At 45.6% G+C, this 121896-nt stretch overlaps 1 protein-coding gene across 5 annotated transcripts; it reads left to right on the top strand.

Annotated features, from left to right (window-relative positions):
• The first annotated feature begins 10972 nt into the window (after window positions 1-10972).
• LOC142573057 (uncharacterized) lies at window positions 10973-121508 on the top strand. 5 transcript variants are annotated; one of them, XM_075682561.1, is made up of 14 exons: window positions 10975-11827; window positions 16402-16558; window positions 24358-25097; window positions 29057-29330; window positions 37005-37417; window positions 54162-54487; window positions 58766-58882; window positions 66767-66853; window positions 71583-71882; window positions 76908-77135; window positions 90191-90217; window positions 94016-94111; window positions 110897-111006; window positions 114394-121508. In XM_075682561.1, exons 1-13 carry the CDS (start codon window positions 11553-11555, stop codon window positions 110989-110991), a joined length of 3135 nt encoding a protein of 1044 aa, XP_075538676.1. In that variant the 5' UTR covers window positions 10975-11552; the 3' UTR covers window positions 110992-111006; window positions 114394-121508. The 5 variants fall into 5 exon arrangements, with proteins under 5 accessions (XP_075538677.1, XP_075538678.1, XP_075538679.1 ...); XM_075682562.1 differs by lacking the exon at window positions 90191-90217 and having other exon boundaries at window positions 10973-11827; XM_075682563.1 differs by lacking the exon at window positions 66767-66853 and having other exon boundaries at window positions 10974-11827.
• Window positions 121509-121896: the final 388 nt, after the last annotated feature.

Here is a 121896-nt window from a genome sequence, read left to right on the forward strand (position 1 = left end):
GGGGACAGAATTTTAAGAATGTTCATTGTCTTTAGGCGATTGTTTTAGTGTCCTTCAGGGGCGCTATAACGTAAAGCTATTCCAATTCTGCAATCAGCCCTCTGTGATTGGTCAAACACTTTTGGGGCCACGCCCACTTCGCCTGTCTGTCACTCGGCGTCATGAAAACCGCGATAGCTCCCTATCTGACAAACGTATACACACCGATTATGCATGATCGAACGGAATAAAAGAAAACTAGTTATTTATATTATTCGGCGCCTTTTCGTCATTGGCCCTCTGCTATTGGTCAAAAGTTTTCTGGCTGCACCCACTTCACCTGCCTGTCAGCGACGTCACAAAACCGCGAGAACTTACCGCGTCAAAGTGATGTGTACGCGTTAACGATTCATTATTATGCCGAACAAAACTGAATGTTTTTCTGAATAGCCACAGGCTCTTCGTTACAAAAGGAATAAAAGATAACGGCCGCTGATCGCTCAGGCACTGATTACTCGCGCCTGCCGGAGAGCATGGGTTTATTTGCGCATAAAAAAAATTGCGTGACCATGTAACGTTTTCGAGCACTTTCAGTATGTTTACGACGGCGCTCTGCCTACTCTTCTTCGCTAGGTATCGACTTCAGTAGCATTCTTAACCTTCCGTTGCAAGCCGCCGCGATTTTCGACCAGCCACCTCAAGCTAAGTAAGGGAAAGCGGACCAATCGGAGACGCCGGTACCACCCTCTTCATCCGGTTATCTATTTTAGGGAGAGAAGAGAGAGAGAGAAGTGGTTCTTATGGGGAAGGAGGAAAGGCTGGCACTATCTTCTGCAACCCATGCGGGAGCACGGCTCAGCGCCAGCAGGGTGAGGGAGATGGGATTAAAAGAGAGAGAGGGCAGGAGGCAGAAAGTAGAGGGTCGTCCCAGCAGCATCAGAGCAGCCCGGCCGGGAGGGCCCAGTGGGTTCGACCGGAGGAGTAGGCTGGAGGTGGCCAAGCAGAGGCGAAGTAGCGGCGGACCAGGAAGCCCGAGGTGGTGGGATGGCCGTTAGGCTATCCGTCTTTGTAGAAATTTCCTATAGTCTCGCCGGGAGCCCCGACGAGTCGAGGTACTCGATGACACATAGGAAGGCTAGTAGCTGTATACGACAAGGGAAGAGGTTATCTTCCTGTTGTGAACATGGGAGCCCCAGGCCGTGGAACTCCTGCAGAAGTCGGCCGTGGTGCTGCAGGTGAGCAGGGCAGGCCACCAGGAGGTGCTCCAGAGTCTCTGGTTCATCACAGGAGGCACAGGCTGGCGAGGTGGCTTTCCCAAGGAGGTGCCTGCGGGCTGCCGTCCAGTAGCAGCCAACTCGCAGTCGGATCAGCAATTAGACATCCCTTCGCGGGAGGCCGTGCTGTGGAAGGGGCCATGGAGGCCGGCCCAGGGATACCCGTTTGTGCGGGTCGCAGGCGATGATGTGCCGGCGCAGCCTATGTCTCGAGAAATCTGCGGCCGCTACAGCAGGGCTGAGAGGCACGCTTGAGGGGTGGGCACTTTTTGCAAGAGTTTCCGCCTCTTCATTGCCCGGGATCCCCACGTGTGCCGGTAGCCAAAGCAGGAATAGTGAGCATCCTGCATCCTGAAGGGCCGTCAGTCTTGAAGAGAGCAGCGCAACCCCAAGGCTAGCCCTGTCAGGGTTCTGCAGGGAGAGCAGCGCCGCCTCGGAGTCGCAAAAGATGGCTGCCGGGGTAGCTGGTAACTCCTCTGCCAATAGGTCCACAGCAAGGTGGAGTCCTGCTAGCTCTGCTGCGGTAGAGCTTGCATATCCCGGGAGACGGCACAGCTTGCTCTTTTGTAGGGCCGGTGCAACGCAGGCTGCTGTGGATAAGCCCGTCTCCGGTATCACGGATCCATCGACGAAGATGTGAAAGTGGTCCCCAAGTCTCTCTTGGAGGAGAGAGGCTGCCGTCTGCTGCAGGGCACATGTTGGGGAACGGTTCTTCGAGACACCTGGCAGCTCCGTCGAGATAGGGATTGGTGGTCGATGTGGTGGGCGAGGCTGTACAGCGCTTGCAGGCGTGTCCCCTATGACTTCCTTATAGAGGCCACACAGCCGTCCCATGTGTGATGCTGGCCGGGAGCATATGCGGGTGAGGAGTGCCTGACCATCTTCGGCATGGTGTAGGCGATCATGTGTCGTAGCCCCTGTTGCAGGGAGAGTAATGACAGGGGCCATGCACCTGCCTCAGCCAAAGTGGCGGCCACTTGTGAGGTTCGGGGAACGCGAAGACAGAGCCGTATTGCTGACCGGTGCTGCAGCTCCAGTTTCCGCAGGCGTGGTGGGGGCAGCGCCACAAGAGGGAGGGCATACAGTAGCCGTGAAGTGGCTGCAGCTTCAAAGAGCTGCAGGGCCCACCTGGTTGTACAGCCCTATCCACGGGAACGGAGCTGTGAGATCGCCTTGCGGACCCGAAGCGTCTGGGCGCACAGAGCCTTGGTAGCCGGAAGCCAGGTCAGCCTATGGTCAATGCGCAGCCCCAGGTAGGTGACTGCCTTGCTCCATGGGATCTGGACGCCCTCCAAGCGCAGCCACGTAGCTGAGCGGTGGGCTGCTGCTCTGGGATGCAGCAGCAAGGCCTCGGTCTTCCTGGCCGAGATGGTAAGGCCGGTACTGCACAAGTAGGCAGCCCCAGTATCCAGGGATCTCTGTAGCGCCGCACGTGCCTTGCGGATGTGTTGCGGTGGTCCCCGCACCCATAGGGCGATGTCGTCCGTGTAGATTGAGGACTGCACTGGGAAGTGAAGGTCGATCGGCACGGCAACAGGCAACCGTGCCATGGCCAGGTTGAAAAGGAAGGGGCTCACCACTGACCCCTGTGGCACGCCTGCAGCGACTGGAGGGGGGGGGGTGCTCTTCGATTGACCCACACGTACCCTGAGGGTGCGATTGTGCAGGAACGACGAGAGGAACTCCCGCAGGTTGCCACAGATGCCGAGGTGGTCCAGGCCCTGCTGGACAACTGCGTGAGGGAGGCTGTCGAAGGCACCCTGTACGTCGATAAGCAAGAGCATCACGAGGTCCGCGCCGGCCTTGGCGTCCTCCAGGGTGGACACCATGTCAGCGATGGAGTCCTCAGTGCACCGCCGCCGCCGGAAGTCCGTCTGTTGGTCTGCCCGGAAGCCGCGAGCACGGGCCACCCAGTCCAGTCGTGCCAGGGCCATGGCCTCCATCACCTTGCAGGCAGCGGAGGTGAAGGAGACCGGTAGAGGGGACCTAGCTCTGCCCCATCGAAACCCTCTCCACTTGAGCGTGCTTCTTGCCTCCTGGCAGCCAATTACAAAGGAAAAACCGCTTAATGTAGATAATGTTATTCATCTTGAAAGCAAAGAAAATTGACCTTCTATAAATTAGGAGAGCGTTTGATTGGGCTGTTCAGGCAACGCTGTGGGTCACTGCCCGATGCTTGCGTCGGCGGTTACGCAAATTTAACGTGAGTACATTGGAATAAAACATATTGGAATAGTTTTACGTTATAGTGCCTCAGGTGTGGGATAAAGGCTAACTTCGTGACTAAAATTATGCCTAAAATCGTGTGCTCTCTGTTCACAGTTAGGTGTTGATCTTGGAGCTCAGCATGATGGTCTGGGACCATGTTTCTATTTCTTGAAAAAAAAGGTCGCAGGAGCTTTTCAAGGGATTTAGCTTAAATCCATTCTCCTGTGTCTATCTCGATACTTTGTTCAGGTAAAGTTGAACCGGTCGTTCGCAGAATGCGAGGTTAGAGGATCTGAGCGTCATCAACGTAAGTGGAATAAAATATACTTGGCGGAATAAGTGAACGTAACGAATTCACTTCTGGAATAAAAAAAAATTCACCGATGGTTACGATACTCCCTAGTGCAAAATTTGAGTGCAGTCCTTTGGGTATTTTTTTTATTATTATTATCCTACCGGTTGTGTCGATCATTGTTCAGAAAGAAAGTGTGAACGCGAGAACGCGTGGCTCTAGCGGTGACAGCGCAGGAAATGTGGCGCGCGCACAGTGGGTCCGAAGTCCACAGCAGCGCTTTGTTTCCATATATGGTATCGGTGGACGCGCTTGCCGCATGCCTTCGTAATGACGTCGTCGGCGACCGGGTGACGGCGCACGCTATCATGGCGCCATCTGGTAGTGGGTCGCTACCATGGAGCAGGTCTTGTGCGGCATTCCGCTTTACCCCTCGCCCTTTCGCCATACTCTCTTCCTCCGCTTTACTCCTCGCAGTGCCTTAGCTATCGCCGTCTTTCACCCACCGCTGTGCTCCGCTCGTTCGTTCTGCAGGTTACCCCCGAGGTCGACACTAAGGGTGCAACTGAGTACTCCATCCTGTGGTACCCCAATTTTCTGGATAAATGGTCTGGACTTTGCCAACTCTAACAGGGGATGTGCGGTTCAGTAAATAACATTCTATTAGGTTAAGCATGTTGCCACAAATACCCATTTCCGAGAGATCTCACAAAATTCCGTAGCGCCAGGTGACGTCATAAGCTTTTTCTACATCAAGGAACACCGACAGGAAGAATTCTTTGTGAACAAAAGCTTCACAAAGTGGTCAGTTGTGGATGGGCCTTCTCTAAATCCACATTGATGAGGGTCAAGCAGTTTGTTTTTTTCAAGGAAGTCTAAAAGCCAGTGATCGATCATTTTTTCAAATATTTCACAGAGGCAGCTTGTTTGCGCTATAGGCAGGTAACTTTCCATGGAAAATGAATCCTTACCCTGTTTCGAGATAGGGACTACAATAGCCTCTTTCCATGCTAATGGATTTTATCTTGTTACAAAGGTAGTGTTGAAAAGGGACAGCTCTGCCGAGCCATTTGTGTATCGAGGTGAAGTTGTTTATCTTTGCATCATCATCAGCAGCAGCAGCAGCCTGGTTACGCCCACTGCAGGGCAAAGGCCTCTCCCATACTTCTCCAACTGCCCGGTCATGTACTAATTGTGGCCATGTTGACCCTCCAAACTTCCTAATCTCATCTGCCCACCTAACTTTCTGTCGCCCCCTACTACGCTTCCCTTCCCTCGGAATCCAGTCCGTAACCCTTAAAGGGCCCCTGAAACGGTTCGGACAAATTTTGTAGACGCGTAGGGTACAGCTTAAGTAGAACATTCGCACCACAATTTAAGTGAAGCGTTACATATTAATGGCGCTACAAGCGATTAGAAGCTACCCTCCTCCCTAGCCATGCTTTTCCTCCTCAAATCGTTCGCCGAGCGAGTGGGGCTAAGCTCCGCCTTCACTGGCTCAGCGTCACGATGCGACGTCACATCGTCCACTTCCGGTTGTTTTGGAGCCCGTCCCCGCCCGCGCGAGACCGCTCCGCTAGCCGCTTGGCCGTCGACCCCAAGCGAGTGCTATCGAAGCAGCGTGCGTTGCGAGCATTCTGTCGTAGCGCCGAACGTGTCTTGTATTCCGCTAACCACAGGCAATGCTGGTCATTTCGGCAAATGACTGTAGGCGTAAACTCAAGCTGATGAAGGAACTTTAGCGTAGACGTACGTGAGCGGCCTGATCGGTCTGCACGGTCCATACACTTGTTGGTGCAGCGCTTAACCAGCCAAACAAAGCGCTAATATTGCTCTAACCAAGTGTAAAACATTTTAAACATTTATAAAAACAACGTGTTCATGATTACACTCCTGCGAAAAATACACACCAGCAGCAAAGGAGAATACACTTCGTTGCTGCTACTGTGTATGGTTGAGCTCTGTGCCACCAGGTGGCTGCACCGTGCAGACCATTCGCATTTGCCCTTCTGCTCATCTCATGGCTCATCCCGTTACGGCAAAGTCAAGCGGCCAGACCCTGTCCTCTTGCGCTTACGTTTGCCCTAATACCGGACTCGGGAAACGCTATTGCGTTAGTAATCTTCCGGTGTAAAGTGACGGCCACAAACGCGCAAATCCTGGCGCCGATCGGATAGCGGCAGTCCGATGCGCAGGAGCCAGTTCGCTCGTACGCTGCCTTGCAGAGGGACACGATGTCGCAGCTTGACATATTGCCAATCGCTACGTTTGCAGTCCACAAAGCTACAAAGTCGAATCATAGTGCTCGCGAAAAGACTGAGACCGACTCTGACCGCGGAGCTCTCGTCAAAATGGAGTACGTTGTAACACAAGCAGACGACACTTGCTGTGTGCCGGAAGTGCTTAAGTGTACTGAAAAATTGTTCTTGTGCATTCTCTTTATGCTACTTTCTTTTCATAAAAACAAATTAACTAAAATTCCAACTATTACGAAGATCATTTGTTTACCATAAAGTTGGAAAAATTATCGATCACGCGCCCTGGTCAGCCAATCGGATAGCTCGCCCCACTGACGTCATATGGGTGATTTCGGTCATATGGGTAGGGGCGGCTTAAAATTCCGCCGAGCAGTGCGCTGCGATCCGCAGCGATGTGCATTTTTAAAACCTTATAATAAATTACACGCTTTACGCAGAGCACTTAGATGTGTCAATTAATGTTCAGAAGGACCTACTCTAACGACTCAGTACGTTTGTAGAAAATCGTCAAAAGCGTTTCAGGGTCCCTTTAATGACCATCGGTTATCTTCCCTCCTCATTACATGTCCTGCCCATGCCCATTTCTTTTTCTTGATTTCAACTAAGGTTTCATTAACCCGCGTTTGTTCCCTCACCCAATCTGCTCTTTTCTTATCCCTTAATGTTACACCTATCATTCTTCTTTCCATAGCTCGTTGCGTCGTCCTCAATTTAAGTAGAACCCTTTTCGTAAGCCTCCAGGTTTCTGCCCCGTACGTGAGTACTGGTAAGACACGGCTTTTATAAACTTTTCTCTTGAGGGATAATGGCAACCTGCTGTTCATGATCTCAGAATGCCTGCCAAACGCACCCCAGCCCATTCTTATTCTTCTGATTATTTCACTCTCATGATCCGGATCAGCAGTCACTACCTGTCCTAAGTAGATGTATTCCCTTACCCCTTCCAGTGCCTCGCTACCTATCGTAAACTGCTGTTCCTGTCCGAGACTGTTAAACATTACTTTAGTTTTCTGCAGATTAATTTTTAGTCCCACCCTTCTGCTCTGCCTCTCCAGGTCAGTGAGCATGCATTGTAGTTGGTCCCCTGAGTTACTAAGCAAGGCAATATCATCAGCGAAGCGCAAGTTACTAAGGTATTCTCCATTTACTCTTATCCCCAATTCTTCCCAATCCAGGTCTCTGATCTTTGATATCTTTGCATACATAATCCTATCAGTTCCTAGGGCAGACTCCTCACCGGTGTCCAAAGCAACACTGAGCTTGGCTACGCTGAAAAGACGGCTATAAGTGCAGCTGCCCTTTCGATTCAGTGCCTTACTTTCTGCTATAATATTTTGCTTCAGGAAAGCTTCGCAGTAATGTTCTGAACTAGAAACACGTTCTCCAAGGGCATTGACCTGGTCTTCTAAACTCTGGCATTGATCATCAACCAATAGCAAATGGTGCGAAGGCCGACCTAATAATTTGTAACCCTGTTCCTTAGTTTTGTTCCTTGCCTATATGAATTAATGCCCAATATCTTCTTTTGCCAGTTCTCTCTTTTAGCAATCCGTCGTGTTCGCATACCTTGTGGTTTGATATATTTAAGGTTTATGAGGCTCTCCGCCACTTAATAGCCATGTAGGAGGCACCACGCCTTGTCCTGCCTCCTTCGTGCTTCCTTAAGTTCCTCATTTCACAAGGAAAAGCGCCGTTTAGAAGTCGAGCCGTTAGTTTCTGGGCTGCATACTAATGCACCTTAAATTTTTTAAATCACCCGCCCAAGCACTCCGTACAGATAGTTAAGCAGAGAAGCGGAAACGTGCGGCCACGGTGTTTATCACTGGCTTAATCCCAACGGCTCATTAAACGACGGAGGCCGCGATTGCGTACCGGGCATCCGGCAGCCTACACTAGTAGGCTGTCGGATGCCCGGTACGCAGTTGCTGCCTGCGCTCGGCATCACAAGCCTGTTCTTGTGCCCAAGCTAGCAGCATCGGCACGGCGTAGACGAGCTCATTCCCGGGTGTGTTCGCATCGTTGCTGATCGAAAGCTGCCTGCTCCTCATGAGTACGTATGACGCGTGGCCTACCCATTTCAGAGCCGAAGAGAAACTGCTGCGCGCGCGCTCGGCTGCAACGGAGAGCAACGACGGACTGGCGCAGCCAATCGCGCGTCTCTCTTTCTCTTTTTTTCTTTTCTCCTCGGGCGCGTGGAGTCGCACCGGGGGGAGTTTTCGGCGTACAGGTGACAGACGGATAGACGGATGGACGAATCGGCGAGCCATATACAGCTTCGCTGTAAAACGCTGTTAGGTATGCTACGACATCATCAATACTGAGGGCACGGACATCATCCCAGGTCAACTGCGTAACTTCGCGAAACCGCATCCAGTTGACTGAATCGGCTTGTCATCTGGGCACCTGTGGAAAAAAGAACATTTTCTACTCGGCGATCTCTCGCATCACAACGTACGGTCTCCCCACAGGGTGCAATGCGCGTTTAGATACCTTACTAGTATATAGGGTTCAGGAAGTTGATCGATAAAGTATACTGAAATTTTGTTTTGCGAAGATGATAGCTCGGAGGAGATGTAAGCGGAATAGTCACCAGCTTATTGAACAGCGGTGCTCGGACGGCAACTGGGGACATTCGAAGTTGTAATTACAAGCAGGCAACACTTTTATCTACTATTATAGCCACCGCCCGACGAGGCGAGAGCATCGTCGCGGTCTTTCCGAAAAATTGCATATTGTGTAAGAAAGCATATTTAGCGCCAGCAAACAAGGACGGAAGGGAGACGACAACACAATGCGCTAACTTCAACAACTTGATTTTCAGGAAATACACCTATATAACCCATGCACGGTGGCGCCACCTTATCCAAATCTTACCCATCCAAAAAAGCCGTCTCCTTATCTAACAGGTCGATTGAAGGGGCACTACACACGTGTCTCTATTCCGCCAGATAGCCTGAGCTTCAATGATATCTCGCACGTCTTTTATCTTTGTGCTTCGCAAGAACCCGGCAGGATTCATACACCGGCGCACAGCCGCATTCTTGACAGTGGATTGACAGATGACCGCACTGCTTATTTTTCACAGTTTGGCAATGTTCCCGTAATCGGTCATTAAGACATCTCCCTGTCTGTCCGATGTATTTTTTCCCACAGGACAGCGGAAGCTCATATACAACAGTCTCTACGCATCCCACTGGCGCTTTTCGATGATTCGTAGAGCATCCGGCAGCTGGCTTACGGTACGGGTCCGTCAATCGACATACTTTTGCCAGTTTTTCTGGTGCTAGAAAGACCACTTTTGTGTCCACCCGGCTAGCCATTTTCTTAAGTTTATGTGCCGTTCTATGCAGGTAGGGCACTACCGCTACCTTCCTTCTACGTTCCGTTCCTTGATTTGCCGTGTCCTGAATTGTGCTATCTGACCTGCACCTTTCTAGCAGCCCCTCGACGACCGAAACTTGCACTGATTCCGGAAACCCTGCTGCTGATAACCTTCACCATTGATCCATAAGGCTCGTATAGATCTTGTGGTGGCAAGACTTCTTTAAAGCATTTCCAAAGCAGAAGCTGGCAATGCTCCTCTTGACGAGCTTCGAGTGGGCTGACCTATACGATAACAGGGGCTTATTAGCTCTAGGTTTATACTCCCAACACGTGTGCCGTTCCATGAACTCGAGCTGAATATCTAGGAAGCGCAGCACGTTATTGGAGGGCTCTTTAACCGTGAGAGTAAGTGGGCTAAGGCCTGCAGAAAATACTTCGTAAAGCTTGCCTACTGTAAAACGTGCGTCTGGTTCAAAAAGAACGAGATAGTCGCCAACGTATCTGACAACTTTAACCACCCTGTGCTCCGACAAGGTACGGGACAGGTTTCTGTTATGGTGAGCTAGAAAAATGTCACTTAGTATGGGCGCCAAACATGAACCGGGGTTTGCATCGGTCTGCGGTGTGGCGAGGAGCGCATGTTGGCGCCGTTGCTACTCTCGAGCAGTGTAGGCGGCGCCACGGTCGAGGAGAGAGCGTGAGAGAGAGGAGAAACGAGGAGGAATAAAGGCGGAGGAAGAGAGTGTCGCTACTTTACGAAGTTTAAGGGGTTTTAGTCAGTCATCGTCACCGGCGGCCTTTCACCGACTTGCATTCGACCGCGGTTGCTAAGGCGTGGGTAGTAGATTCTAGATTCCTTCTAGATTTTCAATATATGCGGCCCCGGTACTACTACGGTCGCAAGCTATGATCCGCCACGGCTGACTTAGCACCAGCGCCGCAGGTGCGAGACAGCCTGTCCTACGCAGCAGTCGCCACATCGGGCGTCCGTGCCTGCTGCTTCACCTATTTTACCGCGCCGGCAGCCTAGAGACAAAACGCCTCCTCCGTAGTGCCTAGGCAGAATAATTCAAGGAGCAAAAGCCCCCAGATTTTAGAGACTTTTAGCCTGTCCGCTTTCCGGGAAACGGGAGCGGTTTGGGCGGATTGCCGGATTTGCGGGGGCGTAAACGTGAGTGGTCTGAGCAGTGCAGCCGCCTGGTAGCGTGGAGTTCAACCAGACAAACGCAGTGCTAAAACTGCATTAACCCACTATATCCTGCTTTGCTAGCGGTGCAAATTTTTGGCAGCGGCGTAATTGTGAACACGATTACTCCACTGTCGAAAATTTACGCCAGCAGCTAAGCAGAATATAGTAATTAGCTTTGTGTTTATGTGGTTGAGCTTTGCGCCACCAGCCGGCGCCACCAATCTGGCCGCTCACGTTTACGCCCCCGCTAGCCGGAATACCGGACACGCTAAAAGTATCTTTTCTCTCTCGCCCGCTCTTCACTCTTAGTCGCTCCTGCGCAAGAACGGCTGGCAATCCCTCAAATGAACATCATGTGAACGTCTCGTGCGACACGTGCGTCAGCCACAAGTGTCCGTATCTTTGCTGAAAGTAGAAATTGATTCAACTAGCCCAGTTTTTCATTCTATTACCCCTAGCAGCCATGCTGCAACGCGACATGCACCTCCGCAAAATTTGCTTGCTATCACTAGCCATTCGATCCGTCCTTAGGCAGGTCGCACGACGACATCAACATCCACGGCCGCTCACTTCAACCACTTTCTTTTCCGGGGTCGGGCAACTCTGAAAATGGCGGTGCGCGTTCCGCGATTTCTTACGCCGCTTTTTCTGACATGGTTTCGCGATTCGCTTGACAATTTCCTACCCACGCGGGTGGCTGAGGTTCTGTAAACAATGAGGTGGGACGGGTGAAACCTTCGAAATTCCCGGCGCCTAAGTACAGCGCTAGTGATACGCTAAGCTAGCAAGGGCGTGTGTTGCGTCTCTTAAGACAGGAGTGCCACCGAGTGTTGTTGAAGCCAGGTACGACTGTCTCTCGATGCAGAAAACGTTCAATGCGGAGTTTAAGCGGTCTTCACGACGTAGACCCGACCCAACCACCTTGCCACGTCTTGCTGTTGTGCCAGGCTAACCCGATGTGCGCGCGTGGTGCGAATTTTGTCTCGGGCGATAAGTGATCAACGCGTCGATCGCCACAGTGCTGCATCATGCGTCAACTAAAGGTTGGCGACACGTTCGACTCGTTTACCGAATGGAAGAGCACGCTGGATGAGTTCTGCAAGGCGACCGAGCAGGGCTTTAAGGTTTACGCGTCCAAGTCGGTGAAAAGTTACAATAAGAAACTCGAGCAGAGCCGGCTCAAGTGCAAGACCAAGCTGCCGGCGCCGGAGACCGTGGATGAGAAATGGCAGTTCACCTACGTCCAGTACTGCTGCGTACTGTCGCGCGGCAAGAGCAAAGCACGCGACGATCCCAATGGAAAGTGAGTCCCGCCTGTGTGTCGTTGTAGCAGATATTTGTGTGCATTGGGTGCTCCGGCGATTGTGGCTTATTTGCGACGTTGTTCTTTCATTTGTGCTTACGGCTTCCGCGATTGTTCTCGTGGGGTGCTATGCTCGTAGTGCGGCACACGTTCGTTGTCAAATGTAGCTTGCACAAACGTTCAGTGCGCTGTGCCCGCACCTCCAGCTGACCGCACTGTCTAGTTCAGTGGAGGACACTTCAAGTGTAAATATTGCCCGATTTTCGTAGCTTACTGCTCTGAACAAGTATACCTTTTCTAGATGGTTGTCCAGTTCTGCCATGAGCAGGCGAAGCATGAAGTGCCGGTGCAGTTAGAAGTAACTGAAACTCTGTGCTACAACCTCAGCACATCGGCGCGCGACCTAGCAGAAATTGAAGCGCCTAATGCTCTTGTGCACCAACATGTTGACAAGAAGCTGCAAAGCTTTTACTTACTGTTGGGCCGCGCATCAGTGCATTTGAAGCCACTTTTCCTTTTTTTTTCATTTTAGTAGCACTTTTGTGGCGTTACTCGTCATAAGAAGGAAAGAATTGCACCAAGTTCGGCGCCAGTGCAATAAGCAGAAAAACATTAGTAATTATAGTGTTGTGGTAGCTTGCATGCCACTTAAAGTGACATTGTAGACATTGTAAACATTGACATAAAATAGAATCATGTTGGCCGCATCAGTGGCCGCTACGGTCCTGGCTCATATGGGAACCTTATTGCTCTATGTACAGTTGAGTTCATAAGTTAGGAGATGATCCGAGCAAATGGCCCATTCGCGATGCTGTTGAGAGTGTAGCATTGCGCATGCACATCCTTGCATACTCGCTGACCTGCTCATTCGCTCGCTTCATGCCGATGTACATGCTGTTTATCAGAATTCGTGGCAGCCTCAGCGCCACAGCCATCATTCCTGAGGGCTGAGTTCAGTGCCATTTTTGAATTATGCAAGTACCTGGTCACACTGCTGGTGCTTCTGCCATGACTGCTCGGGCTGTAAATGCTGCCCATGCTTTCTGTGGGACGGGCCGTGCCTAACACAAACTAGTGTCGGCCATAAAAAGAACGCTGTCGTGAAGTTATCATGCATGCAACCTTTCATTTGGAGTTTGTTACATGCTTGGAAGTGCTGGCACTTTGAAAGAGAGACATTGACTAGCAGCGTTCAGCCAGTGACAGTGGTTTTTGCAAAAAGTGGGCCGCTGTGCAGAACTCACAACGGACAGGCGCAGTAGAAATGTGTATAGAAACGAAAGAGGCATGTTCACAGTAACTAAAAATGTTAAAATGTTTTCATTTTATTCATTTAGCGCATACTGCACTTCAAAAACCAAGCAGGAGGGGGAAAAATGAACATAGGGAACGAAATTGAACAAGTTATACAATGGAATACAGTAAGCATTACTACTCGAAAAAAAGTATAGACTAACAAACCTGATTAAAAATGTGTTGAAGACGAAAATTGCACAAATTTGTCAAATCACTATTCGACGCCCAAAGAAAAAGCAGACACAAATTAGTTCATGAGTTGTCAAAATATAGACAAGAGTATGGCCTTATTAACAATGACGTTTACACAATATAATACATGTGTTTTTCGAAGTCAGGAAGGCCACATTCTGAACGTCACTGTTCCAACAGCTGCTAGTGTTGGCAGTGCGACCAGGCATGTCTGTAATTTAGAAACTGTGCCAAGTTCGGGCCTTGGCAAATGTGGCTGCTGCTCCGCAGCTTCATCATCAACACTATTTGCCGCGTACTCCCATGGCCTCCAAACTTATGAGCATGATTGTACATTAAAAACCACAATGAGGTTGCGTTGTTATGATTAGACTACCCCAGGTTTACCGCGCTGTGGGTAGCATGATGTGTGTTATCACATTCATACTTTACGTTGCCTCATCCTTCACATCCTTCAGCCATTACTCTCTCGTCACACCCATATGAAGCATTCTTAAATCAGAGAGCTTTCCGTGCTCTTGAATGTTATAACATATAAACCAGATTCCTGAATGATGAAACAAAAGTTTGCCATGGCCACAAACTTCGCTCACCCAACAGGACAAATTCTGTTGTTTATTGTAACCATTTGTCTCTGCACATAACATAGTGTTTGTGGCACACTATATAGCTTAGTGTGATAATGCTACTTAATTTGCACTTCACTAAAGAAAAAGCATTTTGGAGTGTAACTTTACTGCTATAATTACTGCAGCTGCTGTTTGTGGGATGCACATTAATCTTCCATGCATTTAACTTGAGCCATATACAGGATGTCGCAACTATCATACACCAACATTTAAATATATGCAAATGCCACGTACCTAGACTGAACCAAGGGAATATTGTATGCCGTTGCTTGTAGATACTCAGATTTTTTTTTTGCATTCTGCCTAATTACATAAGTATTTTTAATTAATCACTCAACTTCTCAGATATTATAATTCGTTGAAAAGTGTCAATGAGAAAATTGTAGAGCAACATGAAAAATACCTGATACAGTTTTCTGTTGCTTAATATATACTATTTAAAAGTGTTTTCCAAGCCTGAAAGAAGCCCGTGAATACACAATAAAATTTCTGTGTGATTGGCCACTTGAGGCACTTTGCGTGTATTTGCAGGCTTCTTTCACGCTTGGAAAACACTTTTATGTTGCACGTATTGAGCAACAGAAAGCTGTATCAGGAGTTTTTCATGTTGGTCTACAATTTTCTCATTCACACCTTTAATCTAACTATAAAATTTGAGTTGATTAATTAAGACTAATGTATTTGGGCAAAATGCTAAAAAATAATCTGGGTATCTCCACGCGAGAGCAAACAACATTGCTTCAGTTCTGTCCAGCTACGTGGCATTTGCATCTTTAAATCTTGGTGCATGATAGTTGGGACACCCTGTATATGCTTCCTCTAGATATTGTAAGGTTACATATGACATTGCATTGGGTCAAAACAACAGTGGTGGCATGACCGCTATGTAAAAAATAAACAATGAAGCCTAAACTAACATGACTGTTACAAGTGTTAAAAAAAAATAAGCAACTTGCATGGAATAACTGAAGCATTTAGGAAGGGTTAGTAAGCAAGCCACTTTGTGATGTGGCCTAATTTGACACACTCCTGAGTGTCATTATATTTAAGTCTCATTTGAAATGAAAATACTTTTATTATATTCCACATTTGTTATAAGTGCATACACTGATATTGGCAAAAAAAAGTTGTGATCAGGTCTTTGCAAAACAAATGCAAGCGCATACCTCTGACAGGCCTGCAGCATTAGATTACGAATGTGCTTTAAACAGCCGTTCATAATCAACATGCGGTTTGTGGGATATATTGGCTTGCTGGCTATAGGCCAGCCAAGCCCAGCTGTTGGCAAAAATGTGTATGCGAGTCCAGCATGTGCTGCATCAAGTGTTCGACATTTTTGCTACTAGAATGCATTCTTCAAGCTGTAAACAACATTCACTACACTGTAAACAATATTTTCTTGGATTTAGCACTTCACGTTTCATTATAGCAGTAGAGCGCTAATTGAAGTAAAGCAATACCAACCAAATTTTAAATTTACTGTGTTATATCAAGGTCAAACTGCACTAACATGTTACGATTTGAAAGTACCCTCAACAGCTACTGCTACGGGCTCATGAGTTGGGCATAGGTGTGACAGTTCCAAGCTGGGCTAGTTTGTTTTCATTCGGCATAAAGAAGAGCGCAGATAATGAGACAAGATATGTGCAAACACGACTGATACAAATCAGTCCTGTTCAAATTGCACCATGGAGCATATGATGATAAAAATGGACACGGCAGTCCTTTCATGTAGTTGGTAAATGTGCCGTGACATGGTTTAACTATTCTCGGTTTATCATTCTAACAGAGAGCACGAGGGCCAATATGTTTATACTTACAGAAAAAATTGCAATTTGAAATTGCTGCCCCCAAGCCCTTTCCGCTTTCAGTGACTGCCATTTTGGCATGACTTGTGTAACATCAGAAAGTGTGGGGCTAGCCCTGTGTCGTCTGCTGTGACACATTCTGAAACTATGTGCATGCCGTGGTAGGCTGTCCTTGATCTGTACACTCTGACGTCCAACAGAGCAGCAAAGGTGTCGACATTGCATTGCACCCGAAAGTATTTCACGTGTGTGATAAAAACGGCACGAACCAAGACCACCTTCAGAAACTAACTAGGGCTAACTGCCGACTGATATGTTGTGAAAACGAAAGCACGCATATAGTACCGTGCACAATGACCATGCAGAACACACTTCACTTTGTCACCCATCAGTCTTCCCAGATTGCTGTGCAGTTCAATTGCGATATAAAAAAAATTTAAATACACACTACATTTCCAGTGGACCGAATTCACTCAAATTTTGCCAACTTGCTATCAGATGCATTTGGTTTAATATGCAATGCATAATTCAAGCTTGAAAATTTGGTGTTGTGGCTCCTTTCAACGAAATAGCAACTCACATTTGTTAGCTGTGCATAAGACTTCAAGAATACTGATGACAGCCCTCTGGATGTCTATTCACTGCGCAGGATAGCATACAAAAAATGCAATGCAGCTTTGGGTATCAAGTTCGACAAGCAGAATGAAAAGCTGGTTCTCATCAAGGTGAACTTGGAGCACAATCACTCAGACCCGCCCGAGGCCCCTGACACTAATGCAGTTGACAGCACCAACGACCTCTCACAGGTATGGCCTTCAGTTTTTACTCTGTTTGCAGGACTGCATGTTTACTTGGGCATGTTTACTAGAAACAGTGCTTACAATTTAGTAAAAAACATGTTTATGGCATCTTCACTAGAAACTACCCAATAAGCAACAACTTCCATGTGTGACCTAGTAAAATGTAAGACTCGCATATATCTTCAGCCTGTAATCACAATTACAACACACTCCCTGTCCATCTCCATATTGCTATGTCATTGAAGTGTGATGTTTTTCTATTCTATGCATAGTGTGATACTTGAAAATGCTTTATGCCCTACAGCAATGCCAAGATTAAATAATTTGGTACTTTAAAGGCCAACTGCAATGAAATTTTTGACTGCATAATAAGCCCAGTTTCAGATCGTTTAGACATGCAGCAGTCTGTGCAAAGGTTTAAAGAGCAGATCTTAGGCGCGCGTTCCTGTGCTGAGCATCGGTGTGCCTCGTTCGCCTCGGCAAAACCAAGCACAGTGAACTATGAAAGAGCAAACGCAGAACACAGCAGCGGATGAAAGATGGTGAGAGCAAAGAGAGCATGAGGAGAAAAGCGAAGGAGCAGGGAGCAGCTGAAGCATGAGGAGGAAAGCGGAGGAAGCCACCTTGAAGCACCACCAAATGGCACTCACATACATGCATCCACAGCACCGGCCGTGCTGCAGGAGTAAAATAAAGAACCAAAAAGTTTGCCTTCACGCATAGCTTTTGCCGCAAGCATTTCCCGGTAAACATTGCAGTTTCATAAGCTGCAGTAGCCGAGAAGCGACAACTGTGTGGTCAGTCTATATTTAGGGCTGCGCGTCACGGCTCTGCCAGTTGCTGCGGTGATCACTGCAATGCCTCAATATAGCATGAAAGGAAAACATATATACAGCTGCACTAAAATTTTGCATTAGGGAGTATATTAAACATCAGTGAATCTTTTTGCTGGACATAAAGTGGATGTGTCGCAATGCGCTCACAAAAAATTGCGTCTTATATCGAATCTGAAAAAAATCCGCCGTTGCCACTTGCTGAAGTGATGCATGATTTAGACTGTGAAGAAACAGCACCCGGGTCATCTGCTTCCCTTGCTTGTATCGTTTCCATGCATCAGCGAACAATTCCTGCATGTCGATTAGCTATAGAGTTCATATACTGTATGAGGGTCCTAGGGTCTCTCAGGAGTATCAACCGCTATGGGTTCGAGCTTAGCGAGCCACAGGGCTGCGTCAGCTGTCGCTTAGCACGCCACTGCACATGCGCTCAGGCCACAAAGGGGCTGCTGAGTGCTATGCACACAGGAAAACACAGTGTTGCACTGAGTTGGTGAAAACCATTTATTGTCTGCAGAGTCACCCAACTTTGCACAAGGGCCTGGTCCCGGGGTTCGCGGGAACTAAAGGGCCCCCGCGCCATAGGCGAAAATACAGACAGGGACATCTATACTGCCATTAGGAAAAGTCCCCATGGCTAGGTGCTTGCTCTCGCAATAACCATTGCGCCAACTCGCAAGAGCTGTCCTTCGGCTTGGGCCTTCGATAAGTGTGGCTCAGCGCAGTTTGACCATGTGCGAGCGCTAGGCACCGCTCTTCGGCAGTGTCCGGAAAGGATCAACACAAGGTACAAGCTCACCATTTGGCCAAGGCACTGTACACGAGCTCAAGTCGAAGACACCAAGGGGCTGATGGATGAGAGGAAAGCGTGTTCGTACCCAGTGCTGGTCCCAGAGAGAAGACCTGCACTCCCATTGGGAGGAGCTAACAGTGGCTACCCCCACGATGCGAGCGCCCCCACCGAAAACCATCGTGAGTGGAGCGCCACTGCCAGCAACTATCGTGAGTGGAAAGGGGAGAGGCATAGGGATGACTGGACAGGTTACTGCCTGCGCAAAGGCGTTGAGGCATACCTGAATCCCCACATCCTCCTCTCTTTAATTACCCCCCTACCAGTCTGTCGAAGCAGCTGGTTGTGGATTATACACCAAAGGCAATTGAGCCTTTCATGTACTAGACAAAGGCTAACCCCAGCCCAGCAAGTACACTAACACCGAATTCTGACATACAAACTAAGACACTTTCATGCACTATATATGCAAAAAAAAAGACGTACAAGAATAGTGGTTAAATAAAAGAAGAATACTATGCAGTGTGTACTGCACCACCATTGCTTGTGTCCAAGTATGTGTTCAAGCATCCAATGGCCACGAAACACATAAGCGTTCTTCAACAGCTCAAATCACCTACAGAACAATGAGAAACCATGTCAAGAGAGACACCCATCGACCAGCAAACATTAAGCGAGTGATGTGTTGATGCACCTCGGTGCCTAAGCACAACGAGAGATCAGCAGTCGTGCGCTGTGTTCGGACTTTCACCATATCTGGCACAACTACCGCTCACCACCAGGTGTTTGCATTGTCTGCTTAGTTGCTATTTGGGGAGTCCCTGAAACAGTTTGACAAATTTTGTAGATGTATAGGCACAGGTACAGTAAAAGATTCGTGTCACAATTGAAGTGGCTCATATTAAGAGAGCTACAGACAATCACAAGTTACCTTCCTCCCTAGCCATGCTTTTCCTCTTCAACTTGTTCAGTGAGTGATTGGGGCTAAGTAGGGGTGTGCAAATAGGTTTTTGACACCGTATCGAATACGAATCGAATACGAATCGAATAGTGCCGGAAGTGAGTCGAGTCGACTTTTAAATACCTATCGAATAGTTTTCATAATGAACAGCCGTTATCACAATACTATTATAAAATAAAGTTTCTGTCGTTGCATAGTACGTTAGGAAGCATTGTTTATTAAAAGCACAGATGGAGCATTAGAAGCAAATAAGGCCTCCTAAAAAAACACTCTTAGGTTTCACGTGCCAAAACCATGATATGATTATGATGCACACTGTAGTGGAGGACTCCAGATTTATTTTGACTACCTGGGGTTCTTTAATATGCACCCAATGTACAGTACACGGATGTTAATTGCATTTCGCCCCCATCGAAATGCGGCCACTGCAGTTGAAGTTCGATACCGTACCCTCAGGGTTAGCAGCGCAACATGAAAGCCACTACACCACCACAGCAGGTTACAGGGCTCTTGAGAAAGTGCGAATGATCACAGTACAGCCTGTAAAGTATGGCTACCTAAGCGTCATAGCCTGCTCCGCTACCAAGTTCTCGCATCTGTACCAAGCCCGTGGGGTGAAAATTTACCGTACTTTTACTCCTGTTTTATGCTAATTTGGGCACAGTTTACATTCTGAAATATTCTAGAAGTATTAAAAAAAATATTTGCATGTATGAGTAATGAGTATTCGATTTGTAGACAGAATTGATTAGAGCACTATTCGATTCGTTATTCGAAAGTTTTGAATATTTGCCCAACCCTAGGGCTAAGCTCCACCTTCACTGACTCTGCGTCATGATGTGACGTCGTGTTGTCTACTTTCGGTGTCTTGGAGCCAGCTTGCAAAGCGTCTCCATCCACTCTGCTAGCTGCCTGGCCATCGATCACCAGTAAGAGCCATCCAAGCAGCATGCATTGAGAGTTTTCTGTTGCAGTCCCAAGCATGTCTGGTATTCCAGTAAGCACAGGCACGCTGTATGTACTGCTGGATAGGTGCAGGCATCAGTGTGAGGGGCCTGCAAGGTGCGGCCGCCTGGTGGCAGACTACTCAACCAGCCAAACAGAGCTAATATTGCTGTAACCAAAGGTAAAACATATCAAACCTTACCTAAAATCAAACCTAAAAAAAACATGTTCACAATCACACTGCCATCAAATCTTTACACCAGCAGCAAAGTAGAATACACTTTCTTATCGCTATATTAGTTCTGTGTTTGTCTGGTTGACCACTTTGCCTCCAGGTGGCTGCACCCTGCAGGCAGCTCACGTTTTCAACTCCACTGATAGGGCAAAATGCCTAGTCAGCCTGCATTTAGCAGAATGCCAGGTTTGCTAAAGCTATTGTGATTGTAATCCTCTGGCGGGAAGCGACAGCCCCAAACGGGTAGATCCTGGTGCTAATCAGATACCAACAACCCGATATGCTGCAGCCACTCTACTCGCTTGTTGCCTTGCAGAGGGATATGATGTTGCAGCTTGACATGGCGCTGATCGCTAGATTTGCAGCCCACACTTTAACAAGGGTGACTCATGGTCCTTGTGCAAACAAAACTCGAGACCAACACTGACTGCGCAGCTCGCATCAACACGGAGCATGTTGTAACAGACGTAGACAACACTTACTGTGCCCGAAGGGCTTCAGTGCAGTTGTAGATTGTTGTGTATTCTCTTTCTTTTACTTTTTCTTTGTAGAAATGAACTAACCATAATTTTAACTATTACAAACATTTGTTCACGATAAAGTTCGAAAAATAATTGATGATGCAACCTGGGTAACTAGTAAAATAGCTCACCCAACTGACGTCACATGTGCCAGCTACATAGATTGTATCAGGGTGGCTGATAATTCGGAGGAGTGGGTCCACTGCAATCAGTAACAATGCACACCTTTAAAACTTTATAATAAACTACACACTTCATGCGAAGTGACTAAATGTGTCACTTAAGCATCAGAAGGATGTACCCTAGGAACTCAATATGTTTGTACAAAATTGTCATAATCATTTCAGGGTCTCTTTAAATGCTGCTGCTAAGGAAATTAGACAATCACCAGCCCTGCAGCTTTGCCAAGATTACTCTGATAGTATCTATGTGCTATGCATTTATAGCCAATTTTGCCCAAGTGATATTTCATTGCAGTTTGCCTTTAATTGGCTCAAGAGATTCATATTGTAACACCATTTCACAGCTACAATGTTAATACAACACAGTGATTTTCTAAAGCAAAGGTGGGATGTAGTTACATGTCCTCTTTGTGAAGATTGGTTCTGCAGGCAGATTGCAGTTCAGATCCTTATAAGGCAACAAAATAACATAGAGAAGGCAGTGTGCTTGAAATTTAAAGACTTTACATTTATGAGTAAAATAAACAGGAATGAACATTACAGTGCTACAGTCAAACCTCTTTATAACAAAGTTGAATCTGACACAATACCTTTATTACATCCAATATTCATTATAAACAAGTTATTTGTTACGCACTGTAAGGAAGATAACGAACATGTGCCCAGAGTCAGCAGCATCGGCAACATCAAGCACGCAGCAGAGGCTTGAGCTCGGGAACTGCGCGGTGCATCCTAGAACGAGCGGTCACTATGAACCCCAATAAATCTCCTTTATACGCACTGATATTGGCAAAAAATATTCTACATATGCTTGATTATATTGAATAAGTCATTATATCGAGGTTTGCCGGCACTTTTGGGCAAACTATATGTAATGATGGTGTAAGCTGTGTGTCATCTCATCTCAAGGCCGAAGGGATTTCTGTACTTACCTGATTTTAATGCATCCCCAAATGTAATGCGCATCTCATTTTTGTGAGTTCAAAGTAAAAAAATTAAAATGCACCTGAATGTAAGATGCCCCCGATTTATCAAAAGGAAAAGTTTAGCATGCCCCCATGTTAGCAATAAAAAAAACAAATACAAGGCATGCGAAATTTATCCTTGTGAAAGGAATTCTTTCTTTAATTACCTTTTATAATGAAAGCAGTGCATCGTCATTGCCATTTGTGCTTCATTGGCCAAAGATACCCAGCACACAAGGGTGGTATTCTCGAGTGATCACTTTCAGAGACACTACAATCACTTTTGCAAGATTTTACAAGACTCTGCATTGGACTTGTTGAAACACATGGCCGACTGGGCTCCTGATATGGTTTGCAGATAGTGAGCTTGGCATAGCGCCATAATCGCTGGCGGCCGTATACAATGACGCATCCGGCGCTGAGTTGTGTGAAATGTCACATTAGCAATAGTGTAACTGAAGGTGATTACCGAGAATACTGCTCCAGATCGTAGTCGAGCACAAAATGAATACACAGCAACCTCCATGAAAACGGGCTTTGTTGTCAACTTGTGATGGCAAATGCACTGTATCTGATGGCTCTTGCCAACGGCGAGAGCGCAGCTTTGCTTTCGTATCCTATTGTCACATGCAGGCAACCTACGGATCAATTTTCTCAAAAAAAGGGTGTGCGTTAGGTTAGGGTAAATACGGTGAGGGAAGACTGTTTTAATATTTTTTTATCGCAGTACTAGCTGTTATGTAAACACTCCTGGCAAATATTGGCCACTACTGTGATGTTACATATGAAATACTGAGTGTGATAAAAAATTGGAGGACGCTTAAGCTTCACCTTCAAAAGTGGAACGCGACAGCATTCCCGTCGACCCTCCAAGGGGTGTAAGACAATGCGCTACGGCGCAGTGATCACTTACGAGGCGCCCTGCATCGGACTTTCCACCCACTAATCACGCGGTGAGCGTCGAGCAATGCAGCGTTCAGCGCGGCAACGAAACGTGCACCTGAGCAAGCGGAACAAACCAGAGAACTCTGTGTCTCGGAACGTCGTGATCGGCACGGACAACCGGGTGGCGACGCGCCTCGCACCGGTCCCCACGCAGCCCCAATGCACGCGTGGCGCGCTACCTGTCGGGGCAGCGCCGTACATTGCGAGGAGGGGGTCTTCTGTGTTTGCCGCAAGATGGCTCTGCGTGTGCGGAAAGCGCAGAAGAAATGTAGCGGAAACGTACTTTGCTATGCATTTAACTGCAACTTCTGTAATTTACATGCTCATAATTACTGATATACACAACAGTATAACTTTCTACGGCACGTTTGTAAGTCAACTCCGCATTCACTGGAGGCGTTTTTGTCCCACTTTGAACGATCGAACTCATGGCTGAGTGGTAGCGTCTCCGCCTCACACTCCGGAGACCTTAGTTCGATTCCCACCTAGCCCATCTGGCAAGTTGTTTTTATTTATGAATTGCCTTCCGGCATTTTTCGCTGATGGCCAACGCCGCCGACACCGACGACACCGGCTTTTCTGCGACACGAGCTCCTTAAAGTTAGAGGTGCGTACACGATACGCGGAAGGTGCAGAGGTAGGCACATGAGTGAGCCGAGAAGGATGGCGCATTTATGCATGCAGTCTTCCCACACATCCAATGTTGGAGGTCATGTGATCAAGCACACGCTAGGTGCAAAGAGTAGGCGAGTCCTCCTTTAGCCCAGCCATGGCTGCACAATGGCTGCCCCAGGCACTATATTTTAGACGTCATCTGTGGCAGGTGTCAATACTAAGAGCAAGCCAAGACGGCTAGTGGCTTCATGCAGGCTGTCTTCCTACGTGCCTAGTATTTAAGGTCCTGTGGGAAACCATCTTGCATTAACTTCTGTCGAAATGAACTCTTGCACACGCGCTTATCGGCATTTCGTAAGTGTGCTAATGGAGCACTGCAAGCCACTGATTTCGTACAGCGCTCATCGCTTGATGCCTGATGCCACTAAAACTGAAGCAGCATGGGAACGGAGGCATGAGCAAATGAGAGAAGTTCAGAAACAATGTCATGCTGTCATTGTCACTGTTATTCCACCATGATCATTATGCCATCACCCTGCCATCATCTCCGCCACCCCTTTTGTCATTGTTGTCACACATGTATACACAATTGGACATCTTAGCAGGCTTATTAGACAATAATATCCCAGTAGCTTCTGGCAATATTTCGTAGTTTTTAAAAGCACCTATTCACGTGCAGCACAGCACAGAGACAGCAGAGCTTTGTTTGTTGTTTTTCTTGTACCGACCATCTTGTTTGCTTTGGTAATTGATAGAAGAATCGGCTTATGGTGCTGCCCTGTGTGATTATTGCCCATTTCGTCTGACCAGGAGGGCCTCACAGCACTGCAAGATTCAAACTTGGGTGACCTGGAGGCCGACGGTGATGGGGATGCCCAGATTGAAGCCGATGGGGACCAGGGAGGTGAACCCGAGTCCAGCTCCAGTGATGAAAGCGATGATGATGAGGATGGCATGGATCCACTGCACACTGGCGTTGGTGAGGAGTTCCGGGCACTCAGTGTGCGTCATGCCCGGCAATTGCAGCTTACCCTGGGTGGTGCCAGTGGCAATGGTGCAGCCACGGACAGCTCACTACGTGAGGCTACTGAGATCGCGTCACTGCTACGTGAACTAGAGAAGCTGGAGGAGGCAGATGCTGACGCTGCAGTCTCTGTCATTGTGGGCGCCGGTGATGCCGTGACAGCTGTGTTTTTCCAGACGGGTGCCATGCGCCGATCGCTACGCCAGTTCCCCGAGCTGCTGCTCTTCGACAGTGGCTACACATTCGCCGCCATGGTGACGGGGCCCGGGGGACGGCCCCGGTTCTCGCTTGCCTCGTGGAGCGGCCACGATGCGGCTGGCCTGGGCTGCCCATTTGCCTTTGCGCTCGTCATGCGGCCCGTGCGGCTTGTCGTCGGTCTGCTGATGAGCGTATTCACACAGGCCAACCCTGTGGCCTCCCAGGTGCGTCTGCTGCTGCTGGGCAAAGAGCAGCTCAAGCTGCAGGGCCTGCGGAACTTCTTCGACCAGGCAAGCACCACGCTTCTGTGCCACTACCACGTCATTCGGTGAGCTTCTCCCCGTCATTATGCTGGTGCACCTGTTCTTTTTGGTGAAACTGTTTCGGCATGCACTGTATGAATAAGGTCAGGGTGCACAAATGCTTGTGCACTGTAGTCTTAGCCCACATAGCTGCTATTAAAAAGAAATCTGGTTCATTTATATGCATCAGCACACAGAGTGACTAAGACTAAAGTCGAAATTGGCGTGAGTTTTAGTGTTAGTTTTAGTACTATTTGCTGATCAATGTAGACTTGTTCCCACTTGCCACTTTATGATCACATTCAGAAACAAGGTGTTGTTTTCTGACGTTAAGTACTGTCGAATCTCACTAAAATGAAGTCACATCCTGCACCCAATAGCACATCCATTATAGTATTCTATATTCGTTATAAGTGTACACGCCAATTCACAATCAGGTCTACACGAAAGAAACGTGCATAGTGCCACTGAAGGGCCAGCAAAGGGCGTCCTGCAGATTTTGATGCCCTATTGGTGGCTTGCCTTGCCGATACATTATGCGGTAATGACAATAAATTACATATTAGTACGGGCTTTGGACTGTCGCTAATACTACACAGCCTTGCCAACCAAAACAAGCCCAGCTGTAGACACAAACGCGTGTGCATGTAAAGAATGTGGCATTTTATGTTGCTCTTGCTGAGTACAGAATACCGTGAAATCTTGCTGGAACAAATGTCACAGGACATCTGACAATTATTTGTTGTTGTATTGGTGTATCAAAAACACCTAAATTGGCATTAAAGACTAAATCAAACAAAAGGGATCGCCTACATTTGAGAGAAGCTTGTCCACAAGCGCGTTTATGTTAATGGCAAAAACTCCAAAGGATATTCGTGAAAGCGCGCATTCATTGGAAGTCATCTCCATCCGGTGCACACACAGCTCATGCAGACCTTGAATCTAATGATGTGCGAGTGTGCCTGGCCATACATCTGTCCACCATACCAACAGTTACCGCTAGTGAGATTGTGTGCTACATTTTCGTGTACGTTTCACTTGTGGTATGATGAAAGTTAAGGCTGCAGGGCACCATCGATAATGACAGGGTTATGTTTAAGAGTGCCAATTGTCACATATGAGCCATGCGGCAGTGTATTTCTTCAGAGCACAGATAATGCACCTCGAGCCATCACACCCACTGCGCCTAATCTCACTGAACGCCGGTGGCTGGTAGTAAAGTGCAGAGCGAGCACTTGTTATATACCTGAGACCTGCACATGATGCACCACTGCACATTGTCACCATATGGTGTCGAAATCCTTAAGCATAAACGAATTCTGTCGCTTTCCTTGTGTTTTTCGCCTACTTGCTTATTGATCGTGGGTTTGGGTGGCATCGCATACCTGCCTTTTGCCGGCGATATTACTTTTCAATCCTTCAAGATTGTTGCGATTGTGAAAGATGGAGTGGGTACGATCACGATCTTGCAGTTCTTAATGCCATGCCGACTGTGCCGATTTGTGTAGTTTCTATTGCTGTGGGCCGCCGTTACTATCGGCATTGGCAATGAGGCTGGTGCGGATTTGTAATCACAGACATGCCGGAACATCTGCTGTTGATGGTGGCACACCGGATTTTTGCAGCATTATAACTCGCAATTGTGAGCGATATTTCAGGTTACAAATTTGTTATTTTGAGGTGCTACTAAAACCGAAAAATCATAGAATTTCGGCCGTTATCTTCAAGTATCCTGGTTTCTTAAAATTTGTAGTAAGGAAATATTTTTACGTTAGAACAGTATGCTTCTGGCTAGGCATTTTTCAAATTTTCAGTAATCTAAAAAATATATTTATTAATATGAGGTTCTCAGATACGAGATATCGCTGAACTTATTCAGAGCCCCATGCAAACATTAGTTTGCTTCACTCTAATCAATACTGTATAAGATCCCACATTTACGGTTTCATTATAACACAAGGACACCAATGAGTATGACCAACTAAATATTAGGTTTACTTTGTTATGGTAACTCGTAATTCATTATATCCAAGGCTCAACTTCATGTGTAACCAGTGTGTGTTTGTGTGCAAAAGTACGCACATAAACTGCAGAAATAACTGCATACAACTCCGAAATCTTTGTAGTAGCTTTGCCATCTCTTCGGCGATGCAGCCAGAAGGCTGCTCTAAAGGTGGTTTCACGATGGTGTTGCCTATAATGTGGAACTACACCTTCACGGTTTAATTCATGCTGCTGTGAAGCCATATGAAAATTTGCATATAACCTGTACACCGATTTGACTGTTCAATTTTCAAAATTGCTGTTGCATGCTAAATGCACAAAAATAAGGTCAATTTTAAAACGTATTATTGACAGCCTCAATTTTGGTGGGCAAGTCACGCAGCTCATAGCCAAGACCAGGCAATGACGAATTTGTTTACACTCACCTACTGATTTCTGCAACTGCTAATTATTCAAACAGAATATTGGCTGTCACAAATATAAAAATAATAATAAGAATAAAAAATAAACTTCCAAATACAATAGCCAAGAATAGAAAACAGCGCAAGTATAGAGAATAATCCCATCATTGAAGAGACACTAAAGGCAAATATAAAGTCAAGCTAAAGTGATAGATTCATGCTTAGGAGCATTAATCTATCACTTTAATACTATCACTTCTGTCTTATATTGCATTGTAATATAAGACAAAAGAAAATGCTACTTGTCAACTTCTGTTTGAATCTTAGAACGAATAACTTTTTGACGTTACCCTTGAATACGACGCAAGCAGTCGAAAGGTTTCGTGCTCGACTTCGCGCTGCCTGCGCTTTTGCATTTCAGTAGTTTCATTATTGCATATTGCAGCACTGGTTTTTCTGGCTCGCAAAACCCACACAAACTGTGAGTAGCTTTCCCTACCATTTTCCACTGTCTTGGCTCGATTCCTGTCCACATTTTTGCATTTTGCACAAAAAATAGTAGTGCTAACTGTTGGGCACCATTTTATTCACCAACGGCAGTGAAAGGCGTTGATGGTTTATGCATCACTACAACTCCCCTCTCAGGGGCAGGTGATTTAAATTGCACTGAATATATGTGCACCCTTCAGACGCAATTTTCTCTTAAACCAAGTCCTATCTCGGCACAAAACAAGCACTTCCAGGTTTCTGGAATAATACTTTGACAGTCCACGTTAACTTAATATTTGTCTTTGGCATCCCTTTAAAAAGAACACATGACATGTCCCAAGGCAAGAGCAGCTAAAGTCATAGGAATTAAAGGAAAACCAAAGTACTCCCAACTTTTGTGCATCTTTTGTGAGCACTCATTCACAAATCCTCAGAATGGGCACCTTCTCCTGTTTGCTGATAGTGTAAAGTAACTCCCTTTATACCCTCCTCTTTCTTTCTTTCTTTCTTTCTTTCTTTCTTTCTTTCTTTCTTTCTTTCTTTCTTTCTTTCACTGGTCTTGCAATATTCTCTCCCCCTATACTTTCCTTCTAGTTTTCTTTGTATCACCTAATTTTCTTGCTAGTACCTTCCCCGTTTCCTACTTTCTCTCAGCCAATTCAGAAAGTATAGTACCAGGTCTGTGGTATTCGGTCACTCTTTCATAACCCCTGGTGGTGGCTGTCTATCCGTTTGCCCATCCTACCATCGGGGCTACTTCCACGAGATCACCTGCGGGGTGGCTCAGCAACTATGGAGTTATGCTGCTGAGCACAAGGTTGCAGGGTCTATTCCCGGCCACTCTGGCTGCATTTCAGTGGTGCTGAAATGCAAGAATGCGACTTTGGGTGCATGTAAAAAAGCTTATGTGATGTAAATTAATCCAGAGCCTTTTACTGCAGTGGTCTCTCATACCCCACTGCTGAATTGGAACATTATAAAGTCCACAATTATTAGTTCCACGGGGTCCTCTGCACTCTGGAGGACAGCATGTCGGCCCACATACACAGTGGCTGCAGAACTTTTGACAAAGTCTGAACCTGACCGCGCAGCTCGTTGCTGGGCAAGATGGACCAGCTGAAAATGCCGCCGTCGGAGCAGGAGCGTGTGTGCCGAACGCTACGTGCCATGCTGGCATGCCTGCACGAGCGCACCTACATGGACAACCTGCGACGGCTGCTGATGGCCAAGGGGCGCTTTTCGAACCACTTCCAGCACGTGTGGCACGAGCAGCGGGACCTCTGGGCCGGCTTCCGCCGGTCGGGCCTCGTGCCCTGGTGTGCAGGTGTCAACGACCGCGTCGAGGCGCTCGTCCAGTTCCAGCAGGTGCGTCACACCACGCACACCCAACTGGTGCTTTTTACTGCAGTAACTGCTGTGTTTACTTGTCGAAGCCTCACATGTCCACTTTGAAACATGAAAATACTGAAGAAAAAAGAAAGGCTCTTTAGTAAATATTGCGCAATTACCTACGCACTGAGTCATTCTTTTGAGCCACTACTAAATGGCACCAGTTACTCTCCTGCCTATGACATCATCACCGTATCCCACTGTATCATTTCTCATAAATCTACCGGATGTCAATGATATTGGCTGCACTGTGGCACATTTTTTACCTGTGTTGTGCTTTCGATGATGGAGAAGTACCCGACAGCATGGATTGTGGCCTCCAGGCTCCAACTGATTGCATATTCGAAACAACATAATAAACGTGCAGCTGGGCAGAAGTTCGAAGTTGGAAGCATTGAGGACAACTGATTAAAAGTATTTGCAGTCGGCTGCCAGTGGTTGTGTTATCTCACAAGGCAGTCTGAGTGTCCTTAGAGGCTTCATTAAGTAGCCATGCTTCTCACAAGGCCCGCACCCTGTAGAGCTGAAAAAATAAATTATAAAATAAGTGGGTTTTACTTGATTAAATAATGAATCCTGGGAATCTTCTGGCTGTCAAAGTGCTTGTAAACAGGTCTGCAGTTGCAGCTGAGTGGCCTTGATGTTTCTTGCTGAACACATGGTCGCACTTTCAATTCTTCACTGAGGCAGCAGTGTTCCAATGACGGAGAGGTGCATGGACACTCATGTACTGCACTTGAGTTCACATTATATGGACCCCAGGGGGTTGCAGTTAACCCACAACCTTCCATAGCGGTATGTGCTGTAGTCACTTGGGATGTTAAACCATTTCAGGTAAGCCACTCGAACTAGTGAGAGAGACTCATCGCTTGTTCTGTGTTATAAAATCGTTGTCAGCTTGAGTTCACTGGCATTGTACAGGGTGGAGGGGTGCGCACTTATGTCCCAGTGCTGCCCTGCATGGCCTAGTTTTTTCCGTATACAAGCTTGACATTATTAATAATAATACAGTGTAGTGGAGAGCAAAGGTTCAGTAATGCAACTGCACTCATTGCTTTTTTTCCTTGGCCATCCTTGTTCCCCTAGGTAGAGTAGGCAAGGTCAACCTTTCTGCTGTTCTTTAAACAAATTCTTTAACGCACAATTTCGATGCCAGGTATCAAGAATTGTGTTATAATTGCCACTAAGTTTGTGATGTTCACTATTTAGTTTATAGTTAGTGACATTAAACTACATATGTTGTTAGTCTGAAATATAAACTGGCGAGTGCTGAAAGCGTCTTCACTTTATTGGAAATCCTGACTCTCCAGAGACACGCAGTACCTTTGGAGGCAAAAGCAGCAAAGCCAAGTGAACGCACCAGGGTGCTCTGCTCAGATGGTTCTGCTGGAGCTAGGGCAGCGTTTTGGCAGGCAGGAGCATTGTGCACACACGTATTAGTTTTCCTGCCGAACAGCTGTGCGCATATCACACCGTGGTGCTATCACTGATCTGAGTGGAATCAATTGTAAACTTGAAGCTAAGTCTATCTCGTACTTTCTTTTTAAGCACTGAAAAACGGCAGCGATTTTCCTTCGGTCTGATCTGGTGCACCTTCGAGGTGTGACACCTGCAACAGCACTTGCAGCGCTCCTCATCACGCCAGCATTCTGAGATGCCTGCGGCGAATCGCTATACCTTACTATCGTTTTCAGTGGTTTGTCTTAAGGGGAAACTGCCAATTTTTTTCAGTAGAATCGAGAGCCAGAAACGTTGCAACGAAACGTTCAAAGTCAAGTTCTAGTTTTTTGCGTGCAAAAACCACCATTTATTATGAGGCACACCGTAGTGGGAAACTCCGGAATAATTTCAACCACCTGGGATTCTTTAACGTGCACCCAATACACGTTACACAGCCATTTTTGCATTTCGCCTCCATCAAAGCGGGGCTGCTACGGCCAAGATTCAATCCCGTGCACTCTGGCTTAGCAAGCACAATGCCAGAGCCATTACACCACCATGACAGGCGCAACCAAAAGTTATCTGGGGCTGCAGGTAAGCAACTAGCACTATGCGAATGGAATGCATTGCATGCAGGGTTGCTTTCACAACATCTGCCTTGCTGCACACCATTCAGTTTTAAATTGTTTCGCAGTGCTGGTTTGCATTCCTAAAAAGCTGAGATGTTAACTGTGATACAGTTGACCTACGTTAAGTTGGCCTTGACAGGACTGACAAAATAATTCAAGTTATCTAGCAAGCCAGTTTAGAAAAGGCAAAAAACACCACCCAAACCCACTGCTGCCCCCTAATGGGCTCCCAAATATAATGAGTGCCCAGTTTTTATGGGTTAACCAGAGAAAATGCACTGTGGACTTCTATTAATTTGACTCTGGTCAATTCGATTTTTTAGTTTGTTCAATTCCGATCAAAGGTCCTGGCTGGCACCCATGCATATCTATAGGCCCAAACATTCGTTATTACGATCCTAAGGTTGGCTTACGCCAGATAAATCGAAACACGACCAGTCAGCACACAAGCACCTGACCCCTGTGGTGACCCCAATAGCAAATCCTTTAGCAGCAGCCTGTTTTACTGAGCAGCCTGTTGTACTGAGCAGCCTGAGCAAACTAATACTGAGCAGCCTATTTTGTGCCTTCCCTAGGAAGATTTTCAAGCAATAATGGTAACTCCCAGTTTCTAATTACATTATTTACCCAAATTATTATACAAACTTTTTCTTACCTAAAAAGATCAGGTCAAAAATTGCCTGCACGGTGCGGTCTGACTAGACGGGATGGAAAGCTGCATAACATGGCTGTACTGTGATGAAGCTGGCTTTAAAAACTGTGTGGTGAAGCTGACTTTAGGAAACCGGTTGCCAGTTTATTATAACCTTGCCCATTTTTCTTGAACAAATATTGGGTGCACATAGATTCCTAGTTTGTTTGGTAGCTTTAAATCAAATCAAATCAAATCAAGTTTATTCATTACACACAAAGAAACGGTTACATTTTCGTTTTACAGACGAGGGTCCCAAAGTCGAAGACTGTAACCGGGACCCTCGGTGGGTAATTATAAGAAAAAAAATTACATAGGTGGCAGGACAGAAATAAAATTTATAGAATGTACACTAACAGAAACGAAGAGCTCTAGTGCAACAACAGAAAAGTGATTATGATTACAATGTACAGTACTACTAACAAAAAATAAAAATAATATCGGTGTACAACACAACCTGTAAATTATGTAAAGAAGGAACAGAACGAAATGGAGAAAAATATGATCGGCAGGCCGAGATGAACATGAAGTAAAAATATAAGTGTGCTAGAAATATACATATACAAAATTTCAACAGACACAAAAAACATGAGAATACATAAAAAGAAGCATTATGAACAAAACGACTAAAGGCAACAGCAAGCATGTGGACAGCAAAACATAAAAGAAATAGTGACAATAAATAAAACATTTGGAACCAATATTGCGTCACTGCGTCAAAAGAAACTCTTTAAGGGATTTTTTGAAGGCATAGAATGATGTGAGTGATTTTATGTTTGACGGTAAGTGATTCCATAAAGATATGCCAGCGAAAGATGATGTTAGTTTACCATAGTTGGTACGGACACGAGGCAGTAAAAAATTTCTGTTAAAGGCAAACCTAGTTCTATTGTAGTTATGTAAATCATTTAGGTTAATGAATTCGTAAAGCAATTGGTTGTTAAGTAACTTGAAAAATAAGATTGTTAAATTATATTGAAACAAGTTCACGGTCGTTAAAATGAGGTTTTGACGGAGCAAAATGGATGCATTTGACTGACGAGGACTGCTAGTAATGATGCGAATGGCTTGATTTTGTAAATGCTGAACTGATGACAGGTGGCAATTGTACGTGTTACCCCAGGCAGCGATTCCATAGTTAATATGACTATGGATAAAAGCAAAGTAAAGTGATAAAAGAGCCTTGCGAGAAAAGAAGGCGCGTGCTTTTATTAGAGCGCGAATGCCAAATGCCGTTTTTTTCTTAATATTGTAAACGTGGGAGTCAAATTTGAGGTTAGCGTCCAGGAGAACACCGAGGAATAGAACCAAGCCACCGGGTGGAATTTGATGAGCACCAAGTGTTAACGCTAGTGGAGTAGTTAGGACCCTGTGACCACTATTGAATATAATATATTTAGTTTTCTCTGGATTAATAATGAGGTAATTACTGAGACACCATTCTATAACGTCAGTTAGCGCAGCATTTAACTTTGATGTTAATGAGATTAACGATGTGTCTGATAATGATATGGTGGTGTCATCGGCGTATAAAACGCAGTGAGATGAATGTAAAAGGTCGGGTAAGTCATTAATGTAAATAATAAATAGTAATGGTAGTAATAGTAATAGTAAGCTTTAATGACGTTTTTATGTTAGTTTGCTATTTGTACACATAGAAAGCAGGCATGCATTTGATTTGGAGACTTGTTGCCAAATACTGCCAAATGAATTATTGGTGTGTTTTGGCATTTTTTCTGCATCTTATTTAATTCGACCCACCGGACGACCCATTGTCAGCAACCAAAGATACAATTTTATATTATGTCAATATGCTCACATCGACGCTACAAAAAGAAGCTTTGCAAATCTTTCGCTTCCACTCCGTCACCTCGGTTGATAGCGTCAACTTCAATGGGACGAGGCTATCAACCAGCCACTTTCCACAAAGCCCAACCAATGCAGCATCAAAACTCATTGGAGGCTGCAGAGAAAGGTTTGGTTTAAATTTGCATCAAAGTTAGGCAATGGGTGACCTGTTCACAGCAGCAATGTTTTTGTAAATTTTGGGCATTAGGTGCATGTTTATTACCCAAGAAATTGAGCAAGATTCAATACGGTGCTCTAAATTTTGGTAGTCTTTATACACTTTTTCTAGTATTGGTTATATAAGTAAGTCACCTTCAGTTTTGCCTTCGTCTGAAAGGAGAAGTATTGATAGCGATGGAAGTATTGGGCAACTACACAAAGGCTTGTGTAGTTCCAGCGCTAGGCACACTGGAGAACACCACACATAAAGCCACCAGCCATATGAGTTTGCTCAAAGTTTACACTCACCACAGATTAGCTCCGAAATAAGGCACGCAGTTCGCATATTCATTCTGACAACTATGCGCAGCTAGAGGAGGATTACGTATGCTCTCTTGCTGCCCCCTCCCTCCCTTCTACTGTGCATTTGATCATGTTGCCACGGTCATAATCCCAATCACATTCTCCCTCTCCCCTCTTGCATGTGTGGGAAGACAGTGGGCATCAAGGCACTATCTTTCTTGGCTAAATAACCTTAGACATTGCATTTACTATCATCTGGGGCATAGCACCTGGCTGTCCATTGTACAGAGTATAGGGGTTAACCTGCGTTTAATGAGAGAGGTGCTTTTTAAAAGCAATAACCAACTTGGGAATTAGTGGAGGCCTCTCATATTAAAAAAGATGCCTGCAATAACCACCTTTCTTTTTTGCTATACCATAATGAATTCACTTTTCTTAATTGTTTACACACATGCACATCTGACTTTACCTTCCCTGTTTCTTCAAGTTTAACTCTCGGTTACCATTTTGATTTGTTACTCCTTCTTTTGCTCCACATGGGCAATCACTTTTTATCTATACAGTCAACGTCCTAAAAATTCTAGTACTGGCACAGCGCAACTTACAAAGGAAGAAACAAGCGGAGCCAGCCAGATAAAGGAACAGAGCACTGCTAGCATTGAGGATTGGGCGAGTTGGTATTGCATTCTAGAACTGGTACAGTGCAACATACAAAGGAAGAAACAAGCCGAGCCGGCCACATAAATGAACAGAGCGCTGTTTTTTTTTTAATCTGGCCGGCTCGACTTGTTTCTTCCTTTGTATGTTCCTCAACCTTACTAAAAATTCAGCAGTCTGACTGCCCTCAAGGGCTCAAATTGCCACAGCCACGTTCGAAATAGCTTTATAGGCTATTTTATACTATTAGGCATCTCGGTGCTCTTACTGTTACAGGAGACGGCGGAAGCACATATGTATAATTAGGAATATTGCATATGCTTGACCGCATAGCACAGCTGTATTGCAGTGAAGCTGACTTTTGAGAATGGCCATTATGCAACTTTTTAGGTGTCTTGGTGCTCGTACCGTAACGGGAGTCTCGGCGGGTGTGCACAGTAAAGTAAGGAACACATTTTATGTCCCCTGACAGTGGGCCCTTTAAACTCTTGGTATGCTTCACCGTAATACAGTCAACGTCTGAAAAATTGGGAAGTCCGAAAAAATGAATGCATGCCTTTTACTGCTCCGAAGGGCTCAAGTCGTCACAGGCACATCCGAAATAGCTCTTAAGGCCTGCCAGTGCACTTATTCGGTGTATTGGTGCTCGTACTGTGACATGAGACAGCAAGTGTACGCGTGTATAATTAAGGAATACGTAGTTTCCTGTGACAGTTGCCCTATTTCCACTCTTGGTACGCTTCACCGCAATACGTGTATGCTTCACCGTGTAGCACTGTGGTATTGAGGCGAAGCTGACTTTGGGAACTTGCATTATGCAACGCATCATGCTTTCTGAGCCTCAAAGCGATTACAAAGGCGTAGTCGGTGTCATCGCTAGCAGCGGCGAATTGTTTTAATGAAAAACACTGCACCGAACAGCAAAAAGCTTGGTAGTGAACGTCGAAGTAGCTAGGCCTAGCGTTGCCACGGTGGTGGAAACAGCTACCAGCGGGTCTGCATGCAAGAGCGCCTGCTTGAGGCAGCGAGATAATCAAAATGGCGGCGGTGGTAGCTTCGATCAATGCCGTTTCATACCTGCGGCCATGGCAAACAGTGAAGGGTTTCTGTGTCTGAAATTTCAGACGTTCTTATAGATTGACTCTGTGGGATACCGTGGCTGTGCTGCAAAGGCGTCCGAATTCTTGGGCATGTCCGGAAATTCTCTCGTTGAATCCTTGATTGTACTGCATATGCTTAACCACGTAACGCCACTGTAGCGCTGTGAAGCTGACATACAGGAACCGGCATTATGCAATGCTTTAGACTCTTGCATCTGAATGGGGTCCTAATTATCAAGCATGTACAAAAAATTGGTTGTTTACTATATATGTAAAACCTGTTCCATAAATCTTTCAGTTGTGAGTAACTGCCTTGTCATGTCATTTCTTTTGTCTTTTCGTTGCACTTCAAGTTCTCTAGATTAATGTGAATCAGCTAGCCCATTTTTCCCTCCTGCTGCAACATCTACTGTTTTTTTAACAAGTACTTCCTCGTGTAATCTGCCTTTGGCTTACTACTGTGTAATGTTACTTACACAGTAGCGCAGAGGCACACAGATGACGAAAGAAAAAGATGGGACATAGGGCTGTGTCCCGTCTTTTTCTTTCACTTTACCTGTGCTTCTGCACTACTGTGTAAATAATGTGATTCCAACTAGCCCGCCAGTCTGTACTTTTGTACTGTGTAATGTTCTATTTGACATATGTCCTTCTGCTTCACTGTTGTACCACTCTTTGTTAAGTACTGCATAATGTTGTACTTACACCCCTGTTTGTAACTACTTTCTGTATCCTTCCTTCTCTTCAGTTGTTGCACCATTTGAAGCCTGTGATGTCGGTAAGTAGGTAAGAGAAGTAATTTAACTGCTCCTCTGCACTGCAGGCGGTGTGCAACCAGTCTCGCAGCCTGTGCGAGGCCGTGTGCAACCTGGCTTACGGGGCGCACGGCGTGCTCGCCCAGACCACCACTGAGGCAATGCTGGACGAGATCCGCGAGTACCATGTCCAGTTGCTCGACTACGAGGCGCGCCTCATCGCCGCCTGCTGCGACTATGCCGCCGTCCATGTGCTGGTGCAGATACGCATCTCACGCTCACACAAGTTTTCGGTGCTGGCCTCGGGCTCACAGCTCGTGGTCAATTCTATTGCGGGAAAGGGCACGCTGCCCCTTGGTGGCTTCGCCTGTGACTGCGTGTTCCGCCAGACCTACCGGCTGCCATGCACACATGCCTTCGTCGTGGCGCATGCCCGCAACATCGAGATACCACTCGACGAAGTGGCGCAGCGATGGCGGAGGTCAGTGGCAGATGACGTTTTGTGTTGTTGTCTGACCTCATTTGCACAACATTAGAATTAGTAAAAAAAAAAAAAAATCTGCCTCCTTTCCATCCTCCGAAGTGAATGTACAGTGAAGCTGTTGCCAATGTTAGACAGTATTATACAAGCACCATCATCATAAGCGACGTACGTAATGCATGCAAACGTGTGTAGAAGTACAGCATACATCCTCATTCTTCTAGACCTGCCAAATGCAAGCACCTTATCGAGGTGGGGGAGTGAAGGGCAAGTTTATGCGCGTCTTGATTTCTGGCACACGTCTTGGCCATGGCTGCGTATGGCTGTAAGTGTGGCTGAACGCATACGCAGCCACGCACCATGCTTTAGAGGTAATCTACCGCGTGTTCAAAGAGTCGGCGTGCCGAGACAATGTGGCACCGTGTAAGCTGTCTTACAGCGCATTTAGAAATCGGAGGTTGCGTAATCTCGATTTTCAGTGACCCGTTGGAGCGAGAGGCAGACGTAACGTTCGCTCCCCGCTGCCGGCGCTTTTCCTGAAAGCGTCATCCCAATGCAGGTGACGCTATCAGCCGCAGGGGCGGAGTGCACGTGAAAGCATGGCTGGTTTCGCTTAAGTCGTACTGCCGACAAGATATTGGCGATGTACATGGCATGACGTCATATCACTCATCACTGACTCCCAAGTTTATCAAAATGAACTGTTTTCTCATTCAAATTTGCTTTTTTACGATTACCCAATAATTCAGACAATTCTGCGGCCCCTTTCCGCGTAAGAAAAATAGATCGGCAACTATTCATTTGCATAAAAGGTCAAATTTCAATACAATGAAATTTCAATATAACAAAGCAAATTGCCAAATTTACCGAATTCGTTATGTCGAGGTTTAACTGGTATATGGCCTCTGCTCTCATTGCAAAACAGCAGGGGTGTGCGAGTATTTAAAAATTTTAAACACCATGGAATATTATATTTTTAATATTTGTATTTGATTTGAAAAGTATATATTCAAAAATGTTTTGAATATTCAGCATCATACGAATACAGTCGAACCCGGCTATATCAAACTCGCAAAAAGCGCCTATCAGTTCGATATAGAGCATAATTCGATATAAGCCTGCTAAATAATTAGATGTCATAAAAGCACATACCATTTATAAAATCACTTTATTGATTAAACTAGCTTAGTTTCGCACGAAATAGTCCTGCATTTTCTTCTGCTTTGGCAATTTCGCTGCCTGCGACGCACGCACTTTTCCACATTAACGAGTCAGAGCAGCTGAGGCCGCAACTTTCTGCATTCGCGCAGAAGCACCAGACTAGTGCGAGCGCACCAATCACTTCGGAGGATGTGGGCCAAGGACCGTCGTTGCTTTCCTCATTGTGCCCACTTTCACTTGTGCTCGGTACGATGTTGGCAATGTAGTCTGCGTTTTCGGGGTCTCCCGTGGTCGCGACACATCATTTGCGCTCACAAACTCATCCACCGTTGATTCGTCAACAGCTTCCAGAAATTCTGACAGTTCGCTCAAAACTTCGGCAACACTGGCAACGGCTCCGTCGCATTCATCAGAATTTACGGTCGTCACCGAGCACGGGGAAGTCGGCACAGCTGAAGCAATTTCAGATTAACCACTCGTACACGGCCGTGCGTACGGGTTGGGCGCCACGGGCACCGGGTCACAAGTTTGGACACTTTAGCCCTAATCTCCCCCTTATTCTTCAAGATCGTGCCGAGAGTGCTCCTCGGAATCTTGTGCTCTGCGGCGACATCCGACTTCTCACCGCGTTCGACACGATTTATGATTGCGAGCTTCACGACGAAAGGCAAATTCTGCCGCTTCATCACGGCAACACTTCGGGAGAAGGCCTACAAGGCGCACACAAAAACAGCGAGACAAGTCGCACTTTCGCCATCTTGCACGACGAGGGCACAAGAGCATCTGATTGGTTGTCTGAGCAAGCGCTGTAGGCGGGCCAGGATCATTTTTTGCAGGGGGGGTGCCGACGGCTCGTCCGAGGGAGCGCGGTCGGGCGCGGTCACGGTAGGGAGAGCGGTTGGATGGAGCCGCGCAGCCGGATTTTCTTTGCCACTATGAGGGAAAGCCAACTTCCGGGGGCACTTTCCGCCGCTTGACGTTCTATATATCGGGTGTCGCTGCTATTTTTGTTCGATGTAAGCGTAATTTTTGCTATATATACTCATTGTAACTATATCATGTCCAGAAATTGTTTGATATATAGAATAATTCGATGTAAACGGGTTCGATATAGTCGGGTTCGACTGTATCTGAAATAAGACTGTTTTGATAGCTATACGGGAACAAACACTGTTCCTAGCATTTGTTTCTATCTAATCTAAAATTATGTATCTGGCTTCAGAGGCAGGACTTCTGTGGGAATTGTGCCATTTTAATGCAAAGGCAAATTCCTGTTCCAAACTGTGCCAAATGCAGAAAATTTACCAAAATTGTGCCACACTGCGCCAGAATGGTTTCAGCATGTGTGCTCCAGCAGTGGCCACGGACAGCGAGCAGATTCGTTCTCTAAAAAAGAGTGCAGTCATTCACATGCAGCACACCGTGTGGCGGTGCCTCCTGCACAGAATTTTCATGCCTATAGCATTGGACTTTTCAATACTTCTGGCAAGTGGCCACCGCGTGCGCGGCCGCTTCCGCCTGTTGTCGCTGCTGTCATAACAGCCAGGGCGGTTGTATATAGAGTGTTTGCTGCGAGCAAACTAGATATTAGGGAATTGCGAACTGCAGCGCATTCAGCGAGCGGGCGTCTCTGTCCCCAGGGCTGGTACAACGTAAAGCTATTCCAATCTGTTTTTATGCCCATATGGGCGAGGCCTCAGCCATTTTGATATACAAAGGGCTAATGGGGTGTAGTCAAACCTTGTTAATACGTAGTCAGCCGGGAATGACATTTAGCTATGCACTAAACGATGTACGAATTAACCACCTATGCCAGTTTAGAAGCTACTTACTGACCGGGAAAGAACTACGTCACGATGCTCTCAAACACACACACACTCAGACAGACTTTACTTGTGGCTAGGCAGCGAAAAATCAGCGATCTTCTCTTGCCGCCGTAGTGGTCTTGCCGTAACACCTTCGAACTCGGTAAGGCTGCAATCGAGTTTGTCCGCAAGGCCCCACTTCTCTGCGAAAGCTCGCATGACACTCAAAGCATGCGCCTTGTCTGATAATGAAAGGCGATTGTCCACTTCCACATCGTCATTGTTATCATCACTTTCACTTGAATATGCGTGAGGTGCGACGACAGCAACACTGTCGCTATCCGAGATTTCCACAGATATTACGTCGACGTCTTGATAACATAAACACAACATGCCGTAGCAAAGACCTTTGAACCACACGACAACACCACGACTGCAAACGCACTGGTGGAATGAAGATACAAATTCACGCTGGAACTTCTCAATGAGTCGTCTAATAATGGGTAAGCATTGTGCCACTTGCTCACCTTCACGCAGCCTGGTGTCATTATCAATGTTATGAAAGTTGGTCCGGCCAGTACAAACAGCAGCGCTGCGGCGACATGAAGTGCTGCCGACGGTAGCACAATTTGAATTGATGACGCGAGCAAACTACTGCAGGTGGCAGCGCCAGGTGCGCTGATGATGTTCCAACCATTATAAGCCGTTATCGCTCATTAGCACCTTATCCATCTGGTCAAACCATTATGGCATGCACTAACCGTTTGGTGGGCACTGAGCGATTACGGTTTAAGCAGTCAGCCAATACATGGGGTTCAATGGGGGCTGGGTGGGGGAATCTTTGCGACTATGTTTAAACCGCAATTACTCATTAAGCGGGTATACATATTAACAAGGTTTGACTGTACTTGGGATAAAATGTTGACGTTTGGCGTGAAAGGTGAAACATCGATTGCGACAGTGAATTAGTAGACAGCTATATTAAGCAATGATAGTAGCTTTGTTGGCCGTATAAACTTGTAAACATACGCTTACTAATTAAGTTAACAAGCGTGGTGTAACAAACATGAAGAGCTCTCGCTCGATGACTGCAGAAACTCACTGTCAAAACGTTGGGGTGAGGAAGCCTGGCAGCGACAGTGAGCGAATTGACCTTCGTACTGCGTCTTGCTACAGCGTGAATTTTAAGCAGTGAAAATGGTGCAACCGAAACTATTAGAACTCAGACTCTGTCACCATCGCAGATTGCTTTCAAAATAGGACCCACATGGCCGCGCCATACCCAGCAGCCACCGGAGTAGAAGGCACGCTCCTCTCCCCCCCAGTGCCTTGCGCGTAACAGAAGACGGCGCGCTTCCTCCCAGCTTTGCTCCCTTGAGCATGCAAAGTGGCGGCTCAATCTCCTATGCTTTCTCCCATGCAAAGGGCGCACAGCTACAATGTTATCTCCCCTGAACTTTACACGGAGGATCACGGCGACGGCAGAAACGTGCCTTGAAGGTCGATATAATTGCTATCACCATAAAAACATATTGAATTAGCTTTCCGTTATACCAGCCCAGGGTTGATCGCGGCTCTCGGGGTCTGCGGTGACATATGGGGACCCAGAAATTGTTACCACATTGATTGGATCGCATAATGTGAGAACATTAGCTGATATAATCATTAGCGTCGGCACAGTAATATTTAGTAGTGCCATCGCGGCTTTTGGCTTTAGAGTAAGGCATGCATCATGCCTCCGCTTGACCCACCTTTCCATATTGTCACTTAGTAGTTACAGTGAAGAAAGCAACAAAACTGTGAATGACGAAACTAGCATGTTATTGGGCAAACCTGTGCCCTCAAAAACAGGCTACACTCAAAGAACAATGATAGCAGCGAACACAGTCGGCGATCGGCAAAAATCTGATGTGATGGTCAAGTGCGTCGGCTTTTACACATGAGTCATCGAAGTTTCCAGAGTAATCGCTAATGACCGCTTGTCTTCCAGAAAGTACTACACAATTCGTGTTGTTTGTACAATCAGATTACACCAGAATGACGTTGGGAAGTCCCATCCCTGGACTTTGTACTCCCTTTTAATTTCATGGTGCTAATAATTTTCGCCTGTAAAGCATGCTCAAGCCCGTGGACACTTAAGCTGTGCAAGAAAGCCAGCCTTTCAGTAGCAAGGGGCACAGGTTTGTGGACAGCAAGGGTTCACTTAGAGCGCAACAAAAGGGAAGGGGGAAGACTACGTAAAAGAATCGAACTGCAATAAGAATGCCCTTTACGGGAGTACAGGTCCAGTGGGCCGAGTCTCAGCTGCAATACCCCAATCCTAAGCTTATTGCTTGATAGCAAATGCAGTGGTTACTGGAACAAAGTCACGTATCTCATAGTTTATGGCCATTTGATGCTATGTAACAATACACAGGTTGGTGAGAAGATGGCTAGTGGGAATTACTCAATTTTTCAAATTAGCATCAGTAAAACACAGTCGTTTTAGTATAATAGCTTACTAGCCTAATTTTTTACCCGTGACAATTTTTTTACTGTTGTACACCGCTACAAGTGAGCTTGATCTGGCTACCTGAAACACAAGAAACGATTGCAATGCTCGGCAGCTCACTCACAGATGTGTTTGAATTCCACTCCCCCATGTAAGCAGACCTCCCAAATGTCGCTCCCAGTTTCACAGATGTAGTTGTAGTCACAGATATAGCTGCAGTCACATATACATTGGCACTAAAGAAACAATACAATGTTATGAGCTAAGAGCAAAAACAGGCAGGGATGGGTGGAGGGCATTTCAAGGCCCCCTTCAAAGCACATTCAAATTGAATTTACAACTCTCACACAGTCTCAATTAGCCCCCTTCAAGCACAAATTGATGCTGTCCAATAAAAATTTAGTTACACCACATTTCTGGCATCTTCACCATCATGAAAATTGCCCAGCTGCATAACGAATTAAAAATTTCTGATTCTTCAGTGAGTTTTGTCATGTTTTCAAACTATGGACTCCATGTGAAAACTCTCTACTAGGACATCAGATATGAGAAATTTGACTGTTTCGTGTCTAGTATACTTGTAAGAAACCTACCCAGCCACTCGAAAAATATGGCTGACATAAAAAATTGCGAGAATCAATTAAAGAAATGAACCGTTTGCATGATGACTTACTGACGCTGAGCGCAAGTACAGCCAATGTCCCTTACTACTTGTTTTACTAAAAATGTTTCACATATTATTCAAACTTTCAGGACAGGTCAGATCTAATCGGAAGTGTTTCTATATGTATGCGACACATTTTATTTACGATTATTTTGACCACTGCTTTTTCTTTTGATATGCTATATTGGTGTACACAATTGTGTGCACAGCACCTGAAGGGGTTGCAGTAGACTTCCGTAAATTCGAATGTGGTTACTACAATACTGACCAAGTCCTAGCCGGTGCCCATGCATATCTATGGGCCCAAACTTTCATTATTTGGGTCTCGAGATTGACCTTCGCCGAATAATTCAAACTTGACTAGTCAGCACGCACGTGCCTAACCCCTATGCTGGTCCCAATAACGACCCCCTTAGTGACAGTGTCCATCTTGGTGGAGCTTAGGGGACAGTGAATACATTGAACACACATTATCTCCCATTGAAAACGCCAATTTTTAGCTTGCCCTAGGAAAATTTTCAAACAATTACCTTAGCTCATAATGTCTCATTGCAGTATTTACCCAATTATAATGAGCATAATTTTTTTTTCATGAAAATTGGGCCGAAATTTGCCTGCATGGTCTAATCGGGTACAAAACCAAAACTGCCTTTGCACGGTTGTTTGTTTTGTCGCATAAGACAAGTGTACTGCTATGAAGCCGACTTTAAAAGCGATGCCGCAATGCTAACTTCAGGAAACTGGCTGCCATTGTGCAACACATATTAGACCTTTGCCCAATTTTCTTGGAAGGAAATCAGGTACGCATTACGTTTCTACTTTTGACATATAGGAAGTGGGCACTCATTTGATTTGGGGGCGTGTTACACAGGCAAATACAGCATAGACCATTTATAACGTAACCACCTACAGTGCGGAACCAAATATAATGCGTTTTTTTGTGACCTCCAGTTCTCTTCTCATTGAGTTGAATCTGTTAGCGCACCGGTTAAAAAGCCGCTGCACATGACAAAATGCTGCGTACAGTGTGATTCCTCATAGACTGGTGCCCATTCTTCTGGAGAGGTGGCAAAAAAGGCGAGCGTATTCTGCTGCATCGTTTGCAATAAGAGAGACGGAAGCGATGAATTTTGCGGGCGCTTGCAATGAAGGAGAGGAGTGTTAAAAGGAGCAGGACAAAAAAAAGTGCACGCAGTTTGCTTTTCTTTCTTCTTTCTTTGCTTCCCATTTCGTCCGCGCCACCGATGCTGTGCACTCTGATTGGACGCATGCTTCATGTGCCATTCCATTCAGTAGGGGTGTTGGGTGGGCTCATTTGCACGGGGTGGCCAGCTCGCTCAACGTAGTGGGCAGCTGCTAGTCTCGCTTGTTTTGTTTGCAGCTTTCGGTGAAGCGAAAGCAGTGTGCTACCAGCATTGTAGGCCTAACTACTGGAATGTGTATTATCTTGGTCTTTTGTTTGGTCTTGTGCCTTCTCATGTCATGCTGCAATGCTAGTCTTCCCATGGTGCCGATCTTCAAAATCTAGGAAATAGCAAACCTTATCTTTGGAGGTGAAGCAAAGCATCATCAGAGACGTTGGGAGTGGTTTGAAAAGGGTTGGATTGCGCAAAAGTTCAGCATCACCTACACAACAGTGTTCGCAGTTTAGAAGAAGTGGGAGAAGTTGCAACAGCAGCTGCAAGAAGATTCTGGGTCGCTAGCAAGGAAGCAAATACATGTGACTAAGTACGAAGGTGTTGATACTGCTTTATTTAGGTCGTCCCAAGAGGTGCAAGCCCAGAATGTGCCTGTAAGTTGTCCGATGTTGCAAGCAAAATCTAAGCAGTTTGTGAACCTAATGGTACACAATGGTTTCAACCCATTCAATGGAGGGATTCAACATTTTTTTTAAAGACAGGCAGGGATAAGCTGCCATGTCATCTCCTGGTAGAGTGCAGAACTGGATAATTCTTATCCAGTTCTGCCTAATTCTTATCTTATCTAAATCTTGCCTAAATCTAATTCTTATCCAATTCTTATCTTATGTTTATACTGAGCCAGGCCGTTCAGGCCTGGCTCAGTATAAACATTGAGACTATCCTTCCCAAGTACACTGAGCGGGCGTATATAATGTGGATGGAGCTGGTGTGTTCTATAACCTGCTTCCTAAACACTCACTCGCTCTGCCACATGTGCGCTGCTTCAATCAAACGACTTCGAAGGAATGTGTGACTGTTCTCTTCTCTGTCAACATGGATGGCAGCTGCAACAGGTGCCTGTTTGTCATTTGCAAGTCAGCGCAGCCTCACTGTTTCAAAAAGAGAGTGCCTGTAACTTACAAGGCAAACCAAAAGGCCTGGATTACTCGAGAACTATTTTCCAGTTGGGTGCTGAAATTGGATGAGCACATAGTTACAGAAAAGTGATAGATGGTCTTGTTTCTGGACAACTTCCGTGCCCACAACATAAATTCAAAGCTAAATGCAGTGAGCTTTAAGTTCTTGCAAACAAATACGACAGCCAAGAGCCAGCCCTTAGATCAAGGAGTAATTGCCTTTGTTGAAGGTCTATACAAGAGATGAATATGCGAAAGAGTAGTAATGAATCTTCAATGGAAAGAACTGATGAGGGTGAACCTGTAGAGTGCCGTCAGCATGATAATGACATCTTGGTAGCAAGTACGAGCTACCACCATAGCCAAGTGCTTTGAGAAAGCCTTTTTTTTTCCGCAACGCCATCCTCGGGGATCATGATGTCAGCAGCGATGATGTTGATGAAGCCGTTGACACAGATGATGTGTGGTCGGACCTCCTAAAAAATAACTTCGTTTGGGTCATTGGAGAAAGTGGCACCTTTGAAGCCTTTTTCAACGAGGACTGCAACGACTCTGTTTGTGAACAAGCGGGCACTGACAGCGCTTGTGTCCTGTCCCTTATACTTTGTGGTTGCATGTGTTTGCGCTGTAAACAGTTTTCATGTCAAGTATGCCCCAACTCGCCCAGAAAGAAGTTTTAATGACGAAGCTAGTTTGGCAACAATAGGGGATCGCGATGAGGATGTGTCTGACCAGTGACACCTCACTGGACATTTCATACAGAGATGCACTGGAGTACCTCAACAAGCTGATGTGGTACTGCACGTAGAGCAACTTGAGCGAGCAAGCACTCAAGCACCTCAGTGCTGACGAAGATGAGGTGGTGCATAATGCCGTGAAGTTGCAGCATCAGGCAAAGATTTATGCATTTTTTCATTAAGAAAAATGATGAAGAGGAAAATAAGATGTTTTTGGTGTGCAATTTCTGGGCTGTATTGTGTGTTACGTTGTGAAATATACATAAGAAGGGAGTTGGATACTATATTGCATGTGAACACGCTAGTAAAGTGACAATTTGGCTCTCCTATCTCATGACGCTTTCTCCAACCATACAAGAAGTGCGCAGTAGAGCAATAAAAACATTTTGCATTTTCTTAACATTCACCAAGGCAGGACATATCTCACCAAACAGGAAAGTTGAAATGGCACAACAGACATGTCAAAGCACTGTAGGAGCATGTCAGCCCTGCAATAGTCATCGCGGCACCAGCCCCCCTGTCTCTGTTGTGTAATGCTATGGACAGCAGTAGGGCATTGATGAGTTAGGCTAGGTGAGTAATGCTATGGACAGCAGTAGGGCATTGATGAGTTAGGCTAGGTGAGTTAGGATTGGCGAGTTAGGATTGGTTTTGGTATTGAGTAGCACAGGGAATACACAAACACAAGGACAAACAATAATACAAGACGCTAACTTCGAAATTCCACTAAACTCCATGGTTGGAAGTTGGCACCTCGTGTTGTTCTTTGTCCTTGTGGTGGTGTTTTCCCTGTGCTACTGAATGCAAAGATCGTGTACCAAGAAGCGAAAATTTCTACCATACATAGGCTAGGTGATGATACATTCTGAATGGACAGCCATAAAGTCACATGATGCAAACAATGACACAATTCTACATGACACCTGAACTTTGGACTTGGAAAAGACATACTGCAGTAGAACCTCATTGATAAACGCTGGTCTCATTTAATTTCCATAGAGACAAGAGCATTAGCTTCCCAGATGTTACATCCTAGCACTGCAATGGCACGCTACAGAAATGCCATCATCCATCAGGAATGCCTACGTTGAGCATGCCAAGGCATGAATGTGCAGCCATGTCACCTGTCATAAATTCATAAATATGTGACCTGCAATGATAGCATCAAGACATCAGAACCACTGAGAGTGTTGGACATTGTTGTCGAACTCAACACTGCTCAAGACATCGTAAGCAAAGAGGAAGTGGACAAAGACACGAGCTGTTACCTCACACACAAGTTCATGGATGCTGTAATGGCTTTGGCAGGGTGTGTACCAACCGGGGAAACCGGGAAAACCGGGAATTCTCAGGGATTTTCAATAGTCTGGAAGAACTCAGGGAAAACTCAGGGAATTTGTGCTTCTATCAGGGAAAATTAGCAGTAATTTTATTGAAAGGGAAAGAAAGTCGTGGTAAAGCTGGCTCGAGTAGGAGGAGTTACCAGTGTTTAGTCAACGACCGACTTTCCGGACTCCCGATAATTCGGACGGCTTCGCGGCACCACCATGTACCCCATAGCAACAAAAAAAAAAGCTAGGCCCCATAGAGCCTATGTATAATAACGTCTGAAATTTCGGATGCAAGAACCCTTCGGCATCCGATTTTCCGGACTTTTTGCCGTCATGGCAGGTCCGAAACGGCATTAATAAAACCACCGCCACCGTTTTGATTGCTTCGTCGCTGCTGGAACGCTCTCGCACGCAGATCCGCTGGCAGCCGTAGCCACCACCGCAGCAACGCTAGGCCTAGCTGCTTCTGCGTTCGCTATTAAGCTTCTTGCCGTTCTGTGCCGTGTTTTTCATTGAAATAATTCGCCGCTATCAGCAATGGCACCGACTCCGCCTTTGTGGTCCTCGCGATTGGCTTCGAAGCTCGGAAAGCACGACGCGTTGCATAATGCCGGTTGCCGAAAGTCAGCTTCGCCTCACTACAGCAGTATTACGCGGTGAAGCGTGCCCAAATTATTGCGGTGAAGCTCAACAAGCGTGGGAAGGGGCAATTGTCACGGGACACGCGTGCACCCGCTGCCTTTTGTCACAGGATGAGCACCGATGTGCCTAATAAGTGTACTGACAGGCCCTCAGAGCTTTTTCTGATGTTCTGCGGCAGTAAAAGACATGCAGTGGCGTACCAACTATTTCTGGTGTGTGTGGGGGGGGGAGGGGGGGGCAAACCACAGATAGTCTGACCTTTCGTTCTCTATCTCTTTCTGCGTGTGTGTGTGCGTGCGTGTGTGTGTATATATATTTTGCCAATTACTATTACAATAAATGAAATAGCCTGAAATGCTTCTGTTATAAGTATATTTAACCGACAGGGACCTATTTATCAATCACACATGGTGAACCATGGTGGCCCGAAAAATGAGCTGAATTTGCATTTATCTCTTGCAACTATATAACATCTCAAGATGATACAGGGGCAAAAGCCAATGAGTGCACCCACAGTGGTCTCGGATCGCGCCCAGTAGCAGCAGTACAGCGTACATAAAAAGGCACATTTGCTACAGAGAATTTAAATTATTCAACGAAGAATTTTACTTGCTTTTTAAGTCTACAAAATAAATGTATGGCTAGTTTAGGTAATAGTACTGTCGAGGTTATAGGCGATGATGTACAATAAACGTAAACATAAATTGCTTGCAATATTCACACATTAAAAATAGTGGACTCGCCATCTCGGCCCTGCGACAATGGACATCCAGCGAACCTGTTAAAAGCCACCACTACAACTGCTGAGGGGGGCATGCAATGCTTTAGTGCTTTATAAGGCCCTCCCCACCCTTCCCACACACTCAATTTCCACTAGATTTGATATCTGTTGAGTTCACAATTATTCCAGGGCAATGGGATAAATTCTTTGTTCACAAAACGCAGTCATAAAGCTCCAAATAGCTTACATGCATAATATACTAAAAATATCATAATTAGTTCTCTATCTTCGAAGTTTGCCTTCATATTGGTGATAATGTGCCATTTATTTTCACCAAATATAAATAAAATGTATTGTTTAGTTCATGGAGGACATCGCTGAAACAAGGACGGAAGGTGCTATGACACATGAAAATAAGGAAAGAAAAATGACGGCTCATTATTATTTGCGCTTTTAACCGAACCAGGAACGTAAAAATTTTGTCACATATTGCAGTTACAATGGCCCCCCTCCACTTTCCACAAAATATGAACCTGTTGTAAACTACAGCTATGTCGGGACACCGGGAAGCATATTTGATAGCGGCCATATCACACACTCTAATGCTTGAATAAGAAAATTTTTACAAAAACTGTATTTGATCCAACCACTTCGCACAGGAAGTTTCCATTGGGCGCCACCAATTTTCGCTAAATTTGGTCTTGGCAGCTTTTGTAGTGCTGCCAGAGCAGCGGGCTCAATTCTTCCGCTCTCATTAGGCACGCTCAAACACACTGGAGTGCTTGCATACGTAATTTATCACGAAAGCCATCTATTTGGAACTTCACTTCCACATCACCCTTTAATTTGTCCTTACAGTCACCAAACCTAACGAAGCTGCCTTCTTTAATTCAGTGAGGATACCAGCCGAAACTAATATATCACGTATGACAAAGTACAAAAGAATGAGGGTTCAATGATTATTCGTAACGCTTCTCAATAACCCCGAAATATTAAAACTGTGCAACACATTCCACTTGAAATGCTGCCTATTCCTTCAAAATATAAAGTATATTAAACTCTCTTGGGACAATAGCAGTAGCGTGATAATTTCGAGCACTTGTTCACAATTTTTTGATGTTGTATTTGATCAACATGCATTTATCATCGCACATAAACTTGGCGTATTTCTCCTCTTATGTTCGCACAATTTTATCTCAGTTGTTATTGTAATTATGCAAGCACAGCAGTGTAAGTCTTACACCGCTCGTAAAACAAACTAATAAGGCTATGGACCACTTGCATACCTATTCTACTTGAAAATGTGCATTTAACCCACCCATTCTGAGCATTGCCTACACCTTATCCATACCATGCTCCTAATTTCACCTAGAAATAAACAAGATGCCTTGTTTAGCTCACCAGAACACCGGAGAAACAAACTGCGAATCTCGTAATTTCCCCTTCGGTCACGGCATAACATTTGCGAACGCAACTTATTTTTGCCCTTACTGTGAGGTGGTTACAAGGAATAGACACTGAACAATAGGCTTTCACTAAATTGCACATTCTGCTTTCTTAAGGTACACCCATTCCACTTCTCAGTGAAATGTATCCCTTCAAATGACTGCTTTCACGAAGGCATTGCCCTCTTTGACGTCCCTTCCAAGAGGGCAATGCCCTCTTGGAAGGAATGCCCTCTTCCCTTGTTGTAATGCTTGGGCCCAGTAATTAACCTTTACAAGTAATGTGAGCGGATGATTCAATATAGTTATTGAAGAAACGTAGTACGACTCACTTTACAATTAATGAATATAAGTTACTATATATTTACGATGGCTCACTATAAAATTCAGAAGCATTCTCCCACCTTGACTTGCCTTCTCTATGAAGTCTCCAGCAAATAGCTAATCTTCGAAAATATTTGCTTCTGTATGCATCTCGTTTTTATTTGTATTTGAGAACGTCTCACTATGAGATTTACACATTTTTTCCAATATATCTTTTTTTCGCTGTGCATTTTACTAACTCCTCCCTTCTGTTTTCTTTTTGAATAAAATAAACACTACCCTTTACTATTCAAGCTGAATTAAGTCGTTTTATTTATTTCGTAGCATGCTTACTAGAGAGTGACACCATCAGGCGACATGGTGTCAGCCCGTCTCTTGACATAAAACAAAGTTCTGTGTCGCTCAGGGAATTTGGCAAAGGCACTCAGGGAAAACCTGGAAAACTCGGGGAATTTGGAAATGTCAACTTGGTAGACACCCTGTTTGGGTAACCTTAGGTAACCTTAGGCCTGTAAGGGCCATGACTTTGATGTACACAACAGTGTAGAAGTAAGGGCACAAATTCTGAATCAGTTGCGCCATTGTGATACGCAAATCGCTCTGCCAAATTGTGGCGAAAGTGGAAAAATCACTGGAAATGCTCCACGCTGTGGCAGAACAGCTTTGGCTATGGCAGGCATCAGCGAAAGATAGCTGGCACAGTGCAGGGCATTGTGGTTGATCTTGGAGGTCTTATAAAAGTAGCTTTCATATTCTGGCCACCAATGGATACCAGCAGCCACACCCAGCGAGGTCCCCTGAATAAAAGTAAAGGCAGCAACATCCTTTTATCTTGCCGCCCGAGCCGGTGAGTGAGATCAGACAAGGAGGTCTGGTGCTTCTCCAAGCCTCCCTCTTGGTGGAGCCGAGTGTGCTCGCGCCATTTCCACAAAAGCAGCACGAGCATCTGTGTGCTCCTGGCTGTGACTTTTGTTTTCTTGGTTTATTAAGGTGAAGGCCTTAAGTGGCTCCTTGCGCAATAGCCTTGAAAAAAATGCGGCACCTAGTCAAGTGGTACAAAAATACCCATGGGACCTGCGAGTGAGCGGCGGGTGGAGAGAGGAACGAGCGGCGCGTGCAGGGAGATAAACAGATGCTGCGTCGCTTACGTCAAGTGGCGGGGGCAGCAGTTGTGGCGGTAGTTGACTGTGAAGCGAGAGAGACGGCAATGGAGGACGCTCACCTAGCGGATTGCGTGGTAAGCCTCAGAAGTATGTTACAGCCAAGCATGCTCGCCAAGCGATAACCGAGGTGTGACATGCGAAATGGCGGGAGCAAGGCGCTCAACCACTAGTGCTGCTTTCCCCTGCTGAGAAAATGCGACGTAATTGTGTTTGGCGTGTGCTATACATTTGTGCCACTTCTTGGCGACAAGCATACTGCACCTTTAGTTAGTGAATTACATGCTCACATGTGTCGTTGAAGAGGTCGACCTAAAGCACCACACATGTACTTCACACTGTGGCTCGTTATGTTTTGCAGGAAGTCGTACTACTTCAACTGTATAACGTAATGCATTACCAAGTGTGCAGCAGGCTTTTGTCTTCACGTGTTGCAAGAATGTAACGTGCTGCCGAATGTTTTTTCGGTTTTATTGTAGCAGTAACTATATGGATTCTGCAGGTGCGTTTGTGCCTGTGGCAGTGCCGTGGCCGTAATGTTCCGTATAAAGTCCAAGTGCGATAACACCGCCTTTGTGTATCACATGCTCTGGGTGCTAGGGCAAGCTGAGAATTAAGGATGGTGGTTCGATCTCGCATGTGCAAGGGAGGAAGACGGGTAGAAAGTATGTTGTCTTCCATCGCACGCAAGGCAGCAGTGGGGGTTGGAGGGGATGTCTTACTCCTGCAGCAACTGCATATGGCGCGGCTGAGTACGGCCACGCGGGCTGTATCTTAAAGCTGATCTGTGTTCGATAGTGTCTAGGCGCGCCAAGGGCTGATGTCCTTGCGTGTGCCATGTTCACACTGCGTAGTTCACATTAAAGCGAGAGGCAGCACGAAGGGCAATTCGCTTGCAGCTGCTGTGGCTCTTCCTCACACCAGCGTTTTGACAGCGAGTGTCCGCAGTCATCGAAAGAGATGTGTTCATGTTTGCCCAGTCTAATGCATCTCCGACTCAAAAGCATGCCCACTTTCCATGTGTTCAGAGTAGAAAACTAATGTAGAAATGACATTAAAACTCCTAAAGGAAATAGAAATCCAACGCGCACCCGATTCTTTAGAATGGCGGCCGGTTTTCTAAAGTCGACTTAAAAGCATGATTTTTAAAGTCAGCTTCGCTGCAATACAGCCGTGTTATGCGGTAATGCGCACAAACACCGCGAAGGCGATTTTGGTTTTGTATCCTATTGCACTGGCCAGGCAATTTTCAGCCCAATTTCCTCGGAAAACAAAAGGTGCGCATTATAATCGGGTAAATATAGTAATCAGGCATTGTGAGCTATCATTATTGCTTAGAAATCTACCTAAGGCGGGCCGAAAATAGAAGTTTTCAAAGTGTATTTACGTGTGTTAAACGCGTTCACTGTGCCCTAAGCTCCACCGATACAGAAGCTGCCACTAAAGGGATCATTATTGGGGTCACCATAGGGGTCAGGCTCATGCATGCTAACTGGTGAAGTTCAAATTATCCGGGGAATGCCAATTTTAGCGTCCACATAACGAACGTTTGGGCCCTTCAAAATGCATGGGCATAGGCCGGGGCCTTAGTTAGCGATCAAATTAACGGAAGTCTGTTGTAATAAACACGATGTTACTGTCCAAAACTGACACCAGAAAAGCTGGAGAAGGCACTTTTAACAACCATCAGTGTAAGCAAACGAATAACTTATCTGTGATGGGAGGTGACTCTACAGCCTCTGCACATCAGATCATCTCCAAAGGAACATGTTCAGAGTTTCACAAGCAAATGCCTCTGAAGCCCAACATGACATAAATAGTATAGCACCTTGCTTTGTGTAGAGGCTTGATGGCAAGTGTTTTATTGATACAATGACAGAGATGCTGTGCAGTCTAATTTTAAGACACTGTATAGAGGTGACACAGGCATATCCGTTTCCCACCAGGTGTGGCCCATTCCCAATCGACTTGACTGCTGGCGGCACCGGTGGTGCCAGCGGCGAGGTCAGCGAAGGGTGGGCGGGTGAAGGGCAGCGCGAGTACCAGGAGCGCATGTCACGGGCCCGTGACCTCTCTGAGGCGCTGTGCTCAGTAGCAGCGCACAGCGCACCCGACGGCTGGCACCACATGCAGGCGGTGCTCACGCAGCTGTACCGCACCTGGGCGCGGAACCCAGCAGCACGCATCACGCTGGCCCTCGAGGATGGCACGCCGCTGCCCATCAGCCCTCCACCACTGCTTCCTGGGACCACTGCTACACTGCAGCACACAGGTGAAACAGCAGTCCCTTGGCTGAGCGGCAGTATTATTCTTCATCTTGGAGCACAGAGCAGTGAATGTCAGAAAATTGGTAAAAAGTAATAATGTTATTACTCAAACTAACGTTGTGCAATGGCACCAAGTTGGTATGTGTGTTTAAATACCACCATAGCAGATCCTTTAACTTGATGCGTGCACAACAAAGCATCTGCATTGGTAAAGAAAGGCTGGTGAAGCCTCAGAGACCCACAGTGCTGTATTGAATTAGGGCCATTGGGAAAAAGATGTCTGTAGATAAGTAAACCTGTTACCATAGTTAGACCGCTTCGTGCAGTGGCTCCATTCCCCTTTGTCATGTCTAGTTGAGCAGGGCCTGACATCAAGACATTGGCTTTCTCGCAAAGATTGCTTTCCTGGTGGTGAAGCTTGTCACATATTGAGGCACGAAATTGAGAGGGGACGAGGGTAGAAAGAGCATGGTTCTTAACACGAGGTACCTTCTGCACACATCCATTCTGCAAGATTTTTTGGTTCATGCATGAACAAAAAAAGTCAAAGACAAGCTCATTGAAAGCCTCTTTGCGGAGGACTTCATAACCAGGCATTCTTGTACAGTGAAATCTCAATGTAACTAACTTCAGGGGACCATGGCAAATTGCTCATTATACTGAAAGGTTGTTATTGTGAAAGCCCCAAAATTAACCATTTCACCCATCAACCCATCAGTTGTCGCAGTATGAGCTATCCCTAAAAACATCACTGCTGGCTCTTGGACTGCACTACTGCTATTTATCATAGATTGCACCACTGCAGCACCGTATTTAGAGTGGCATGCGCAAAAAAAGGCGCTGACGCTGAGGAAAACACTGACAAAGAAGCTCCATGTCACCTATAAAGCCTACTGTTTCCTTTTGTTAAGTTTGTTTTTCACATTCCTTACCGAGGACATCACAACTGTCTGGCTTGAGGCGGACACCTCCACTAATCCAAAGTGCAAGGGCCTATAATCCCTGCAAGCATGGAGGTTACGTTTCTCCACATGGGTAGCTGGTACAACCTCAGAAGAAAGCACAAAAAAAGAGGAATGCGCAGAAAAATGGAAGAGATGCGCCTCCATTGCTAGGCAGCACTTGTCTGGGCAGAGTATGTGCTTGCAAAACCTGACGTATTGTCGCCTCCATGATAGAAAAAGTAATTTTGTGGTGCTTTTTTTTTTCTCTCTTCAGCACCGTCTCGGGTTTTCCGAACCCATGCGCCGCAGTGTCTGCTTTCTGCACCTTGTCTCCTGCTAGCTTACTGTTCCGGCTGCTGTAAAGGATACATGGAAATCTGAGAATTCCCAGATGGTACTGAGGCGTTGTTAACATGACACAGAAACTGAATAACGATCGTTATTTTGAAAGGTTCTGTATTCTGAAGTTCGTAGTACTGATATATTTTTATATTGAAACTATAAGCAGTCAGCAGGGGATTTATGAAAAATTTGTTAAGCTGAAAATTTAATTAAGTAACGAGGTTTTACTGTATGTCCTGTTTGCCAACGGGTGACACTTCAGAAAGCACGCATCTGTAGCTATAGGCAAACTGCATGCTTCGCCACATTAGGGACAAACTTCTTACCTTTGTTTAGAAGTTTACAGGAGTACTTCTGAAGGCCCTCAAGTTCTCTTAAAGTTTGAGTAGGAGTACCAGAGGTTTCTCAATATCATGTGGCTGGCGTTTCCTAAATGTATTGAGGAGTCAGAGGGGCTTGTAACTGTTTTAAATGTAAAAGCGTGCATCTCCTCTCCCTCTAGTCCAGCTGTCACTGCACAAGGAGTAGCTGGGCACATACGCAGCGTTATGAAGGTAATGACCTTATGAATGTAATGAGCTGTCTTCCCGCATGTTCAGTGCTGGACGTCGCTTAATCTCGAATGTTGGAGTCACGTTGAAGTAGAAACAGAAAAGCGAGAGGTGAGGGAAAAGCGTTCGCTTCGCTCTGCCTAGTGCTCTTCATCACGCCAGCATTGTGGTACTGAGTGTCTACAGTCATCAATTGAGATCTGTTCATCTTTACCTGTACATGCAAGCCATCACACTTGTTAATTTAATTATTAGCTAATGTTTACTGCAATATATTCAGCTGATAAAACTACAAGCCTTCGTTAGTTGTCTATCTTATCAATCCTTCGCCTATTGAGTGATACTGCTACCAAAATTTCACACGCCGTACCAGATCTTGCTTGATTTCTCGGGCATGACCCATGCGCACAACTGTGTCAAATTTATATAAATGTAGCAGTGCAATGAACAATTGGTTGTTACTCATCGCCTCGTGCGATGTTAAAGCGAAGCTTTCATTGCGATGTCTGATGGGTTTCAATGCTGCATTGGTTGGACAGTGCGGGGATCATTAGCGTCATCCACTGCGGGCGACAGTATCAGCCGTGCCACGCAGTGATCAAGCACACTAGGGGAAAGGGAGACTCTGCTAAGAAAGCTGATTTGTGGTGATTTAATGGTTTTGATGCTGCATTGGTCATCCTGGGACTGTGCAGAGAGCAGTCCGCTAGTGAGTTGTTTCACTCACCCCAATTCCTTTGCGAGTACCGAGTGCAAGGTCGGCAATGGTGATAAAATTCTCCTAAAATATGTAACTTAACATCTTGTGTCACTGCACCGTTTCGCAATATCTTACATTGCTCATTGATGTCTTAACTCCCTTAATGGTTCACTCAGACTTGTGCAGTTGTCTCATTTCATCACTGTAGCAATGGGTGGCTTGTTTAATCCATTGTTTACTACTGCATATTTCACTGTAATTCTGTATTCTTTCACGCTGGACATTATGCTACGAGATCCAAGCTGCTGGTGGTTACTTATACTAGCAATGAATACTTCAATATCATGCATAACTTGGGCCATTTGATGCATAGCTACTGGAAAACAACCGCGCTGGAACTGGATGACAGCAAGGATGAAAGTATGATGCACCAACTTAACAACCACATTGTTCTCCATTCAAAAAAGCCCTATATACAGGTTGTCCCAGCTTACTTAACCAACATTTAACTCCTTTCGTGCCTTGGACGAACTGGATTCGTCTGTCCCTTTCCTGGTAAAAACGGCCAAGGTTGAGCTCTGCTCTTCGACAGTAGTTTTAATTTTCTCAGTGTTTTGTTTTTTTTCTGGTAGATGGTGGCATACAATCTATGGGGAAGTGCAAGCAGGAGCAAGTTTATTCTTTGACAAGTTGGCAGCTGAGGTCTTCAAAAGATGGCACTGCCGACAGCTTGACATTCGATGGCTTCTTCACACAATTTAACTTTCGCTCCTAAATTCATCAAATTTCGTTCAAATTGGACCAGCAACTGCCCACGGCGAGCATTTTCGTATCTAACATGCATTTGCTGAGGGAATTCAGTGATGACCTTGAGCTAAAGCTTTTTCCTAATCTAATTTGAATGCTGCCCGGCACAATGAAAGAGATCTATACAGTGCTGACCAAAAAGGTGGGATTTTACTGAACACATGTAAAGGGGTCCAGTGTACTAGATATACAGTCAACTTCCATTAATCCGGTCCTGGCGGGACGGATGAAATAGGTCGAATTATTTGGCTGGTTGACTTGATCAAAGGCAGAAAGAACACAGAAATAGACCGTTTATTCACTTGGCAGTGTTTGGGTTTAAAATTAGTTTTGCTGCAATACTGCCATGTTATGTGGTGAAGTGTACCAAGCGGGGAAATGTGCCATTGTTACAGGACATAGCACGTGCTTCTTAATTTACACATGCACATGCACCGTCTCTGGGCACAGTACTAGCACCAAGAAACCTAATAAGTTTACTGGCAGGCCTTCAAATTTTTATATAGATCCTCTTTTGTTGGCTTTAAACATCCCCTCAACTGAGTTTTTTTCATCTTACCACCTTCCTTTTCACTAGCTTTCCCAAAACACAGATGTCTTTTCTCCGCTTCTCCATGTGTGGTATGTGCACGCGCATAGAATTAGGAAATGCGTACTAGGACAGTCAATTTCGAATTAATTGGCATAGGCGAATTTTAAGATCAGTAGAATGGACGTTTGGGCCTATAAAAATGTACGGGTGCCAGCCGGGACATTCCGTCGGGAGTGAATTAACAGGAGTCGAGTAAACGTAAGTCTGCTGTATGACTTGATAGCTTTCTCCTAATTAACACTGATACTAATTGCCAAAGTGCACCAGTCAGCTCAAATGCCAACTGCGTCTCTCAAGAAGCATAGCAAAACTCTGCTCTGCCCCCTGTTCGTGCACCCTTGGAACAGCGGTGCCCTGCAGTGGTGTTGGAACCAAGAACCAGCCAGTGGTGCCAAAGGACGAGCTGCTCGACGCCATGGATGAGTTCGAGCTCTCCCAGAAGGACACCAGCAACATGGCCTCCGGTGAGGCGACCCCTCCCCCCACACCCCCCACTGTGTCATTCCTGGCCTAGGGGCCCTTTAGGCAGAATAGGGAAACTGAGGCATGCTGCTTTCCACCATAGGAAACAAAAAGACCCCATTTTACAGGCAAGCAAGGGTCAGGTTACTTGTGATGAAGGGGTCAGCTTCTCATCAGTAATGAGAAGGAGAAGGACAACCTTTTTTCCTCCAGATATAAGCAGCCTTTGTATGGCAAGTGCCTCATTTGTAGGAGAGGACCATCTTTGGTGTCTTCATTTTGCTTCTTCCGCACGTAGGTGTCTGGTAAACAGCTCAAATGTGTGGCACATGGCAAACCTGCACTGCTTTATTCAACACCTAAATTAATAGTAGCGCACACAATGGACTGTAAAAATGGCTTGACTATTAAGGTCAACTGCAGCAAAATTTAACTTTAGCTAAATTTGTTATAAATGAGTAGTAGTCAAACCCACATATATTGAACTCGCAAAAAAAAGGAACAGGTATTAGTTCAATATATCGTGTAATTCGATATGAAACTTTTAAAGTATTTGACAACATAAAAGCACATACAATTTGTAACAGCACTTTATTGACGAAAGGACCTAATTGTGGCTTACTGTGGCACAAAATAGTCCCTAATCTTCTTCTGGGAGAGCATGGATTTTTACGCATTGCCCAAGGACTCGAAGCAGCTAAGGTAGCAGCCTTCCACGTTCAGGTTGGAGCGCTGGAACAGGGCCCACACACACATCAAGTTGCAGCTGGCGGGCGCAGGATTCAGGTTGTTGTACTCGCTGTTTCCGTCACTTGCAGTGGGATTCACGACATCGGCGATGAATTCCTCATTCTCAAGCTCTCTCGTGGCTGCAGCCACAAGCTTCGTCCGCAGACAAAAACTTGTCAACCGTTGACCCATCAATGCCTTCTGGAAATGCTGACAAATCGCTCCAAACTTTGTCAAACCTGGCGACGGATTCATTGCATTCATTGGAAGACGTTCCACTGTCGTCACCAGGAATGCGGAAACCAGCATAACAGAAGCAATCTTGGATCATTTCCTTCTGTATGTCATCCCGGGACACTGCGGCGACGCAGTATTTCCTTTCTCTCTGCACTCGACTCAACAATCTACAACTTTGTGGTAGATGGCAGGTTCTGCCACTTTGTTTTAGCCATCACACACAAAAAAAAGGCAACACGTCAGATAACAACAGCACAAGCAAAGCTCCACATGCCACGTACATACAGAAAATGAAGCTGACGAGAAACTTATTGGCTGTGGGCAGGCGCTGTGTGACAAACCAGTCATTTTTACAGTGTAAACTGTTAGGCTCATTCCAATAGCTGTTTCGGTTGGCCATGTTGTCTGCCGCCACCAGTGTTCGTTGCAGCTATCACCAGGATTGAGAACAAAAAATACCCAGTTCCCATCGGGATCAAACCCGGACCCTCTGCGCAGGAGTCAGCAGCTCTACCACTCAGCCACACCTGTGCTTGCTAGCTGCTGCGCAAAGATACCCTATACACACGCCCTAGCGCACAAGGAGTCACGCAATGCGAAATACACGCCGCATAGTGTTGATATGTGCGCACTTTGCATTGCAGTTGCATATTATTGCATCAGCTGGCAAGCCATGTAGAAGTTTCATAGGTATCAGCACAAGGTAGATGTAGAAGTAGTGAGGTAGAAAAAGAACATTAAGGAGATGTATACAAAAATGCTAGAATGAAAATCATATAGCATGAATGATTAAATCAAGCAGGCTAGGTGACTGTTTGTTACTGCTCCAAATCAAAGAAGACGCCAATAAATCATCATCAAGAGCAGAAGCATTGTGTTGGGCTACTTGTCAAGTGATGTAAGATGTGTGCTGCGTAGTGTGGATATATTCAAACGTTGCGTTGCAGTTGCGTTATATTCCACTAGGTGTCGCGACACGTAGCAGCTGCATTGTATTGTGCCACGGGTCAAGTGATGTTCGTGTGCACTGCACAATCTCAATACCTGCGTTTACTTTTCGGTACACGTTGTGGGGCCTCATCGCAAGTTGGGAACAGCTGCTGAAGAAGCGAATCGTAGAGCTACATGCGCAGCTGCAGCCAGGCAATGTCTGGCTCAGCAGACTGCTGTGCAAAGAGTAGCACAAGTCACAGCTCGCCGTCGACACTGGGTGGACAGTTCAGCTCGTTCTCGAGAAAATGACGCAAAAAGACTTTGCCACAAAGACCTTCAAGTGGGTGCTGCCGAAAATGGACCTCCATTGAAGCCGATCCTTCAGCTTACACAGTGACTGCGCTTCGAGTGTTGCACAAGCCAGTGACCTTTTTGCAGGACAATGCTCAACCATGGTGCGGCTGAACCGCACAGGTGCAGCTAGGCTGAAACACTTTTCACGAGGGGACATTGGCAGCTTGTCTGGTTGAAATGTAGGAAAGCCAACTTCTTGGGCTGTTTTATGCTGTTTTGAGTTCGCTATCATTGAGCACTATTGATGTACATCGCTAAAACTGGCCTACATTTATATATTTAATAGTTTATACTGTTGGGCAAACTTTCTAAATAAAAAATAATTTTTAAAAAGTTCAATATGTTGGCGGCTACAGTTTTTGTTCGATGTAACCATAATTTTTGCCTCTATATTCTCGTTGTAAATTTATGGTGTTCTGAAATCGTTTGATATAAGCGATAATTTTATATAAACAGGTTCCATAATGTCGCATTCAACTGTATATACCACTAGACCAACCTTTGCAACGCCACAGGGCTGGTAATTGTAGTTTTCTTGTTAGCAGCCTTCAGACAGCACCCAAGCAGATGATGTGTACACCTGGTGTGTTTGTCACTAGCACATAAATCCCAACACGCCGCCTCTGAGGTATTTCAGTGTGCCGCGGCCAACCACGGGCAACGGGTGCTCGGGCTGACTCGCGTCGCCAAGCACCTGGGGTTAGATCACCAACAGAGAGCAGTCGGAGCGAGCCGTTGTCCAACTGTCTCAACAGCGAACAGGCTCATTGCGGCCCCCCGTGCCGCCTGTGGCGTCCGCACCACACAGCATATGTACTCCAATAGCTGGAGTATGTAACACTGCTTGCGCACTCCAGTCTGGTCGTACTACGTGGTGCGGACCGGCTTTCTCCTGTGCCAGCTTGACCAATGAATAGTAGCCAAATCCAGACTGTGCATTTTGGAGCGTAATGAATAGCAAACATATATGTGGTGAGAACTTATCTTGGAGATAACACCGAAGTACTGTGCATTAAATCATGCGTCACTTCCAGCGAGTAGTAATGGCCGAGCTCCTTTTTCAGTTTTGGCATCAGAAACGGCCATTTTTTGTTCTTTTTTAGCTTTTTGTAATGCTTCCACTCTTATATGGAACATCAAATTTTGCACGGAGGCTCCTCTATATCTGCACTCTCTTAAACTAAGCTTTTTACTTGGTTCAAAATTTCGTTGCAGTAGGCCTTTAACTGACAAGACGCGAAACACCTGGTCTGGCATTTTGTTGCTTTATTTCTTCTTCATATTGCACAAATACATGCCAAATGAAATAGAAAAATGTTTCTCCAAAATCTAAGCAGGATACAGTAGGTCAAAAATATTGTTCAGCTGCTGGTTAAATATGAATGTAGGGTACAAGGCTGGTGTGATATACTTGATTTGACAAGGTCAGTGCATGTTCTTGAAATGCACCTCTATGTAGATAAAAAACAAGAGCTTGCCTAAACAAACGAAACAATTTTCACAGTGGCTAGAATATGTCCATTATATATACTGAGAATAATGAAGCCTGCGGGTTTTGTCAACAAGACATCTTCTGCTAATTACGATCAACATTACATAAATAAAGGTAAGTTTAAAGGCACAGACTAACATTTACATTTGTCTAGATTTTTTTTTTTTGATGTTTTCATTAGGTAAACACTATTGTTGAGCTATCAGTGAAAGGGTTAAGCAGCAAAAGACTTAGGCAAACAAAATATCTGTTATGAAAAGCATAATGGCAGCAGTTGTCATTGCCCATTCTGAGAAACTAGACAATAGATGTTTGATAAGGGGGTTGGGACACCATATGTCATGGCGCTGTTTGTGTGGCATTCTTGGAGTGTTGCATGTTGCCGTACTGCTGCATTCTACTGTTCTGGTTTTGTTCTGCATGTAGGCGTACACAGGGGCACCTGCCAAGGCTCCCCTCCACCACACCCACTTCCTTGGCACATTCATTATCACTTGTTAGCTCGCATTAACACATGTTGACAAGCGTTTCATATAAACTCATTCAGGAGTATTTCACTCAATGAATAGAAAACTTTCACTTGTTCTTCCATACCCTTCGACAAACGCATGATTCGAATGACCTGCCTTTCGTATGAGTGCTGGTTAGTTATGTGTTCAACGTGGAAACATAGCTGACAAGTGACATGAACACTGTGCCATGCGCATATCACTTGCGCTGTTCATCATGTTGAGCTACCTTTGATGATACTCGTCTGCAAGTTTTTCAGCAGACCATACATTGCATGGCAAATTTGCTACCCTTTCAGCGAGCTTAGGGTACAGATTGCATTGCTTTCTCCTGCTTTATGCCCCCATGTGCACCTTTAGTTTTGTGAGCTGCCCTGTTCTATTGCCATCATTCGTGGGAGCAGCACAAAGTTACCAATTATAATGGCACATAGTAAAATCACAAGCAACATTGCTATATACAGTAGAACCTCGTCCATACGTATTGAAAAAAAAAAACACGAGAAAAACGTACTAACCGGAAAAACATACGGCCCGAAGTAACAAAAAATTCGGCAAATTCAACTATTGTTGACCTCTATGTAATGCGAAGCCTCGCGGGAATTGTTGCGGCACGAGACGCCAACGCACGCACGTTGATCTATCTGGTGGTGCTCCGGCAGCTCGAGACGCATTTGGTTGTTTTCATATTGCGTGGTGTTCAAAGAGGGCGATGGGAAACTGGCCAAATCGAACTGGTGGGTGATGCTGTATGCCGCCAAAGCAAAACATGATGCCCACATCGGACCGCCTGCAAAAGGGAAAAGCGGCGCATTTGGATTATCGCCTACTAAAGGTGTGCAGTACACTACCAATGGCGCTGTGCACCACGTGCTGTAAAAGAGATAGGTGAAGACGCTTATCACAATAGGTGTGGTGGCAACAGCTGTGAATGCAGCGTTAGACAACCCAGGTGGAGATTTGCTGGCGCCGGAATAAGAAACTGTGCGTGCCGTCGTTCTCACGTGAGACGGGCATACTGTTCCCAGTCGAGAGCGCCTTGCACCTTTTCTGGTTCACATGGGATCTAGCAGCCGGAAAACGTATACGATCGCAGTTTCCAGCAGAAAACGGTAATGCATTTAATTTATCGCCTATTAAAAGCATGCGCTATGCTTCCAATGGCACCACACGCTGTGAAACAGATAAGCATAGATGCTTATTGTAATATGGTTGGTGGTAATAGCCGTGAATGCCACATGCGACAATCTGGGCGGAGATTTGGTGGTACCGGAATAAAAAACTGAGTGCGTGTTGGCGCTTTCACATGAGACGGGCAGGCGAATATTGCAGTGAAGCTCCTGTGGTGGGCAGCTATATACTGTTCTCAATCTTGCGTGCCTCATGCATTTTCTTGTTCACATGGGATCTAATGGCCGGAAAACGTATCATACGATCTCAGTTTGGCAACATACTGAATGTTGGTGACAAAAAATTGTGTTTTCCGGGAACGTATGAACTGGTAAAAATTAAGCATAACACTATTGGGTCATTTCTTTGTGTTCTCTATTGCAAACGTTGGCGCCAGGAAAACGTATGTAAGCGCACTGTATCAACGAGGTTCTACTGTACTTATATGGAAATATTGTAAAGGGATGTAAAGCACTGTCTGCATAAAAGACATTTCACAGGGGCAGTTAGACAGCTGCCTTCTTAACACAGTGGTCTGGTGCACAACAGTCAACGTTCCCAGTAGGGCAGTACCACAATCTGCACGTCGCATCAGTTCTCCGCAATGTTACCATGAAACTGTCAGATCATTCAGTCTGCACTGCGTTGCTTAGTAGGGACAGCTTAGTGCTGGTTGAATGTTCACTCCATTTTCTGCTGAAATCAAAGACACTGCTTTCTAGGCCACAAATGCTTGTTGAGAATGGCAGTGTAGTCACGGCAGTCAGCATGACACAATGCCAAACCGTTAGGGCTCATTAACCTCATCGACTCACAGAGGTTGCACCGTCAATTTGATTGAAAAGAGACCAGTCGCAAATGGTCGTCTTGGTAGGAGAGCTACTGTTGTTGTTTTTTTTTTTCAGTTGCTCGCTGCTTTATTTCCAGGCTCACAATGTCAATAGCAAAGCCGCTGAATTAATTAGGGGCAGAGGAGCAGGACATTCGAACATGTTGACAGTTATTCTACATTGTTGTGGTGGTTAGAGCTTGGAATAATGGTATTAATCACGAGACATTTTGGTGTGGCAACGGGCAGGTTGCGATTTCCGATGTGAATAGTGGTTGCGCAGTTGCAGTCAGTCACGTGAGCTCTGTCAAACACCGGTGGGAATGCGCCCTTAGAAGAGTGCAAAGTCTCCACAAGTCGCTGCATTTGGGTACATCACAGTCACGCGCAGGGGCAGTAAGACTTTCCCAGTGATGTTGCGTTTCGTTTTGGCATGCACTAGCTTTTTGCTGTTTTTTTATTTCTCTTCTGTGTCTGTTGCTATAGGTAAAGCTTTGTACTCATTTGATTATGCGCATGACTGAGGCTGTCTTTTTACCAACATCTAGATGGGGCTATAGGAATGCGTAATCTGGGACAGGGTGACCAGTCTCACTTCTAACAGATTCTGGTCTATTAATTTCTCAAAGTCTTTTGGCAATGTCTCCAGTAATCTGTCACAGTTTCTTGGGTTTGTCGTTAGTTGAAGGTTTTTGATTCATTCCCCCTTAAAAAAAGTAAGTTTAATTGTATGTATGTTCTTGCATTCATGAGTCCTTTTGTATGGTTAAATCTTCAATGTCCTCTGGCCTTGAACAATTAAATTAAGATTCTACAAGCATGGGGACTGTACATTACTTTCACTTCATGCCTGTCAAGCACCTGTTAGGTTTAAAAGAAAACAGAATAATACTGCGCATCTTTTTGAAAGCAACTGAGAGGATGCGCACGCAGCAGTATGAATTTGGATGTATTAAGACAGTCTTTTTTTGTCATAATAGTTAGTATTTAGTTATTGGACAAATATTAGCAGTGTGTGAAAGATACATAGTGCTGATGTTTCTGCTTATCTGCAGTTGTCAATGATGTCGGCAATTCTTTACTGCAGAAAAGCAGTGTTTAGAAATTTTTCTCACTTGCCATGCCATTCGTGCTCTGTGCAGTAGGCTGACATGCTGCAATTGTCACTCTCTCGCACTGCTCCCATGTTGGACACATGTCCTTGTTTCACGCCTTGTGATAGCCATTAACTGTCAGTGCTTACTTGTCATTTGATTTTATTGTTTGCAGTGATGTGATTTCACATCCAGCACTGTGGAATGAGAAAAGTGGCCTGCCTTGCAACTTTTCACTCTTTTATTCAATTTAAAAATCCAGTACAATGATGTCAAAGGAGCAAGGCTATGAATCGTTTCAAAAGCAGTGCCATTTCCATCAAGTGGCGATTTTAATATCTTTCTTTTTAATATCTTTGCTTGTATTGAGCTATATATCAGTACCAAGAAGAAAGGAATGATGACTTGAACATCATTGTTTTTACCCGCTTGCATTGCACTTTTGCGTGCATGACACGTCACAAGACGTATGCGACAGCACTCGTTACAAGCCAGCATGTGCTGGTACCAATTGCCGCTGTGCTTGTTCCTCACTTCAGGCCTGGAAGACAACCACCACGCTGCGATGCTTTCGGACGATGATGCCGACATGCCACGGGACAGCGTCAAGAGCAACGTGTTTGCCGGTATGCCCGCTGAACTGATCAGCTGAGCTGAGCACAGCTAACCATCAGAAATAGGGTTGATCTGTTTACACAAACAAGTCAACGTACTACAAAGTTTCAAGGCTTTATTGCTGATGCCGCACAAGAAATGACTCGCAGCAAGCATTCAACCTCTGTCAATAATGAACATGTTTGACGACTCTATAATGTAACCAGAAGACAGCCAAATGTGCGTTCCTTACTAATTGGCCCTGTGCTGAGAATCACAATCGTTGCTTTCACCTAGCTATGAGACATGCTCAAATAGAGCTGGTGGCTGTTGTTGTTTTTAACAGAATAATACTCTGACTGGACAGTTCCACAAAGCAAGTAACCTAGTATGTAGGTATTTGTTGCTGACTACTCCTTTACAGAAAATTATGTGAGGTTCGTGCGTGTGCTGTTATTTTGACAAAGCAGCATCAAAATGGCATGCTTTCCTTAGTGGTCACGATCATTAACAAGCAAGAAATCTGTATAATACTACCTAAGTCAAGCAAAGAAGTGGTACCCCAAACCTTAATGCAGGCTTGGGTAAACACAAGAAAGGAATGCATAATGAGCATGGCTCACTGTAAATTGAAGGATGCCCAGCAACTCTATGTCACATCAAAGGAGTGGTAGGAATGGCTGGAAAAAAACAAAGTAAGCATACTTTTAGGCAAGTTTACTGTATTAGAACATGGACACCTAGTTCTTCACTTGCTGCACAGAAAAAAGACTGCCTGCTCGGACATCCAGAAACCAATATGCACCTTATGCACAAAATTTACTGCATGTTATTATGCCACCTAGTGGAACAATTATTTCATCTCTTGATTCACGTGGCTTCCACTGAATTTCCATTCATTCCAATTGTTACCTTTTGTTGATTTTGATTGAATCTCCATTGGCTTTCCTAAAATTCATTTCAACGTTGAATGGATTGTGCATTTCAAAATGGATCCAGATTCCACTGCCATCTTCCAAATCATGGGCTTCTTTTCTGAAATATGCTTAAGTTGGCATAAAACGCCATTTGATGCTTACGCAAAATGCCCAGTACTATACGTCATTTTATCTTGATTTGCAGTTTCTAGTGAAAGATTTGGGACTCCCGTGGCATGTTTGGTATAACAACGTGAAAGGAAGAAGTTATGATACGAAACTCCTTACTTCATTATGCCTAACTCTTATACAAAAACTGTATTTGTTAACTGTTGTTTGATACTGGTACCTGTGTAATTTGTTCTGATAAGGTGAAAACTCTCTTGTACTATCTTGATAATAGTCAAGCACAGCAAGCAACACTGAGAGCAGTGGTGAAATTTCTGGCTCCACGCTTTGCCAGCACATAGTGCTGCCAGTCCCTTTGGCTCATTCTCCTCACTTTGTCATGGCTAATTTGTAGTTTGGTTCACGCTCACCTAAACGCACCACGCAGATGCATTATTAGATAGGTAAACTGCCGAATGTGGTGTTCAAAGTTTGGGCACAGACAGCTCAGTTGTACAAATATTCTTCTTCAGAAAACTTTTTTTTTTTTTGTTTAATCAGATGTGCAATTCATTGGAGAACATTTTGCAACAGAAATTAATAAACTATGTGCTTGTGTTGTTCCTTTCAAAAGATATAGTGAAGCTTGTAACCCACCCAGTGTCCTTGATTCTGGAACTGAAGGTGACAGTTTCAAATGTAACATAAAGATGCCCAAATTGTATACTAGTAAAACCTCGTTAATTCGGATTTGGTGGGACTGAAGAACACGTCCAAATTAACCAAATGTCGAATCATCGAGGGTACCAAGAAAATAGTAAACAAATGCTTACTACGTCATCACAGTTTTATTTGCTGAATAAAAAGGCAAATCCTGTTTCTATTCTGCACAAATGCAGTGCGGAAGCTGCAATCCTCGCCACCTCGTGACTGATTAGCACTTGTAGTAGTGAAGGCCTTGTGACTTCCTTCGCAGCGCAGCCATTGCACGTTGGCTTCATCTGAGACACCTTTCACTACTGTGCACACATCCCGATTATTTTTTCGCCAGTGAGCCAGTCGCCAAATAATTGTCCATCCTTCGCTATGTAGCCGGTGCTCTTCATCCTCGAGAGCTTTGCACCGACTTATACAAAATTGTACAGAATTAAGAATTGGAAGAAGACAAGCTATGACTCTGGGGGATATTTAGCGCTCTAGGATGTTTTTTGTAAGTGCTTCTGGGGTTTCAATTCGTTCTTTTTGATTTCCTGAGAGTGCCCTCAACCCCCTCCTTGTTCGTTTGCTGTTCTTTCATATGCCAACAAGCATAATTCTTTTTCTAATAAATATTTTTAAATAAAACATTGTATACTTATTTCATACCTAGTTGGTCATGTGATGAACGACCAGAAATGAAATTGTATGAAAACTTCTGACATGCCTCTGTTTTATAGTAAGGCAAACCTCTTAGAAAAGCATGCTTTCTTTATTTTATTACACTCCCAGAATTATTTCTAGCATATCGTTATTTTTGGTTCATTGCATAGATGAAAACCTCTTCTATGTTACTGCTGAAAATTGTTTCGTTATGGGGAGCCAAACTTCACTTATAAGTGCTGGCATGAGACCTACATTTGTTAACAATCTTTCAAGTATAAAATTATTTTAAGAAGTTTCACACATTCTGTAGGACCTTAATTTCCCTAGAAAAATGTGCTTTATAGACTTATAAAACAGAACATAGACTGGTAATCTGTATTCTCATTCTTCTAAAAAAAATATTTCGGGAACTTGGCGTCATAGCTTAGAGAATTACTGACGTATTTTTCGAAACTGTATAAAGTCAACTAGGTGTTTCTTCTATGTAAAAGAATCAGGCTTATCAAATATAAAGGTTGGGAAATGCTTATAAGATATTTTAAAGTGGTGCTAAGTCATCTTGAAATGCCAGGCCCGACATCATCAACATTATTATGACATCATGACACTGAGCAAAATTTGACATCTTGTAGCAATAAGACTAAGTGTGATGCTGTTCATTAAAACATAAGCAAGAACGCCACATGCATTTCCCTTAGCTATGCATGCGGGTGGCAGCCGCAGTGAACACAGAAATTGAACGAGTCCCTGTGTCATGATGTTATGATGCGTCCATCGCCTGGCTACATAAACTGCACTTGTTTCATAGGAGCAGATGTTTTATGTAAAGTTATTTAGGTCACACTGGCACTTGCCAGCACTCTTTTTTCCATTATTTATAAGGGCTTTGACCTTTAGTTAATTAGAGCCAAATAAACTAGCCTCTGTGTATTCTTTGTGCACCTGGAGCCATAGGGTTTTGTGCTAAAATTACTAGAGGGAAATGTGATAGTGACTTGCGTCGGCAATATAGCACTTCGCCTTGCATGGAATGATTGACCATACTACTACATAGGTTTTGTCTAAACATCATCTTCCTGGCTTCGAGGATATTGGTTTCACATAATGTTGCCATCTCTTAATTTCACCATTGTAGCACTTTAAAAACATTACCAATAAAAATAAATCTAAAAAATATCTGAAATAGTCAACCGTAGTGGGTGTCACTACCCAGAACGCACCCGGCGGCCGTATTACAAGATGATTCTTTTAATTTTTCATTCTCTCTGTCTTTGTCATTGTATGGCATAGTGCCATGCCTTCGTTAATGCTGGTATCAGCCACTCGCTAGGATGGGTGATAAGTAAATGGCTATAATTGAATAAAAAGGACCCTTACATAATGCAGCATCAGGTCCTAGCGACAGGCATATCCCGAGGTGTTGAGACTTCCTTCTGCATTCGATATTACATAACAAAAGGAAACAGCTGTTGTTGACGCAATAACAATCAAACACTCTAAATAAAGGTTGTGCAACTAGCACAGGGTACAGCTGAACCACAAAAAATAATAAGAGAAGTTGCAATTGATTGTGTATATTATTACGATATCATCGAGCGATGCTGAAGGGACGAGCCGCTGCGAGAACGACGACGAAGTGGGTCTGGGCCTTTGGCGCGAGCGAGTGTGGGACTGGCAATCTGGCTCCAGTGTAAATAACCTGTCCTGTATATAGCCTCTTTAATCTGTGTCTTTCCACACGTAACAATATGAAGCCATGTCAACTCCTAGAAAAATGTGTCCTGCCTATCACTCCCATGGTGGCTGGAATACCTGCAGTGCCAGATTTTCCCTTCGTCGTTGTAGTTGAAAGCTCGATGCATTGAACCTATTGAGCATTTTAATGCTATTCATTGAAAACGTGTTTAAAAAGGCAAGAACCAACAAGCACACAGTGCATTCTGTGTGTTATGCATTCTTCCCTTTCTTTGTTTTTAGTGCACTTACCAAAATGCTCGTTATCACCGAGCCAAGCTTGCAAATCCCTTCGTCTTAAAAGGGCCTTGAACCACGTCTCTGGCTTGGTGAAGAATCACATTCTGGGTATAGTACTCGCTACTGTGAACATCTCAGGCAAAGCTTCTGATGCCTCTGTGTGACACTGAGTACAAGCTTCACTGAAGGATTAGTAGCGCACAATGGGTGGGTCCTTCCTTCTCCAGAACACACAGCCAGCTCTTGTCACTGATTGGCTGACTTGTACCCTAGCCTTTCTTTGCACTGCACGAATCGGTCGAAATGGAGTATATATAGGCATTGCATTCACTTTGGTGCGAGTCCCCTCCACTTCTCCTCCCACGTGTGCGACTTCACTGCGTCATTCTGCTGCACCCAGGCACTACCCAGCTAGAGAAAACCGAGCCCCCCTGCTCCCCCGGCGGGCTGCTCAATGTGCCCAGTGGTCACCACCACCATCACCACCACCACCACCAGGGCGGTGGAGACGGTGGCGACGGCGTGACGGCGTCCGGCCTGGGCAACATCAAGATGCCCGACGATGCTGTGTTTGGCTTTTCGGGGGGCATCTTCAAGGACGGGGCGACCGAGGCAGCGGGGAACGGCACCGAGCACCACCACCAGCACTGCGTCGTCTCCACGGTGGCTGGAACGACCGCGTCCACAACCAGTGCGCCTGGTGAGTGGCTAACAGTTTATAGGCAGTTTCAAGTGCGCGCGCATGATGACAGCAACAGTCTTGTGGCCACAAGAAACTTCCGGCCACATGCCTTATCAGTCTACTCTGCTTGAACAAAAAGTTTGTTTTTAAGGGTTTCATGTACGGGAAGCTTCACTTTACATTTTCAGATAAAAAAAAGGTGTGTGCTGCTTATAATTTTTCGTGTAACTTACAGCAAACCTATCTCGTAAAATTGTGATTATCAACAGAGGTAAAAAGTGAAGAAAATCTGCAGGCTTCTGTTTTAATGCGCTCCTGCTACTCACCCTTGTCATTTTTGCCCCTTCTAAATTTAGTGGGTTCTGTCAGTGGGCGATACTGGAAGCCATCCGGGGCCTATGCTAGTAAACAACTAAAGGGTCTGTAGTGTTGTATTTTGGAGAGAGATGGCGCAAAAATTTGGACGTGAATTAAATGTTCAGAAGTAGATGTTGCTGATATGGTAACTGCTTTCGAAGGACACTAATCCAGGTTGAATAGTGACCATGATGGCAGACTTCAAGTGAAGACGGTGTGTTTGGGCTGGAGGAGAGGTGCACAGTGTTGTCCGCGACACAAGGATTTGTAACAACATTAGCTAAGCCCGTTTTAGCTGACCCGTCCTTCTTTTGACCATTCATGCATCTGTTCAAGATCTTAGTATGGATAGTTGGGCGTGTTGGTTAAGCATGATCTGAAGTGAAGGCGCTAAAAAGACGGAGGACAAAGAAGAAACACATATACACACAGGGCGCCACTTCCAACAATGTTTAATCTGTAAAAACGCCACTGATTTATACTAGGAGCGCTATCACAGTTTCTCAGGGCGCATTCGCGTTCAGGTAAAGCAGTTCTTTGCGTGACAGTGATATGGATGCAACACTTACGTAGTTATCAGCAGCTTCAATGATTCTTTTGGCCTCAATTATTAATCTAACCCATTTGTCATGGCTTCTGGCAACCACAGCGCAGGCGTGGAAGTCTGGCTTACATTTGCAATTTCTACAATGAATTGCCAGGTGGCCCTCCCTCCCATTGTCCACTTTGTTAGTGTGTTGCCTCAGCCTGTAATTCAGGCACTGCTCTGTTTGGCCCACGTACTTTCTACCACAATCTAAAGGAATCTCATAAACAACTCCTGCCTGACATTCTACGTATTTGTTATCGTGTTTAGTAGCACAGGCCGGTGCCTTGCGGGAATAAGGGTTGGTCATTCTACAAAGCTTAGAGAGCTTGCACGGAGCAGAAAACACGACATTTACGTTAGCTCGCTTTGCAATCTTTTTCAAATTATGCGACATGCGGTGTATGTAGGGTATGACAGCAACTTTTTCTGTTTCGCGGGGTGACTCCTGATCCGGTTGGCGGATTCGCGACTTCTTCAGGATTGTTTCCGCTACGGACACTAAAACAGGTTGCGGGTAGCCTGCCTCTTCCAGGCGGTCAATCTGCTTAAGAAAACTCGCCGCAGCTCGATGTGGACCGGACTTCTTAAAAACATTCAGCAGGCACATGTTAGCAATGCTGCGTTTAACTAGCTTAGAGTGAGAGGAACTAAAAGGTAGCAGAGGTTTAGTAGCCCGAGGTTCATACTGCCAACAGACGTGGTTACTTGCTAAAAACAATCTAAGATCTAAAAACCTGATGAAAGAATCTACCGAAAGTTCGTGGGTCACTTCATTGGGGAATAAAGTCTGCCTGAAGGTTCTCAATGTTTGACTAACATTTTAGTGCCTTCACTTCAGATCATGTTCAAGATCAGTCAGTTTTTTTTCCTCTGTGCATAAATTCACTACCACCCACTAATTTTGGTTCTTCGGCATTGTACTCTGTACCATGCACTTTGTCTAATCCCCTTCAGTTTTTACCCTTGAGACACTCGTTTTCCTTGTGTACAGTAACTACCCAAAAAAACATGGAAAGTGCTCACTAAGTAAATTGGTAGTTTCGCCCCAAAAATGAAGCATTGAAAGGGATAGCAAGGTTTTCATGTCACACTCGAGCTCCTCACACGGTGATCTAAGAACATGCGAAGGAATGTTATTAGATCAACACAGCACGTGAGACAACGGCTGCTGAATAGCGGGAACCCTGCCAAATACCAGGCTTGTCACAGCCTTGGTGCAATGACAAGCATGAGCAGCGACGTTGCAGGCATTGCACCTCAAGCGTGAGGGTGCGTCCATCCAATTGGCTCCGTCGTCTTTGCAGCCAAACACACTGAGCGTCTTCGGAGGCCTTGTAACCCTTCACGCAGGGGCCATGTGCTTGCGCCCTCAATACCTCAATACCAGGACAGCACAACGGTGGTAGCGGGATCGCACCACAACCAACCCTTTAGTTGCTATCACAATAATAAGTAAAGGCAGCATGGACCACAGGTCTCCAGAAATGTCTTTGCATTTCCAAGATGCTCACAGAGTCTCACTCTAGAACAGCTAGACTAATCCATCTGGTGCTACCAGAAACAACTAGTACTAATTGTGCCAGTAGTACCGAACATTTTTTCTTGCTTTGCTGTTGCTGTGGTCAACAAAATTCAGCAGAAAACCAGTGTGTGAAATTTCATTGTGTGGAGTGTTTCTCACCACATTGTATGTAAGCTTAACGGGAAGCTTAGTGACGAGCACTGCATTTTGCGAGGCTACAGAGCGGGAAGTTTGTTACTCCTTATTATTTATCACTGAACAAACAGCCCATAAATATTGCCAACACAGTCCTTACTCTTCACCCATTGTTTCATAAAAGAAAGAGAAAAAAATTTGTAGTTCTGTGCATTTGTCACAGGCGTGAACAGCAAGATTTAGAAATGGACCCAAAGTTAAAGAGATGCCATCGGCCAGGCATACAGAGGGAAGCAAGGAAAATACAAAAGAATGCAAAAGACATGCAAAGGAATTTGGGCTCTGGAGTAGACAAAGCTGCTCGGGGACGTTATTTCTAAAGCCCCCCATTAGCTGAGCCTAATAAGCTGTAGGAGCATGAGGGGCTTTGCTGAGGGGCCAGACGAGTGTGCAGCAGAAAGCTGGCACATTAGTATAGTTAAACCGCGTGGACAGGCATTTCTGTAGTGGATTGGCTCATTGGATTTATACTCCCTAGAGAAGCATTATTATTGCGATTATTTCTGCAGTTTCCTCCACTTCCTTTTGTTGTGCTAAGTTGTTCCCGTGCTCTGTGCAGACTGTGCATTTTCTGCTACAAAGAGGTTGGCTTTCCCAAAAGCCATAGTCATTCAGTGGCTAAGCTTACCTTATGCGCTAAATAATGCCATGGCAGTAACACGCTCAGTAGCTCAAAATCAGGCATATATTCACAGGTTACATAGAGGCAGACACCAACAATTGCATCTGCTCCCACATGGCCAGCAATGTGTTTGTGGATTATTATAAAATTTTGGAAGATTGTATGTCAAATAGAGTATACATAAGGTGACTATTTGCGCATGTTGGTAGGACATGAATGCAGCTTTTTGCACACAAGACGAGGGTGAAGAAGAGGCTGAGACACAGGAGCGCATGTTCTTCTTTTTTTAAATATTCCCCTGGCATTCTAAATTTTCAAACACTCGCATGCTTCTATTTCAGAGCAGATATTGTGATGCCAGATTGAAATCAGTATCTGAAGCTCAAGGCGACAAGTCTACTTAGTAGGTTATCCCGTGACGGCCACTGGTTTTGAAATATACATATCAGTTACCTCTCAAATCAGCCTCAAATACACATGATGAAAAGCATTGGTTCATTTTGGGGCAATGTGAAATCAGCTACATTTTCTTCTGGTGCACACAGTTCACGTTTTTAAACTGTGATTGCTGCTGCAGTCATTGAAAACCTAAAAAAAAAATTGGCAGAGGCTTAGCTTGGTTAAGCCTAGTGGATTGCGAAAGCAAGAGTGCCTGATTGCGCCCTGGTTCCATTGAAGCCATCCTTGGCGATACGTTTAGTAAAGCTTATTGTTTTGCATGGTTTTGCTACCATGGTATACAAATGATTGACTATGGAAGCATCGCATGCTTGGCGCTTTCTCCTCGACTTGTTATGCTTCACTTTCCTAGCAACAGCTTGCTCTTTTTCCCTGGCAAGGCGTTGCTCTCTCTGTTCAGGCGTTTCTTCAGCATGTCGTTGTCTTCTGTTCGGGTTGTAGAGTTCCATACTGCTCATCGAACGCGTAGGTGCAGTTTCGTCGCCATTTAAAGCATCCATAAGGCTTGCTGTCGAACCATCAGGTGTCGCCAAAGTCGCGTCAGCATTGAGAGCATGCATGATACTTGTATATGCACCCAGATCAAGAGATGTTGAACGCATTCGCCTGGCTGCATAATATGCACGCCGTTTAGCTAAACGTTGTTCCCGCTCTTCATCCATTTCTTCCGCATGCCGCCACTTCTTAGCTGCAGCACATCGTTGCAGCTTCACCTTATACACATCATCCGACATACCTTGGAGGATTCGCTGGGACGACTGCGACGAGCCGAGTTGGAGGGCCGCTTTTCCACAGCTGGCATGACGTCACATAGAGCGAGCGCCTCCCCCCCGACAGCGGCGCGTGGAGGATTCGCTGGGACGATCGCGACGAGTCGAGTTGGGGCCCCACTTTTCCACAGCTAGTATGACGTCACACATAGGTCGCGCTAAAGGTCAGTGGTGGATTCTCCGGGATGACGGCCGAGAGCGGAAACCTCGAGCAGTATTGCTTTCGCAATAAAAAAATGCGGTGGCAAACACAGTGCCATCCAACTCAAAAATAATTTTTATAGATGCACCAGCGAATCATGTTCACTCATTTCTGTGATTTCACAGAAGAGGCCTGCCTACCTGGGTGCAATTCCTTTAGTATGCGTGTCTCTTTGTAACTATATTTTGGAGCGCGGAAGGAAAATGTAGTTTTGTGCATGGAGCTTGCTCTGAATTCCAAGGCCCTCGCACCGTATAGAGCCGTACCATTTTCATAATGTGGAAATGAACCTCTTAACGTCTCTCTGTTCTTCTCCCGTGGGACCAGCGTGTGAGGAGGCGAAGCTGTCGGCCGAGGAAGAAGTCTACCGGCTGCACTCCGGGGACCTGTCATGCTTCACTGCCAGCATCGGTGGGGGTAACGAGGGAGCACAAGCCACTGGAGAGCAGCTGGGAGACCTGTTTGGCTACGGCTCAGACTTTGCCAAGGGCCTCCAGGCTGAGGGTCGCGACAGTCCCGTGCTGCTTAGCATCAAGGACGATGAGCTCAGTGACGGTAAGTGACTTCATCTCCTTTTGTCAGTGGCATTCTTCTGGAAAGAGCCTTGATGTGAATGTTTGAAGTCAAGTAATCCTTGTTACCACATTTATTCGAATCTAGGCCAATAGTTTTTTTCAAATAATCATATATTCCAAACTCTGGCCAGCTTAGATTCAGGGATTTTTAAGAAACCCAGTTTGTAATTGAAAATAATAAATGTGCTGCATAGCTAGCACCACCTCGAAAAGTCGGTATTGCAGCCACTACTAGCTGTACCAGTAGCCAACTGAAGTGGGGCGCAGCGTTATCGTAATGACACCAAACAGGTGATGCCACTGCAGTACTGCTTTCAGTCGAAAATTTATGCTAGCTGCAGAGGCATCGTCAAACATTCAAGCTGGGCAGGACTTCAGCATCGATGAGAAAAATGTCTGTCATTGGAGGGGGCAACTGGAGAAGCTTTTTGCATTTGCCGCAACGAGGAGATGGCAGCGATAAGGACGATAAGCATGCAACAACAGAGCGGAGTTGTTCACTCAGATCACGCTGCATTTCAACACATACGAGCCGTGTAGCACCGTCTGCGCATACGTGGGTGCGCGGACACAGCGAGCTTGCGCACGTCCGCGAGTGTACAAGGCTAGCAGTGATAATGACGTAGAGTGAGCTCAGCATGTTCATATTGTTACGTAGGAAGACGCCAACGAAAAGCTATATACAAGTATATTTACAAGGCAATACGCCGCGCTTGGCCAAGAGGCAACAGCCCGCACTAGCCTCTAATCGTCGTCATCTTCACCCTGCTCACCTCTTTGTTATCGCAAATACTGTTCCGTATCACTACCCCCGGTGGCAAAAGCGCCGTCACGAAGCGACTAAAGGCCGGACTCGGAAGCAGTGTAGTAAGCCTTGAGCCTACTGACGTGCACGACATCACTAGAGGCCAGAGTAGAGGACGAGGTTGAACGCACAGGAGCAATTTCGTACGTCATAGGCGTCACCTGGTGGAGCACGCAGTAGGGCCCTGTGTATCATGAAAGGAGCTTCTCTGAAAGTCCGATGTGACGAGAAAGCGACCACAGGAGCACGAGTGCACCAGGCAAAAACTGTACGTCACGGTGGTAGGCGTACTGATGCAGCTCAGTAGTTGGCGAGGCCGTTCGTCGATCACGGGCAAGCTGGTGTGCATGGTCGGCGAGGGCGATGGCGTCGCGCCCATACTTGCTTGTTGAGATCACAGCAGGAGGAAGTGCCGTGTCTAGGGGCAAGGTCGGTTCGCGACCATACAATAGATAAAATGGAGAAAATCCGGCAGTGTCGTGCCGGGAATAATTGTACGCAAATGTGACGTAAGGAAGGGCAATGTCCCAGTCGTGGTGGTCCTTGGAAACATACTTGGACAGCGTATCGGTAAGAGTACGGTTTAACCACTCTGTCGGGCCATTGGTTTGAGGATGGTATGAGGTAGTCAGCTTGTGTTGAATGGAGCAGGAATGCACAGTGTCGGCAATAACTTTCGAGAGGAAGTTATAAGCAGCTGTCACGGGGCGCCACGAAGTAAGATAATGTCACACAAGAGAAAGTCCGCGACATCAGTGGCGCAACTGGTAGAGAGAGCCCGCGTGATGGCGTATCGGGTGGCGTAATCAGTTGCGACGGCTACCCATTTGTTCCCAGAGGATGACGTGTGAAAGGGAACGAACGGTTCCACTGGGACGGTGATCGGCTGGAGATGACTGGCAGGTAGCACCTGAGGTGTTTTTCGACGCTGGCAGGGATCACAAGCAGCAACATAGCATCGGAGGGAGCGAGCGAGACCACTAGAAGCGACGACGGACGCAGTCGTACGTGACGGTTACCCCGAGATGTCCTGCAGTGGGTGTGTCATGCACTTCAAAGAGCACAGTCTGTCGTAGATGTTTTGGCACGACAAGAAGATCAGGGCCGTCAGGGAGGAAGTTCCTTCGGTACAGAATGCCGCCCTGGAGGACATATCGGCGAACGGATGCATCGGTAGGTGTAGAGCGCAGACGCTCGATGAGTGCTCGCAGCGATAGGTCTCAGTACTGCTCATCAGCGACGTTAGCGAAGGCAGAGACAAGAGAAAATGCCGTTGGCAGTACTACTGTCAGTGTCGTCAGGCTCGTCTACCGGGTAGCGAGACAGGCAGTCAGTGTCCTTGTGTAGTCGGCCAGATTTGTAGGTGTCAGAGTACGAATATTCTTGGAGGCGTAAGGCCCAGCTACTAAGTCTTCCTGTAGGATTTTTCAGTGAGCATAACCAGCAAAGCGCGTGATGGTCTGTGACAACGGAAAAGGTTCGGCCATATAAGTATGGGCGGAACTTCGCAACCGCCTAAACTAGGGCCAGACACTCACGCTCAGTAATAGAACAGTTGCGCTCCGCGGGTGAGAGGAGCCTGCTGGCGTAAGTGATAACACGGTCGTGGCCACCCTGGCATTGTGCCAGTACTGCGCCAATTCCGTGACCGCTGGCACCAGTACGAACTTCGGTAGGCGCAGAAAGATCGAAATGAGCCAGAACGGGAGGCGTTGTGAGGAGTTCTATTAGATGCGAGAATGCAGAGGCCTCGTTGTTGCCCCACTGGAAAGGGGCGTCTTTTTTCAAAAGCTCGGTCAGTGGTCGTGCTATGGCCGCGAAATTTTTCACGAAACGGCGGAAGTACGAACAAAAGCCGATGAAGCTGCGCACATTGACACACTTCGGAATAGGGAAGTGCGTAACAGCATGGATCTTGCCTGGGTCCGGTTGCACTCCGTTCGCGTCAACGAGATGTCCAAGGACAGTAACTTGGCCAGGGCCGAATTGGCACTTCGATGCGTTGCGTTGCAGACCGGCTCGACGAAAAACGTCCAGGACTGCTGAGAGGTGCTCGAGGTGCGTAGGGAACGTTGGGGAGAATACTATAACGTTGTCCAAGTAGCACAGGCACGTTGGCCATTTGAAATTGTGGAGAAGGGAGTCCATCATGCGTTCAAAAGTGGCAGGGGTGTTACATAGACCAAACGGCATCACTTTGATTTGATAAAGACCATCGGGTGTTACAAAAGCAGTCTTCTCGCGGTCGAGATCGTCCATGGCAATCTGCCAGTAGCCGGAGCGAAGGTCAAAACAGGAGAAATAGCGAGCACCATGGAGACAGTCGAGGGCGTCATCAATCCGAGGTAGGGGATACACATCCTTTTTGGTAACCCAGTCAAGGTGCCGATAATGCACGAAAAAGCGCCATGATCCATCCTTCTTTTTTACCAGTACAACAGGTGATGCCCATAAACTACATGACGGTAAAAAAATGCTGTTTTCATTTTGTGAACGCTGCCCTTACATTTTTGTTCGGCCTACATTCGAGGTAAGTTATTTTATTTTTTCTGGCTTCGGACATTCGGCGGTCGGCTTAGAATCGGGGTCGGCCTAGATACGAGTAAATACGGTATTTACCATAAAAACCGGAATATAGATAGTGTTCTCCCCCTTAAAGAAAAACATTTAAGGAGGAATGCCCCCTTGATTTATATAGCGGTCATTGGCACAAGTTATCTTGCCATCTGGGCACTATTGGACGAGGAAAAAAAAAACCAGGAAAAGCGTCGCCATTTTTGTTATTGTTGCTGCTGTTAACATGTAGACTGCATATATGTTGTGCAAATGTGCGTTAACTGCTGTCTCGGGGTGCAAATTTAACAGGTATTGGATTAAAAGGGTTTTGAAGCATTTTTTAAGTTGAGAAATGTGTTTCACGTAAAAATATACCATTTGAGAAATACTTCAGAGCAAGAAGTTATTTAACGCATTCAACTGAAGTGGAGTCATTGACAATTCAAAGATCGCCTTTGATCCCCTCTGGAGTGCTCCCACTCCCCCTTCAACGCCTTACACTGCAAAGGCTATGGCAGAACAGGGCGTGCACAATGCTCCGCCAACTGAACGTCACTGTGGCGCGCAATTCAGATTTGATTTTGAATGCTCACATAGATGCCACTGCTTCCTATTTTGGTACCTACGAAGTGCCAAACCCTGAGGACATCCCTCAACTTGTGGTTAAGTTCACGATGTCTCATCCCTTTGCTGTGCTTCAGTGTGCTTCAGTCTCGATAATGCGATCACGCCTGGTAGAAATTTTGGGATGCAAATTTTCGAAAAGTTCCTACCCAAGTTCATTAGTCTACAACATGGTAAAGTTTGGGTGCTGCAAACCACTTTTTTGGCCATAGCAGATGATACGGACAAATGGGCCACTTCATGATCCCCGTCCAAGCGGACGCAGAGGCGTCAGCACGACGGTAGCACCAGGCATAGGCCGTTGTCAGTCCGGCAGAGCGGTCGCGCAGATGCAACCATGGCAATCCTGTTGCCATGGAAACGTACGTCACTCAACCCCTGCACATAGCGCCCCCCCCCCCCATCTTTATCGCAACACACACATAAAAAAAGAAACTTTTGCTTTGTACTTTTTACAAAGCTTTCTTTATGTTTTCTTTACATTTCTATGCAATGATTTGGGACCATGCTGCTTGTTGGCCATTTTCAAAAGCATTGCAACTTTGTCAGGAGCCAGCAATCACACAGAACCCTGTCTTGATGTATCCGCAAGGTCAGCTGCATTAGTTTCCATGGATAAGCCTATTATCTGTATTCCACACTCTCGCAAATGGCTGACATCCCTACATGCTGTCCATCCCACGAGGAAGATGTTTAGGTTGAGAACCTGCCCTGCGGCCCCTTTCTTCGCATATCTTCACCGCATCCGTTCTCTTTTGTTCTTTTTCCTGCCAGTCCCCTTCCGCAACACTGGCGCCATCGAAGTGTTGCCCTTTTCTTGTGCCTGGGGGACGCAGTGAGATGCTGGTGGCCGAAGTCAATGCAGAAGGGTGTAGGAGCTCTTCGGTTGTGCTGGCAGTTGCGTTCTGAACTTCAATCAGTGCAGTTGGTGGAGGGGGTACGCGTGTGGCGGCGATGGGAGTGAGTCGGTACCCGCTCACTTCGTGGGCTTATCATTGTTGCTGATCCAGGTCACCAGTCCATTTCCAACACCGAGTCAGCTCCCATACACAAGAACCAGAAGATGGACAATCTGTTGGTCCGTGCAGAACTTTTCTTTTTCTTCTGTTTTTCATGTATGATTTCGGTTAGAACAGTATGCGCTGCGTTACACCATGCAAAGGCCTAGTCCTGCTTCCCCACATGGTGCAGGTAACCCATTCTTAGACTTCTATAAGACCACATTGTTTTCTTCTTTTTCGTGCATGTAATTCATTGTCTTCCATCTCATAGAATATTTCGTCGTCGTCTTTCCTTAATCTCGTGTACAGTGTATTTCTAAGCTCTTGTGTGATTTTGTTTTTCCTGTCGTGCGTTCCGATCTCTTTCCTTGTTCATATAATCTCGCTCTGTTGTTTTAATTAAGTGCTTTTTCTGTTCTCGAATATGCAAATACCCTTGTCCGCTTTGAGTTTATGTCATTCCTCCACGACATCGCCACACGTGCACCCCGCACAGCTCAATTTTTGAAACAAAACGAATCTGTGATTCACCACTTGGATGCTCTTTAGGGCATTGCTGACGGAAGCGTCAAGTAGAAGCCTATAAAACTTTGCTGAGGACTGGTCGTAGGTCTTTGTCTTACCAAGCACATCACACATGCCTCCCATAGTCTTCAGTGCCCGATGACAGTTTGAAATTTTTCTGCTTTTGCATCCATCAGATTGGATGATACGAAATAGCTTCACCGCCGCAAAGAAAATAAACATATTCTCTTGACTTGGGCAAATCATGGCCTTATCACCATCGTGCAACAGCGAGGACACAGCAACAAAAGACACTCGAAATAATTAGGCATTTCTTGAAATATCAGCCTTGTGGCATGCGAAGTGGGCGAAACAAGAGTGCCAGTTATTGAAATCCACATCAGCCAATAGGAGCGCTCTCTGCACACCACATGACTACAGTAACAAATTGTGATGCTGCCTTTTCCTTTTTGAGCTCACTTTTATTTATTTATTTTTTCTTCCTTTTCTTCCTTGGAAAAATATGGCGCTGCAGCCATCTGATGCTCTGATCTCTCGTGGCTACGGCGCTGCGTGAATGGAAAGCCATGCAATTATCAGTGCAAAGCCCAGTTTTCTTCCAGATTTCGAAGACCACAAGCTAACAAAGTGCAAGTTTCTGAAATTCTGCTGCAAACTTCTTGGTAATATTTTGCCATGAGATAAAGAATGGTCTTAGGATTATGAAGAGAAATAAATGAAAATACTGAAAATTTAGCAAAGTCAGCAATTTTGAAATTGTTTTATGTTCTTAGGTGATACGAATTTTGGCTGATACGACTGTTGTGCACCATCCTGAGAGAGTCATATCGCCGACATTCTACTGTAGATAGCTATGTGCAGCTCTGTTTTCTCGCACCGATTGGAAAGTAGCACATTTCCTTCTGAACTTATTTCTGAGGCAATCACACTTTCTGAAGGAGGTCAAATGAAACGTCTTTACGTTCGCTCGTATGAGTATGTTGGCAGCGCTCATGTAGTGTAAGTGATGCATGAGAGTCACTTTGAAAGAATTCCTAATGTAACGACGCTCGACCATGATGGCGACACACCTCGAAGGTGTGCAGCTCGGGAAGCAGACAACCTGGCCAGTCAGATGTTGGCGCTAGGACCGATTCGCCAAATGCCTGGAGCCAGTCACCCTCAGAGACGTCTTGGAGCATGTGGTTGTCACTTGTACTCAGTAAGCCTGAGCGAGCGGGCTCATCATGGCACCCTTTGGTGGACGCAGTATCTACGCTACGTATCAGACTCGGCTACATGCAGCTGTGTGCAATGTTTTCTATCTGCACAACAGAGATGGAATGCGCGCTCGCAGTCATGTGCTCTACTCTGGCCGTGCTATGTGGTGTGAACCATCAATGTCCTGCACCAGCTTGATCAGCCGATAGTAGCCATATGCAAATTGCTATTGAAGCTGTAACTAGATCAATATGAACTGATGTCTGCCAAGGCATCTAGCCAGGATCGGGCAAGAGTGACCACGTGCTGGCAAACGTATGTGTGGTTCGGTTGTTGAGCATTCAGAACTAACCAAAACTAGCGACACCCGACAACTACGTTGCCGATAATCAGTGAGGCCAAAGTTTAATTCCTACGCAGATGGCCACGGCCAAGCGTGAGCAGACAATATTCTGGTTCTTTCGGAAGTCCGTACTTCTATCAAAATTCGATATGCAGATCTTCGCTTACTCCAGTGTGTCTATTAAACTGCTTCAATAAATATACACAATAACAGTAAGATGAAACGCAGCGCTCCAAACACACTTCTTGGTTAATTTCAACTATCAGCCAATAGCAGTCATCCATGGAAATCTTTCATATGACAACATTTGATGGCCGCAGGCAGCTTCAAAGTGGGTGAGGAGAAGGCCCCATCTGAAAAGAGAGTATTTGAACAAAAAGGTGATTTGTCACTTTGCTTGTGAGCTCCACACGCCACACACGACTGCAAAATTTGGCTGAGATCTTCACAGCATCGTATGCAATCCACGGCCTGTGCTTTTTGACCAAGCCCGAGGTGTGGTTCAGGACCTTTTTAACTTTAGTGCTGGATTCGAAAACGGTGTGTAAGAATATGCAAAGGGGAGTAGGAGCATGGCGGTATTTCACCATTTCATTTTCTCAAACAGAAAGCAAAACTATGCAACCACAGTGGTTGCAACTGTTCGCTTAAAACGTTGTTCTGCGGCTGCTGCACTTTTCATACTGGACTTGAAGACACCGTGGGGAAACTTATTCGCTAGCATTGTATGCGAGTTCTCCCGATAGGGGGTAGACTCAGTTCATTGCAAAGGCAGTTGAATTTGCTTCACATAAGAAAAAGGCTTGACTTTTTGCCGAAAGAATGGCATCTGCAGAAGTGAATGAACTTTAGTGCTTTGTAATAAAAGTGCGGTGCGGAATACAGAATAACAAATCGGCGCGCAGAAGAGAGTTCTAGTCGACCACCGCAGTCTGCCAACACGACACAAAAAAACCTAAAGCTGCCAGCAACAGGAGACCACCAAAATTACTGAATGGCCAGCAGTCACACGAGGAAGCCTGCAGTTCTCCTGCAGTGATCGCCAAAGAGCACCTCGTGGCACAGTGTGTGCCACTCATCGCACGATGGCACCATTGCGCACGCCTAGTCCTGCATAACAAAATCCTTGGATATCACCGACAATGTTCTGTAGGATGACATAACTGACTTGCGGTCGTGCCCGAATGAGCATCCTGACGGTTCAAGTGCAGTTTTTGCTTCTGATGACAAAAGAGCGTATGTATCAAATAAAGTATGTTCTATACTTATCGCATTGAAATACATATATATATGTATATAAATATTTTTTTTTTTTCATTTTTACCTCAAAGCCAAAGGTCAACCTATATTCTGCATCAACCTACATTCGAGTTTTCACAGTATTTTGCACATGTGTGTTGATCCACTTTGTCTTGTCAAAGCAGTAACAAATAATTTCAAAGTTTAGAAGGCGGCATCATTCAGTCACTTGTACACACATATACCATATGGACTCGTATGTAAGCAGCCCCCATGTACAGCCCGCACACCCCACGTTCATGCACAAACTTTTTTGTAAGCGCGCTTAGTCCCACAAAATGCTACAAGATGGCGCCAGTTAGTTTTTTCCATGTAGCCCATCTTGTGCTCAACAGCTTTAGAGGGCACCTAACAGACCGAGTTGAGGCGCAGCTGGCCGACTGCTGAACGGACTTGGCCATAATTCCTGGCGGTTTGAAAATCGTGCTGCAACCACTTGATGTTTATGTAAACCAGTCGTTCAAGACAGAATTTCGGCAGTGCTACACCAAGTGAATGGCTGTGGGCAACCACGAAACAACTCCTACAGGGCGACTGAAGCGAGCGTCTCTTCAGCAAGTGTGCGGTTGGATTCTGGACGCGGGGCATTCCATGTCAGTGAACACCATTGGAAAGAGCTTTAGAGTCGCAGGGCTATCAAACGCCATGGACGGCACAGAAGACGACCATCTTTTGGAGCACACCGATGAAGCGAGCTCATCCGACAGTATTGAGAGTGCCGATGAGCTGAGCTCGTCCGAGAGTGATTAGCTTGAAAGCAGCGATAAATAGTAAAATGAAATGTTAATATCTGTCACCAGTTCTTTTTATTATCTGACGCAGTTGTCGCACTGGCAGTACAGTATGTTAATGTATAGCTATGGGCCTGATTCATGTGTAACCCACACCTGAAAGAATTCAATGAAAGAAAGTGTGTCCTATATACGAGCACATGCGGTATCTTTGACCAAGTTGTAAAGGCTCTGTGAGTGGCTGACATCGAACCGCAGCACCTTGCAAACAGACATCAGCACAGCTTCATGGCATCTCGTGGCATTGGCAAGCTTCTGTTATGTTCAGCCTAGTTCAGCACATTGCTGGGTGAAAGGCAGGCATTAATGTAAGCCAGAAACATGCCAGCTATTGTCCTGAGGTCCCACTGAGGCCAAAAAACTTTGTTGAATATGAGCTTTTACTTCTTCATGAATCATCGCTTTCTTCTATAGTACTTCACAGTAGCTCATCACATCTCAAATGCCAAGGAACTTGGAGTGAGGGAAAAAAATAAAGAAAAGAACTGTCTTGGCTGCTCAGGAAATTGCTCAACACACTTAATTAAAGCCCCTTTGATTACAGCTTGTCCGTGGGGATTGCATATGCTCGGTCTTCTTTGGCACACTACAGAGTGGTGGTGTGTGATAACTTCGCTGAATGGTAAAGTCGCTGATATCATGCAGCTGAATTGCAACGGTAGGCATGCAAAAAAGTTACGTAGAGGGAGAGCACAAGAACATTTCATTGCACTAGCTGCTGCTTGCTTAATTATGTAATGTAGCACACTGGCACCACCACCAAGAGATACACACAGACGCACTCCTTCGGCGCAACTAACAACTTCCCTCGGAAGGCAGCAAATACATGTGCGCATCTTTGTCAAGTCTTTAGATTTTTCATTGTGATGGACCGAGTGTTTTTTTATCGGTAAACTGGTGGTTTTAAGTCAATAAAAGAGTTACTTTATCTAATAGTTTTGTTGTACTTGTAGGACAATGAAAGACGTGTGTCACAGTATTATTATTTATCATGAAACATGTGGAATGTCTTTCATTTACCAGTTTCTTTCAGGAAGCAAAGCTTTTAACCTTGATGTACAAGAAGACGGCTTTTCTGTACCATATGTTATGTATTGGAAAAAAAATACACCTTCATGCCATTCACTGCCTCGGCATCATTTATTTTTTACACCATGGTGGGCCTTGGTGACTTTCGTCTAAAAGCCTGCGTAAATGAAAAGTAACTCATCTCCCTCACCCTTAAACTTGAATTTTTCGTGGTGGATCTTGCTTAACCATGTTTAGATGGTAGAATGTGCCTGCTTTGTGTATAATAAATCACAACTATGGACAGCACGCAATCACCTGTCACACAGTGGCTTGGTGACAGTTGTGGTCCTTCTGCTATTTGTGAGGTTTGCAGGTTTGGTTCCTAGGCATAGCTGCCGCATCCTGACGCAGGCCGCATGCGAAAACACTTGTCGCTGAGCTTTGGGTGCACATATAGAGCCTGGGTGGTCAGAATTAATCCGAAGCCATTTTCACTATGGGTGTCTCTCGTAGCCCCTGTGTTGATTTGAATTGTAAAACCCTATAAATCACCAATCATTGTTTTCTGCGGTGATGCAGCATTGACAGCGTATCTGTCGCTATCAAAGAACAGCAGCTAAGGATGCAGAACAATCGGTAGTGCTATTGGTATTATCTACAGTACGGTCATTATCAAACTATCAATAGCACACTATCAATAGTGCAAAATTACATGAATTACCATACATAAACACTATAACATAAACTTGGCGACATTTCCTCTTCATGTTGCTGATTGGGTATGCTTTCCTGTTCCCAGTAGCATAAACGTGTTACTGATAGAGAGTTATTGCAAAGCTATTGATTGCACTATCAATAGCAAACTATCACAATGCTATCTATATTTTTGTTATACCATCAGTAGCTTCATAGTGAAACATTGTAATACATAATCTGTAGAAACTGATAGTTTTTTAAGCTATCAGTAGTCTTATGCCATCAACAGTGTAATAGTACTATCAGTAAATTGACTATTGATAGTACTGATATTTTTTTACACTATCTTTAGTTTTAAAAAAACATTGAATATTGTCATTAGTCAACTTACTTATAGTTTTGCATCACTAATAAGGGTGCTGCTTATTACGTGTAATGCAAAGCAGCTCCACATTCCATCATCTCCACAGCAAACCTTTTGTCATGCTTGGACAGATAGCACCAGTGTCCCCTTTGCTGAAGAATTAACCTTTTTTTGATACAGTATCCCACAAATGACGTGCTCAGTAGATTTCCGTAAATTCTACTCCAGTTAACACGACTTTTCGGTTAATTTGATCCCCAACCAAGGTCCCGGCCTACACCCTTGCATTTCTATGGGCCCAAACTTTCGTTGTTTCGATTCTAAAATTGGCCTTCGCCGAATAATTCAAGCTTGACCAGTCAGTACGTACGCGCCTGACCCCTATGGTGACCCCAATAGCGACCCCTTTAGTGGCAGTGCTCGTCTCGTCGGAGCTTAGGGTACGGCGAGCCTGTTTAAGGACGTCATCTCCCGTCAAAAACATCCATTTATGGCCTGCCCTAGGAATATTTTCAACAATAACCAGAGATGACAATGTCTGATTACGGTATTTACCCGGTTTTAAGGCCCATATTTATTCATTTTTTTCAAGAAATTTGGGCCGAAAGTCGCCTGCACGGTGCAGTCAAATGCAAAAGCCAAAACCGCCTTCGCGGTGGGCGTATACTTTACCGCATAACACTAATGTTATGTGGTGAAGCTGACTTTAGAAAACCGGCCGCCATTGTGCATCACATGCGTAACCCTTTCCGATTTTTCTTGCTGAAAAATCGGGATCGCGTTGCATTTCAACGTTGCTCAGGAGCTTTAGTGTCAATTATGTGTTGCTTTATACTTTGTACACATAAAAAGGTGGCGCGCATTGGGTTCAGGGGCATGTTAGGATTGGGCAAACACTACCACATAATTCAGCTGTGTTTTGGTATTTTTCCTGCATCTTGTTTAAGTCGACCGCCGGATAATTCTGTCAGTTTAGTCCGTCTCATCAAGGTCAAATTAAAGAAAGTCGTTTGTACATCTAAATTCTTCTGTGAGGAATGTGCAAGCACTGCATCTAAGCATGGGGTTAAATCCCACCGTGAAGATGAATTCGGTGTAAAATTAAGTGCTAATAAGCCAGCAGTTCAGTCAGAAGAGCAATTTATGCAGGACTGTATTATCAACACAATATACAGTAGTCGGCACTCCAAGAATGAATCACCGTTCTCTCGAAAAGAAATTTGGCTGCTTCATATTTTGCGTCTTCCATAGGAAATGTCCAAGCTATGCATATATATACATATATATAACCTTGTTTACATAAAGCCAACAAAGTTGGGTTGCCAATCCTGAATCTAGACATAGGTTCCACGTTGCTAGGGAATTTGTGCAAGGGAATATCAAGGTGGGTTGGGTCCTAGTAAGTGGCAGCCCAATGCGATCTCTAAGGATAGCTTCTTGCATGGCCCACTTCCAACATAAAATGGTACTGCTGTCTGAGATGTCAAAATCTGCTTTGTGTAAACGAGACAAATGGTAGCGTATATGGTATCACCTCGCCTGACCAAAAAAATTATTTGACTGACACTTCATTGGTCCATAAAGAGCAGTAAACGTAACCCATTGCAGACAAGGTCAAACAATGAACAAACTAGATACACTTGGCGCTGACACGCTATGTTTACTGTTCTTATGGATCACCAGCAAGCTCGAATAGCAATATTACTAATTGGTTCACACAAGTGAGGCTTTCATTTCCTTCCGAGTGTCAGCTGGCAGTTCTTCTTATTGGAAACATTAGACTTTCTGACCTCTTCTTCTCATTTTGTTTGCTCTTCCAGGTTCCAAGGAGGTGGCACGCATAAAATGTGAGTGACATTTTCATGTGTCACTGTGTTGCGGTGTTCTGTAGTGCAGTGGAGTGCTTTGGTGTGTTCCGTCGGGGCACATACTCCTTGCGTTGGCAAACTGGCTGCAATGAAACTGGGAGCAAATAAAGCACCTCTGTAGTGTAACCTCACCACGCTTTCCCAAGCTTAAACTCTTCCCACATTCTATCGCTACACCTCGAGCCTTCACTAGAAAATTTCTTTTTTTTTTTCTTGATCTTGTAGAATCAGTGTTTACACTGGAGGCACATAGGATGTTAGGAAGGGAGCTTGCATAGATAAAGGGGAAGTCACATGGTACATGTGTGATGGCGCATTAAGAGCATACAGCTAGCAAAAGAGGTCACGTGGTACTAGGTGTGGAGTATATGATGAATATACTACTTGCAGTCGATCACGAGTAGATAATTCCTTTTTGAGAAAAGCATGGCATGTAAATGCCTGACTTTGTGTCATTGGGTTGAGGCAGACGGGCATGCTCAACAGACCAATTGACAGAGGGCTTTGGCAACTTGCCATGATCGAAGAAGAGACTGAGAAGCATTGTTGTGAGGACGGATCGGTTGCATTTGTAGCAAAATCAAATCCATCCTGTTGGCTGCTCTGCAGTCAATGTCACATACTTCTTAAGAAAGCTAAGAAGCTGTGGCTCTGGAATAATTTTCACCAACTGGATTCTTTAACGTGCACCCAATACTAGGTAAACAAACGTCTTTCCATTCTGCCTGCTTTGGAATGTGGCCTCTATCCACGGCTGGCAATCAAACCGGCGACCTCATGCTTAGCAGCAGTAACCACTGAGCTACTTCCCTTGTGCTCAAGTTTTTCTCTTAATGCATGTGTAGGTGTGAAGCAGTGTGACATGGGCATTCTTACACTGCTTGAACAGTTTAATCTTGGTAAGTTGGCCACCACAGTTGTTTAGTGGCTACACTCTGTAGAAATTGGCTTACTCACCAAATGCAACATTACTCACCAACATGCAACACCAAATGCAACAAATTACTCACCAAGCATGCAACAGTCAGTAGAGGTCTTAGTGTGTATGACACTGCAGCAATGTTTGTTGACTCTCAAACATAGTGCAGAGAAGGTTCCAAAGTCGTATCATTACCGGCAACATGTTTATTAACCCAGAGATGCTACACAGCAAGTTGGTATTGTCTCATGCCGAAAAATTTCACGCATAAACAGACAAGATGCAAGGAAGAAAAGAGCACACTGCTTTCAACTGAAGGTTAATTTGGAAAACGTGTACAGTCAACATCTGATTTTTTTGGACTTCCTAGGTGCCGTGAAAATGTCCGAAAAATTGGGCAGTACGGAAAGAGGATGCATGCCTCTTACTGCCCTGAAATCTGTAATCACCAAAGGCACATCTGAAACAGCTCTGAAGGCCTGCCAGTACACCTACTAGGAGTATCTGTTCTTGTACTGTGACAGGAAATGATGGGTGCTGGCATGTATAAATAAAGAATGTATACTGTGTCCCACAACAGTGGCCCCTTTCCGCTCTTGGTGTGCTTCACCGTAATACATTGCTTATACTTGACTGCCTAACACTGCTGTATTGCGGCGAAGCTGGCTTTCGGGAGCAGGCACTATGCAGTGTTTGACCGTGTCGTACTTTATGTGCTTCAAAGCCATCAGCGAGGATGACAAAGGTGGAGTAGGTGCCATTGCTGACAGCGGTGAATTCTTTTGGTGAAAAACGCTGCATCGAACAGCAGGAAGCTTGGTGGCGAACATTGGAGCAACTAGGCCTTGTGCTGCCACAGAAGCTACGGCTGCTAGCGGATGGGCGTGCAAGAGTGCTGGTTCGATGCTGCCAGATAATCAAGATGGCTGCATTTGTGGTTTCAATTATTGCCGTTTCCAACCTGCGGTCATGGCAAAACGGAAATCGTACAGTGAAGGGCTTCGGCGTTCTAAATGATATATCGACTCTTAGGGTACATGGCGGCCAAATTAGTGAGCATGTCCGAAAAATTGGTTGTTGACTGTATCAGGCGACCTTTCAAGCGACGGGGTTTGAGTCCTCGCACCTCCACCAATTGAGAAGAGGTTTATTGGCGGCTCCTAATGCAAAAGCGCAGCGACCGGGAACGGCGAGACAGCCCGAAGCACTGTCCAAAAAGACGACAGTAATCAACAGTGCGAGTGGAGCCGAGCCGCACGTTGGCGATGCGGCTGTGCCGCGAGGCACGTCTTCTTCTTCACAATACTTTCAATATATAAGCAGCATATAACCCACGTTTTCAAAAATAAACCTTTAGTTGGAGGTGGTGCTCATGTTGTGTTCTCTTCTGTACGGCTTTGGCTGTTTATGCGTGAAATTTTTTGACAGCGATGTACTTGCAGTTTAACAGGTCAGGGCTTTTGCAAGAACAGTAGGCTATGCATAGACGCTACTCTAGTCTGACAGGATAGCAGTTTACCAAGCTCATCAAGTGGTGGAAGCAAAGTGCTCACATCCAACTTGTAGTGGGCCTGTAAGACATCTGCCATAGCAACACAGCGCTGAGTGGAATTGAGAGCTAGAGTGAGGGCAGGAGGGGCTCCAGAAGTGAATTTTGAGTGTGGGGGTGGGATCTGCAGCTCATTTCACCTGCACAAACTTTTTTTTTGTTTTATTGTAAAACCAATGCTTAATGTAGTATATCAAAAAGGTGTCAGCCCTTAGGGTAGGGAGGGCAGTGCTGCTCCCCCTCATCCCCCCCTGAAATGAAACCTGTGGGGGGGCTTGTTCCCGCCGCCCCCTTAGTCCTGGAGCCCCTGGATGATGAGTCCCTGAACCAGCCATGTGCTTGCGCACGTCACTCGAGTTCAGGAGGGGGAAGCACGGTTTGTGAAGGAGAGTAGCTCGTCCGGTGCACTTGCCATGCCCACCTTGTTTCGACCGCAACAGTTCTGGGGAGATTGAGCTTGGCCAATAGTAGCCATCAACATGTGCCGCATTGCCCGTGGATCCCAACCATCTTGCCACTGAGCAGTCTCGTAAAATCAATTCACCGGCACTGCAGGTAGGTTTTAACAGGGGAGAATGCGAGAATGCCTCAGAACTGAAATTTCAGTGCAGATTGAAGAGCCCACACTGGCCAAAACCAGAGTCTGCCGAAACTGCCCAGGAGACCTGGAATAAAGTTCCTCGTCAAGCCAATGTCTCGATTTTTGATACATTGTAATCATTTCTGCATCGCAGCAAAATGTTTTATCTGCTAGTGTTTGCCGATTTCTCCCCATCCAACTATTTTGTTCACTTGAGCATTTACGGATGGCATCCGACGTGCATAAAATTCTTATTTTATTTCACTTACAAGGTGTTACTAGTTGAGACAGTCGAAAACTGGACAGGACAAAATGAAGGCTTGGGATGGACAAAACATGGCCCCACGTCTTGTGCACCAGTGTTGCTTAGTGATGCTCAATGACATCATTTTCTCCCATCATGCAAAACCCACTGCTGCTGCTATTAACAGTATTCCTTGTTGAGGATAGTAGAATGCAGACAACTGTGAATGCTGTAACTGTCCTGCCCAAGGTGAAGACCTGACCATTCTACAGCAATAAACCATCAACACTTGGCATTCCCGGAGGCTAAGCAGACACATTGTTGCTTAGCTTCAGTGATCTGACTAGATCCACCTTGTTCAGTGTAACATTGCCAATGGCCCAAATCGTTTCATTGTAGCCTTTGTTTGTGACATCTGTGTGGCCAGTAGTGCAAGCAGGATTGGCGAAGGTATGCACAGCTCTTTGATGTGGGTATTTCTGCAGGGGACAATGAGGAGAGCTACAAGCTCCTGGACAGCATCATGGAAGCAGACGCATCGGAGAAGCTTGACTGTGTAGCAGATGAAATGATGGCTACCGGTGAGTTATGCTTGCTGCTCTGCTTTGCTGGTTGAATTCACACCGTAGCCCTACAATGCAGCAAATTAAAATTGCCCAGTTGCGTATGTCAAGTAAAGTGCAGTGCATGGAGAACCATTATGAAAATCGTACCGACTGTCTGTCGTGTGCATTAGTTGTTGGTATTTTTAACATCGTAACCGTTATGAGTTTTCTCAGCTCTTCGGATGTTGTAAGCCACCCCGAGATCTCGCCACAAAACTAGCAAGCTGCTCAACATCTGTGGTGGTTTTGGGTATCTACATGAAGTTTTTCTGTTTCTTTATGCTCATAAGAGTCGTAAAGCACTAACAGTAACAATAAAAAATATCAAGCGCAAGTGGTTTTTTTAGCTTTATGGTGCCCTTACTGCAAAGCTTTGTTCAGCACTCAATTTCAGTCTATTTTAATAATGATTGGAGAAAGCCTGAAGAAAAGGGGAAGATATTTGACAGGTGTGAAAAGGATAAAAATATTTTTATCTAAAACCTGCTACGATATTTTCTAAATTAAAAATTAAATTCTGGAGTTTTGCATGCCAGAACCAGATGATTGTGTACCACACCATATTGGGAGACTGAATTCATTTTTACCACCTGGGGATCTTCAATGTGCACCTAATGCACGGTTCGCAGGCATTTTTACATTTCACCCCCATCGACGTACAGCCGCCATGGCCAGAGATTGATTCTAATGCTCTCGGACTCAGCAGCACAGCAACAAAGCCCTTACATTACTATGGCAGGTTACAACATTTTCTGTTGTAAAAGATCTGCCCCATCTAATGAGAAACTGCTAAAAATGGCAATACAGTTTGAAGTCATTGCATTGAAGTTGTTTTCTGCACAAAAATATCTTAATTACATTCATTATTTCTTATAAAAATTTACAGTAGACTTCCATTAATTCTGCTCCGGTCAATTCAATTTTTCAGTTAATTTGGTCACAACGGAAAGTGCTAGCCAGTGCTTGTGCACTGCTATGGGCCCAAGCTTTAAATATTTCTATCCTGAAATTGACCTTGGTCAGATAATTTGAACTTGGCTGTTCAGCCCGACGTGCCTGACCCCATTGGGGACTCCAATAGCCGCAGTGGCTGTCTTGGGGTCACTTGATGTGCAGTGAATGCGTTGAACTTAAGTCATCTCTCGTCAAAAAAATACCTATCTTCAGCCTTCCACAGGAAAATCTTTAAGTGAGAATGGTAACTCACAATTAATTATTACAGTATTTACTAGGAGTGTGTGAATACTCAGATATCACCAAATTGAATCAAATAGTTCGAATAATTCGATTCGTGAATTGAACATTCACTATTCTTTATTTTTTTCGTACATTCGGTGTAGAGACTAGCACAGTGCCGCATGTCGCATGAGCCATGGAGCCTCTCTTGCATGAAGCCACGCAAGCAAGCACCACACTTCATTGTTTTCGTCACAAAAGGAACGCCGAGCATGCTGCAGACATGGTTGCAGACTTTGTCTTTGCGAGCGCTCCCAGACGTCAGCATGATGCAAGGATCACAAATACTGCGCCTGAACGCCACAATTCACAGAACAATGCCGCTCTGGCCGGGGGCTGTCCCTCTCGGTACAAGGTTCTTCCAGGTCGAAAGGGACGACTCAAACAATAATGCAACGCGGAACATTACCAAAAGCAGCAGGTATTTTGGAAAGTAAGAAAGCATATGCAAAGATCGGGCTGATTAGCCGCCAGAACAAACTTAACGCCACCTCAGTAGCCATCAGTCTAATCTGTACACATGATCTTGGGACCAATCACTGGTGAGTCACGTGTGCAAACAAATTAGCAGCAAGCCCCGCAAGGGCACCTTGAGACTCAAGGTGATAGTGCTTGGCGCCACCCTTAGCCCCCATACCGAAACTGTAATCCACACCGTGGTGACAGGTTGTAAGGTGAAGGGTAGAAACCATGAACGGTGGCGGTCGGGGCCATGGTCAAGCCCAGGCCGACTGGCTCCCTGTCTGTTTACCAGGTGGGGGGCTCCGGGACCTTCTTGTGTCTATAAGGGTGAAACACAGGTGACACAATAGGAACCCTTAATCCATACATGCCGCATGGATTCTCAATTTCCCCCTCTAAAAAAAAAACTATCGGAACCGGAAACGGTACCGCACCAAAGGAATCAAAGTTACAACTCAGAAATGTGCTGAAAATTTTCCACAATTCCTGGTAGTTCACGCTGTTGAGCAAAACGCTCCAGTGGCCAATCTATCAGTGTTTGTATTACAAAAGTGGCCAGTAGCTAACATAGGCGAAGAATATGAAGCAAAAAAGCTGTCCTCAGGAGATCTGCTTGCAGAAGTCAAATCCAAAAAGCAGAGTGATGCGTTACTCGCACAAAAGAAGCTTGCTGACCTTAATATTACTGTAACACCTCACAGAAGCCTGAACAGCGTTCAGGGAGTAATTTCTGAGCGGCAGCTAATGACAGAAAACGAAAATGAGCTCCTCGAGAATTTGCGAGACCAAGGAGTAACGTCCCTTCGCCGCATAAATATAAGGCACAACGGCGAAGGAAAAACAACACCTCACATCGTGCTAACATTCAGCAGCACTCGCTTGCCTGAGTCTGTCCGGGTTGCATTCATCAGGTGCCCAGTGCGCCCATACATCCCTAACCCTAGGAGATGTTTCAAATGCGAAAGGTATGGCCATGGCAGTAACACATGTAGAGGCAAGGAGACCTGTGCCAAATACGCCGAAACCGAACACAATACTGACAACTGCCAAGCAAGGGAAACAAAGTGTGCAAATTGCAATGGTCCACATGCAGCGTACTCACGAACCTGTGAAGTATTCAAAAAAGAAAAACAAATAGTCACTCTAAAAGTGCGAGAAAACATATCTTATCCTGAGGCAAGGAAAAAGTTCATTCAAGAGACATCCAGGTCATATGTTGACGCCGTGCGCCGGGGGGCCGAGCGGCGTCTGGTGACAGGGGGCACACAGTACACCATTGTTGATGTGTGCCTGCCCCGTCCACCACCCGAACGGCACTCCAGTGTCGGCACCATTGACATCCCGGAGGTGCACCTGACGGCGGCCTCTGGCACAGACAAAGTTAGTGGGAGTGGCGACACACCACTCCAACTTCAGGCCACTGCGCAGGCAGGGCCATCCACAACTCTGATAGGTGCAGCCAAGGCTGCCATACTATCACACAAAAAAGGCTCGCTGGCCCTAGAGCCGGTAGGTCGCAGGGCTTCCCCCCATCGGGACAAGCCACAAATCCGTACCCCCGCGGGTTCCCCGCGAAAACCCATCACCTCGCTGGAGGCGATGGATATAAGCAGTAGCCCGCCTCCGCAGCAGCGGCGGCGCAACTTCCTTGATTACAAAAAGGGAGGAAAAACTCCAATAACGGGCCCCACAAAACCGGGAGCATAGGTTTTGAAATACATCCGTCAAAGTTTTTTAATATGCCTCGACAGTTCCAGAGAATGAGGAACGCCATATCTAATAACTACGGTGATGTAAAAGATATTCTTGCTGTATATTCCCCGGTTGTTTTGTGTCTCCAGGAGACAAACTTGGGATCAAAACATAAAATATTTAAAGTAAATATAAAGTCTTTCGTCACGACCGAGAGCAAGCAAATAGGCTCTCTGGAGGTACTGCCATAGTTGTTCAAAGTAGTGTGGCTACTCCCGAAGTCAAGCTTCAGACTACATTTGAAGCCGTTGCAGTATCTGTGGCACACTTGAAAACAATTACAGTATGCTCCGTATATATCCAACCACACCTGACAGTAACGCTCCATGACTTAGAAGACCTTTTAAAACAATTACCAGAGCCATATCTGTTAGTCGGTGATTTTAATGCTCACTCCAATTTGTGGGGAAGCGAACAAACGGACACTAGAGGCCGTATTTTAGAAGATTTTATTCTCTGTAATAATATATGCCTGCTCAACAGGGGCAAACACACATACTGCTCTCCAAGCTCCGAAAAATGGAGCTCCATAGATTTGTCTCTTACATCGCCTTCTGTTTTTAATGCTTTTAAATGGTATGTCTTGGACAACCCGTATGGTAGCGATCATTTACCTGTTCTTATCAACCTAACATCATCTCCACAAATCATTCTTACAAAACCACCACGTTGGAAGCTCCATTTGGCTGGCTGGGCGCTGTTTCAAGAAAATGCCAGCTTAGAAAAAATAGATCCACACAATTTAGGTATAGATGAACTTAATGAAATTGTCTCAAACTACATTATTTCTGCCGCGCTCCTGGCCATACCTCAATCTTCTGTAGTGGTGAAACAAAACCACAAAACCTGGTATACAAAAGTATGTAGATTAGCAAAAAAGAAACAGAACAAAGCATGGGGAAACTTTCGAAGGTACCCCACGCAGAAAAATCTCATAGACTTTAAGAAGGCAAGAGCACAAGCCCGATATATCCACCGTAGAACCGTAAAGACTTCGTGGCAAAATTACGTGATTTCCATAAATACCTCAACCACATCAAAAGAAATGTGGGAGAAGGTACGAAAGCTAGATGGTAAATACTCCCCTTTCACACTTCCCCTTCTAACAGCCCCTGGTATACAGACAAACATCGAAGAATAGGCAGACATTTTAGGTCAATATTTTTCAGCAGTTACCAGCTCATCAAACTACACAGAATCATTTCGTACGTACAAAAACACAGCCGAGAAACAAAGGCTCCCTACAAGTGGATATACAAATGAACCATATAATAAATTATTCACAGTTCAAGAAATCAACACAGTCTTGTCCGCTGGTAAACAGACTGCACCCGCCCCTGACGGAATACACTATCAAATGCTGCCCCACCTCCCTGAACCTGCCGTAGAGGCACTCTTAAGTTTTTTTAATAAGGTGTGGGTATCGGCTAAAGTACCCGAAGCCTGGAAGAAGGCCATCATCGTTCCATTTTTAAAGCCCGAAAAACCACCAACCTCTCCCAGTAGTTACAGGCCCATAGCGCTCACCAGCTGCCTCGCAATATCCTTTGAAAGTATCGTAAATATGAGATTAACCTTCGTGCTAGAAGTCCGTGAGCTTCTCGATGTCCATCAGTGTGCTTTCAAAAAGGCATGCTCCACAGCAGACCACCTGGTTCGTCTTGAAAATACTGTCTGTGAAGCCTTTATACACAAACAACAATGTCTTGCTGTTTTTTTTTTTTTTCGATTTAGAGAAAGCTTCTGACACAACCTGGAGGTACGGAATTCTTCACGATTTGGCTGAACTTGGCATTCATGGCAGGATGCTGAACTGCCTAAAAGACTTCCTGTCAAACCGTTCATTCCATGTACGCCTCGGTTCAACCCTGTCGAGAATTTTCATTCAAGAAAATGGAGTGCCCCGAGGGAGTGTTTTAAGCACAACCCTCTTTGTTGTTAAAATGAATTCAATCAGTAAAATAATTCCAAGGTCAATTATGTATTCAATCTATGTCGACGATCTTCAGATAGCTTGCAAGTCCTCAAACAAAGCAACATGCGAAAGACAAGTGCAGTTAACAATAAATAAACTTTCAACGTGGGCTGACCGAAATAGTTTCCAGTTCTCCCCACAGAAAACAGTGGCCATCGTTTTCTCACTCAAACGTTGCCTACAGACAGATCCTAGACTATACCTGTACCAAGCGGAATTGCCGGTAAAAAGTGAACACAAATTTCTGGGCATAACTTTTGACAGAAAACTGACCTTCCTGCCACACATAAAGAACCTGAAGAAGAAAACTTCCCAATCATTAAACATATTAAAGGTGCTTTCACATAAATGCTGGGGGGCTGATAGGACCTGCCTTTTACACATCTACCGCAGTATATTTCGCTCTTGCCTCGATTATGGGTGCATAGTATACAACTCAGCTCGAGCGTCCTACCTGAAGCAATTAGATCCAGTTCATAACTCAGGTCCGCGCCTTGCAAGTGGGGCATACAGGACATCACCCATAAACAGCCTACATGTCGAATGTAACGAACCAGCCCTCGCAGATAGAAGGGCCATGCTCACATGTGCATACGTCCTAAAAGCCCGTTCACTACCAAAACATCTCTGTTACTCCATAGTTACGAAGTACCCGTCTAAGCAGCTTTTTAACAACAAACCGAATGCGATGAGACCCCTTATTCTCCGATTTGAAGAAATTTGCCAGGAATTAGGTATTCTAGACGCACTGCCTGATGTTGCCCAGAGACCCGAACCACTGCCACCTTGGCACACCTTTCCCTGTGTAGGTGACTACACACTGACACAATTTCATAAAAAGCAAACTCCACGTGAACATCTAATACAAGAATTTTTGGCGCTAGGCGAAAAGTACAAAGAACACACAGCATTTTATACTGATGGTTCTAAAACATCACTTTACATCGGAAGGGCTGTAGTGCAAGATAAATGGGAAAAGGTAGTCAGGTTGCCTCAGTGCGCGTCAATTTTCTCAGCCGAATGTCATGCCATTTCGGTGGCTGTATCAAAAATAGTCGAGATGAACATTCAAAACAGCATTATCTACATGGACTCGCTGAGTGCAATCACAGCAGTGAAAGCCAGAAACGTAAGGGAACCTTTAATAGGAAATATAATGCATAACATAACTGCTCAAACACAAGGACACGAAATTAAGCTTTGTTGGATACCAAGCCATCATGGAATTAGAGGCAACGAGAGAGCTGATGCGTGCGCCGCTCAAGCCTGCCATAAGAAGGTCAGTACTGTAAATATACCCTATGCAGATTGCATGAAGTTAGTAAAAAACCAGCTTAAAGAAAAATGGCAGTGTACATGGAATAGCGAAGAAAATAACAAACTACATTTAGTAAAACCTACTCTAGGAGAATGGAGATCATGCAGACATCAGGAACGTTATATAGAAGTAATTTTATGCCGCCTGTGCATCGGACACACACACCTAACACATAACTTTCTACTGACAAAACAAAACAAACCCTTATGTGAGAAATGTGGAGATGAACTCACTGTAAATCACATTTTATTCTCGTGCACACAACTCGGAGGCAGCCCAACTTCCGTCTGTCTCCGCACACGTGATCGCTTCCCTTTTAATTGCAGCATTGTGATGTACTTGGCGTGTCTTCACAGTCAGCACTTCCATGCTGATAGAGCAAATGCAGAATACGGGAAGACGGACGGTGGACCAACCTAAGCCATTCTTTGAAGGAAGCTACAGCAGCTAGGCTCAAAGCGCATACGAGGCGGCCGTACGCGCTTTACAGATTTAGGTTCATATAGTTGAGCCCACTTACAACAGTATTCAACTGCCGCAAAAATTCTATTGTTATAACCGATAGTTGTTATATAACCAGGTTGCATGAAAAAAATCAAAATAGGGTGATGGCAGAGTTGATGTGAGAAAACTATATAGGTGGGGAGGCCAGTGCTCTTTCCCACCACCTTCCTCCACCCGGCTGCTGATTTTGTTCACTCGTTTAACTGCTTCCTGGGCGCTCCGATCGCATGTAACAAATTACGGCTGTTGGCGTTAAAGAATGGCACTGCGTTGACAACTGCAAAGAGGTGTCATGGGTGGCAAGTGACATGCGTGCGAGCAGAGCTGGGGCATTGCTTTGGTGGCCCCAAACGGGGCCTTTTAAATATTGCGAGAAGGCTTCTGCAGCAGCCTGTCAGCTTGATAAATCTGCAAGAAACGCTGAGGAGAGATCGCCACAAGCATCTCGCTGCGTACTTCTCACTGGCTTGCATGAGAAAACCTATGTTCTTCAGCCATGCATGCTTTACGCGGAGCTAGCCGACATCCTTCTCTAAGGCATTCACGTGCTCCATGTAGTGTAGTGGAAGGTTCCCCGTGGAAACGAAACCCGAGAGAACTGAATCATCTGCTCCTATAAGGACAACGTTGAGGCAGCCTGCCCTACCGTGTCATCGCTGCCGTCGTCGCCATCGCTATCTGATGCAAGCACGTTCACGACGATCATCTCATCGGTTAGAAGCACTTAGTTTCCAAATCTATAGCCTTGCACTTTCTTTTCTTTGGCAACATTGTGCATTACCGATGATCAGCGGGTGGATCAGCCATCTTCTGTTTCGGCAGCAAGTCAAGTGAAGCTGAGAAACCACTTGGCCAGCAACGACTTCGACACAACCAACAAAGACGAACACAAGTGATTAAGCTGTTCGCAGAACTGCACTGAATGAGGAGCCAGCGAGCAACATACGAGCAATCTGCTTGCGACGCAGTTGGCAAGGTCCATTCATGTTTTGGAGGGTAAAGCGGCATAGAGTTATGGGCGCAGCCCATTCCTGTTCGCAGGGGTGGAAGGGCGACGGAAGAGAGCCGCGTGGAGATCGCAAAAAAATGAGCACGCGGTGGCTGTTGGAGCAGCGGTCCATTGTGCAGTGGCTCGAATTTCTTTTTCTTTTTTTTTCTTTTTTTCTTTTCAAGGATTTCGCATTTCACTACCTTTCAGCTCGGACACCCAGCAGCCAGACTTCATTGTTACAACCAATAATGCTGCATAGGGGCATTGTAGTAAGTGGGTTATTTCACCATGGAAAACATACAAAAAGTCGTCGGTGCAGCAGCTTCTCATTGTTATAACGGATATATTGTTAAAACCGGTATCATTATAAGTGGGTTTGATTGTACTCGATTCTAACGTGCATGCAATTTTTGGACCCGTTCTATTGGAAGAAAGTGCACATTAGATTCAAGTAAATACAGTACTGTTTATCATCGGTGTCTACCGCAATGGACTTGCACAGCGCCAGTGATAGCTATGCGCATAAAGGTGATCGTGTCACATGATGCGCGGCCCGAGCTTTCATCTTTCACACAAATTAGCCTTATGCTAACCTACCTGTGGTTAAGATAGGAAAACCCTTCTGTATTTTGGAGGAAAACTGAGAAGCAAAACATCGTCTGCTTTAAAAGTTTGCCCTAAAACACAGGTCCACTATTAAACTGAGAATCTCAATGTTATTCAGTACAATATAACATCACTAATTCTTTAACTTCATAGGGAAAAAGTCTCTATATTGTCACGTGGTAGTGACAGTGAAGAAAGAAGCAGTACGGTGGAATACCAAACTAGCTTTTATTGGGCGAACCTGTGCCCACAAAACAGGCTACACTTATAGCACAACGATAGCGGCGAACACAGTTGGCGATCGTCAGAAATCTGATCAGCGGGTCAAGCGCGTCGGCTTTTATAGAGCATTCGTCGAATGTTCCAGACTAATCGTTCAGACCCGCGTGCCTTCCACAATGTTCTACACCATTCACGTTACGCGATGAAATCAGATAACACAAGGTTCGGCGACAACAGACAGCCGGGTAGAAGCATCGATAACTTTCCAGAAACGTCGGATACATGCAGGCGCGTCCCTCGCTGTGCGATTACATTTGTTGAGCGGCGAAACGTGGTCGCCCGATAAAGATAAGTACACGTGTCAATACCCCCCTCTTGAAAAGCATCGACCCGATGCTGCAAACAAACGAAGGTAATAAACAAAAGCACTCGTAGCAAAGAAAAGAACAAAAATGGCGAAGTTTGTCAGCGTCCGTAAAAGGGTTTAAGGCGCACCACGTGGACCACTTCCGATCGTGCGCGGCGCCGCTGTGAATGCGAAATGCCGTCTGGCACAACCTCATAGTCCAGAGCGCCAATACGTCGGATGACCTTGTAGGGTCCGAAATAGCGTCGGAGTAGTTTCTCACTGAATCCTCGTCGGCGTATCTGGGTCCAGACCCAAACACGGTCGCCAGGTTGGTACTCGACGAAGCGTCGTCGGAGGTTGTAGTGTCGGCTGTCGGTCCTCTGCTGGCTCTTGATTCGCAGGCGGGCGAGCTGTCGGGCTTCTTCGGCGCGCTGGAGATAGCTAGCGACGTCAACATTCTCTTCGTCAGTTACGTGTGGCAGCATGGCGTCAAGCGTCGTCGTCGGGGTCCTGCCGTAAACCAGCTTAAACGGCGTGATCTGTGTTGTTTCTTGCACCGCCGTGTTGTACGCAAAGGTTACGTACGGCAGGACCGCGTCCCACGTCTTGTGTTCGACGTCGACATACATTACTAGCATGTCGGCGAGGGTCTTGTTCAGGCGCTCCGTGAGACCATTCGTCTGCGGATGTTAGGCAGTTGTCCTCCTGTGGCTTGTCTGGCTGTACTGCAGAATGGCTTGGGTGAGCTCTGCTGTAAAAGCCGTTCCTCTGTCGGTGATGAGGACTTCTGGGGCACCATGTCGCAGCATTGTCCACGAAAAATTTCGCCACTTCGGCTGCGCTGCCTTTTCGTAGAGCTTTAGTTTTAGCAAAACGGGTGAGATAGTCCGTCGCCACGACGATCCACTTATTCCCGGATGTTGATATCGGAAACGGCCCTAACAAATCCATCCCAGTCTGCTGGAATGGTCGGCGAGGAGGTTCGATCGACTGTAGTAATCCTGCTGGCCTTGTCGGTGGTGTCCTGCATCGTTGACAGTCTCGGCATGTCTTGACGTAACGGGCGACGTCCAGTAATACCTTTCCTGTATTCGCGACAGCGTCCGGGAGAATCCGAGGTGCCCAGCGGTTGGATCGTCGTGTAGGGCGTGCAGTATTTCTGGACGCAGCGCTGACGGTACAACAAGAAGGTAGCTGGCGCGGACTGGTGAGAAGTTCTTCTTCACGAGCAGGTTGTTTTGTAGCGTGAACGAAGACAACCCGCGCTTAAATGCCCTAGGGACAACGTCGGTGTTCCCTTCCAAATACTCGACGAGGCCTTTTAGCTCCAGGTCGGCTCGTTGCTGTTTAGTGAAGTCTTCCGCGCTTATTATCCCAAGGAAGGCATCATCGTCTTGCGGCGGGGGATCGGTGGGGGCACGCGATAAGCAGTCGGCGTCGGAGTGTTTTCTTCCGGACTTGTATATTACCGTGACGTCATATTCTTGTAGTCTGAGGCTCCACCGCGCCAGCCGTCCTGAAGGGTCCTTTAAGTTAGCTAGCGAACACAGTGCGTGATGGTCACTGACGACTTTGAATGGCCTGCCATAGAGGTAAGGGCGGAATTTAGCTGTAGCCCAAATGATGGCGAGGCATTCCTTTTCAGTCGTAGAATAGTTGCTTTCCGCTTTGGCAGCGACCGGCTAGCATACGATATCACCCTTTCAAGTCCTTCTTTCCTCTGGACTAGGACGGTACCGACGACGTCTGCATGCGTCGTTTGAGTTCTTGAAATGCCTTGGCCTGAGCCGTTTCCCACTTGAACGGGACATCACATTTGGTTAGATGTGTTAGCAGCTCCGCGATGCGTGAAAAGTCCTTGACAAAGCGCCTATAGTAGGCACACATGCCAAGGAATCTGCGCACTGCCTTCTTGTCGGTTGGCTGCGGGAACTTTGCAATGGCAGCTGTCTTCTGTGGGTCGGGGCGTACTCCTGATTTGCTGATCACGTGGCCTAGGAACAAAAGCTCATCGTAAGCGAAACGGCACTTTTCCGGCTTCAGAGTGAGCCCTGATGACTTGATGGCTTCTAACACTGTCGCAAGCCGCCTAAGGTGATCGTCGAAATTTTCGGCGAAGACAACGACGTCATCCAGGTAAACAAGGCACGTCTGCCACTTCAGTCCGGCTAACACCGTGTCCATGACGCGCTGAAACGTTGCAGGCGCCGAGCACAGTCCGAATGGCATGACCTTGAACTCGTAGAGGCCGTCTGGCGTGATGAAGGCAGTCTTTTCGCGATCTCTCTCGTCGACTTCTATTTGCCAGTAGCCAGACTTGAGGTCCATCGACGAGAAGTATTTAGCGTTGCAGAGCCGATCCAATGCGTCGTCTATCCATGAAAGGGGGTACACATCCTTCTTCGTGATCTTGTTCAGTCGACGATAATCGACGCAGAAGCTTAGGGTTCCGTCCTTTTTCTTTACCAGGACTACAGGAGAGGCCCACGGGCTTTTCGATGGCTGGATGATGTCGTCGCGCAGCATTTTGTCGACTTGTTGCCTAATAGCTTCACGTTCTCGCGTCGAAACTCGGTAAGGGCTCTGGCGGAGTGGTCGAGCGCTCTCTTCGGTTATTATGCGATGCTTTGCAACTGGTGTTTGTCGAATCCTCGATGACGTCGAAAAGCAGTCTTTGTATCGTCGGAGAAGACTTCTGATCTGTTGCTGCTTACTCATAGGAAGACTTGGATTCACGTCGAAGTCTGGTTCGAGGATAATGCTCATCGGGGTAGATGCGGCTGAATCCGAGAGGACAAAGGCATTGCTGGTTTCCACAATTTCCTCGATGTATGCGATTGTCGTGCCCTTGTTGATGTGCTTGAACTCTTGGCTGAAGTTGGTTAGCATAACTTCCACTTGCCCTCCGTGGAGTCGAGCGATCCCTCTTGCGACGCAAATTTCACGGTCGAGCAGTAGATGTTGGTCGCCCTCGATGACGCCTTCTACATCAGCGGGTGTTTCAGTGCCGACGGAAATAATGATGCTGGAACGCGGCGGGATGCTCACTTGATCTTCAAGCACACTCAAGGCGTGGTGAGTACGACAGCTCTCCGGCGGTATCGCTTGATCTTGTGGCAGCGTTATCGATTTCGACTTCAGGTCGATGACTGCGCCATGTTGATTCAGGAAGTCCATGCCGAGAATGACGTCTTGTGAACACTGTTGGAGGATAACGAAGGTGGCAGGGTAAGTCCGGTCATGAATGGTAATTCTTGCCGTGCAGATTCCAGTCGGCGTAATGAGGTGTCCTCCAGCGGTCCGAATTTGGGGGCCCTCCCATGCAGTCTTAACCTTCTTCAACTGCGCGGCGATGTGTCCACTCATTACGGAGTAATCGGCCCTTGTGACGACTAAGGCAGTGACTGCGTGGCCGTCGAGAAGCACGTCGAGGTCGGTGGTTCTTTGTCTGGCATTGCAGTTAGGTCGTGGCGTCGGATCACGGCTGCGTCGTGTTGAAATGAAGTTGGAACGTCGCGTCGTCAAGTTGTCGTTCGTCGGTGTAGTCTTGCCTTCCTGACTTCGTCGGGACGGCGGCGTGTCGTTGTTATGTCGTCGAGATCGTTTCTTCGTCGTCTTCGGCTGCGGAGGATCTTCGTCAGTTCGACGAACAGCAACCGCACCTCCATCGGTTGCTGCTTTTAGTTTTCCGGATATGGGCTCGCTGACCGGCCCCGGGCTGGGCCAGTGTATGGTCGGCGCTGCGGCGACAGGTAGCGGCCTGGTGATGGCGAACGCGATGGTCGTCGAGTGCTCCACTGAGTAGCGGCGAGGTAGTCGGTGATGTCACGAGGTCGTTCACCTTCCCTCGGGCGCTGTGTGTTGACGGCGAAGCCTCGCAATCCCAGGTATGGGCATCGGTGGTACACATGGCCGGCTTCGCCGCAGTGGTAGCAGAGCAGGCGGTGGTCGGGGGCGCGCCAAATGTCCGTCTTCCTCACGTAGGTGCGCTGGGCGACGGGTGGGTGTGCTGGCGGCGGCGGCGGTGGACGACGGAATTGCGTCGTTGCAGGGCCCTGGCGTGGTCGCGGAGGGGGACCTGGACGGCGTGCGATGGCGGCATATGTCATCGCTTCTGGCTGGGGCTGCGGTAATTGTGGTTGCAGTTCAGGAACTCCTAGCGATCGGTGCACCTCTTCTTTCACGATGTCGGCGATCGAGGCCACTTGAGGCTGTGACGATGGCAAGACCTTGCGCAGTTCTTCGCGCACAATGGCCCTGATGGTCTCGCATAGATCGTCCGTGGCCAGTGATTGAATTCCGGAGTAGCTTGTTGGCTTGGTGCGTCGGTCGAATTTCCGGTTCCGCAATTCCAGTGTCTTCTCGATGCTCGTCGCCTCACGAAGAAACTCGTCGACGGTCTTCGGTGGGCTTCTTACCATACCGGCGAAAAGTTCCTCTTTTACACCACGCATCAGTAGACGTACTTTCTTCTCCTCACACATTTCGGGGTCGGCGTGGCGGAACAGACGGCTCATTTCCTCAGTGAAGATCGCAATCGTCTCATTCGGCAGCTGCGCTCTTGTCTCCAGTAGAGCTTGGGCTCGCTCTTTTCGCACGACGCTTTGAAATGTTTGCAGGAAGCCGCTTCGGAAGAGGTCCCACGTCGTCAAGGTGGCTTCTCGATTCTCGAACCACGTCTTGGCGGCGTCCTCCAATGCAAAATATACATGTCGTAGCTTGTCGTCGCTTGCCCAGTTGTTAAACGTAGCGACCCTCTCATACGTTTCCAGCCAGGTTTCCGGGTCCTCAAATGTGGAACCGCGGAACGTCGGTGGTTCCCTGGGCTGCTGCAGCACGATGGGGGACGCTGGGGCTGCCATTGGGGTTGCCTTGGCCACAATCTTCTTGGTCTTCTTAGGTAGAAGTCCGTGCTCCGGGGGCAGCTGTTGAAGACGGCGGCTTGCTCGGTGGTCCGGGACTACGTTGGTGTTCTGTTTGCGGTCTGGGCTGGGATCACGGCTTGTCGGGGGCGTACCGTACATGAACGAAAAGCACCTCCACCAGATGTCACGTGGTAGTGACGGTGAAGAAAGAAGCAGCACGGTGGAATACCAAACTAGCTTTTATTGGGCGAACCTGTGCCCACAAAACAGGCTACACTTCTAGCACAACGATAGCGGCGAACACGGTCAGCGATCGTCGGAAATCTGATCAGCGGGTCAAGCGCGTCGGCTTTTATAGAGCAGTCGTCGAATGTTCCAGACTAATCGTTCGGACCCGCGTGCCTTCCACAATGTTCTACACCATTCGCGTTACGCGATGAAATCAGATAACACAGGGTTCGGCGACAACAGGCAGCCGGGTAGAAGCATCGATAACTTTCCAGAAACGTCGGATACATGCAGGCGCGTCCCTCGCTGTGCGATTACATTTGTTAAGCGGCGAAACGTAGTCGCCCGATAAAGATAAGTACACGTGTCAATATTTTATTCAACAGACATTCTGTTAATAAGAAAATTTCACAGTTTCACCTTAAGGGCAATGCAATGAATGTGATATCAACATCTTAGAATATTACACGAAGTGTAAGGCTCATAGCTGTAGCGGCAGTATGAATTGAAGTACTAAATGCAACCGGACTAAGTAAGAACAGGCTGTTGTGCTAGGGGTCCTCTTTTTGAATGGTCCTCAGCCATCGGATAATTTCATTTATGTTTATTAATTAAAACCAATGTCTTTCTTAGTGGCTTTACCACCACTTTTCCATATCAGGTATGTTTAAAACGTCTTTCATGGGTCGATCCCGGAGCCAGTGTACAGCCGTGCCGATAAAATTACATCATTATCACGTTTGAGCTCTGTTATTGTTTTGTACTTTTCATATTTAAGTCTGAGAAGATTTAAGATAAAAAGCATGTGCTGTCAGTGTTTTGTTTTGTGACATTTGTTTGTGGGCTGCAATTCTCAAAATTCTGAGGAATAATTTTGTCAAGAATGTAAGGCCTGATAGGAGCCACTTTATTGATAGGATGGCATGGCAATATAAGCCACATATACTGCGTGACATATAGCATGGCATGGCATATACCTTACATGTACCTAAATATATATGGAACCTCACGGCGACGACAGCAAAAATTCGCTTGGGATGTCCATATAATTTCTACCACAATAAAATATTTTCCAGACTTTCATACACTATAATTGATCTGTAATCAGTGCTAATTTGGAGTCGCCTTTAACAAGAGTAAACTGTACTGTATATTTTGAATTCTGTGTGCCCTAGTTACTGATAAGTTGTTACATTCTTGTTATGCAATGCTAGGAGACTTTCGAGAATGAGAAGCAGTCTTTTCTTGAAGCAAAATTTGTGAGCACTAAATTTTATGATAAACGTTTTTTTTTCTCTCTTAATTCAATTTGATATTTGATTTGAAATCTACTATTTGGTATTTGCAAACCCCTGGTACTATTTACCCAAATCAGATGCGTGCCCTTTTTGCCAAGGAAATTAGTCTGAAAATTGCCTGCACAGTGCCATCTGATTTGAAACAAACCGCATTCGCAACAGCCTACACTCTGATCCAGCCTAGCCAGCATCATTGCCATGTTTATCACAAGATGGGCAACCATGGTTGGCAATAGAAAAACTTGTCTCATAATGTCACAATGCACTGCTTGTAGTCTGATTACCAAAGCACATTCAAACAAATCATTTATTTTACACATTAAGCTAGCAACAAGTCATGTCACATGACCTTGGCGTTCTGGAGAATTTCGGGCGTCGGAGGGCAAACTAGTGAAGTGGTCAGTCTAGGCTCTGACCACCATCCCGTTTGCAGTTGTGGTTCCTCATAAACAGCGATAAAGTGCTGTCTGGGGGTGATGATGATGAACATTAAGTAAATAAATTTACATTTCGTGGAGGTAAGGTTTGCTGGTTTCGTCTTTTTCTTATAGCCATAATTGGAGGCATGCTATGCTTTACTTATTAAAAATCGGGTATGTGTTTGACGTTTACTTTGTTTAGGAGCTCTAATCATTTCTATGTTAGCTTTCTACATTGAATCCATACAAAGTGGATGTGCGTGCAATTCGATGACGTGTTATAATCGTGCCAATTCTGCCAAATGAAACAGCAGTGTGTTTTAACGTTTTTTCTTGCCCCATCAAGACGTTTCAATGTTTTTGCTGACCCCGTCAGGATCGAATGAACAGAAGTCAACTGTATCCGTAAAATGCTGTTGTTAACAAGAAACATTTTAAATTCAATAATTCATTATATTCACATTCTTTATATAGCGGTTCAACTGTAGTGAACATGGCATAACAATGGCTGGTGTCCTTGTGTTACCCTTCCATAGATCCAACTGGGCAGCAGCTTCAAGCCAGCATGGAGAGCGCAGCACGCAGCCTGCTCGAAGACATCAAAGCCAGCTCCGAGGCGCCATCTCAATGACTCTAGGCCATCCAGGTACGAATCAGCTTGAAGATGCTTCTCCAAAAGGCATGTAAAACAATTCAAAGCCAAGGCAAAGTATGAAGTGGTTAGTGCTGTACCCACTCGCGATCACACTCATGTCACTTCCAACTCACTGGCACTCATTTACTCACATACTCGCATCCACTCTCACTCACCAGCAGTCACTCACGTTGATACTCATGTCCACCAAAAATCACCGTCACTGACTTCCATTCGCGTTCACGTTAACCAGGACTCACTCCGTTGATAGTCACCTCCACTCTAGCTCACCAGTGCCCACTGTCATTAATACTCGCATTCACTCGTGCCCTTCATCACTCTCTAATGATCTGTCTCTTGCCTGTGTATGCAAAGATTACAAGTCAATTAACTCGTGAGTGAGTATGCCGACCTACAATGTTAACTCCAACCACTTTTGGGGGCTCGTCAAGTGATTCCCACGGCATAGCAATCTGCCAACTGTGACCAGTGTTGCACGGGGCCCCAGAGCAGCCATTCCTGAACACATGAGCACCCGCAGAAGTTAAAGTGATTGGGCAAAAGAACTTGAAAGTGAGCACAAGCACTCATGCTTGAAGACAGGCAAGCGTCGTGAAAACATTGCCACATTCTGGAAGGCAGTCAAGAGTTCGACGGAATACCGTCTGGTCAGGCAAAATGATTGCTTAAAATGAAGCAGGTCACTGACCAAGGTCGAAATAAAAATAAAATGATGCTTCAGGATCCGTATGGATCCCAAAACATTGTTTTAGTTTTATTGTTACTTTGGTCAGTGGCCTGCTTGATTTTAAACAATTCTGGAAGGCGTACCCACAAGCAGGGGCAATTTTTTCTTCTACATTTTATAATTACTTGTGCTTGCACCTCTTCATGTTATCAATAGCACGCTTTGCCATGATGTGTAACTTGCAAGCCTGACTTATAGCTTTGAAAGCACACAGAACCTCCATAGAGACATATCTTAACTGAGAAACAAGAATAGGTAACGTTTGCTTTATTTCATATTAACACAGGAAGTTTTGTAGGGACAGACATGCGCCAAGACAAGTGCCAAGTTAGACAAGTCACCTTACTTGGACTTGATGCTGACTTCATCATCTAAAAAAATACAGGAAAAACTAAATTTTAGGGCATCTCTTGCAGCTCCTTGCAAAACTAGGTTGCATGGCGAACCTTTGATACGGCTTGATTAACTCTAAACTGCCACTATTACATTCCACTTATGCTGCTGTCTATATTCGCCAAGCTGCAGGCTATATGTGATGCATTCACCACCTTGCAATGAGAACTACAAGAAACATCAAAACTAGTTATATACAGAGATTCAGCCCAAGCAGTGAAAGACCTTTGCAAGGTATTGAACGGATCGCCTTTGTCTGAAGAAGTACGTCGCAAAGTGTCAATATTCCTGTGCACAATTCGAATTGTTTCGATACCCTTCACCAGGCCACATCATGCAGACAGAGCCAGTCGCCAACCTCCAGTGATATATCCACTGCCGCTCTTCCTGCAACACCCCGCCCTCACCTGGCTATCAGAATAGGAAGTTGTTCAACACTCCACATGACCATTGATTACTCCGTATGGATCCGACCTCCCACCCGGTCTCTTCCACTGCAAAGAGGTTGCATTAAGAAGGATACGTGTGGGTGCTGCATTGACGCCAACTGCAACCTGTTTATGGCCTCCGGACCGTAGGTCTGCCTTCAGTGCGACTTGTGCTTTCTGCCCTCACCCAGCTGCCTTCAAAGATCTACCGCACCTCTTGTGGAACTGCCCTAGACTGCACTCATCAAGGCACCGCTACCTGTCATAAGTGGGCCTACAACCAAGCCACCCACCTGGCTATTATGTGGATCTATGGTCGGCACCATAGACCCTTGTTAGATTTCATTGGACATGACCAATTATACATGTATATATAACTTGCACGCGCCAAACATTCTATGCCACAAAGCAAAGTTTTGAATAAAAATAAATTATGCGGATCCCACGCACTGTGGGAATCGACGAAAGTGAAGCTTTCTGTGCCATTTGCTTTGATTGACGATAATGAGCGGTGACGTTGGTGGCGAATCTTTCATTTCTTCAGCGTTTAGTGCAACACAAGAGTGGTGAGTTGGTGGTAAATATTACCTCACGTGCACTACTGCTGTTTGTCTTTGTAGTATACAGAACACACTGCGAAACATGTTTGTTTGAGCCAGAGTTGTCCACCATTGCTCATAACGTCCGAAAAGTTTACTATTGTCATTGCCTCACATGGCACATAGCATTGGGGCAGAAGGGTTAAACTTCACTTGAATTGTGGGACTGTATGTGTCAAAACCAAAATCGGATTACGTGGCACGCTATAGTGGCAGACTACGGATTAATTTTGAACCCCTGGGTTTCCTTAACGAGCACCTAAACTTTAGTACACGAGCGTTTTCGTATTTTGTTCCCATCGAAATGCGGCTGCCGCAGTCGGGATTGAATCCGCGACCTCGAACAATGCCATAGCCACAAAGCTACCACGGCGGGCACAGAACTGTTGAATTTAAGTGCGGTGCCTAGACTCTACGGTGCTTTAATGTGGCTTTGAGTTTGCAGGCTGTACGTCAGTTGTCCACTTGACAAAGTTGCATGGTGTTTATTTTTCATATATAGCAGAAGCGTACTGTGCAGTACCTTGAACATGAATTTATCCAGCTTTTCTGCAACCACTGTCGTGTGTAGTAGGAGCTAGGGTGCCTTGGGGGCGCACAAATCAAGGCACTCAAGTAGTAGTGTTTCCTTTCCTTCTCACGTCGCCTTTTCCCTCTCCCACCCTCCCCCCATGTATGCGAGTTGCAGGTGAAGGGTGCCAAGAGTTCCGTGGCTGCGTGTGTTGTGTCCATTCTCTGCCTCCTTTCCCCCCTCCTCTCTACCATTCTATATATCTCCCTTCTGGACGGTTGCACTTTAGTAGAAGGTTGCAGTATCTGCAATGCCTTTGCAGGGGGTCACGGATAATTACAGCCATCTGAGGGTATTATGGCGACACCCGGGGAGCTTCAGAGGGCATTGTGCACATTCGACGCAGTGCAAAGGTCTAAAAGAGTATCTTACATCACCCATCCTCTCTGCCACGCTCCTGCCATGTATATACACACTCTCTGAACCACTTTCCAACACAGTGTGCAAGGAAGCAGCAGCAGCAGTGCAAAAGTAGAAGGAAGAAGCAAAGAAAGCTTTGCTTTAATAAGTGTAAACTTATCGCTTATATGTTGTGCAAGGTTTTACAAAGGTTGACGGCAAGGCCCAAGTAAATTTTAGGGTCTATCCTCCCTCCCTTGTGTGTGCATGTATGCACATTGAACGTGAACAATTATTTATCGTCTTTTCTTTGCTTTCCAGCTGGATCTTGCTGATTCATGCTCAGTGCTGCTACAGTGACTGCCTTGCCTCATGGGTGGTCATCGTCATCGCTATGAGAGCCGTGAAAAGGCTTGTTTTCTGTCCATGAACTGAAAGACTCGAACCCAGTACGGTGCAGCCCTACTCAAGCTGTGTTCTATGGCAAATCCCTTGCACAGTGGAAAAGAATCGTAATTCAGGAAGCACAGTTGGCAGACAGTTATACCACTGAGAAAGAGACGACGACCATATGTGCTCTTCGACAGTTCTTGTGCTTCATTCTGCGTCATTCTGAGTGAATCGTCAGCACCACATCTTTCCAGATCCTAACGCCGCCAGAAAAGAAAGTGCACCAAATTTGGAAAGGGCGTCTCCCACTCAGTCTTTCTTTCTCACCTTCTTTGCTGATTGACGCGCATTCATTGACCTCAGCTACATTGTGTGGCCATTTTTCACCCATTGCATGCCCACCGTGTTGCTCCTGCGTGCCTGTCTGTTCCTGTACTCCCTGTCTTTCCTTGTGAAGCACTGGTATAGCAATGTGTTGCCTAGGTTGCGACATTGTTGTATGCATTAACTATGTAGACGAACTTCCCATTGTAAATTCACGCACTGCCCCTTTATGAGACAGTACTATAGCACATCACTGATGTCATTGAGACATTCTTGGTATCAGAAGCACCCACTGTGGCGTGTTTTCAAAGCAAGCTCAAGAAGTTTGACCAAGCACGCAGAGCAGTAGTTGTGCCACCGTCCCTTCGGCAGTGTGCCTGGCATTGCTAGTATTGTGTCAATGAACTCCACCTCATTATGAAGCATAGACACGCCTCCTTGTATTGTATGCTTTATTTGGAAGACGTTGCTTGTGATGGTAATCAACATAATTGGAGGCTGACAGCGTGTGTCACGTACAGATCTCCTACATTTGTGGCCACATGCCAGCATGCCAACAAGTTCCCTTGGTTATTTGGAATTTTTACAGCGCGCGTTACGGCAGTTCCGCCAGACTCGAACATTTCTGCTCTGCATCTTCCAAGTATGCTGTGATTGCATTTAGGATGTGTTAATTATATCTTTACTTTCATTATGATTGTGGGGAACTGCATATACTTTACGCGCGGAATATCTTATGGTTGCCTCGATTTTTTCGGAAGATTGCTTTATTTCTTCATCAAATCGAGATTTCCTGTACTGTGCCTAAAGTGATGACTGTTGTGAAATGTTGAATGGCAGCTGTAGCAGCAAATTAATTTCCTTCAGGGCAGCACAAGCAACTACAAAGTGTTTCTGCCATCACCCCGCCTGCCCATCTATCACTTCACACCACTAAGAAGTCACTAATGCTACCTTTTTGTGCCACTCTGTTACTGCTTTTGCGAGAGTGTAACAGCCTCCCCCCGCTGTCAGTGAACCTTAGCTCACAACTTTTGTACAGTACGGATCCACTTGTCAGTACCTGTGCACCGTGAGTTAGATGCCTTGTTGGTTTAAGGGTGGTTTGTTGTGCACAATGTCAGTCCTTATGTTTCAGCAAAGAGGGATGTCTAGGGTCGGCGTAACAACAAGGCAGTAGCAGCCTCCTTATAGCAGCCTCCTTATAGAACGAGCCAGAATGATAGATGATGCAAGAGACAGCAGGCAAAGGCAACACACGTTTTCTTTTTTACAAGTTCTTGCACTATTGGCCAAGTGCGGCAGAAAAGTAAACCTTAAAAGCAGAAATCACTTACATACTCAATCTTTAAAGGGACAGTGCCACACTAGCTTTTTGAAATGTACAAAACGTAATGTTTCCTAGAACACAGATTTTGTAAGAAAATACGTAAATGTGTGGACTAGATCGGCACCACCGCTTCAGAAGTACAGAATCGTCTCCCAATGTGGTCTTGTACTCCAATCAAACGATTAAATTTAGTGACACTTTGAGCGAGTGCGCTGCGCTGTTAGTGTCACTCTATGAGACGGAAAGCTTTAGTGACAGTTGCTGCGGGGTGCACTTGCCAGTGAGTGTGTTCGACAAACTCACTTTGCTGCAATCAAGTGTGTAGTTTCGGTAACCGTGCTTCAAGAACGTCTAAATAAATGCTCACAGATGAGCCGGCACTAATTCTTAGACCACTTTTCCGTGACTTCATTTGTTATGACCATCTTTGGACATCAACGAAGCCAAAACGGGCTTGAAATGTTCATTTTCCATCAATTCCGTCATTTTGACCCTGTGAATGTTTCATATGTTCCTTGCTTTTATTGGCTTAAAACAAGTATACACGTTAATGGGATTATAGTATTTCTATTTCTAATTGCAAAGGTTCTTATAAATAAGCATTCTATTTTTCCCTAAGAAGCAGTAACCCTTTATAAAGTTCAAAATGCCGAGAATCGTACCAACCACTATGGCTTCATAGATAATCATTGTCATCAATCCCAAATGACCTTTCGTTTTGCCATCTAGCATCACACCACCAAAGTGTCATTAATTTGGTCGTCTGACTGGGGTATTATACCCCGCACATTCTTGGTACTCACAAGAGTACCAAACTCACAAGGGTGGTGGTTTCTGCCAGAGCAAGACCTCCAAGACCGCTGTCAGCACACAGGGGTCTTTGTCGGCAGCAACTTACAGATTGCATTTTTATAACTTACATTCACCCGTTTTGTCAGGAAACCTGCCTTCTCTTGTTGCAATTTTGTTAACAACTGTGGTACACGACACCGGCAGGCTTTCTGGGCCACAATCTGTTGCTGTAGTTGGACTTAGTATTCGTCATCAGTATCCCTTTAAGCAAAAACAGAAAATTTTTTAATTCCAAGTTTTTCAAGATTACTTCACATCATTCCGCTGCTCAATCATTTGAGCAAAATCTGTCTTACAAAGAATATTTTGGCATGTTCACATCTGCATTTATTTTCTTGTGATATACAAAAAAAAAACTTAAGTCAGTTGTAACATCCTCAGGCCTGTCACACTTTTCTACACTGCCTCGATTGAGCACATAGCATACATTTGCCGTATTTTCTCGTGTACTCCCTGCACTAGAAATTTAAAAAGTTGAACTTCGAAGCGGTTATGCAAGTGATGAAGCGATAAAAAAATTTAGCCTTGCTATTTGGCTTCACAGCAACATGTGCATTGCCATCAACCATGCCAGTGCAAAGAGCGTTTGGGAAATGGTTGTTGCCTGAATGTACAAAAAATTGTTTCTGGATACTTGCTCTCTCCTGGTTATTATGAGGCATTGTTTCATGTGGTTACTTTTGCATATCGCATATTCCGTGTTTTGCTTTTTATTTGTGGGTTGTCGTGACTGGGTTATGTGCGGGAGAATACGGCAATCACTGGGGTACTCCATGATGCTGCTGTTTTCATATGAGGAATGGTGCCTTCGTAAATGCTTATGCTGTTGTTGATTGCACCAAATAGTAATCTTCAAACGTCTTTTCACTTATAGAATTGCAAGGTAGCGATTTGCATAAGGTGCTTCCCCATTTCAAGTATTAACATATTTACAAGAATATAATGTGAATGACTGTTTTTTTCTTTAGATCTATTAGGACCATAAAAAATACCTTGCATTATATTTTTAACTGTGTTCTGCATAAAACGCAATAGATTTTTACCCCTATTTCAGCGAGATTCAGCGAGCTCCACCACAAATTAACCGAATCACACGGGAAGGCCAGCTTTTTAGTGTCCTATGGGGAATGCAGATGTGCACGTGCACATTAGAGGACGAGAGTCGGCAATGAAGCAAGCATGCAGCGAGTGGGAAACGAGGTTCAGGTGATGTCTATTTGTCGGGAGTGCTTATCTAAGGGCTTCGAGGCCAACAGCTCGATCTGCTGCGGCAGCAGACTTCTACACGGTCTGCTGCATGATACATCATTAGTTTGCGTAATAACCGCCGTCTAGCTTTCCTTGTTTCTGAAATTTTAGAAGTCGTCGATGATTTGTTAGTTGCCGCGTTAGGTTAGTGCAAATGTGTCTACTCTCCATTACTGTTTGCTGTTACAAGCAGCATCACTGAACGATTTTATGCTAGCAAGTACAAACAAGCGGCAATTGTATATTGCAATATTGGCTCATACTGGCATTCTTGGGTAATCTTGTTTGCCAGCATCAAGCCAGCCAATTTCTTGGAAGCACTGCAGCGTCAGTATAAAACTCCCTATGCATTCAAGATTGAGCAAGGACAAACGAAGCTGGTATTTGTTATATTCAAGTGGTTAGTGAAGGTTCCTTCTGTCTAGTTTTGCGATAAAATGCTGTAATCGCATTCACTGACCAGGTCAAAGGTGTGAAAGTCGAAGGATTGGTATTCTGGAGCCCTTGTCCATGAGGCAAACAAGAGTAAATTTATCGAATGCATAGAAGATGGCACAGCCATATTGAGTTGACTGCCATAATGTCCATCCTGTTCACACTGTAGGGCAATTTTCGAATAAGAAATTTCTGTAGATTGAGTCAGTTGGTTCCTGACTTCCATCGTGGTAGTGGCATTCTCCTAGTTAATGATGACAGCTGTGTTGGTGGATGGACACTCGCACAAAGTGCGTTGGCTCCTTGGCTTTCCTCGCTGACATCAGAAACCTGTGGAGTTGTGTCAAATTGTAATCACAGCATTGAATCACTTGTTGCAAGGCTTGTTGTGCAGGAGGTAGTGGTGCAGCTCTCGCATTCATTTTCAGTATGGGGCATCATCACAAGGATTGAACATTGCAATCATTATCATGTGAAGAAAGCAATGGTGTAATGTTAGGGGCTACATTGAAAGGTAAGCCTGTGAGCCTGCTGGGGCCAATATGACGGAAAACAATTATTCGTCATCTGTTCACAGTTCCTTCATGCTTTGTTTCACTAATTATGTCATCAGCTTATTGATGTAGGAACCCTGGTTTGCTGTACAATAGTGCTGTCACGTCTTATGGTATAAAAGGACAACGTTCCAAGAACTGTGTAGCGAAAGCTTGTGGTGCATTTTGGCACTTTTCTGCGTAATGGGAAAACTGTAAAAATAGGTACACGAGGCTCAAGAACAGCTATGTCAGGTTAATTTCTAATCCACTGATTCAAACTACATACATTCATTTCAGATGATTATGTGTGCAGTTTCTACACATTCTTTAGTAGCGGTGTATGTTTTATGGGGGCTCATATTAATGACGAAGGCGATGTTTACCAAAAGACGTAAACTGCTTGCTTCTCATCATGCTGATCCACAGTGTACAGTCATCTTGATGTGTTGTGACCTGAAAAAGATTAACAGTCCACACGAAGCATCAGCTGTTTACATGTAATGTATGTTAACTTGTACATATTGTATTTCTTTATTTTTTGAATGGCTGACAAGTCCATCCTTCTCAAGGGAACTCCAAATCAGTTTCATGACTGAAACGATTCGTGCCATTGTAACTTTAAAAGGCCAATCCACACTATTTGTTAGGGAAGCCAGCGGCAGCCCAAAAAAATTTCAAATCCTCCATCCCTTCTTTGTAACATATCAGGGCAAGACAGAAGTATATTTTTGCTGCCAGCACAACTGCAGCCACTGCCTCAGTAATAAACTAATGTAGGATCAACATGCGCATATAGCTGGCATGTACAGACGTTCATAGTTCTAACTTGGAGCACTTGATTGATGCACTGTGAAGTCAAGCAAGTGATATTTTGCGTTTGTGCTCAGTCTTATAGACGATGCTTCCTGGAAGCAGCAGCCCCACAAACACGTGTGCCACATAATGTTGATCTCATCATCCCAAGCCTTCTGATTGCTGCGGTATCACTTTTTGCTTACTCTGCAGCACTGCACTCGAGCACTTAACAATCCCTAACAATATGCTAGAACATATTGTTAAGGATTGCATCAGCAGGCGAGATGATGGCATGCTGAGCATATCGGCACAGCAGCAAAATAGCAAATAGCTTCTGTGTGCTGGATGAACTACCTTAACTGTCAAAGATATCTGCCAATGCCTTCCCGCACAATCAACCTTTCACTGCAGTGTCAGTCATGTTCTGACCAAAAAGCCTAGGTTGTCATTCAGTAAGCAAGAAATAGCAATTAGCTCGCAAGGTATGATGGCATTTCATAGTTTCCCTGCTAAGGAACTATTCAATTTAGGTTCATGACATATGCTGAACTTTGCAACTTGCATTTTGTGTGAATGTAGTAAGCGTGATCACAAAGTCTATTACAAGACATGCTTTGATGTCTTCCCACACTCTTCAGCAACTGCATTGGGGTTCCTTCGAGAGGGTGCACTAATAGCTGCTCTAGTCATGACCACATAGTTTGTCATGGCTAAATTGGTGCTGCGCAATTTCCGCTGCATGTACATGTTTTGTTTCAATGCGCAGTGCTGGTAGTAGTGTGCTCAGTGTCTTAATGTGTTGCATTTATTCATTCATGCCATGTGTTAAATCAGTGCTCTGAATATATTGTTGTCCCCCAGAAGGTACTGATTGATATGTAACATGTTGACATGTCATCTTGTAGGTTCCCTCTTGTAATAGACTTTCTTTTATTCTGAACGCCAGAGCTCATGTTATTGTAGAGAACAGCCCAGTCTACAGCAATACCTTGTCCTGTTTGGCAGTTTGAGAAGCGTGACAAATCTCTCTCAGTCATTGGGGGAGAAAAGAAAGTCTTAATGTCCGCAAGAGCGTGTGCTTGTGTATATTCCCTGTACCTCTAATTCTGGTTCGTTGTGGTAGAGCTCCTTTCTAGGAAAGAGTGTTAAAGGTTGTAATAATTGTGCTGCATTGACACCAAAGCCTATTTTTTTGTACCTTATTTTTATGGTAGCTTAACCAACTAATGTATCATTTGTGTGAGACATTTCCACTCAACCTTGGCGACGCAGGTTCATTGAAACATAATTACTCTCACTGGCACTTTAAGCCCATGAGCATGAACTTGCACATGTTCTCATTTAACCTTCACCACATCCCTTTTTGTTTTCTCTTCATTTTTGTTGCATTAGATTCATTGATCGCCCTGTCATCGGCATTGTTTTTGTACAGCAACTGATGAGCTTTGTGTACTACATGTTGTCATGTTGTCTGTGTTGTCAACAATGGCTTCGTGATCTTAAATATATTGCAGTGAAAAATGTTGCGCTCCGTTTGTTGATTCCGAAGAAACATGAAAGAGATGCCAACGAAAAGGAACAGATTATTAGAAATTAGGCAGAGACCCTTAAGAATGCATATGTGTGAGAATGTGAAAACATTATAAACCCTTTGGTCAGATGTTCTTTTCTATGGGTCCCTTGACCGCGCGAGTTCTCGCCTATGTTCTATCTGCATCTCGGTAAGGCCAAATCAAGATGCACCATGCGTCTCAATGCACTCACTTGCCTGTGAAAAGTTCATAACTCAAAGGACCGCTCAGTTGCATTCCATTGGACAGACAGACAGTGAACTTTATTAGATCCTGAGCCGCTGGCCGCGTCCAAGTCGGGGCAGGAATACCACGATGTTCCACCCTTTCTTGGGCCCTCTGG

The sequence above is a fragment of the Dermacentor variabilis genome, chromosome 2, assembly GCF_050947875.1.
Source record: "Dermacentor variabilis isolate Ectoservices chromosome 2, ASM5094787v1, whole genome shotgun sequence".
NCBI lineage: Eukaryota > Metazoa > Arthropoda > Arachnida > Ixodida > Ixodidae > Dermacentor > Dermacentor variabilis.

What these genes read in the sequence shown, in the direction of transcription:
- LOC142573057 (XM_075682561.1), top strand. Translation starts at nt 11,553, where the DNA reads ATGCGTCAACTAAAGGTTGGCGACACGTTCGACTCGTTTACCGAATGG. An exon ending in CAAGAGCAACGTGTTTGCCG is followed by an intron (nt 66,854 to 71,582) that starts GTATGCCCGCTG and finishes TGCTGCACCCAG; the next exon opens with GCACTACCCAGCTAGAGAAA. An exon ending in GGACGATGAGCTCAGTGACG is followed by an intron (nt 77,136 to 90,190) that starts GTAAGTGACTTC and finishes TTGCTCTTCCAG; the next exon opens with GTTCCAAGGAGGTGGCACGC.